Source organism: Phascolarctos cinereus, unplaced genomic scaffold (genome assembly GCF_003287225.1).
Source record: "Phascolarctos cinereus isolate Bilbo 61053 unplaced genomic scaffold, phaCin_HiC Scaffold_4;HRSCAF=312, whole genome shotgun sequence".
In the NCBI taxonomy this organism is placed as follows: domain Eukaryota; kingdom Metazoa; phylum Chordata; class Mammalia; order Diprotodontia; family Phascolarctidae; genus Phascolarctos; species Phascolarctos cinereus.
In genome coordinates, this window is record NW_027555847.1 from 58,838,412 (window position 1) to 58,966,323 (window position 127,912).

General features: G+C 43.3%; 2 protein-coding genes across 2 annotated transcripts; one reads left to right on the forward strand and one right to left on the reverse strand.

The window, feature by feature from the left end:
- Nucleotides 1-9,567: 9,567 nt before the first annotated feature.
- ZXDC (ZXD family zinc finger C) lies at nucleotides 9,568-36,350 on the forward strand. Its single transcript, XM_020981342.2, is given in 11 exon segments — nucleotides 9,568-10,408; nucleotides 10,411-10,938; nucleotides 14,048-14,200; nucleotides 14,312-14,390; nucleotides 14,907-15,037; nucleotides 16,479-16,649; nucleotides 20,697-21,388; nucleotides 23,918-24,002; nucleotides 29,059-29,228; nucleotides 33,301-33,402; nucleotides 34,145-36,350. Coding segments are annotated over 11 exon segments (3,024 nt in total). The 5' UTR covers nucleotides 9,568-9,582; the 3' UTR covers nucleotides 34,232-36,350.
- A 268-nt stretch (nucleotides 36,351-36,618) lies between these two features.
- CFAP100 (cilia and flagella associated protein 100) lies at nucleotides 36,619-81,074 on the reverse strand. Its single transcript, XM_020981148.2, has 16 exons — nucleotides 80,479-81,074; nucleotides 78,036-78,190; nucleotides 77,334-77,417; nucleotides 77,148-77,230; nucleotides 75,456-75,648; nucleotides 66,157-66,224; nucleotides 61,658-61,821; nucleotides 58,485-58,565; nucleotides 55,413-55,591; nucleotides 53,020-53,185; nucleotides 49,356-49,410; nucleotides 47,953-48,101; nucleotides 44,209-44,344; nucleotides 40,443-40,645; nucleotides 38,065-38,158; nucleotides 36,619-36,927 (listed from the first exon to the last, which is right to left on the reverse strand). The coding sequence occupies exons 2-16, from the start codon at nucleotides 78,079-78,081 to the stop codon at nucleotides 36,814-36,816; spliced, it is 1,815 nt and encodes a 604-aa protein (XP_020836807.1). The 5' UTR covers nucleotides 78,082-78,190; nucleotides 80,479-81,074; the 3' UTR covers nucleotides 36,619-36,813.
- Between the last annotated feature and the right edge of the window lie 46,838 nt (nucleotides 81,075-127,912).

Sequence of the window (127,912 nt, forward strand, 5' to 3'; positions counted from 1 at the left end):
CTCTCTATTACAGGGGTTGTTATTAACCTTTTGTGTGTGTGTTGTGAACCCCTTTGGCAATTAGATGAAGTCTATGGAATCCTTCTCCAAATGATGTTTTTTAAATGCATAAAATGAAATACATAGGATCACCAAGGAAATTAATTATATTGAAATAAAATTATCAAAATATTAAAAATAAAAACTGAAAAACCAAATTTATGGACCTCTTGAAATCTGTCCACAGACCCCAGGTTCAGAATTCCTAGGTTATTGACAGCTATAAAATGGGGACAATAATAAGCTCTTACTTTACAGGTGTTTGTGAGAGAAGCATCTTCTAAAATATAAAGCACAATACAAATACGAGTTGTATATTTATGAAACAGCACAGGAAGACCCCTGTTTGGTAAACTTTATTAGTGTATTTATTATATGATGGTAAAAATATTCTTCAGTATCATGACCATTTTTACTAATGTTCACCTACTTTGGACTAACACTTTTTTTTTGTTTTGTTTCATTTTTATTTTTTGCTGAGGTGATTGGAGTTAAGTGACTTGCCCAGGTTCACACTGCTAGTAAGTGTCTGAGGCTGGATTTGAACGCCGGTCCTCCTGACTCCAAGGCCAGAGCTCTAGTCACTGTGCCACCTAGCTGCCCCATGGACTAACCCTTTAAATTCAGTATTAGGTGCAATAGAATGATTAGCAAATGTTTGATCCTTGTTTGTCAGGGTTGGCTGAACATCAGGATGGCAACTAAAGCATCAACCTGGTTTTTGTATTGAAGCAAATGCTATTTTAGTCTTTTTTTTTCTCTTTTTTTTCCTTCAGATGAAATCATAAAGAGGAAGGGATGATGAAATGCTGAATTATGTGATTAGGCCCATCTATTTATATATTAGTCTTGAGTCAGTCAGTAAGCACATAACTATATGCTATATTGTGCTAAGTGCTGGGAATACAAAGAAAGGCAAAAAACAGCCTGTCCTCAAGGTGCTTACATTTGAATGGAGTAAGAAGGCATGTATATCCACTGTTTTTACCGTGTCATCTGAGCAAATACCTTTGGTAAAAAGTAATTAAGGTTACTGTATGAGTATCAATGGAGACTTGCATTTGGCACTGAGGATCAACAGGTAGGAGAAACACAGTGTCTGAGAGTTATCTCTAGAACCCTGAGAGTAGCAGTAGCTGCCCTCTGGGGATCCAACCTACCAGAACTTGGGAAATGCTGCTATTTATCATCATCAGCATCATCATTATTTCTTCGCCTTTTCCTTTCATTTTCTTCATATCCTTTGAATGGTGCTCCTTTACGGCACCTTGAATGGTACCATGATCATCTTCACTTATCCAAATACTACCCATCTTTCAAAGTCTTCCTCAAATGCCATCTCTACCATGAAAAGTTTTGTCACTTTTATTTTGGCTGGAAGAGATCCCTCCCTTGTCAGGACTCCCATTCTCTGATAGTTTAATGATACAGTATCTCATCACTCTAAGTATTCCTACCACCTATGAAGACTAGATTTCAACCCAACTTTGCCTTAATGGATGGTCTTTGTCAGTTCTGGCTGAAAAAGATGTTTGGTGGGCTAATTAGGCAATGAGGTAGCACAGTGGATAGAGGAATGAGCCTAAATCGGGAAGACTAATGTTGAAATCCAGCCTCAGACACTCACTAGCTGTATAACCCTAGGCAAGTTACTTAGCCTCTGTCTGCCTCAGTTTTCTCGACTGTAAAATGGGGATAATACTAGCACCTACCTCCCAGGGCTGTTGTGAACATCAATTAGCACAGTGCCTGTCAGAAAGTAGGTACTTAACAAATACTTGTTCCCTACCCCCCCCATAAGACAAAATACATACTCCATCACTGGGCCCATACTCAAAGTCTTGTTCAGTTTAGCAGGACTTAGTAAGAATATTAAATATTCTCATTGTTCCAGTATCGTCAGCCTTCAAGAACCCAGGTCTCCTCCGTGTTAGGATGAAGAATCAGAGGAAGAGTTGGTGGAAGAAGATGTCATAGAACCTTGTTTATATTACTCTCATTACACTGATCACATTCTACATGGATCTAATTCCCCTACTAGATTATAAACTGCTTAAGGATCGTGCCTGTGTCTTATTCATCTCTGCATTTCTTTGCACAAAGCCTTGCAAATAGCAATTTCTCTGTGTATGATCCATTGATAAATTAATATTACCTTGAGTGATGATGGAAACTCTGGTGTGGGTTAATCACTTTAGCTGTCACCTTGAAAAGCACAGAGAGCCTAACCCTGGCACTCACACTATACTGTATAAGAACAATCATTAATGGTTTTTCACTCTGGAGATCTCTGGGCACAAGACATTGATTGCATGCTGGACTTGTGATGTTGGCCAGGTCTGACGTAGGCTGCTCGTGTGGTTCAGGTTTGGGACTGGAATGAAATGAGACCCTCCCAAATTATCTAACATCCTGTGACAACTGTTTACTAAATATGAGGTGGGTACTCAGCCAGGATACAGCACTGATTCAGGTTCCCTGCTTCTTCTTTTCCCATGATGGGGTATCAGCCAGCATAGCATGTGAAACCCAAGGAGAAAGCTGACTCCTCCTGAGCAGTACTTCTGTACCTGGTGACCAGGAAGCCATGTCAAAGCATGGAGCTTTAGTCTCCTAGACCAAATAAGTCTCAAGGAAGCTTTTATGACCTTTTAAAAATTGAGTTTTTTATTGATAGCTTTGGTTATTAACAACACCTAGATTTCTCCCATACAACTCCTCCTTCCCCCTTCCAGAGAGCCATTCCTTATAGCAAACTTTTTAAAGAACAAAAAAATTCAACAAAATTGATCAATATACCAAAACCTTCTGATAGTACACATGCAGTCTTCACACTAAGGTCCTTCCCCTTCCCTAACTTCTGCATAGGACTGGAGGGAGGTGTCTTCTCATATGTCTTTTTTTTTTAATTTAATTTTATTTTTCTTCAGTGAGGCAATTGGGGTTAAGTGACTTGCCCAGAGTCACACAGCTAGGAAGTATTATGTGTCTGAGGCCGATAAACTCAGGTCCTTGTGACTCCAGGGCCAGTGCTCTATCCACCGCACCACCCAGCTGCCCCTCACATGTCTTCACTTGATGCTGCTTCACCTTCATGATTTTGTTATATTCATTTTTTGTTTTATTCATTCTTGTGTCATTCTTTCTCCTTACACTATTTTAGTTATTGTTTTCTTGGCTCTGTTTTCTTCACTCTGCACTCAGCAGTATCTTTTACATAACTATTTCTGTGCTTCTCTGTATTTGCCATATTCATTGCTTCTTAAGGTACAGTGATATTCTATTACATTCACAGAATGGAATTTCATTCACTCCCCAATCGACAAGTGTCTACTTTATTTTCAGTTCTTTGCTACTACAAAAAAAAATATTGTCATAAATGTTTTGGGGCATATGGAGTCTTTCTGTCAGCAACCTCTGTGGGGCACATGTTGGAAAATCTGGGTCAAAGAGTATGGACATCTTAGTAAAATTATTTGCATCATTCTAAACCGTTTTCCAGAATGGGTTCCATCATTCTCTAACAACAATACATTAGTGTGCTTTCCCTTCCTGCCCCCCCTCCCCCCAAGCTACTCAGGGTAAGGATTGAAGCTGCTGAAAAGTAAATTTCCAATGTGGAAGACAGCTTTGAGATTCAGTCCTGTGGGTAAACCCAACATCAAAGCAGGACAAAAAAGAAAATTAGCAACTAGGGAATATAAGGGGGTAGGGCGAGAGGGGAAGAGGCTAAAACTACCAAATATCTCAAGAAAAAGAAAATTCAGTTAAAAACCCAGATGTAAGCAGCTACATCAACCGAGAACATACTAAAATTGGAAGGGAAGATGATTATTAAAACAGTCAAGAGATTACAAATCTCTCTAAATATTGCAAGACAAAAGAAACTGAACGAACATCTGATAAAAGTCAAAACTCTGTGGACTACCAATACAGCATGGAATCATAGCAGGATGTTCCAGAATAATTCAAGAGAGAAATCAGAATCTTGAGAGAAGTCAGGTGGGGAAAAAACTGCAGAATTTATGGCCAGCACAGCAGAAATAATTAGCAGGGCAGGAAAACATGAATCTAGAGTGAACAGCTGATTGGGAAAACAAATATATTGAGGTAAGGAGTAGCAAAAAGTAACAGCATTGAAGTAACACTGTACAAAACAAAACATATTGATCTCTAAGACAAGAGGCTTAGAGTCAACTTAAGAATCCTAAGGGCTTCCAGAATAACACAAGAGAGGACTGCTGCCTTCCTATTTTTCGACATACAAGTTTAGTAGGACTGTGGTGAAAATCCACTTCCCAAAAGCAAGCATGTGTACAGCTCAGTGTGGCCTACCACACTGCCCCTGCAAGCAGAAGGCTCTTAATAAACATTAACATTTTTATTCTGTGCAAGGGCACTGTACTAGTCTGGGGAAACTAGGGCAAGAGAAAGATAGTCCCTGCCCTCAAGAAGCATTCATGCTACATTTACAGATAAACTAAAACTAGGTAATTTGAAAAGAGAGAGCTCCCTAACAAGGGAGGAGATCTGGTAGTACCAGAGCTGAACTTTAAGGCAAGATAAAGAGGCAAAGAAAAGAAGGCAGAATATTCCTGGCATGTGGCCCCCAGTGATGGGAGCTCAAATGCTGACTTCCAGTTCGGCTGGAATGTGGATCATGTAAAGGGGGCTGATATGAAATAAGATTTTAAAAGCAAGTTGGAACCAAATTATGGAGAGCTTTAAAGGCCAAGCTGAATAGCTTGTATTTTATCCCAGAGGTAACAAAGGATAAACCTTGTTTTGTCTTCCTGTTTCTCCTAAGATTCTTTCTCCTTAAGACATCAACATAATCAAAAAACTCATTTACATTATGACTGTCCCTGCTTTCAAGGCAGCCACACAGAGACACACACAGACTTTGGGGACGTGGGCTTTCTCCTCGACACTCCACCAAAAGATGTCACAAGGCAGTAGTATAACAGGGTTACCTTCCCAAATTCCATTGATTGTCATCCCTCCTCTACCTTCAATCTTTTTTCAAGTAGAAAAACCTACAATCAGAATGCTTGGGGAATAAGAGTAATTTAATTTTCTTAATTTTGTGGTTACCTTAGGGTTAACTATAAACACCTAATTTGCCTCATCTTAACTTAAATGCCTAAGTCCATTTTTATGCCTTAGTAGCATTTAGTAAACTAAGTAAACACTTAGTAACAACTTATTAAAACAAAGTAACTAGTTACTGTTAACACTTTGCCTTAGTAACACTAAGCAGAGTCTAGTGACTATTACTCTCTACTAATAAGGAACTGTATGGCCTCAGGATATTCACTCCGAACATTCAATGCAGCTGTACAAGAGAGAGAAGAGTTTGTTTTCTTCCTTCCTTCTTTCTTTTTTAATCAAATTAACCAAAGGTTTATCTATTATATTTTTTTCTTCATAAAACCAGCTCTTAGTTTTACTTATTAGTTCAACGGTTTTCTTAATTTCAATTTTATTAATCTCTCCTTTGGTTTTCAGAATTTCTAATTTGGTATTTGAATGGGGATTTTTAATTTGTTCTTTTTCTAGCTTTTTTAGTTGCCTGCCCAATTCATTGAGCTCTTCTTTTTCTATTTTATTCGTATAAGCATTTAGAGATATAAAACTTCCCCTAAGGACCGCTTTCGCTGCAAACCATAAGTTTTGGTATGTTGTCTCATTATTTGTCATCCTCTTGGATGAAGTTATTGTTTCTATGACTTGTTTGACCCACTCATTCTTCAGGATTAGATTATTTAGTTTCCAATTGATTTTTAGTCTATCTTTCCAAGGCCCTTTATTACATGTCATTTTTATTGCATCATGGCCTGAGAAGGATGCATTTAATATTTCCACCTTTCTGCACTGGATTGTGAGGTTTTTATGCCCTAGTACGTGGTCAGTTTTTGTGTAGGTGCCCTGTACCTCCAAGAAAAAGGTATATTTTTTTTCTATCCCCATTCGATTTTCTCTAGAGGACAACCATATCTAACTTTTCTAAAATTCCATATATCTCCTTAACTTTTTCTTGTTTACTTTGTGGCTGGATTTCTCTAGTAAAGAAGGGTTTGGGATCATCTAGTCCAACCCTCTGGCTTCACAGAGGGGGATACCGAGGTCCAAGAAGAACTTGCTTATGGTTTTAGAAGGCAGATCAGTAGCAAGGCATTAAACAGATTTAGAGCTGTAAGCAACTTTAAAGGACATGTCTCACAAGACTTTCATTTCACAGACAAGGAAACTGAGGCAAACGTTAACAAAGCCCCTAAGTCCACATGCATTTACGATGCCCCTGCTATGTGTCAGGCTGTGCGTCGGGTTCTGGGGATACACTACCTGGCATTCACTTCTCAATCCTGACTCTCCTCCTCCCCTTGCTTTCCCCATTGGCTTCCCGGTGTGTCTCACCTGGGAGTCATCTGTGACTCATCCTTGGATCCACCCCCCTTCTGGCTACTCCCTAAGTTCTGAGCCTCACCTCTTGCTTAACCTATAGTGATAATCTAACTCGTCTTCCTGGCGTCAGCCTCTTCTCTGTCTCATCTACTCTCTACCGGCTGCCTGAACAGTCTTGCTAAGGTACATGTCCCAAGTTCCCAGTGGCCCCCTACTGCCTCTTGGGAATAGACACACTATTCAGCCCTGCCTTTAAGAAAGGCCTTTTACAATCTATCTGGCTTTTAGCTTTCTAGTCTATTTGCGTATTACTCCCCTTGAGGAACTTTTAAGTTTTAGCCAAAGCTGTTTCCAGAACTTGACACTCCATCTCCCATCTCTGAGCATTTACATAGGCAGGTCCCCAGGCCAGGGATGCACAGCCTCTGTTTCTACCTGTCCCAGTCCATCTTTCTTCAAGGTTCAAAAGGGGGCACTACCTCCTCATTGAAGCCCTTCCTGATCCCTCTACTAGTTGGTGCTTTCTTCTCCATGTATACAAATGTTATCTACTCTTCAGTGACGCTCCCTGGCCATAGCCCTCACCTTCCTTCCAACTGAACCCGAGACTCCAGCCATCCAGTTCCCATCCCCAGCCCTCCCCACACCTCCAGCTCTCACAGCTGACCCTCTGGCCTTATCTTGTGGGGCCTGGGCTTCCTCACCACTTCTAGGACATAATGTCCCTTTTACTTTCCAGCTTCATTTTGTGTATTGTCTTCCTCCATTAGAAGAGCAGCTCCCCAGGGCAGACTCTCGTTTGTTTGTATTTGTAGCCTTGAAGCTTAGCACTTAGTACCAAGTAAGTAAGCCCTTAATTGATGCTCTATGCAGCTATTTGTAAATGTTGCTTGGTTTTAGTCTCAACAGTGAGCACAACACATAGAAGTACTGCTGTAATACAGTAGGCACTTAATAAATGCTTGTTAATAACAATGATGATAGTTAATAATTTATCTAGCACTTACTGTGTGCCACATACTATGCTAAGAAATTTATAATTATCTCACTTGATCCTCACAACAACGGGGGGGGGGGGTAGGTGCTATTATCCCCATTTTACAGATGAATAAACTGAGGCAAACAAAGGTTAAGTGACTTGCCCAATTTATCTGTGCCTGACCTACTGCTCTGCACAAAGCAGGTACCAAATATCTGTCAAGTGGAACTTAACTGGCTGTGACTCTATCATGTTACCTCACCTTGTCAGGCCTCAGTTTCCTCACTTGTAAAATGGCAATAATATAAGTTTATTACTCTTTTTTTTTGGCCTGTGTAGAGGGAGAGCTTGATGTTAAAGCTAAAGCTGCTGTGAATATTTCTGTACCTGCTGAAGTGAAGAAATAGATGATTTCAAAAAGATATGGAATGACTTCTGTGAACTGACAGAATGAAATTAGAAACAAAACAATTTATACTATAACACTGATATTACAAATATGAATTATTTCAAGGACTTTTATGAACCAAAGAAAGAAATAAGCAGAACTAATTTATACAACACTATATTTAAAAAAGCAAAACCAAACCACCCAACTTTGAGACCTGTAAGCTATGATCAATGTAATAACCACGTATGTTTCTATAAGACAGAGGGTGCTCGAACCTGCTATCCATTACCAAGATGATAGGTTTATGTTGCAAGAGACATTTTTTTGGTACCATCAATGGAGGATTTGTTTTGCATAACTATGCATATCTGTTGTAAGATTTTTTTCCTCCCTCAATGGAGAGGATGGGAGAGAGAAAAAACAGAATTCTATCTATTTTTAAAAATAGAGAAGCATGTGTGGGGTTACTATAGATGTGAAATGCTGCATGAACTTTCTGTAAATTTCACTCTATTATTAATTTTACTTAACTGTTTTTATTACAAGAGACTTCTTACAAAATGGGAATAATCTGTAAATATTTGTAATGTGAAAAACCAAAACACAAAAATAAAACTGGGGGAAAATGAGTACAGTTGTAAATATTTCTGTAAATAATTGTGTTTGTGTGTTAAAATGAATAATCTCTCCTTTTGCCTAGTTTATCTTTGTTGATACACAAGTTTGAAGAGCAGAGTGATAATATCGTGGATTAATCACGGGAGACCCCATGAAGAACCTGGGCTCTACCATTAACTAGGTGCAGGACCTCAGTTCAATGCTGGAAATCTTAATTTCCTTATCTCTTAAATGATAAAATGCTTGCATTATCGAGGTAGGAGCCCATTCGTTGTAAAAAGTGCTTGGTAGACATGAAAGTTTCATGGGAGTTATTACTATAATTTTTATATACTGTTTTCACCAATGTAAAATGAAGACGTTGGACTAGATTAAATCCACGGTCCCTTCCGGTTTTAAATTCTTCCTGGTATGTAAAATGGGGATAAAAATTGGTGCAGTGTATTGTCCTGGGAGCTAGTCGTCGGCACGAGGAAACCTGGATTCAAACACTAGTTCTAACACTTAACTGGCTAAGTGACCTCACCTTCTGAGCCTCAGTTTCCTCAGCTGTAAAATTGGGGCAGTATGGTCTACCCTTGAGAGTCTGTAGAAGTGGGTTGTCAGGTTTCTGACTCCTCCCTTTATCATCCCTGTCACCACGGACAAGTGACTTTACCCTCTCCTCTGTGCCTCAGTTCCCTCATCCGTAAATGGATGCAATAATGATTTTACTGTAGGAGCACTAATATTGCTGCCTAGACACTGAGCGTCAAACTTCAACTCGAGTCATTCCCACTGAACCCCGGGACTCAGTTTGCCGCTCTGCGAAACGGCGACTCTCCTGCTTGCACGGCCCCGGCGGGGACTCTGGCAGCGCGCCGTAAGCAGACTCGGAGTCTCTACACCAAGGTGAGCCATGCTTGGGCGCGCCGGCCCCCCCTGGCCGAGGAGCCCCGCTCCGCAAGGTGAGCCATGCTTGGGCGCGCTGGACCCCCTGGCCAAGGAGCCCCGCTACGCATTACTTACTCCGCTCCGGGTTTTGCCGCTCGCCGGCCCAGCAGCCCGTCGGGGGCGCGCTCGGTGCTGGGGCCGCGGCGGCGGCGCGCAGGGCGGGGTCGCGCCTCCTCCCGCGTCTCCTGTTTCAGCCGCTGCTACAGGGGCACCCAAGATGGAAATCCAGGGGCTGCTCGCGGCCCAGACCCCGCGCGGGAACCAACATGGCGGCGGCGGCCGCGGCGGCGCCGCTTGTCCCCGGCTGCCGCCGCCGCCCGCGGCCTCCCGAGCCTGCGGAGGGCCCGGCCCGCCGGCTTCCTCGGCTCCCGCGCGGCGCCGCCTGCTCCTCCGGGGCCCCGAAGATGGCGGGCCGCTCCTGCGGCGACAGAAGCCGCCGCTGCCGGGGGAGGCCGAGGCCACCTCCGCCGCAGCTGACCTGAGCCTCCCGCTGCTGCTGCTGGATGAAAAGCCGCCGCCGCCGCTGCCCGGCCCGGCGGGCGACGCGGCCCCCTCGGCCTCCTCCCCGCAGCCACCGCTCCTGGCGCCCGAGGCCGGCGGCGGCGGCGGCAGCGACTCCTTCCTGGTGGTGTTCAACCTGGGGCGGGGAGCCGAGGCGGAGGCCGGCGCCGGGGCCGCCAAGCCCAGGCCCGGGCAGGCGGCGGCGGCCGCGCTCAAGGAAGAGGGCGGCGGCGACGAGGCCAGGGGCGGCGCGAGCCCGGCCCCCCGCGCGCCCGCCCGGCCCCGCGAGCAGCCCCCGGCCGGCCCGGCCGCCGCCTTCTCGGGCACCATCACCATCAACAACCAGAACCTCATCGTGCGCATTGAGAACGGCTTCCTGACGCTGGCGGCGCCCCTGGGCGCGGAGCCCGGCGTGGCCAAGAGTGGCCCGCAGCCCCTAGGCCCGCCGCCCGAGGAGCCGCCGCCGCCTCCGCAGCCCCCGGGCGCCGCCGGCCCCGCGCTCTGCCCGGCCGACCTAGGCCTGGCCGACCCCGTGGCCAGCTTCTGCTGGCCGAGCCTGCGGCCAAGGGCCCCGCGCAGCAGCCGCTGCCTCCACCGCCGCCTCCGCCTCCGCCTCCACCGCCACTGCTGCCCCTGGGAGCCGAGAGCGGCGGCGTGGGCGGCGGCGGCCCGGGCGTCGTGCTGGTCTACCACTGCCCCGAGCCCGACTGCCCGCAGACCTTCCCCAAGAAGCACCAGCTGAAGCTGCACCTGCTGTCTCACAGCAGCACGCAGGGCCAGCGGCCCTTCAAGTGCCCGCTGGATGGCTGCGGCTGGTCCTTCACCACGTCCTACAAGCTCAAGCGGCACCTACAGTCGCACGACAAGCTGCGGCCCTTCAGCTGCCCCGCGGGCGGCTGCGGCAAGAGGTTCACCACGGTCTACAACCTCAAGGCGCACATGAAGGGCCACGAGCAGGAGAACACGTTCAAGTGCGAGGTGTGCGCCGAACGCTTCCCCACGCACGCCAAGCTCGCCGCGCACCAGCGCAGCCACTTCGAGCCCGAGAGGCCCTACAAGTGCGAGTTCCCCGGTAATGACCCCGGCCCGGCCCCGGGGAGGGTGGGGAGGGCGGTCAGCGCCGGCCCCCCGGGGAGAGGGGGAGAGGTCAGCTCCGGGCCCGGGGGGGGGGTGCGGGGTCAGCGCCGGGCCCCGGGAATCGAGGGAGAGGTCAGCGCCTCCAGCCCCCGGCTCCGTATGTTGTGTGTGTCCGGTGGCGGCTGTTTGGGGCGGTAAAGAGCCGGTGGGAAGCGCCCCCGATGTCCCTTGCGAAGGGGCAGGATTTGAAGAGTCAGTTGCAGGGAAGGTGCCAGTCCCTCAGTCCCAGTCTCTCCAGTCAAGGGTCATCTAGACCAGAGAGGGGCTGGAGGCTTCCTGAGGTCACACGTGGTGGCTGAGCTCGTTCTAGAGCCGGGCTCTTGGAGTCCACTCCAACATTTTCGATGCCCAGACACCTTGGAAGGCCTCGGCTTCTGATAGAATTTTACCTGATGTTGTTCTGGCAAACCTCGGGGCACCCTTAAATTGTGAAATGCTCCAATGAGTGCAGGACAACATCTTAGGAAAGCTTACAATGAATGAGGAAGGACATGCCTGGAGATTATTGGGATCCTTCCCATTTTTGAATAAGAGTTAGCAGTTAGACCAGAGTTGTATGGAGTATTCCCACACACTGTGTAGTGGGTTTAGAAGATCAGCTTTTCTTCAAGAAGCTGAAGGATATTTGCAGAAAAATCATAGTGTGTCTTTTTGGAAGCTGCATTGATTGCAGAAATATTAGGGGAGCTCCTGCATTAGATTTACATCAACTCTGTGAAAATGTTGGAGGCCATTAAAAATTTTTTTTCTTTCAAAACTTTTTACATGAATTTATAATTTCTCTTTCTACTCCCCCCCCATTAAATGCCTACAACAACAAAAACTGAAAAGCAAATTCTCACCATCATCTGCTATATGTGAGGCCGTTTCTAAAGTACCATGACCTCAGCTTTCCCAGTTAGGTTTGCCAATGAGTGTTGGCATCTGAGGACTTAATAGGGAGTTCCACAAACCATTTTGTATGTTGAACTTGGAGATTTGCCTTCTCGGCCCCTCACCAGCATTGGACAGGTCATTTCATGTCCCTGAGCCTCTGTTTCATCTTTAAAGAGGGACTAATACCTTCTGAGTAGTGGGGAAGGGCTTTATACGTGCTGAGGTGCAGTATCCATGTGAGCCATTAGGAGAGGCATCAGGGTGCAGGGGGTGGCTATAGTGCTTGCCGTGGAGCAGGGAAGGCCTGGCTTCTGGTCCCACCTGGCCCATATCATTTGTGTGACTCAGGGCCAAGCTGAGTGTTCTAGGCTGCCCTTCATTGGCAGACAGAATTTTTTTCCTCTAGGAGTGCCCGAAATTACAGGTACAGTTCATATCTCATATATATATATATATATATAGAGAGAGAGAGAGAGAGAGAGAGAGAGAGAGAGAGACAGACAGACAGACAGACACATGGGCAAGCCCAAGCTGTGTAGTAGAGAGAGCTTAAATTTAGAGTCAGGATCTGTATTCTAATCCTGTGTCTGCTAAATTACTTACCTTCCCTTTGCCTTTGTTCCCTCATTTGTAAAATCACTATCTGAGGTTCTTTCCTGCTCTAGTCTTTCATATGTGACAGTACTATTCATGTATTTGTTGATCCATCCATATTCTCCAGCTGAGTTTTGGGACCAGTGATTTCCAACCTAGGGGTGGAAAGGTGGGTCAGAGTTGTCCCCCAAAGCCAAATCATACTAATAACCAACCCCCACAGAGTACTCTAAGGATTGGTTCATTTGTTTGAGATGATATCCTTAGGAAGTACAGGTTCTAGTCTCATCTTACAGATGAGGAGGACACTCAACCTCTGAGGCTAAATGAGTTCTCTATGGTCACATACTTTGTGAGATTTGAACTGATTTTCTCCAGTGCTAGGCCAGCCAGTCTCTGTCCAGTGTACCAAGCTGCCTCTCATCAAAACTAACCAGGCCATACAAAGATGGAATCAAAAGCTCAAAAGTGATACTGAGCAGATTTGACAGAACCCTTAGCACCTGGATTATCTGAAATCCCCCCCCCCAGGCTATAGTACAGTGAGTGGATAACAACTACATTTTTAAGTAGAAAGAGAAATCATTTGTAATGTTAGAGAATCCAAGCCTAAGTATTTTAAAGGGTGTATAAACTTTGACTCTGGCCACTGAAAATATGTGAATTCTTCATATTAGAGAAGCATAATTTGAACATCCACATTAGTGGATCACTGAGGAGTCTCAGCCATCTCTGTAATCGTGCCTTTCTTGGTGTGGTTATTTTCAATCTATTACCTTATGGAGCAGATGGCAATATCGCCATTTATAGATGAAGAAAGTACATAGACACTTAAAGTGAACAAGGTCATTCTTTTAGTGATTTCAGGTAGCATCAGCTGAACTCAGGCATCCACATTTGTGAGGGTTACAAGTATATTATTTGTGTGCAGCTTACATTTATTAGTGTACCCTGCATTTCACAAAACCCACAACATTATTGTGGCTACTTCTAGGGTTGAAATTTTTATCCCTCACCCCTCTGCTCCATTGATTTAGGATAATGACCGATCCCTTAAGATCCCAAAAGAAAGTCTTCCCTGCCTGGGGTGGGCCAAGACAGATCGCACAGCCATAAATGGCTGCCAGTCTCCAGGGCATGGAGATGCTTTGGCACTTCCTAGGTGACCTCTGTCTCACTTAACTCCTTTGTAAAATGGACATGAAATCTGTGCTACATACCTCACAGGTTTTCTGTCACACTTTGCCTGCTTCCTGTTATCATTAGTTTGTTTAGTTCCATTTTACAGATCAGTAAGTAGAGGGATAGAAAAGAAAGTGACTTTCCCAGCATCACACGATTAACTAGTTAATGGCAGACCTTAGGCTAGAACCCAGGGCTCTGGATTGCCAGGTCAGTGTTCATACTAAAGATGGTTGCATATAAATAAGGGGTTTTTTTTTTGGGGGGGGAGGTGTTGGTTTTTTGTTTGTTTGTTTGTGAACAGGTATGAGATGTAGATTTTGACCTTTGTGTGTGGGAGGCTGAGTTGGAGGATGGTGTTATTAATCTGCTTTGCTTCTTTTTCTCTTTAGGTTGTGAGAAGACGTTTATCACAGTAAGTGCTTTATTTTCGCATAATCGAGCCCACTTCCGAGAACAAGAACTGTTTTCCTGCTCCTTTCCTGGATGCAACAAGCAGTATGATAAAGCCTGTCGCCTGAAGATCCATCTGAGGAGTCATACAGGTTTGTGTTTCAGGCGCTCCCAATGTGCCCCTCCCAGAACGTGAGAGCAGTAGCGTGTTGGTGTTTTGGAGAGGAGCTATTTGTAATTCCAGCTTGTGACTTTTCTTTCAGGTGAAAGGCCTTTCATCTGTGATTCAGATGGTTGTGGCTGGTCCTTCACCAGCATGTCTAAGCTTCTGCGGCACAAAAGGTAATTCGGATGCTTTAGAGTATGTTCAGAACTCTGAATAGGGCTGACATGTGTGATGAGCTAAGATTTGGATCTCCTGGACCTGGCCACTTGCAGAGTGGTCTCTTTGTCTAGTCTTCTTCTTTTTAAAACTGAGAAGAGTGTAGTGAACCAGTCTGGGAAGTAGCTATCCACCTACTCTTGGATTTAAGCACTACTTACTTTCCTAAAGAGACTCATTACAACACTGGCTTGATTAATTAGGCTGAATTTTCTAGTGAGAGTATAGCTGAATCTCAGGCCTACTTAGGTAAACTGATGTGGGAGTATCATTTATTTTTCCAGTTAAACAAGCATGTACTTTCTCTTCTTTCCCCTCCTTCCCTGCAATGATATTAACCACAATGTGCTGTGATTGTTTGAAGGCAAATAATTTGTTTAAAAAGAAATATGTGATTAGCAAATTGAATTAGTTAGGATAAGGTTTGGGGCTCAGTTACTAAAATCAGTCTTCTCTCCAATACCTCTTTTGGGTAGGAAACATGAAGATGACCGAAGGTTTACATGTCCAGTAGAAGGCTGTGGTAAATCATTTACAAGAGCAGAACATTTGAAAGGCCATAGTGTGACCCACTTGGGCACAAAGCCATTCGAGTGTCCAGTGGAAGGTAGAATTTACTTTTTATTTTTATCTTTTTTTCTAATCTAAGTGCTGCATGAGACTTGTATAATTAATACCTTTAGTTCTTAGACAGTCATTTGCTTTAAAAGGTCATTTTAGTTGTATGAATTTGGAAAATGTTTAATGAGTACTGTACTTTCCTTAATTGTGCCTTTCCATCAAAAAGTTATATTTGAGCTAGAATTTGTATTAAACAGTTTTTATTGGCAGTGATTAACATTTGATTCACCAAGCATTGTTGAAAGTACCTCCTCCTCCATGCAGGGCATTGCACTAGGCCCTTCAACTACAGAAACAAAAATGAAACATTTCCTGCCCTGTAGGATTGGGCATATACAAAGTAAATGCAAAGTTATTGTGGCAGGTGGGCAGTGTGAGACCCGACTACAGGTGTCACTGAAGCTGAGTTTTGGATTCCAAGGAGGATTCCAAGAAGCTGAGGGGAAGAGAGAGAGCATTGTGGCCAGTAGAATTGGCCCATGTGCACAAAAGCACCGAGATGGAATCTCCTGGAGGTCAGTTTGAAGGAATGGGGAGTAAGTCTGGAACATGAGCATAGAGCCAGATTTTGAAGGGCATTAAATGCCAAACAGGAATTTGAAATGGATGACCACTTAAGGGTCTTTAGCAGGAGAAATGATAAGCGCCTATCTCCATATTGTTTCCATGACAAATTACAAGTTCCTCAGCTCAGCATGTAAAGGCCCCCACAGTACAGTGTCGGCCTGCCTTTCAGCCCTGCCTGGCATTACTGCCTTTTACAGACTAGGGTCTAACCAGGCTGGACAAGAGCTACTCTTGGAACTTGCACAAACCATGCCTACTCTCCTTCCTTAGTTCCCCCATAAAATCCTTATCTTCCTTCAAAGCCAGCTCTTCTTTGGAGCGGCCCTCCTGCCCTCATGGAGCTTACTCTGTAATAAGAAGAGATAATACATATAAGGGAGGGGTGGACAGGGAAGGGTATTTTTGTATGTGAGGTTACAGGGTTGGTGAGTGGAACTTGAAGGGAATAGATTAACACACCTTTTCCAGCAGCATTGACAGTGTTGATTTGATTATGGATCCAGAATTGGAAAGAGTAGGAGGGCCAAGGAAGATGTCCGGATGGCTAGGGAGGAGATTGAGCATGACTGAAGCTGGCTTCCATGTAGTGGGCCATGTGAGGCAATTGGTACAGGGGATGGTCTCTGGTCTCAGTGGCAGCCATCTACTCTGTGTGTGTGTGTGTGTGTGTGTGTGTGAGAGTGTGTGAGTGATAGAGAGAGAGAGAACACACAGACATAGGTGTTCTGTCCCCTCCGTGAATGGTAAGCTTCTTGAGGGCAGAACCTGTTTAGTTTCGTCTCTGTGTCCCTGGAGTCTGATGCTCTTCATTCTCCAGCATAGCCACTTGCTAAGTGTTGGTTGACTGGCTTCCGTTCCAGGTTGCTGTGCTCGCTTCTCTGCACGAAGCAGTCTGTACATCCACTCAAAGAAGCACCTTCAGGATGTGGACGCTCTGAGAAGTCGCTGCCCGGTGTCCAGCTGCAGTAAGCTGTTCACGTCCAAGCACAGCATGAAGTCTCACATGGCCAAACAGCATCACTTTAGTTCAGGTACCGTCATTCTTTCACCTCCACCTCTGACAGGGTGGCCGTGTTCAGAAGCATGAAGACCTCCAGCCTGGAGTGGTGGGTCCTTTGGGTCAAGATCCCTGTGCAATTGAAAAGCCGTTTCAGAAATAACTAGGTTCTCCAATGAGCTATCCAGGCCAGACTAGGGCTGGGTAGAGTGGAAACAAGGTAACACAGAGAGATAGGAAGAAAGCTGGGGTGTGCTGAGTATGTTGGCTTCAACAAGTGAAAGTCCATATCTACCCGACTCCCTACTCCATCAGTCTGTCTCTAGGAATCTGGAAAGGAGGAATAGGCAGTCTCTTTGCCAGCTAGATAAAATAACTTTGTGGGCCAATTACAAATAATCAAGTGATCACTTGCACATAATTTACATTTTCTGGAGTGGAGGTGATAGAGATGGGGATGAGGATAGCTACTCTCTTTAGAATATGAAAGGTCTGGCCCTAATTTTAGGAATTGCTTGTATTAAGTATAACTGGTTAACGAAAACAATTCTTGTTTACTCTGAAATGCAAAAGCTGGTGAAAACTGAAAAAGTCTCTATCAGCAATCAGTACATACTGCTGGGAATAGATAACTGTCTAACTTAGCTATACTTTGCTCTTTTGTAAATATTGGTTATGTAAATTGGGGATTTAATTTATATACAAAAGTCATAACATAAAAGATTATTTATTACTTAAAAACCTGCTTTCCTTCCAATGATTTCATCGAGGAAGTTAGAAGAGAGGGTATCCTCCCAATGGGAAAGTGGGGAGAGGTTGTCAAGGTGAGATACTTCCCTTTTTTCAGTGTTCTTTCAATTCTTCTGATAATAACAGAAACAGATTGTTGGTTATAATATACCTTTAAAACTAATTGTCTTCCTCTCATCTGACAGCCCCTACTTGGAGGGGGGGGGGGTTGCTGCACCAGGACAGCCACAGAATGAAAAGCAGACCAAGTCCACTCCTTTTTAAGCAGTTGTTCATAGGCCTTTAAGATAGGCAGAGGAACTGCATGAAAGAGCCAGTGTGTTTTGAGGGGGATTCTTGCCAGAAGTGTTGGCTTGGGCTCTGCCAGAAATGCTTCGGTTAGTTAGAAATAAGGGTACCTTTTATGTAGTGCTTTAAGGTTTGCGAAGTGTTCAGAAACTTTTTACTATTGCCAAATTTTTCTGCCAACAGCCTCTCCCCCCCAACCCCCCAAATCAGTTATTCGATATGGGGCTGGTACCCACAGTTTAAAAAGTGCTGGTCAAGGGAACTCCTGACCGGAGGACTTTTGCCTTAGCCTGTGGCAATGAGAGGTTTAAGTGGTTTGCCCTGGGTCAAACTCTGGATTCAAAGTTGCCTCCCTTTTCTAGTGTTACCTTTGTGGATAAGCTGTGAATTGTTAATTGAGCTCAGAAATGCTTAACCAATTGGCTTGAAAGAATAATGATTTATAGGTCTGTGTCTGTTCTGATAGAAAATATATGTAGAATGCACAGGCCAGACCCCTGCTGCCTCAAAGCCATATGTGGCCCTCAGGTTCTCAAGTGCAGCCCTTGACTGAATCCAAACTTCTCAGAATAAAACACAGAATAAATGGATTTGTTCTGTGAGGTTTGGATTCAGTCAGAGGGCTGCACTTGAGGACCTAGAGGGCCACATGTGGCCTCCAGGGCTGCAGGTTCTCCACCCCTGACCCAGGGCATTCTTTTCAAAGTCCTTTATTCTCTTCCCAGATTTTTCTTTGTGACTTGGGTAAAGAATAGACAGCAGATGACATAAAGCAAGAAAGAAATTCATGATAAAGATCTTGGGCATTTAATGGACTATAAGCTGTTATAAATCAAAAAAGTTAACGTAGTCTTAATCTGCAGGAACAGAACTGTCTGAGTGTGGCACCCAAAACTGGGCCCAAACATTCAAATAAGGCCTGACCTGGGCTGAGTACTCTACTCAGACTACAGGATTTTTAAACTTAACCCATCACAGGCCAGCTGAACTCTGAACAAAGAGACAAAGAACCATGACTTAAGCAGTTACTGAACAAAATCAATTACCTGTAAATAGGTTCAGTAAGAAAATGATACACTCAATCTTAAACTTCTCGTGAGTCAGCAAAGGAAATTGAAAAGGAGCGGTAGAAGGTAAACCCAGAAGGAGTGGTGTTTTTAAAAAAAAAAACAACCCTCGAAGAGGAGAGAACATCTGAGGAGTAAAGGGTGGTCAGCATTGTCGAATGCAGTGGATGGGTTGAGGAGGATTAGGATTGATGAAAGACTTCTCAGGTTTGGCACCTTTGGAGAGAGCAGTTTCTGTTGAATAGTGAGGTCTGGAAGTCCAATTGCATAAGGTTGAGGAGTGATTAAGAGGAGAGGAATTAGACGTTGTGCCTGTAGACTTACACAGGGTTTGACTGAGAAAGGAAGGAGAGATATAAGTGATTACTTTGAGAGGATGGAAAAGTGAAAGGTTTTTTTGAAGGATAGGGTTGGCCTGGGAATGTTTCAAAGCAGTAGGGAAGCTGTAGATTGGAGAGGGGAGCTGACCATGAATGAACACTCCTGGAGAAGAGTGGGGGCTAGGATCAAATGAGCACATAGAAGGGTTGGCCTTGGGAAGAACAAGGGTTTTTTTCTCTTTTTCAGAGACTGGTGGAAAGGAGAAGAGAGTGAGAAATGATGAAGAGAAGGTGGGGAAAGGGAGCTTATAGTGAATGGTTTTCTGCTTTTTCAGTTGGAGAGAAAGAATGTGAAGGACCTGAGGGGAGTGAAGTTTTAGAATAACTTATTTGGGAAGTGGGTTGGGTACTCCATAGGGAGGAGTGAGAGGACTGCTTTGCTGAATTGAGGGCCTGGTTGAGGTTGGATAACAAGACATTGTAATGTGGCCCAGCCAGTTGTGGGGCTTCATTTAGTGACCCATGAGTAAGACCAGAGAGGTGGGGGTAGTGGGAGTAAGCAGTGAGCAGAGGCCAGAGTAGGACTGCAATAGCCAACTGTTGGGTTGAGATTGTAGAGGGCCAGAAGTGAAATCTGAGGAAATACTGAAAGGAGGACGGCATGGCGGTCTTAATGTAGGTGAAGAACAGGTGCAGAAGGGGCGAAAAACAGGAAGAGGTGAACAAGAGGAGGGCGTAGTCACATAGGGCAATGTTGGTTTCTCATTAAGCCAAGTATAGTAACAGAGGTGGGAAAGCCAGAAGTACAAGAGGCATGAAAGGAGAGTCAGTCAGCGATACAGCCAGAAATGGGGGCTGGGGCCAGCTGCGAATGGCCATAGCTAGCGTGGGATTCTCTTCAGTAGGCATGGGTTAGCCATACAAGATATTTGGCATAGATTAGACTCTGGCAGCTTCAAAGGTTTAAATAGAAAGGTGTGGGAGTGAGCCTGGAGATTGGTAGATCAATAAGGAGGCAGGTGAAAGTAGTTCAGGGAGTTGAGAGCATTACTAGACTGGTGGCAGTAGCCAGTGTAAGAACAAGCGTGGTTCAGTTTCAGGCCGGGACCACAAAGGTTGGGCCTGGTGAGGTCTCTTCTTTGAGGGTTTCAGGTAAATGTCAGAGCAGACCCAGTGCCCCATTTAGGTCTGAATTGAATCCCCATGGCGGAGCGATCATTCTGATGTTGGAATGGCACTGCTGCCAGGTTGCATCACTATTCATCTGCATATGGGCAAAATACCCCCAAAATGGGGTATTTTGAAAAGGAAAAATATATATATAATCAATGTATTTTTTTTTCCTTTTCAAAATACCCACATAGGCAGTGGGGGGTGAGTGTCACAGATCATTTAAGAACTCTTCTTGGGCATAAAATTTATGTAAAAGTATTTTCCAAACCTTGAAGCACTATATAAATGTTAGCCATTACTTCCTTACATATAGGTTACATATCAACGTATGATCACAAAAGTGTAAGCAAACTGTAAGTATGAGTTTCAGAAGGTTTCTATGGAAATAATAGCTGGAAATGAATGAAGATTATATGTTAATTTCATTAGGATAATGGAGTATCTTACTTAGAATAATCATATGGCTGTTTCATTGCTTTTTAGACCTTTTAAGCCAGCTTGAAGCTACAAGTTTTCTTACACCCAGCAGTGAACTTACCAGCCCAGCACAGAGCGATCTTAGCAACATAGACCTCGTGTCTCTCTTCTCTAACGTATCTAGTAACAATTCTGCAATTACAACAGACATGGCATTAGTAAACTCTGGAATTTTGACAATAGATGTTGCTTCTGTGAGCTCAACTCTTGGGGGGAACCTTTCTGTTAATAATAATAATAACTCCTTGGGGCAGGCTGTGGACCCATTGATATTGGTGGCCAGCAGTGACATGCCTCACAGTCTTGATAGCTCTCTGTTGCTGGGTACGACCGCCACAGTTTTACAACAAAGCACTTTAAATTTGGATGACGTCCAGACTGTAAATGCAGAAGCACTGGGGTCTCTGGCATCTCTGTCTGTGAAGAACTCCGGTCAAGATCTTCCTGCTCTGACATCTAGCAATAACTTAACAATAGAGCCAGCCACACTGACTCCGTCCAGCAGCCTCACTGGGAGCAATGTTCCTGGACTCCTCACGCCACCCAAAACTGAGCAGGACTTACTTCCTGGCTCAGATGTTGGTGGACAGCAGGAAGGAAGCAAAGTCGTGACTCAGTTTGTATTCTCCAACCCAGCAGCAAGCTACAGTGCTCAAAAAGAAATGGATCTCCACGCAGTGCCTGGGAGCTCATTTTTGGTAGGTAGTAATTGGGAATAGCTGTAGCTGTATCCAGTTTTGATGATGCTTTTTGGCTTAAGTTTGATTCTTGTTGATTTATCTAAGCACGTGATGTCCTGGAAAGAGCATAGAGCTGGGAGTCAGGAGCCCTAGGTTGTCCTAATAATGATAAATAACCAATCAGTGACTATTTATGTAGCACTTGAAGGTTTGCAGAACACTTGACTCCCGTGAGCTGTGTGACCTCAGACAAATCCCTTGAACCCAAGTTTCGGATTCTCCATCTGTCAAGTGGAGGGGCTGGACCAGGCAGCAGGCAGCCTCTTCCAAGTCCTTTCATACCTCCGACTTCTCATCCTTTTTTTCTTTCCTTACTAAAGAAACCTTCAGTTTTCAGTGATGGGAGAAGATGATTGATGGGCTTTTCTCAATTTCACCTCCACAAATACTTATTTTGTACTTGACAGCGTTCTGTCTTTCTGAAAAGCCCTTAAGGGAGGGGTCTTCACCTCATTTGTGCCAGGGACCCCTTGGGCAACAGACAGCAGGTTGGCAGAGGCCAGGGACCCCTTTCTCGCTAAAATGTATAAAAAAACCCATAACTTTATGAAAAAAATCAAATCTATTGGTTTATCTAATTATATGTTCAAGATAAAACAAGTTCCCTCACACTAGGTTAAGAGGCCCTCCCTTAAAGGGGGAAACTACCATGTGTGAATAATTTTAAAAAGCCAAATTACTAACTTAATCTTAAATTGGATATGAAGGAATATAATGAGAAAATATAAGGGAACACACAATATTGTGCGTGTGCTTTTGAGTATTCATGAAACATTTTAGAAATATTTAACCTTCTTTAAGACTTGGTTTATTCCAAACAGATTCTTGCCCCCCCCCCAAATAACCAAATATTTTTGGAGGCATTTAACATCCTAACCATCTGAATTGGGAAGAGTACACAGCTGTTGTTCACTCTGACAGCTATAGACTAAGGGTCTGATAGTCATGCTAAGTCTGCCCCCACCTTGGAAAGGGACCTATGTGCCCCAAGATCTTTGGCAGTAGCTGTGCCCAGGGAGGGAAACTGAGGCCCTGAGCAGTTCATTGTGGGTGTTTCTGAGGGGTGAGGAAGTCTTGACAGAAAGTCCTGCTGCTTCAGGTTGATTTCTCATTGTCCCCCAGAGCACTTTTCCTGCCTCTGGTGATGGCCAGGGAGTTGAGCAGAGTTGGCCTTCCACTTATTCTGCCCAGACTCACTTTGCCTCCTGGCTTCTGCTCAGGACTCGACTGGCCACAGGACCTGGGTTTGAGTGTCGTTTTTGCCACTCAGTACCTGTGGGACATGGGTCTCATTTTTTGTCCTGTCTCAAATGAAGGATTGGGCTGGGTGGTGTCTAAGATTGCTTCCTGCTTTAAACAATATTGTCTAATGAAGGGAGTGGAGAAATGGAATGAGAAATTTTCAGTTGTTTGTCTCATCATTTAATTAACACAGCATTATAATGAGGTCTTTTCCAGAGGTCTGGCAGCTTCACCTGTTGATTGGGGCTGAGAACTAGGAGATACTTTTTAAAACACCAGCAGGCAGCTTGTAACAGTAATAATAGCTGACGTTTCTGTATCTTTTACTGTGTGCTGCACAGTTATGCTCTCCTCTTTGCTGACAGCAGAGCTCTTCCCATTGCCCTCCAGTTAACTTTTATTTTAAACACATTTCTGACAAACTTTGTCATTTGGGTTTCTCAATCAGAGCAGATGAATTAGAATCAACAAAGAAGAAGAGGTAGTGGACCTTGTGTAACTTGGGAGCAGTAACAGCTGACAACAAAGGAAGAGATTGAAAAACCACAAAAAGCTATAGAACTCATAAGCCATTTTAGTTTGGGCAGACATTCCAACCTGGCTTCATGGCTCAGGGTTCTTTTTAACCTACAGCACAGTCTAGTCAGGGAGGTTCCTAGGGATGACCTGGTCACTAGGAAGACCCTAAGTGTCTGCAGTATCTTTTCTTTAAGCAGACACACAGATGTGAGCTGTGGTTTAGATTTCCATTCTGCCCACCTCAAGCCCAAGAAGGCCTAGGGACTTCGCTTGTCAGGACTCTGGACAGATCTTGGCCTCTAAAGTTACAAGGTTTGTGCTTTGGTAAGAGGGAGTTTCCCCACCTGGGAGTTCCCTTTAACATAAAATGAAAAGTCCAATCCCTGTCTCTCTCCCTGTGGTTAAATGAAATGATCATCCCATTTAAAGGGGGTAAAATCCATGTATGCATGGATCCTCTTTCCCTGACAGAGCTGGTTAATTGAGGTGTTCTGCAATCCCATTTATATGCAGATGTAGTCTGATATGAATTTGGGTTTCTTGTGTGCTAATGTGAGATTTGGGGCTTTCATTTGGAGTCTTGGCATTATTTTTGTAAAAAGATTGGGATGTTTAATTTTATTTGAGTAACAAAAAAGTTCCATAACTTATGCTTTGCTACCCTTGCTTTTTTTCATTCCTTTGTTGTTTAGATCGAGTGACTGACAAACTTTTCTTTGGTCTCAGGAAAGTGGGGGCTCAGCAAGAACTGATTATCGAGCCATTCAGCTAGTCAAGAAAAAAAAAGAGAAAGGGCCGGGAAGCAGCACAGGTGAGAAGGGCATGGCCCCCAACCGCTGGCCCCGTGAACTCCAGTGGGACTTATAGACCAAAGTCTCCTCTCAGTGGATAGTGGATCATTTTGCAGCCACCTATGTGGAGTAAAATGGCTTTTACAATAGTTAGATCTCCTTTTGAAATCTGTCCAAATCCTATATTATGGTAGAATGTCTTTTTCAAAATCGGCAAAATGTTTAACATTTCCTTCAGAATTCAGTGTAGGTTTATTTCTCTTTCCTGAAAAATTGAGGGTAAATCATGTCACCCTACAGCACTAGTGAAGCTCAGTATTCAGAGAGACTTTCCTGTGAATCCTTTGGTAGGAGGAACCATCCTCCTGAAATACAGATCAATTTCTAATGATTCTGTTCTGTGATTTTGGAATTTAAAGCAAAATGTCTTTATGATAGAGCCGTTCTTTTCCTGCATCTCCACGATATTGCATGTGGATAAAACTCTGTAAAAAGTATTTTTGTGGGGAGAGGGGGCCCCTTGGACCTGTATATATGGGGGGAGCTGGAGCAGTATCCATACTCTGTGTGCACAGGAGGTAGAGCCCTGGCCCCTGTTGATGGGATGAAGGAGAAAGATTCGGGGTGGGGAGACCAAGCAGAATTAGGATTTGGCCCGGGAATAAACAGAAAAGACACTTTTGAAGCACTTTACTATGTGTAAAACACTCTGAGGTATCAGGGGTTCAGAGAGGAAAGTGAGACCAGGCCTGCTCTCAAGTACTTATGTTTGAATGGGTGCAGTTCAGAGAATACTTTGGTGTTTAGGTTGGCTCTGGTTCAATAGTTTTAAAAAATGTTCAGGGTTAGTTTGGGTTTGAAGAAATCCCCGAGGTGTGTTTTATTTTTGTTGGGATGGGGGTGGTTTCCTGGGCTGTAGGCAGCAGCAGAGAGAACGTTTCCTCCTCTCTCCGGCCTCATAGCCTTGTTAAGGTTCGGAGTCCTTGGTGCCATGGGAGGCTCCATCAGTGCAGCTGGAGACAGGAAGCACTGTCTGTCCTGCTCTTCTTGAGCTTTCACTCTCAAAGCCCAGTGCTGGGGAGCAGGGACCCTTCCAGGCCAACAAATGGGGAAGTTCCTCCTCTAATTGAGGCAGGAGTTGTGGTTCTTGCCCCACTCATGCTGAGACACCTCTCTGAACAGGAGGAAGGTGCGCCAGCCCTGGGTGATGGGAGCCAAGCATGGGCTTTGCCCTAAGAGAGCATACCTTTATTTGGGGGGAAATGGCTGGTTGACTGTCCAGGGCCTAGATCAGTATACCTGTTTTATTGTGAAGTCTACAAAGGCCCTTCTCGTCTGTTTCAGAGTTTGGCTGAAGTGTATGTCACTTCCCTGAAAAGTTGAGGGTGAATCTCACCAGTTGTTATTCCTGTAGAGCTCAGGACATGGCAGTGAATCCTTCTGTAGTGGGAGAGCTGTCCTTCGGTGTTGTTCAGCAACTGAGTCACACCTTCTCAAGACATGACCCTTGCCACAGAACTGTGTAGACAGACAGGTAAACCAGTGACACAGCAGAGGTTGTCTTCACTGAATTTCATGGATGAAATACACATCTGGCATATAGCATATGGCTGCTAGGTTGCCATCCCATGGCTTGTTTTCATCTAATTCAGCTCACTCACCCAGGGAGGCCATGCTAGTGGCAGGCTGATGTCTCAGGGGAAGAACTCTGTTGCAGAACTGAGCACGGAGGTTCTAGTCCTTCCTATTTTAGAGGGGCCTGAGAGACCCAACTCAGCCCTCTCCCTGCTCTGGTTCTTGCTGTGTGGTCCTTTTGACAGCCCTTCCAGGGGGTGGTGCCATAATTTATGCATGGTGAGCCCTGTGACAGGGAATGCTGTTTTTTCATTTCTGTATGCACTGTGCTTTGCACACATAGGCACTTTATGTAGACATTTGTGCAAGTTAAATTCATATCAATATTTTACAGATGAGGAAACTAAGATTCAGAGAGAAGAAAAGTGCCTTGCTCTGAAGGACATCACTTTAAAAGTCAAGGGAAGGCACATGAGCTGCTTGATAGCATGTAGCTCCTTCCTCTCTGTTCTGCTGCCAAGAGCAGCGTGTACATTCCCCAATTCCTCCCACTGTCTTTCCTCCTGCTTCCACCACCACCAGTGCTCTGAGGACTCAATTACTAACTGCCTGGCCTATGGCAGACAGTCCTCACAGGTCTCCCACCTGATGATTCCCCTGGACTACACTCCAGCTACTGTTAGACTCACCTTGCTTAGGCATCATTCTGCTCTGACTCAGAAATCTGCAACGGCCTCTTCAGGCCTGGCGCCAGGGTATGCTGCTGCTGCTGCTGCTGCTGCTGCTGCTGCTGCTGCTGCTGCTACTACTACTACTGCTACTACTGCTTCCCTTATTGCTACAGCTAGTACTGCTGCTACTACTACCACCACCACCACTACCACTGTACATTCACTCTCTTTCTCTCTGTATCCTAGCCAAAGCTGGCTTGCTGCCCATCAAGACATTGTACACTGTATCCTTCAGGGAAGAGAATGCAGCAGAGTCACGTTTTACGTGAGCATTAGGTTCTAAAGTCAGTGTGGAAGGCAAAAATCACGTGTGGTCAGTTACCCTTTTAAAAATCCCTTAAATTTGATTGGCTTTGAATTGGAATTCCTTCCTATTAGAAGGCTATACATCTTCTGCAGGAGGCTCGAGCAGAACATTGAGGCGGAGGGTCTTTACTTGAAACATATTGTTGTTAATATGCACACATTTCTAGTTCTTGCCTTTCAGTCATTAGTTTAATGCTTTTTCAGTCTTCACTCGTGCGTTCACCATTTTTTATGAGTTAAAAACTCATCACTTACTTATTTGGATAGCACATAACTCTCTCCAAACCCTGTGGCCACAGTGGGAATAATGAAGAGCAAAGCAAGGGCTTTGAAGTATGGGAAAGATTTTCCAGCTCTTGGGGTTGAGCATTTCCCAGCCGGATCACAAAGGGTGTGGATGAGGCTGTGATAACAGGAGGTTGCCCCCAGTGTTATTATCCACAGGGCATACTGCTGTCTCCAGGGCCGTGACCAGGGGTCCAAGCACACCTAAACGTCAGGGCTAGGTGGGAAGTTCATGTTTCTGTGTTTGCAGATGAGTTAAAGACCAAGGGCACAGAAATCCCTAAGAACACAGAATCCCTATGACATGGCACTGGGTGCTGGACAGGGTCAGGGGGCCATTGCTCTATGTGTGTAGTTGTAATTGTCATAAGTTAAATGTACATTTGATGGGATAGTACAGTATATTGATGTGAAAGATGGTTGGGTTTGTCCCTAACCATGGAGAATAACTCAGCCCTAATGACATCCCAATGAAGGAGGCGAGATTCTGCGTTTGGCTCTTTTGGCAAATGTGATTTGTACATATTTAGTCTTTAATGCCTTGGAAAGGTTAGGATTGTTCTGATTTATCCCCAGCCATAAGGCTTAAGGAGCCTGATCTCAGGTCTGTTTTTAGCCAGTTTGTCAGTAACAAAGCTGTAGCCCATCCTGGCCACTTATCTGACTTAATCTCCTTCAGACTAGGAATAAACTAAGCCTTGTAGTAATCCTCAGGTTTGTATCCTGGCTAAATGGGAAACCAGTGTTGTCCATAGAAACATTCTAATAATGCCATCTACTGGTGGTTTTAAGAAACAACATTCACATAGCATTGTGTGCTTCATAAAAATATTTTTTTAATTAATTTTTTTTCCACTGAATCTGTTTTTTCTTTCTCTCATCCTCCCCTTCTAATTGGGGGGAAAGTAGAAAAGCAAAACCTTTGTGACAAATGTGCATAGTCAAGCAAAACAAATTCCCACAATGCTCATGTCCCCTTCTGTGCCCTGAGTCCATCACGTCTGTCGAGGGGCAGCATTGCTTAATAAAGTCTTAAAGATAGTCATGGAACTTAGAGCTGGGAAGGACCTCACAAGTCATAGCATCTGCTTGGTTCATTTTATTGGGAGGGAACCAAGGTCCCTAGAGACTGGGTGATATTCCCAAGGACACACAGAAAGTTCTGTTTTCTTACCAGCGGCATAACTGAAAAATCTAGTGCACATCATTAAGTTCAATTCTTTCTACTTTTTGTGTTGCTTAAGTGAAAGTAAATGTGAGAGGCATCATGCTATATATAGTATAGAGAACCAGCCTCAGAATCAGGAAGATGTGGGTTCCAGTCCTACCTCTGATGTGTACTAGCCAAGTGAGACCCCAGCCAAGTAATTTAACACCTCAGTGCCTCAAGCAACTCTATAAAACTGTAAGTTGCAAATAGGTTGTCAAGCTTAATTGGTGGAAGGAATTTCCATACTGGCAGTTGCCCATACAAAGTGAAATCTCAGAGACTTGACCACCTTCTCCAGAAATAAGTGTCCAAAACGTTGAGTTTTCCTGATGCAATGACTTTTTTATAAATTGGCAGTGTTGAGCTTAATAGTAAATTTGTTGTCAACAGTGTGGGTGTATGTTAATCCTTTTCTCTATTGATAAATATTTGAAACAGTGAATGAAAAAAAACAAATGCTCAGTTGCCCTAGTAACTCTACATTTAGCTTCCCCCAGTTTTATGCACATACTATAGTAGCAGAAATTCCTGCTAACCACCTGAAGGTCTGGGGGGAGGCAGGCCTTGTAGGGTCTTGAAGGCTCCAGCCCCAGGGAGGTGGGGAGATTCAGAGAACTGTCACCAGAAGCTTGGCCATCGGGAGGAAGTTTTGCCACAGAGACTCACAAACGTACTGCATCCTTTGTGGAATGAGCATCTACACTGATGAGATCACTGAATTTATCCAAGGATTAGAGATGGAAGGAAACATTCAGTTTTGCTCTGCTTAGTAAAAAATCAAGCTAAGTGTAACATCAAAGCGTTTGGAGGTTTCTTCTTAGGCACCTAGACTGACTTCTTGGGGCATTTTAAAGTCTAGGAAAAGCTATCCTACAGTGTTTTTCTTCTGAGTATACGAAGGAAGTGAACTGATTTAAGTAAAGGATACACAAGCATACTAAAGTTGTTGGTTTTTCTACTTTGTTTCAGGGTCATCAGGATCAACTCAAAGGAAATTAAAAGGTGGTAAAGTGAGTCCCACTAATTTCTCCACAAGTCCTAGCAGTCGATTATGTGGGAATATCGTAGTGCCAAATGGAGGCTTAACAGTGCGAGATCCGGCCACCGGAGCTCAGTTTGTTCAGATTCAGTTATTGCAGGTAAGAGTGCCTGATTGAGAGGAAAACGAGCCCCAGACGTTTGTTAGGGATCTGAAGTTTAGGTCAAACTTAGGTTGCATCAAGAAATAATAAATTAGCACCAGCATCAGATAAAATGCCCTGTTTTCTGCTTCTAGATATTTCTCTGTGTACCTGCTCCACCAGAGCAGAGTACAGCCCATCCATGCCTGTTCATTCTGTTCAGTGATTGCCCACGTCCTAGAAATTCTCCAAGAGACTCTGTCCAGAGAGAGGCTCCTTCCAAAGCCTCTAACATTCTGTGGATAATCACAGACATTCTGAGTACAGCACTGATCTCCTTTGTCACTACATGAGTTGTCCTCTTTCCAGGCTAACTTGCTTTTTTTCTTTTGCACCATCTCCAGAAGCATAAGTTTTTGTTAGTGACAATATGCTGCATCTTTCCATTGCCTCTTCAAAAATTTCTAATTCTCTGTTACATTTCTGAACATTTTGAGTAGAGAAATGAGATAGTATCAAATAGTCCAGAAGGACTTGAAAGCAGAGATCAAAGATACTAGTGCTGCCAGTAGTCAGTGATTATCATGTACTGTGCCAAAGACAACTCAACCGCCATTTATTGTCCCCTTGTCCTGGGCGCTAGAGGGGAGACAGCTTATGCTCTTAGAGGCTGCCATGGCTTTTCTGGCTTTGCCTCATTTCTTGCTGTATTATTTCATTTAAGTCTTCTCATACTTCTCTCAATTCTTCATAGTCCTATCTTACTACTCAGTAATAATAACAGTACTATTCATGAGCCATAAGATTTTGGTCATTCCTCAACTGATGGGCAATTACTTTGTTCCTAGTCCTTTGGTTTCAACCAAAAAAGTGTTGCTATGACTATAGCAGGTATTTGTGTGTGTGTGTGTGTGTGTGTGTGTACACTTCCTGTTTTTTACCTCTTTGGGATACATACCTCGCAATGAGATCTCTGGGTCAAAGAGTCAAATATTTTAGCCATTGATTTTAGCATAATTCCAGTTTGCTTTCCAGAATGTAAAGTTCCACCACCTTTGTAGTAATGCACTGTTACTGTTCTCTAACCCATCTGGCATTGACTTCTCATCCTTTGTCATCTTGGCCAATATGCTCACTTGGGTCTTTTTGACAGGGAGTGTTATCTAACCATAACTCCCTCTGACTGTACTTATTCAAATGATTGGAAGTATGTCTGTCCTTATGTGTTATCGTAGTATTTCAGCCAGGATTCCAGCCTGTCAGCATCTTTTTGGATCCTGACTGCTATCTAATATGTTAGCTATTCCTGACTTTATTCAAGTTGTTGATAAAAATGTTGAGGTCAAGCACATATCCCTGGGACACTGCACTAGACTTTTCTGCAAGTTGACATTGAGTTAGTAATGACTACTCCTTGGGTCTAATGGAAAGTCTGAGCATTTATAATGCTCAGAATAACTTGGTTGTTCACAATTGTTTTCCAGGCAGTATAGTTAGTTCCCCCTCATTTGATGTCTTCAGTCAAAGACTAGATGACCAATTACCAGGTACCTTGTAGAGAGAAGGTTGGAGTGGAGTGTAAGGTCCCTGATAGAATGTAAGCTCATTAAAAGTAAGGATTATTTTTTGTCTTGGAATTCACAATGCCTGGCACAGTGCTTGGCACATCGTAAGCTCTCAATAAATGGACATGGATTGATTGGCTTCTGACGTTCCTTTCACTTCAGAGATTCTATGAGTATAAAGGTTCCCTGGGCCTGATAATTTGCTCATTTAGGGCAAGTAGATGTTGAAATAAAATCTTCTTACTTATCTTCGGTTTTAACTTCTTGTTAATTAGTTTTGTTTGGTCCCTTTCAGCCCAGAGAGCATTCTTTCTGAAGGGGAAAATGGTGGCAAAATAACAGTTGAGTAGTTGAGCCTCCTTACTGTCATCTGTTATCATCCCCCCATCTCGTCTTTAAACCTGGTGCATAGTTAAACCTCTAGCATGGTTAAGGCTCCCCTTTCCCCTTTCTGTTAGCCTCAGCAGAGACAGGCGATGAGGGATCATTCTGATGTTCGTGTTCCTGTCCTTAGAAGAACCTGCTGCACTGTGGGCTTGGTCCTCAGCAGCTTCTCGTTCCTTCCATCTTTAAAATCTGACTTGATAGGTTAATTCTCTGAACAAATAAATTGATGTGTTTAGAGAACTTCCGAGGCCATAACTGGAGAGATTTATGCAAAATGCTTTGTGAAAAAGCTTAAAGTACAATACAAGTGTTAGCTGGGACTGTTATTCCACTCTGCCAGTGGAAAGGACTCTAGGCCCTGCAGTCACCTAGAGCCTTCCATTGACCTAGAGAATGATTCAGTGTGTGGAAGTAGACAAGGGTAGAGTGCAGAGAAGACCACAGTGATAGCCTGAGCAGATGTGGGAGATTGGTGAAAGGGTTTTCATTGAAGGGATGTTCTTCAAATGCTTCTCTTCACAGGTCACATTGTAGTAATTGTATTAAGTCCCTATGCTTAGTAATACAAGATTATTATGATAGTGAAAAGCCCCAAGTAGATGACAAAAGAGCATTGGTTAGACTGTCTCTATGTTATATGGCTTTGAGCCATGGAACACTGATGTCAGAAGAATTAAAATTACAGGTAACCCAAAGGATAATGGAAAGATAAGTGATGGAGTTAAGCAGCCTGAAGAACGTTATCAGTGAAGACTTGTCTGCAAGACAAAAAAAAAGTATAATGAGAATGAGACAACTTAGGGACACCTAGAATTGAGATATATTGGTGCCCCCAAGGTCCTAAAGGAAAAAGAGATTCCTTTGGTTCACTGCTTAGATTGAGGAAAATGGACAAAGTTTGCATAGAGTGCTAAGGTATGGAGAGGGTACAGTCTGCAGTGGTGGAAAGAATGCTTCCTAGATCTTCCAGAGCATCAAAATAAAGGTGTGTGCGAGCCATGATGAGGTAAATGTGGGGAGAGGGGAGGGGAGTGGGAACCACGAGCTCATTCAAAGAATTTTAAAGTAGATTAGTAGAGAGAAGTCAGGAAGAAGTTAGTATAGGAATTGGGTAAAGTTAAACTACATTTTTTCCCCCAATTATTAAACATTTGTTTTTTCTCTGTCCTTCCAACTGAAAAGATAAATAAAAACAAAACCCTTGTTACAAGTAGGTATTGTCAAGCAAAACAAATTTTGATATTGTCCACATCCAAAAATATGTGTCTGTTGCACGTTTACTTCATCATCGATCTTCTGGAATCTTGATGGATCACCGTGTTGAGCAGAGGTCTTCAATCTTTCCAAAGAGCTCATTTTTACATCATTGCTGACACAGCATAAATTGTTCCAGATTGAGAATAATGTAGAGCCGGCAGAAGGATCTCTTACCTTAAGAGATTTTTTCCTACTGGTGTGTTTCACCAGACTTTGAAGCACTCAAGATTCAGATCACTTTGCTGGGTGCCAGGGATGCAAAGTAGAGAAATAGCCACTACCTTTAAAGAGCTTACATTCTATTTAGGGAACCCAGCATAAGTCATTATGGATAACATGGGGCGGGGGGGCCACGGGGGAGAAATGTAGCAACAGCTGAGTGAGAGAAGTCAGGGAAGGCTTCCTGAAAGAAAGGAGTCCCTGAGTTGAACCTTGAAGGAAACACGTATTCTAGGAAGTAGAGATGAGGACTAAGTACATTCTAGGCTGAGATGCTGGGATGTTGGAGTTCGAGGAACAGGGAACTTTTCTCATAATAACTAGTTTGATTGAAACCTCATGCTGCCCATCCCGTTATGACTGGTGTCTGGTCCTGTCCTCTGTCCTGCTGCTACTCACAACCCAACAGTCTTCTTGGGTTGGAGAAACCAGACACATGGCAGAGCAGCTGGTTAGAGAGTGTTTGGGTCTTGTGCAGACCAGAGGCACAGTTGTGAGAATAGGGGACAAGTGGGAGTCATCTGTGAAGTGAACGGCATTTTCTGACTTACTGTTGGGTAGTGATAAACATGGACACACATGAAAAGATGGAAAAGAGATTATTAAAGTGGATGAAGTGTACGTGAAGTTTTGAAGACTTTCTTTGATTACCTCTTCCTCAGGATGATCCCCCTGGCGATGGAGACTCACCATTTCAGCTCAGCTCTCAGTCTTCCACATCACATTCTCAACTTACTGTGGATTTACCAGTACATATACTTCAGGTATGATTTTTTAGAACTTTCTTCTTATTGCCAAATTAGGTTAAAAGATAACTGATTTACTACTAGTATCCAGCATTAACTGTTAAGTAAAACTAAAGTGTCTGATAGCAAGGAGCTTTGATGATTTTTCAAAAGATAAAAGGATCTTGCCTGTTTTCATAGGTCCTTTGTGTCTTTTGGTAATCACTGGTACATTCCAGTAGAGAAAATTAAGAGTTCTGTTATAGTTATATTTATGAATGGCAGTACAGTTGCTCTTCACTGCAGTTTTCATAGTCTCACTCTAATGTAGAAAGCTAATTTGACCAGTAGTGACCATTTTTAAGAGAAAAGAAACAGAGGTTAATTTGCCCAAGTCATTGGCTGGACTAGGAACAGAAAATTCAGAATGTAAATAAATGATCAACAACTTGGATATATTACCTGAAGTATAACAACTCAGTTTCTAACAAATGCTTATTTTTCACATTTAAAAATTCCAAGTAGTCCTTTAACTCCAAAATTCTCATTTCAGTTTCTTGCTGTCTTCAGATTAGTTATCTGTTGCATTTTATCAGTAGTAAAAACAAAAGAAATGCTATGCCTAGTCAGCTCTTGGAGGCCTGAGAGTCTCTGAGAGTGGTGAGTATGATGCAGCTGCCTAGGGAGGGGTGTCCAGGCTTCACCAAGCCTTCCCATTTCATTTGAGGTGAACTCCCAGCACTTCTAATTTTGGTATTCACTCTCTGTTTTGGTTTTATAGGAGCCACACACTTCAACTGAGGATGATGCTGGTTCTGATAACTCACAGTTCACAGGAAGCACAATAAACTTACAGGACCTAGAATGAGACTATTAATATTGCTTTGGGGGTGGGGAGGGATGCAAAGAGTGCAATCATGCTATGGAAAATGGAAAAGATGTTTCCAGAGCTTAATTTAATTTAATTTTTAAAAAAAAATGTGAAAAAATATTGGAGCTAATGCAGCTTGTTTTTTGGTTCCACACAGAGAATTTCTTCAAAGGACTCTTGGATGTATCAGTAGCTGTTGTTTGCCTTCTGCCTGGACTGTTAGGAAAGGGTCCCTTGGGTTGGGTTATATGAAGCTGTCTTGCAAACTAGAAGGGCTATGATAAAGCAAGCACTTTGATCCAGTAACTTACACCACTTTGGTTTGTGAATCTGCCTTTCCATTGTTGAACTTGATCCACAAATCATTTGTTGCATTAAAAAATGACAACTTTTGAGAGGAGGCAAAGATTTAGGTCAATCAGTAAATATGAGACTATCTGTCTCTGAGCGCTTAGACTAGAAGGGAAGAAGATACGCTGATGCTGACGCTTCATCAGCAAGAGGCCTCGCCCCGCACACCTTAAGCCCATCCGTTAAGCTGTAGGGGATTGTCATATGATAGAGAGGAGACAAAACCTTACATCCTTGGATTAGTCATTGGAGAGGCATTCCATCCAGCTGTCCTTGTCACACATGTTGGTTGGCTCTTCCCATTAAGGGATGCCCTTGGGACATCCGTGTTCCAAGTACTTGAACTATGTAGGATTAAAACTGGGAGTGACCCAAGAGGCTGTCTAGGCCAACCCCTTTATTTACAGAGGAGGAAACTGAGGCTCAGAGGGTGTCATAGCAGCATTCGAACCTATGTCTTCCTGATTCCAAGTCCAGCCCCTCTGTCCACTCTGCTGCACTGCCCGTGTTCAACATGGCATCCGTTGTGCTGCAGCATGAGGCCGCCAAGACTGTCATGAGGAAGTGAAGGTGTGAGCCCCAGTGTCGTGGTGCCAAGGACCTGGGATTCTGTCTGTGGGCGCTCTCTCCACCAGCGCCCTACCTCATCTCAGAGCCATCTGCATCTCGGGGGGCCAGAGGCGAGATTCCAATGTGCGGCAGCACTGGCCGCTCCACTGCACCCCCAGCCCTAGTGTGAGAGGAGGTGTGGGCTTCCAGCTGCATGACATCCCTTCAGTACACATTGGCCTGTTTGGAACAAGAGGAAAAAGCAGGACCGTCAAGTGCACCTGGGGGTGGGCTTCTGGCCATCCTGGTTTTCATACCCCACATAAAATTGGGCATAGAGTTTACCTTTTAAAAAATTAAATTTTGCTTTTGGGCATTTACATTTGTTGGTCACCTGACGGTTTCTGAAGTGTGTCCTGAATGCCTATAAAATTATGTATAGGACTTAATAATAGTATGGCTTGTATACCTTCCTGTTGTGAGGTCTAAAAATATGCTTTGTATAATAGGTATAAATAGTATTTTTTACAAAGAAAGCCATGTCATACAAGGACATGAGTTTATAACCTTGCACATATTTATTTGTTATTTACAGTTATGGAATTCACACAGGGTGATTCAGAAATGCTTTTTTTTTTCTTGTGCCTTTGGAAGTCTATGCTTATGTAAAAATGCTGTTTTGTTTCTCAGACCTGAAAGGAATACAGATTACTCGTACTCTGCATTTCTTGAATTTTTAGACTTGTGCTCTTTGGAGCAATTCCAGCAGACCACTGCGACTCCTAATCTGCCCTGCTGTCCGTGCTCCCTGAAACCCCTTCTGAGCCAGTTCCAGCAGGGCCGTGCCCTCATGTTCACCTCCTCCTTGCGGGCACTCCTCTTCATGGAATTGCGTGTTGCCTCCCTGGCCGCCGGCTGATGCCAGTGCGGTCAGAGAACGTTCCCATCTGTTCCCTCTACCAGCCCAGTCTCCTTCCCACCCCATCAGGGACGCTCCCTCTTGGGAGGCTTGTGACTGTGGCTTACAGGGATGTGTGTGTGTGTGTGTGTGTGTGTGTGTGTGTGTGTGTGTGTGTGTGTGTGTGTGTGTGTGTGTCACTAACATGGGACACATACTGACTAGTAGTCAGATTTTTCTTGGCTTTGAGGTTCATTGCTGGCAATGGACATGACCCCCAGTGCAGATGAATTAATAAAGCTGTTTTGTTTTTTTTAATGGTCTTGCACTTGCGGTTTTACGTGACTTAGTACAAGGAACTGTGACTCCTGAGGGTTGAAAATTTATCTGCCCAGTATTGGGAATAACTTTCCCATTCACTGACTCTTCGTCTAGTGCCTTTCCTCTGAATAGTGTAGCTTGAGGCATCGTTTCTGTTCTCTCCCCACTGCTTTTACAGAACTCTTAGGAAAAGGTGGTTTATTACAGAGGAAGAAAGGACCCCCAGACTTTATAACAGAGTCTCAGCTTCTTTAAAGGGGCCTACTTGCACAACCAAAAGGAGCACGGACTTTTATTTTAGTTTCAATACAAGCACAGAAAGAACACGTGTCCAGGGACACAGGTAGAGGGGTCAGAGTGACTCTAAATCATACAAGTAAACCAGGACGCTCTGTTTGCTTCGATTGTTTACATCTCTTACAAGCGTTCAGCCAGCTCCACCGGGGCGTGGGTGTGTGGGCTAAGTAAAGAAGAAGAGGAGCTCTTCTTTCTCTCTGTCGTACTTGCTGTCTGTCTCCTTCCTCCGGGTCTTGTCGGCCACTGGCTCCGAGCGGTACATGAGCTTCCTGCCCGTCTGTAGAGAAAAAAAAATGTGCTAGGGCTTAGGTGGAGTCCCCAGCTGGTGACCCAGAGGCAGCTGCTATTTCCAGGTGCTGTTTGCCATGCTCTGCAAAGAGCCTATGTAGACATTTTAGGCACTGTTGTAGCTGGATAGAAATGAGAAGATCCCGTGACCTACTTCACTGCTCAAAATAGACCTGTAGAAAAATTCTGCTTGAAGTGCTCAAGAGTCAGGCCTAGGCACAATTAAAAGTCCAGTCTGCTTATTCATTGTGTTTAAAGGGCATTGGTCATCCTCGGCACCTCTGTTTTCAGGAAAATGGGATGTTTATGTTTGTGTGAAGTGCCTTCTGGAAAAAAAACCATTGGTGTTGGGAGCACCGGGCACCACCTTGTCGCCATTCTCCCAGGTCACTGGGTGGTTCACGCAGGGCACGTGCCTACAGAATAGGAGGGTTCGGAGATTTGTGGTGGGAGAGGGACTTTCACATTAGCTGAAAGGTGTTTGGGAGAAGTGAAACACAGATAAGGGAGAAAATAAGTGGCAGTTACCTAGGCAGGTGCCAGCTCAGTGCAAGGAGAAAGTTTAAACACTTGGAGCTGACAGTGTTAATGAGCCACCTAACCAGGAATTCCCAGTCTCTGGGTATTTTCAAACTGAGGTCTGTCAGAAATGTTGCAGAGGGCATTCCCACATTGAGACTCAGATTAAGCTAGGATGTCCTTGGGTCCCTTCAAATGATGATTTTTTTTTTCTGTGCCTGCAGGCTCCACAGAGCTTGCCTCCTGCAGGAGCCTTAATGGACTGGACAGTGTCAGGAGGCCCAGAGGCCTGAGAGAGCAGGGGATTGGAGCCTGGGGAGATATCCCATGTATCCTGATTTGGCAGTGGGCCTGGAGGACCCATTGCCCCGCAGGGTTCTGAAGTGTGATGGAACCTAAGACACTTGCATCTAGGGCATCCCAGCTAAGAAGTGGAGGAAAGATATTTATGATTTTACCTCTGAAAAGGAGCTGAAGCCTGTTCTTGGCTTCTGAATTCTGAAATGCTCTGTCTTGTCTGTCTGACTTTCCTCCCCCTCCCCTTCAAGTGTGACCCTCCATCCAAACAGCTGGACTGGCCCAGTGCTGCTCACACTCTCCACCCTACCTTTTTCTTGATACTCGCTTGGGCCCTGGCCAGGGCTCTCTGGAGCCGCTCCTCCTGCATCTCTCTGAGGAGTTTCATTTTCTCTTCCCTCAGCCTGCCCAATAAAAAGGACAATGATGAGAGGCGTGCTGGGACAGCCAGCCTGTGCCCACCAAACAAGCACTGGGCCACCTTGTGCAGCCATCTTGCTGAAGCCAGCCTTCTCGCAGAGACAGGGAGCCATGTTTTCATTTGGCCTTAGCCAAGTCATGTTTGTGCATCTTTGGCATCACCCTGAACCCCCTGTTAATCATGAGCCACTCGCTGTTCAATGCCCATCCTGTTCCCCCTATGGTAATGTCTGGCCTTATACAATAGTTTAAATTGAGACAGCATTGTAAGCATGTTGGCAATCGGTCACTTCCTGCTCATGAATCGGTCATGATCTGCACGGTATGATTGGAGGGGTCCTGGCTAGATGTCCCCACCATTTTATTGAAGTAAATGTCTCATTAGGGTACTGTTCAGGGCTGGTCTGGTATATTTGCTTTTTTTTTTCCCTCTTTTTAAAAAATTAATTTGATTTATCAACAATCGCTTCCACATGCTTTTGAGTTTAAAATTTTTCTTCCTCTTCCTCCCCACCACCCTCCCCAAGATGGCGTACAATCTGAGATAGGCTATGCATATATATTCCTATTAAAACATTTTCACATTAGTGATGTAAATAAGAATTAGAGCCAATAGGAGGAACCGCCAGAATGGTCTGGTATATTTGAAGTATGGGTCTGCCTTGGAGTCAGTCAGGTACTCCTCAAGGCATCACCACCACCAGTCCCAGTCATGCAGACACCAGTCCCTGTGGGTAGTGGGACCCTCCTCACCTGATGTTCACTATAAAACCTGGATCACAGGTCTCCCCCCCCCATGACAAATTTCTCTCCCCTCGGGATCTGGAAGTTTGCTATGCAGGTTTTGATCCATCAAAGTGATCAGAAGTTTAGAGATCCTTCTCCCCCAATGACCCAGTACAAGGGACAGCGGTGCAGGAGGGCCGAACTAGGAAAAAGGATTTAACTATCGATTGGCACCATGTTAAAGCCTCTCTCTGACCTTTGTCTAAGTTATGTACCAAGGTGCTATTGCTTTCCCCTTTGGGAGAAAGAGCAGTTATGTGATTGCCTTGTAGAAAGGCACCTGGGCATCTCAATCTGAAAGCTGTAATCTGGGTGAGGCCACTCCCTCCGCTCCCAAAGCAAGTATATGTCAAGTGTAAGACTTGAACCCAGGTCTTTTGACTCCAAGACCAGGCCTCTGCCCACTGCAGCGGGGGTTCTTGACCTTAGTTTATGTCACGGGCCCTCTCTCAGACACATAACAAAATATTTAAGATTATAGAAGAAACAGTATTGAAATACAGTTATAAAAAGATTTTAAAAAGCTAGTTCATGGACCCCAGGTTAAGAGGCTCTCCTCTACATCATAATGTTCCTTTATTACTTCCTTCCTCAAATCATTTAGTGAATCCTTATTTTAAAAATGAAGTTGGGAAACAGACTTTTGTTCCTTTCAAGACCAGGCAAGCTGAGCAAATCCTGACCAGGGCAGAGCTGGGGTCAGCTTCTCCAAGTTCTTAGGACTACGTGAGGGACATTCAAGTCACTAAATGTCCATTTAAGGTGCCTGCTGTGTGCGAGCCATTGTGTTTGGTGATGTTGGGGACACAAGCATCCTAAAAACTCATTCTCATGGAGCTTGCATGCTAATGGGAGGAAGCAACACGTACACAGATAATAGAAAGGCATTTTAAGAGGGAGAGAGATCTAGTAACCGGATCAGAAAAAGCCCTTTGTAACTGAGCTTTGAAAGAAGCAAGAGTTCTTAGGAATTAAAGGATGCCTCCAGGGAGAGTGGATCTGATGGGTGCCATCTCCTTGATGGTTCTGTTTTTTCTTCACATTTGCTGAAAGGCACTGATGTATCGGTGAACCCCAAATAAAGATCAGAACCAGCTGGGATAACCCTATATCACCTACTGTCACCTAGCAGAGAGCAGAGGCCCTGGAGCTGGGGGCCACCCCACCCCGTGAGGCACATTGCACCAAGAGGCAAGGGTAGATCATGGAAAGGGTCCAGAAATGAAGGTATTGCCTGTTGAGTGCCATAAAAAATAGTGAATGTGCTTTTGGGCTGGATTCATGGAAGCAGAGGATCCAGAATGAGGCAAATTATTTTCCCCCTGTCCTCTACCCTTGTTAGAATACATCAGGAATATTGTGTTCCATTCAGGGAGACATGCTACAAGGGGTATTGATGAAGCTTGTCCAGATGAGGGTTAATATGGTGGCCGTTTTTTTAGACTCAAGGCATGGTATTCGTGCCAACGAAGTCAGCCTCACCTTATCCTTCTCTCCTTTTCTTTGGCCTTCTCAACTTGTTCAATCTTCCATGCTGGGACCCTCTCCAGATTCTCTAGCAGTTCGTCCAGCTGGTGCTCAATAATGGTGAGCATCTGCAGAGTGCCCAGGCTGGACTCACAGTCCCCAGTGCAGTGGCGGTATACTTCTACTACCTTTTTGTTCAGGCTGTCCAACATCTTGTTCTAGAAGTGGGTGAGGAACAAGAAGACAAAAGGGAAAGTCACTAGGCTGTGTAGCTCCATAGGGTGAAAGATGAGGGAACCTAGATTCTTTATCAGATTCCTCCCTGATATCAGCTCCTGGATTGATCTTTTAGCTTCACTTCTCTGCTCCCACATGTTAATATGAGATTTAGCTTATTAGTGTAATTTGTATATTTTTCGAAATGACCTGGGCAGCTATGGAAATGTGGGTTGGAACATCTGTTTGCCTCATCACATTTCTCACGCCATTTGCCTGGTTTTCTTTGTCCTGAATCTCGTTTTCTCCTACTATAATCTACCTTGTATCAAACTTATTTCTATGCATCCTATCACACCTCTCTTCTTGAGCCTCCTTAACATTTCGTTTTTTGATGTCAATTCTCCATTTCTGTATCCCCTGGGCCTAGCCCTAGCTCAATGCTTTGCACTTAGTAGTTGCTAATAAATGTTTACTGAATTCCTTGTCATGCTCCTTTCTAGTTGCACACCGTTGGGAAAGTCACTTCTCTCTGGGACCTCATTTTCTGAATCTGTAAAATGAAAGAAGAACTAGATGATCTCAAGGCTTCCTTTTAGTTTATGTGTCTTAGTGCATCTAATTCAGGGGTTCACAGAATCATATGATTTCAAAATTGGAGAAGACCTCAGGAGCCAGCCAGATGGTCCGAACCATATCCAGAAAGGAACCCCCAGTACAACATGCCCAGCAAGGCTGGCAGCCTGTGGTACCTGCCAGTGTCATAGAACCAAGACCAACTGGTACCTCTCCTCACTGCCATGTCACCTGATCGATATCACTCTAATATTCTTCATGGCTTGGCTCAAGTCAGATCTCTTACTTTGATCTCTTGGAGCACTGATGGGCCAGGCCATTCATCTGGCCCATGCTCACAAATTATTTTTCAAAATGGCACTCAGCACAATGCCTTCCTTACACATCAGATAGTTTTTGGAGATTACCCATGCTATCCCATCTCACTTCACTTGTTCAGATTGCTCCAACCTTTCTTCCAGTCCCCTAGATTCTTCCTCTCCTTCATTCCCCCATATCCAATCAGTTTCTAAATCTTGTCTATTCTTTATCAATCAATAAACATTAAGTACCTACTATGTGCCAGGCACTGGGTATACAAGAGGCAAAAGAAGTCTGTCCTCAAAAAGCTCACAATCCAGTGGAGGAACTCAACAATCTATGTTGACGACATCTTCAAAATTACTTTTCCTAAAACATATTCCCCTGTTCAAAACTAGTCTGTTGCTTCCTGATGCTTCTAAGATAAAATGCAAACTTCTCAAACCTGACATTTGCAGTCCTCCAGATCCTAGATGCCCTCTGCCTTTCCAGTCTTATTGTATATGATTCATTCACATTTACATGCTTAATTCTATCAAATGGGCATACTAGCTGTTCCCCCAACAACATGCTATCCCCCATTCCAATGCCTTTGCAAGGCAGTCCTCCATACCTGAAATGTACTCCCTTCTCACATCCTCTTCTTAGAATGCTTAGCTCCCTTCAAAATGGAGATCTTGAGCCTCCTCCTACACCACACAGTTGTTAGTACCCTCTCCTGCTTTGTATATACACTTGTCTGTGTACCTGTTCTATTTTCCCTAGAGAAGGTTAGCTTCTTGAGTGCAGGGATTAATTGATTTCTGTCTTGAATCCCCACTGTCAAGCACAGTGCCTTACAGGGAATAGTTACTTAATACATGTTGGTTGTAATGAGCTGAATTCCAAGTCCTGCTGGACTCTCATCTTATACTCACTACTGACTCCACTGTTTCACCTAAAGCCAGACTTGCTCCTTCCTGGGACTGATTTAATCTCACACTTCCTGGCACCCGCCTGCTTCAGTTCTCCCCAATCCCCAATATTCTGAGCTGACTTCTCCAGCTATAGAGGCTTGGATCCCCCTTACTTCCCTTAGCCTATCACCACCCATCCCAGACCTCAGTCTACCTCACACCTTTATGTCATAGTCATGTGTGTACTTGTCCAATCTCTCCTACTAGATTTCAAGCTTTATGAGGCTGGGGATCATGTGTCATGTATCTGCAGTGTCACCTCAACATGAGTCAGTAGTAATTATGACGGCAGCCAAAAATAAGGTTAATTCAATCTTAACTATTAAGAGAAAGATTATGTACAGTACAAGGCGGAGGATCCCATGCTTTGGGTATGATATTGGGTGTGGGGTACCACAGTCCAGGAAGGATATTGACAAAGTGGAGATTGTCCAGAGGAGAATGGTGGACCTCAAGTTCATGTCATATCAGGACTGGAAATGTTTAGCCTAGGGGAGACTTTCATTTTTGAAAGACTGTCATGGAGAAGAGGGATTGTACTCGGTCCACTTGGCAAAACTGGGGCGAATAATTTTGTGCAATGAAATTCAACAAACATTCACAAGAAGGTAGTTCACTCTATGCTCAGCTGCTTCAGACGCAATAGGCCATGTGTTCATAATACAAAGATAGATACAGGCTTTGAAATTCTACTGACACCCTTTATCCTTCATTCACTAAGTAGTTAGTAGGGTATATAGTGGCTGCGATGAGGCAAATATTCGACATTCAAGAAACACATATTAAGTTCCTGAAGGGAATAGAAAGATAGATCGACAAAGCCTTGACTTGGAGGAACTGGAACAACTCCATGGGGTCACGTATCAGACAAATCACTGATACAAAGAAGTGTGAGACCAATTCAAAAGCCAGGTTCGAGCAAATCATGGGGAAAATTTTTTTTGAAGAAGCAGGAGGGTTAGGGAAGACAAGCCACACTCAAGGGTTTTGAATAGAGTTTTCAGCAAGATTACTGAGGTCAAATAAAAGCAAGGGAAATTTTGAAATTCGATTCTATTACTTCTGTAACTGCTTGCTACAAAAAAGGTTGTTGACAAAAATGGTTGCCCCACTAATCTGTTTGGACACTTTTCCTTGGTGAGAATAACGTGCAATACACAGGCACGAAGAGTGTAAGTGGAGTTACCAATGATAGTCACATGTCTGCTCTTTCTGCCTTGTTTCTCAATCTGGTTAAGCACCAACTTCTGTACTGGTGAATGGTGGTATTTAGTTGTGGAAAGTGTCATAGCCAATTTGACAATTTATTAGTCACAAAATAACAATAAATCTCTAGCTTTTACACTTCAAAAAAATTACTGAGGTCACCCCGGGCTTTGGTTACCTTAAAAATATAAAACTCAAACATCGAGCACTATTTTTGACAAATGTATTCATTCATATTCTCTTTTACTCCATCTCTGCAGATCTATTCTCTGTCTCTCTCTCTCTCTCCCCCCTCTCTCCCTCTTTCCCCATTTCCCTCTTCTCTTTTCTATTCCTCCATGTCCCTCACTAGTCAGTGGCTCCTCTAGGCATTTCTTTGTCCCTTCACAGGCCCTTGGAGGGTAAAGAAGTTTCAACCCCTTCCTCTAAAGCATGGGTTTTCCAATATTCAATTCTGGGCCTTTTGATCATCCCATGACTTTCCTGGAACAAACCAGAGCTCCCCGGACCATCTTGCAGCAACTTACCTGGTAATCGCTCTTAAACTCGCCAAAAGAGAAGACACGGGCTTTGAGTTGTAGGTCATCAGCAATCTCCTCTTCCTTAGCAATGGAGGTCCTCAGAGTGGTTGACAGCAGCTTCAGCTGGTTGACTTCTCGATCCCTGGGAGGGAGGGAGAGACAGAGACAGAGACAGAAACAGAGACAGATACCGAAAGAAATGGGAGCTCAGGGCCAAGCCTGCTCCTCTCTGGAAGGAGAGGCTATATATAGTGGAAAGAGTAATGGATTTGGAGTTAGAAGGTTTGAGTTCAAATATTCCCTTCTTTATACTACTTAAGTGACTTTGGGAAAGTCACTCATCTTCTCTGATGTTCTTAATCAAAACTTAACCTTAGTTTCCCCAATGTAATTCAACAACAAGGAATGTTTATTAAATGTATACTATGTGTAAAACATTGTGCTAGGTACCAAGGATTCAAACACAATAAAACATCCCTGTCTTTAATTTCCTTACATTCTTCTGGGGGTATACGGTATGTACATAGACGATTATATGCACCATCGTTTGAAGAGGAGAAAGCACTAATGACTGGGGTGGTGCTTGGGATTCTCAGAGGCAGAAGTGAGAAGGGAGTGCATCCTACTTATGGGAAACAGCCTGGGCAAAGGTACTGAGGTAGGAGGTGGTAGGTCATGTTTGGAGAAATAGCTAATAGGGCAGTTTGGCTGGAATTTAGAATGAAAAGATGGGGGGAGTAATAAGAAATAAGTCTGAAAAGTTAGTGAGGAGCTAGATTGTGGAGGGCTTTAAACGCCAGGCTGAATAGTTTATTTCTATCCTAGAACCAGTAGGAAGTCATTTTGAATGGGGGAAGGATTTTGAATGGGGGAGTGATATGGTAGGCCTGTACCTCAGGAATATGAATTTGGCAGCTGTGTGGAGGATGGGTTGGACGGGGAAACAGAGAGAACAGTCAGGAGGTGATCGCAATAGTCCAAGTGAGAGAGAATAAGGTAAAAAGTAGGATGGATGCTGTGTGAATGAAGGGAAAAGGTAAGTATATAAGAGATGTTGCAGAGATAGAATGGACAAGATTTAGAGTTGACTGACCATGAGAGGTGGGGAGAGGGAAGAGTTTGGTTTGGCACCAGGTTTGTAAGCCTGGGTAACTAGAAGGATGATAGTACCACCAAACATAAACAAGGAAGTTTGGAGGAGGGATGCATTGGGGAGGAAATAGATTGGATTTGGTTTTGGACATGTCTCTCTGTCTCTGTCTCCCCCCCTCAAAAGATAATGATGAACAGATTATATATAATTCAATTTAAGAGTAAGGGATGGGGACACTGAAAAGTGGGAAGATTAGACTGGTGGGACTGATACCTCAAGGGAATAGGCACACTCCCTGATCAATCCAAAATCATTGCAGCTGATTAATTGTATTGTGTACATTCCAGGTTCCAGGCACTATGTGTAGTGGTGGGCTAAAAAGACAGAAATAGTTCTTGTGTAGTCCTCAAAGAATTTATACAACACACACAACACATACACATACAAAACATACAAAATACATGTGTATACAACACACACAACACATACACATACAAAACATACAAAATACATGTGAAGTCATTGGGAAGGGATGGAAATTAGGAGAAAAAATAGGATCTGTTTGAAAAGACCATCATTCATGTTGCTGAGTTTGTCCATTCTTGAAGAGGACCATTAATGACATCAGGTAGGTGATGCCATGACATGCAAGTGAATTGGATTTAAGTGAGGGAGGGCTGTGCAAAGTCACATTCACTCTCTCCTCCGGAGCCATCTGGGTCCAGTGGTAAGGTATAGATCAGGATGACAGGAGATGGCCCTGGATGCAGTGGGAGACGTGTAGGATGTGTATGGAACTCACCAGCCCTCTTCAAGTTTTAAAGAGTATGGAGTTAGTAGTAAGGACAGAGATAGATAGAGAGAGGGACAGAGAAAAAAAGAGACAGACAGACAAAGAGAGAGAGACAGAGACAGACACAGAGACAGAGACAGAGAGAGAGCGAGAGAGAACATTCCCAGCATGGGGAACAGCCAATAAAGTGTCAAGGAGTCTAGAGATGGAGGGTCATGTGGGAGGAGCACTGAGTAAGACTAGCTGGATTGTGGAATGTGTGGAGGGGAGTGAAGACAAGAATGTTACAAAGATAGGAAGGACCAGGTTGAAAAGAGCTTCACATACCAGATAATTTGATGTTTGATCCTAGGGGAAAAGAGAGCCACTGGAGTTTACTGTGTTGGGGTATAAGCATGGGAAGTGGTAACAGTTGCAGACCTGCATTTTAGGAATATCATTTTGGCATTTGAGTGGAGGACAGATTCTAGTAGGGAGGACGTTGAGACGGAGAGACCTGGAGGCTATTACATAGTGAGAAGTGAAGGGCCTGAACTAGGTTGGTGGCTGCCTGTTAATGATGAGAAGGGGATTATGGGAGAGATGCAACAGACTAGATATATGGGAGGAATGGAAGAGTTAAGGGTGACACCTAGTTTGTGAGCCTGGGTGACTGGGGCAGGGGATGGTGGTTCCCATGACAGTAATATGAAGTTGGGAAGAGAGGAGGGTCTGATGGCAAGATTATTAGTTATGTTTTGGACCTGTTGAGTTTGGGATGCTTATAAGACACCCATTTTGAGATGTCCAAAAGGCAATTGGTGATGTGAGTCTGGAGGTCAGGAGACATTAGAGCTTAGATATATGGATCTATGGCAACTGATATCACCAAGCAAGATAGTATAGTGGGAAAAAAGAAAAGGGCCCAAGATAAAGGACAGTCATGGTTATCAGTCATGACCTGAAGGAAGATCTGGTCAAGGAGATTGAGAAGGAGCAATCAGGCAGGTAAGACAAGAACCAAAAAACTGGAAATCAGAGTTGAAATGGACATGGGAAGGTCTTTCAAACAGATGTCAGAGCTAGATGGGACAGAATGTCAGAGTTGGAAGGAACCTTAGAACATAGTTATCCCTTCTACATCATGGGGGTCAGGAGTACAGTGTTTCCGTGATCTGGAAAAATCCATGTAAAATTATTTTGGTCCTCCCTTGGCCCAGACCAGAGGAGAAGTCTGAATTATTATGATATTAAAAGACAAATATGTTTATATTATACAATACTATACATCTATTTTATTCATTTCTGGGTTTCTAAACTTTTTCTGTGTCACCTGCTGGCCTTCACTTGTTGTCTGCGGCTTCTGCAGAACTCCCCCCAAAATCCCCATTTAATTTCTTATGCCAACCCGCAATAGATTGAAAATGTGATGGGGAGAGTCACAATGTGAAACGGATAATTGTAAAATGTTATAGCTAGAAGAGCCCGTGGGGCTGATCTAGTAGCCGAACATCCTTCATTTTATAGAAGGAGGAAAACTGTGGCCCACAGATGGAAAGTTATAAGACCAAGAAAGTTCTTCCTTGTAGTAGAATGCCATTTGCTCCCCCTGGAACTTCCCTCTCCTTCTCTGCTCCCAAAGTGGTCCTAGTTTTGTCTCGGGGACCACATAGGACAAGTCTGTTCTCTCTCCTTCCTGATTGTCCTTAGCTGTTAAAAGATCATCTTCATGTCCTTTCCCTGATACCCCTACAAATATGGATCCCCTGTCCCATCCCCTGCTGGCTCTTAGTGTTCTCTTCTCTGGGCTAAGCATCCTCATCCTCTCTTTGGGGATGTTCCTGGGGAAAGGTGACTTGCCTTAGCTTATTACCGCTTGACCTACATTTTGTTCTGAGTGCTTTTTATGGAATCATTGATCTCTTCCAGGGTCTCCTCTGTCTCCTGGGAGTTCTGAATCAGAGACAGGTTCTGCTCCTCCAGCTGAGTGAAAATGTCCAGCAGCTGTTGAGGTTCTGTGAAGTACAGGTCCAGCTTCTCGGGGAAACAAAGTCTGTGGTTTATCTGTGCTCTGAGCCTCCTCCTGTTGCTAAGCACCCGGAGTGGAGGTTGTATTCTTTTTGTTATGGTCGGGGCAGGGGGATTTGGGCAGGCATGGAGGCAGAGGAACAGCAGAAGAAAGAAGGCATGGGGTTTCGATTCTGATTTCTAGGGGTTATGGGCATCCTCTGAATGCAGGTGCTCCTGACCTCCTATGTTTTGGGCAATTTGAGGGTTTTTACCCACTTCCCAATCAGTAGAGAGGGGTTTTGGTTCCCTTTAGGTCGTGAGCTTCCCATGTGGTAGAGGGACCAGGTTGTGGCTAGGATTTAGCATTCATTTGGTGGGTTAGCAGGGTGAGAGAGGAAGTCTGAAGCCATCAGGGGTCAATCCATTGCTAGGATTAGGGTCATTGTGTGATTAAGATTAGGGGGCAGGTTCACTCATCAGACTGGGTCTAGTGGCACGGTATGCTGGAATTGGAGTCAGGAAGACCTGAGTTCAAATGTGGCCTCAGACACTTACAAGCTGTGTGACCCATGGCAGGTCACTTAATTTCTGCCTCAGTTTCTTCATCTGTAAAATGGGGATAACAATAGCCCATCTCCCAGGGTTGTTGTGAGGATAAAATGAGTTAGTATTTCTAAAGCTCTTTATAAACCTTAAAATGCTATATAAAAGATAGCTATTATTATTAGAGTTTGGGTTTAGTCTATGGCCAGAGTAGGTGGATAGGTTGTGTGATGGGGATGAAGGAGCCCTCTGTGGCTAGAGTTAAGGGTCAGTCTTCGGTCAGAGCAAGAGATCACTGTGTGACAGGGCTTATAGGATCATAGATTTGGAGATGAAGTAGGTCCCTCATTCACAGATGAAAAAAAAAATTGAGGCCCAGAGGAGTTGTAACTTGCCCAAGGCTACATGTGTAGTAAGTGGCAGTCAGGATTTGAACACAGGCTCTCTGACTCCAAATTCAGCACTCCCCCCGTTTACTGCAATGGGGAAGAGAGAAGGGCAAGGGGGTCAGTTTTTGTCTGAGGTCGGTGTTTAGTTTAGGCTGTTTATTACAATAAAACTAAGTGTCCCACAGGAGTAGGATTCAAACCCTTGGCATGACTTTGGTTTCCTTAACCCTCTGTTGTACCCACAGAGCTAACTGGCAGTTCTGTGCCCCTCTGGGATGGTTTCAGGCCCTCTGACTCAAGGCCCTGGCTTGAGGTGAGTTATAGAATGAAGTTGTGGATCACTGACCTCATCATCACTGTCAGCTTCATCTGTTCTAGAAGAGAGCTCTGTAGGACTTGACCTGTCGAGAAATCGTGCCTATCAGTGGCTTCACAGAGGGATCGCTATGTCCCACATCTACATAGGAGTGGATGTTGCCCTCCAAGGATTTTCCCAGACTTAGTCTCTTAATCTGAGCTGGCTCCTCAGATTCATGTGTCCAACATGAAATTTGTCCTCTGCTCTCCTAAGCTGGTCCCTCCTCCCAACCCATCTAGCTTTGTTGAGGGGGAAGCCATGCTTCCCGTTCCCCAGGCTCTAAGCCTTGAAGCCGTCAGCATCCTTGACTCTTCCTGGCTCCCTCATACTTCATATTCAGATCATTCCCAGTCCCCTCATTCTACCACCCCCATATCTCTTGCATACATCTCTTTCTCTACTCCAAATGCCCCAACCTTAAGTTATCATCACCTCCAACAAAGACTACCATAAGGATTTCCTAGCTAATCAGCCTGTCTCCAGTCTCTCCCTGCCCTGCCCACATCTGCCAAATGAATCTTCCTAACTCCCAGGTACAACCCTGGCAGTTCCCTCCTCACAAATCTGGAGTAGTTTCTCTATTGCCTTTATGATAAAACCACAGATCTCTTCCCTCTGCAACCTACCTTTCTGGATTTATTTCATATTACTCTACATATTCTATATTTCAGCCAGACTATATTCCTAGCTATTATGTGAGCTTTTTATAACATTGCCAGCCCCTGTGAATTTCTCCAAACCATCCCCCATGCCTAGGATGCATTCTCTCCTCAGAATTATCTCTCAGAATCTATATCATCCCTTCATGGCTTAGCTCAGACGCCACCTTCTCTTCTGCCCTGCACTCAGCCCTTTCCTTCTAACCCTAACCAAAAATATTCTCACTTTTTTCTCAAATTATTCTAATGCACTTTGTTTAAGCCTTTATAATACCTTGTATTATCTATTTGTGCACACGTTGTACCTTTCAACTTTCAGAATGGAAGCTTTTTGAGAGCAGAGACCGTGTCTTTTTTTTTTTAACCTCTTTATCCCCAGGGCCTAGCACATAGGAATGGGGACAAGGCCTGTGATCTTAGTGGTACAGGGAACTCCCAGGTGAGCAAATGCCTTCTTAGCACTTACTAAACTGGCTCTTTGCTACCTTTGCAGCTCCACCAAGACCTCTACAATCCAGCCACCCTGACCCACTTGTGGCTCAAGCTTTTGCATCTGCTCTCCCCCACACCTGGGATGTTACCCCTCCTCACCTCCACCTTGTAGTTTCCCTGGCTTCCTCTCAACTCAAATGCCATCCTCTTCAGGAGGCCTTTCCTTAATTTCCCCTTCCTCTAATTCCTGCAACTGCAAATGCCTTCTCTTCTCGGATTGCTTTTGTCTGCTCTGTCTGAATCTAGTTATTTACATGCCGTTTCCTGTATTGGGATGGATGCTTCTGGAGGGCATTGCAAGGGAGCCTAGTAAATGCTTCATAAACACTCATCTACGGTCTGACCTTTGCTTCCATTTATACTTTTAGAGTATTACTTAGAGCTCTGAGAAGTTCTGTGACTGATTCCTCGTCACCACCAGTATGAGCAGGACCTAAGCCTTGGCCCTTGTGGCTTGCAGACCAGTTCACCATTATGCCACCATGACCCCACAGCTAGGATCTAATTACTGAAGTGGTTGACTTATTCATACTGGCACTATTTCCACTGACCTGCAACTATTTACCACATTTTACATAATTATAACTTTGAATAGTAAGATTCAAAGGCAAGCAACCACTCTAAAGGGGGATTTGTTATTCCCTCACTGCGTGTGCACACACTAGATGCTTAATTAACATTTATTGAATTGAATTGAGCTAAGTAACCTAAAATTTCATTACAAGACGCAGATTGCTGATGGAGCCTTCCTCCTCAGGTATGGACTGATGATCTTGAAAATCCCTTCTCACTTGGGACATTCTATAATTGTATCTATTCTATACATTCCACATAAGTGGAAGGCGGCTGAAAGGTATGTAAGTGTTGAGTATTTAACCTAGATGGATAACTCCTCCTCCTCCCTCCCAAACTTCAAAAATAGTTCTCCCTTGAAACATAGTCTAATTTATTTCTGCAGTCTGAAGATAACTGGGAACCTGTCAGCAAGTGGGCATAGGGGTTATCAGGTAATCTGGTGATGAGCACCCATATTATGCTGATTCAGAAATTCTCAAAAGAAAGAAATCAGCATGGGTTGGAATAGCTCAGGAAGGCCATTATATGCCTGGCTCTTCTCCCTAAATTCTTTTGGTTTATGTTTTCCATTGGTTGTTACGTCCCACGGCTTGGGTCGGTAATAGACCAGGGTTCTGTCTCTGGCAGGGCCATCGAGGAAGTTGTAGCTGCATCCACATCATTCATCTCAGGGTCTGGGATCTTCCCCAGACATTGCCAATTCTCACCTGAGAATTTTTTTTTTTAAATCCCATATGTAGCATGGAAAGAAATACCGAAGTAGGAGTCCGGAGACCTGGGTTCTAATCCCAGCTCCACCATGGGCACCCTTGGGTAGAGTCACTCATAACCTCCCATGACCTCTGTTTCCCCCATTTATAAAATGATAGGATTGGAGTGGATAGTTTCAAAGGCCACTATTAGCTCTGACATTTCACGTTTTAAAGTCCATTCCAGCTGGGATACTCCATGTTGTGCAGCTAGGTAGCATAATGGATAGAGTTCAGATCTCAGACGCTTCCTAGCTGTGTGACCCTGGGCAAATCCTGTAACCTCTGTTGGCCTCAGTTCCTCATCTGTAAATTGGGGATAATAATGGCACCTACCTGGCACGGTGGTTGTGAGGATCAAATGAGATCGTATTTACAAAGCACTCTACACACTTAAAGTACTATGTAAACGCGAGCTATTCTTCTGTTCTTCCAAGTTCCTTTCCCCTTTCTAACATTCTGGTTCTATGATCTTGCAGGTGATGGCCTTCCTGGGTCCAAGAGCTGCAAACTCTTTCTCTCTTTGAACTGTTGGCAGGCACAGCTGCCACAATCACGGGCAGAGGGAAGGTTTCTCTGGCATCAATGGACGCTGCCCTGTCCTGCTCAGGCAATCTCTGTGGGATTGTTTCCTTCCCGCTTTACAAAATGAGAGGGTAATGCAAGCATTGATCATCTCTTCCAGCTGTGACATTCTATGCTCCAAGGCCCTTCCTGGTCTGACATTCTACGCTCCAAGGCCCCTTCCTGGTCTGACATTCTATGCTCCAAGGCCCCTTCCTGGTCTGACATTCTATGCTCCAAGGCCCCTTCCTGGTCTGACATTCTATGCTCTAAGGCCCTTCCTGGTCTGATATTCTATGCTCTAAGGCCCCCTTCCAGCTCAGACATCTTTGTCCTAAGGCCCCTTCCCAGCTTTAACGTTCTATGTTCTGGGGTCCTTTTTGACCTAAATATTTTAGATCCCGTGTCTAAAGCTGATGTAAAACTTTGTGGTTTTGTGATATATTTTAAAAACCCTGACCTCCTCCAAACAGAGAAGTGCAGTTCAGTCCTCTTCTGCCTTTTGCCCTTTCCTCTGTAATCTCTTTAGAGTCAGGCAGGCCTAGCACTGCCTTCTACCTTTGTCCGCTCCCCCAGACCTGGCCCCATGCCCTCCTTCCAAGCTTGACTTACTCTTTCTTGCTGGGGCTCATGCTGAGCAGAGGCTGTAAATCCTGGGATGAAGACGATGTGCGGGAGGATTTGTCCTCCTTGCTAATCACTATCTCACTCGTGGATGACGAGGGGATGTTTGGGACAGGGGTGTTCAGGTTGGATGTCTCACTGCTCCTTTGGGGCTCTGGAGAGAATAGAAAGATCCCTTTGGAGGGTCCTGTCCCAGAACATTAGGCCTTTCCTCCAAACACCCCCCTTCTCTCTCCTTTTCAGCCAGACAGAGTCACTTCCTAGCTCTGACCTGTGGCTGCTCATGTCATATCTTGGAATGAGCTCCTCCTGTAACAGGCAGCATCTGAGAAGTTTCTGCCTGATCCAGAGCCTTCTCAATATCAGGCACTCTGGTATTTTTTTTCCATTCTAATTTTTTAAATAATTTTTATTAATTTATTTTGATTTATCAACAATCACTTCCATAAACTTTTGAGTTTTAAATTTTTCTCCCCCTCCCTCCCAAAGATGGCATGCAATCTGATATAGGCTCTACATATACATTCCTATTAAACATATTTATTATGAACCAATTTATTAAAACTAATAGGAGGAACCACAAGAAAGAGAAAACAAAACACAACAGAAGGAAAAAAAAAGCAAATAGTATGCTTTGGTCTGCATTCAGACTCCATAGTTCTTTCTTTGGATGTGGATAGCATTTTTCATCATGAGGCCTTTGGAGATGTCTTAGATCCTTGCATTGCTAAGAAGGGCTAAGTTTATTAACGTTAGTCATCAAACAAAGTGGTTGTCACGATGTTCTCCTGGTTCTGCTCACTTCACTCAGCATCAGACCATACAAGTCTGTCCAGGTTTTTCTGAAGTCAGCCTGTTCATCATTTCTTCTAGCACAATAGCATTCCATTACATTCATATACCACAACTTGTTCAGCCATTCTCCAATTGATGGGCATCCTCTCAATTTCCAATTCTTTGCCACCACAAAAAGAGCTGCTATAAATATTTTTGTACATGTGGGTCCTTTTCCCATTTGTATGATCTCTTTGGGGTATAGCCCTAGAAGTGCTATTGCTGGGTCAAAGGGTATGCACATTTTTATAGCCCTTTGGGCATAGTTCCAAATTGCTCTCCAAAATGGTTGGATCATTTCACAACTCCACCAACAATGCAATAGTGTTCCAATTTTTCCACATCTTCTCCAACATTCATCATTTTCCTGTTTTGTCATGTTGACCAACCTGATGAGTGTGATGTGGTACCTCAGAGTTGTTTTGATTTGCATTTCTCTAATCAGTAATGATTTAGAGCATTTTTTCATATGACTATAGATGGCTTTAATTTCTTCATCTGGGAACTGCCTGTTCATATCCTTTGACCATTTATCAATTAGGGAATGACTTGTATTCTTATAAATTTGACTTAGTTCTCTATATATTTTTGAAATGAGGCCCTTAGACCTCATAGAGACATTGGTTGTAAAATTTCTTTCCCAGTTTTCTACTTCCCTTCTAATCTTGGTTGCATTGGCTTTGTTTATGCAAAAACTTATCAATTTAATGTAATCAAAATGATCCATTTTGCATTTTGTAATGTTCCCTATCTTCTGTTTGGTCATGAATTCTTCTGTTCTCCATAAATCTTTTTGCTCTCCCAGTTTGCTTACAGTAGCTTTTATATCTAAATCATGAACCCATTTTGACTTTATTTTGGTATATGGTGTGAGATTTTGGTCTATGCCTAGTTTCTGCCATACTCTTTTCCAGTTTTCAGTGAAACCCCAGGCATTCTGGTATTGCAGAAAGCATTATGGGAGTCAGGAGACATGAGTTCTAGTCCCAGCTTTCTCACTAACAAACTGTGTGCCCTTAGATGAGTTACTTTCCCTCTTTGGGTCCCTGTAAAATGTAGGGATTAGACCAGACGCTCTCTTAGATTCCTTCTAGCCCAAATAGTCCACAGATCTGATTCTGAGACAGCTTATTTATGTCTGGACGGATGCTCCAATGTGTCTGTCTTGGACTACTGAGTTCTTGCCTGTCCTCTCTTGTGTTTGATTATTGAACATGATCTCCCTAAGGGCAGAGACTGTCTCACTTTAGTTGTATCCCCATCACCTGTCACAGTATCTGGCATATAACAAGAGCTTATTAATTGAAAGGTTGCTAGTTGTGGGCCTTTGGGTAATGATTCTACCTGCTTGGATTCTGACCTTCTGCCTGCCTTGGGCTCAGGTGACTTCCCATCTGTTGGGAAGGCTCTGTTTTACTGATGCCCAAAGTCTGACCAGGTATGACCCAACAGGTAGGGGCTTTGTGAATCGTAGGGATGGAGAGGCAACATTTATACAGTCCCTCTCAGACTCAACCCCTTGGTCTCCCCCTCCTTCCTCCTGTTACCTTTTTCTGTGGGCAAAAATGGAATATTTTCTTTTTGTTGGTCTAATGTCATCCTGGCAGCAGCATGGGCCAAATGCTTCCTGGCATGGGTCATCAGCCAATCCTTGGGGGACACCTTATAGAGGAAATCCTTATAGATTTTGAAAATCTGGACATTGTCTTCAAACTTGGAGATCTCGCTGGGCCGGGATTCAAAGAAGAGATATTGTAAAAGTTAAGCCAATGGTACCAGGTTCCCCAACCCATCTATTCCTCACATTCCTATTTCTAATCCTCCCAGAATATTAAAAGTGTTAACGTTCACAGAGATCACCTAGCCCAGACCCCCTTATTTGACCAAGGAATGGGGAACAGAGTCACCCAAGATCACACAGTTAGTTAGGGGCAGAGCCAGAATTTGTTGTAATGGAAAAGATGCTGAATTTGGGAATCATAGAATCTGAGTTTGAATTCCATTTCTTGCATTTTTCACTTGTGTGATCTCAGGCAAATTGCTAAACCACTCTGGGCTTCTGTCTCGTCATCTGTAAAATAATGGAGTTGGTCTAAACCAGGGGTTCCCAAACTTCTTTGGCCTACCATCCCCTTTTTAAAAAAAAAATTACCTAACAGCCCCTGGAAGTCTACTTTCTTTAGCCCTTTAATGGTTTTTTTTTTTAAATTTTTGTCATTTCAAAAAATGTAATTTAAAAAAAAGATGCATCTTAAATTTAATAATTTATTATAAATTTGTGGATTTTTTCCCCTGCATTGAAATTTTGATGATACAATATTGTACCATATAACTAACTGTATAGCATAGTATTGTAAACAAGTCATTATAAGCACATGTTCCTGCTGATGCATGCTGGACTTCTTGATAAGGTGCGACATGCTCGCCTACCAACACTTGCTTGTTAAGACCTGTCGGTGAACTTGATCACTGATTAGTTATAACTTGCATTTTGTATGTTTATTTGGAAAATAATTTAATCACTACAACTTTAAGTCTGTTATGCAACAGATGAAATGTGTACGAACGGTTTTTCAAAATTTTCTTATTTTCTCTTCTTTTCATATGCTTTTTTTCCATATGCAATTGCACCCGAGGCCACTACCAACCCCCCTGGATCATACCAGTGCCTCCCAGAAGGTGGTATCGCCCACTTTGGGAATCTATGGTCTAGACCAAAGATGGGGAACCTGAGGCCTTTTGACTGAGTCCAAGTTTTACAGAACACATTCTTTTATTAAGGGGATTTGTTCTGTGAAGTTTGGGTTCAATCAAAGGGCCACACTTGAGGACCTGGAGAACCACATAAGGCCTCAAGGCTGCAGGTTCCCCATCTCTGGTCTAGATGATCTCTAAAGTACTTTATAGCTCTTGTTCAATGAACTTGTGATCCTAAGTGAGTCTCATGAGTTCTGGACCATCTCCACTCTTCTTCCTTTTTTTTTTTTAGGCAGTTGGGGTTAAGTGACTTGCCCAGGGTCACACAACTAGAAAGTGTCAAGTGTTTGGTCTGAGACCAGATTTCAACTCAGGTCCTCCTGATTTCAGGGCCAGTGCTCTATTCACTGCGCCACCTAGCTGCCCCCATCCGCTCTTCTTCCTATGGCTAATAAAGTCTGCCCTCATCTCTTCCCATTTCTTTCATTCCATCCTTTTTTCCTACTTTTCTACCCCTTTCCTTTCTTTAAAAAAATTAGAGAGGTAGTAGATCAGTAGAAAGACTGGGTATAATAATAAATAATAATAATAATAACAATATTTACATAAGCCAGGCACCATACTAAGTGCTTCATAAATATTATCTCATTTGATCTTTGCAACAACTGTGGGAGGCAGGTGCTACTATTATTCCCATTTTACAGATGAGGAAACTGAGGCAAACAGGAGTTAAATGGCTTGACCAGGATTGAACAGCTAGTAAGTGTCTGAGACCATATTTGAACTCAGGTCTTCCTGATTCCGAGCCCAGCACTCTATCTACTATACTACCTATCCACCTAAAATGACCTTGAGAGGTCAACTGGATCATTTCCATACTTCCTACTTAGGTTGAACAGGATTCTATTTGGGAAATGCCTTCTAAAGAAGTAGGAGGCAGCTAGGTGGTGCAGTGGATAGAGCACTAGCCCTGGAGTTAGGAGGACCTGAGTTCAAATTTGGTACAAGATGGTTACTGGCTGTATGACCCTGGGCAAGTCACTCAACCCTGATTGCCTCTGGGGGCAGGAAGAAAGTAGGGAAGCTTCCCAACGTTTTTCCCCTCTATTGACTGAAGTCCTAGGATGATTAATAATAACAATAACCATATAAATATATATGATTAATAATAACATCATAATCAATTAATAATTAATAATAACATAACAACAAATAATAAATAATAACAATAGCCATATAATCATATAATTATATACGATTAATAATAACAATAACAAAAATAATAATAACAATAATAGTAGTAGCTAGCATTTATAAAGTGGTTTACCATTTGCAAAGAGCTTTTCATACATTATTTCATTTGACAGATGGTCTAGTCCTAGCTTTGCTGCTATGTTGCTGTGTAACCATGATTAAATCCCTACAGCACTCAGGCCTCAATTTTCCCATCTGTCACATGGGGATAAGTAGCTGCACCCTGGCTACCTCACTTCGTTGGGATCCCTTGGAGTCACTAGAGCAGGGGAATGGTGTTTTAGGAAAGTTGGCCTGGAGTGGGGAAAGAGTAATTTCTCTGAGCCTCAGTTTCCTCCTTTGTAAAACAAAGCACAACAGAAGCATAAATCTAGTGCTAGAAGGGATCTTAGAGGTCATCCAGTCCAACTCCCTCAAAGGAAGAAAATGAGACCCAGGGAGCTTAAATTACCTGCTCAAAGTCACACAGTAAAACAAGCAGGATTTGAACCCAGGTCCTCTGATTCTCAATCCAGGTCTTTTTCCACTGTACCCGAAGAGATGATCCCCACAATACATTTCAGCCCTCAGTCTTACAATTCTGTGCCCCTAAGATGAACAAAGAGGCTTTTCCCCTAATGCGATGCCTTTTCTGACTCTCTCTGGAAGGGAAGTGGGGAAACTGTCACCTTTTCACCATTAAGATTTGTGCTGTGATATCTCGGATTTCAATGATCTTCTCCATCTTCGCCTTGGCCTCCTTTTCAGCTCTACAACAGAAGGAAGACATGTTATAAGAGGTAGCCAGACCACCAGCTAGTCAGTCTCATCAGCAGCAGACCCAGTCTAAATTAAAGAATAAATTCCCTTGGAGAAAAAGTTCAGTCTAAAGAAAAAAGAAAGTTCCATCTAGAAAGATTAGGCAACAGTCGTCCATATTCGCTTTTTTTTTGGCCTAAGTGAAGAGAGAGGGTCAAAATTTTGGAATGCAGGAAATTGAAGGTGCCTAGAGAGGTCAGTTGGTCCATTCCCATGCCTTCTGCTTAGGGTGAAGAGGTTTCTGCTTGGGAAATGCCTTCTAAAGAGGCTTAATAATGTTTTCCCTTCTAACAACTGAAATCCTATTTATCCTTCAAGGCCCAGCTCTAGTTCTGCTTGCTTCAGAAAGTTTTCCTTGACAATCATAGCTCACAATGGCTATCCTTCCTCTGGACTCTTCTAGCACTGATTTAATCCAGTCTAGCACTAAATTATAGCCTGTCTTTAATGGATGTGTATTTTTCCTCCCTCCTACTTAACGATCTGCATCACCTTTGACAAGCCACTTCCCCTGGTGTAGGCCTCAATTTTTTCATCTCTAGAATGAAGGAATTGTTCAGAGGTGTCAGACTCGAAGCTGGGACACAAACAGCCCTGAACCAGATTAAAATGCCACTGGGAAATGTTTAACAAAACAAACAAAAATGCAGTACAACATAGATAATGTTAATTTGTGGTTTTCTAAGTCAGTAGGTGGCACCCTGGATCGGTTTCTGTTTGAGTTTGACACCACTGATTTGGAGGATTTCCAGTTCTTGGTCTTGTGAAAAACCTACTGCCTTGGAAGCTGCTGGAAGGCAGAAGTAGTTTCTAATTTCTAGAGCTCTGCATGTAGTAGGCATATGTAAATACTTGGTTAGTGGGTTGGCACAAGAATCTCTCTGTCCCATAAGGTATAAAGCTCATTACAATTAATAGCCACTCATATTTCTCTAGTGCTCAATTTACAAAACGCTTTCCTCACAACCATCCTGTGGGTAAATAGAGGCCAACACAGGTAAAAGAGACTTGCCCAAGTCCAGTGCTCTTTCCATTATACCACAATCCTTCTTCTTACCACAAGTTTGAGAGCCCAAGTCAACCAGTTACCCTGGGCAGGCCACTCATCCTCTCTGCGCATCAGTTTCCCCATCTGTAGAATGAGTGGGTTGACTAGATGACACCCAAAGTCTCTTCCATTTCTGGAATGATGAATCCCATGATTCTAAGTCACATCAATTCTCTGGGTCTCCACCAGTTTCCTTGTCCATTAGATGAAGAGGTTGGACTGTGTACCATGTAAGGTCCCTTCCAGTTCTAGCTATATGATCCCATGGTCCATGCTACTCCTTCCATGCTCCATCTGTGGACCCTGTTTGAGTATTCCTTCCATTAATTTCTCATCCATCTTCTTTCATGCTATGAACAAGATCTACCCAATGAGTCACAGGACTTCCTTTCTCTGGGTCTGTTTACATTTTGAGAGTACCCAAATGTTTTCCCAGCAATGCACATCTTAAAATGTGCAATTCTGAGGAATTAAAAGTTTTGAATAACCAACAGTCAATGGAGAAATACATGGTAGCTGCAAGGGGATGACAGCACATTTCCAATGATGACATATTTGAGGGCATCCTATGCATATGGATATCAGGGAGGAAACAAGTTTGGAAAAGGAGATGGGCTGGTCAAATGATGTGGTCGAAGAAATAATTGATGGGTAGCCTGTGTTCTCCATTGATATCTTCAAAATGTAGAAACAATGGAAATTGGCTATCACACCAAGTCTAAACTTTCTGTCCTGTTCTATTTAAGGATCCCTATGGTCTAACTTCAATTTGGACTCTTCTCAAACACGTATCTTCCACTTCAGCCACGCCTAGCTCTTCACTGTCTTTGCCTTGGCCTTGGTAATTCCTAGACCCCATAGCAGACCTGAACATGAAGCTAGGTTTGTGTTCAATATGCTGGCTAAACTTATGGTCAACCCAAGGTTGACTGATCCACCAAATACTAGAAAAAGCTACCTGCTGGCAGGAACTAATGAAGGCCCACTTGCTAGGTGGGCCATGGCGGGTCTTAAAGGGCCATAATTTGGAGAATGAAAAGAGCATGGACTTGGCCTTTGTAAAATGGTAGCCCAAGAACAGACATGTTACATTCGGGAGAGGGAATGGAGAGTTATCTTCAATTAATGTTGTATCTTCACATTTGGCTGGGCAGGAGTTGGTTTAAAAGGGCCAAGTAGTGGCTACTCTTCCTAGAACCAGCCTTCAAGCTTAGTGCTTGAGGGCTAGGGGATGGGCTAGATGACCTCTTAAGTTTCCCTTATCTTCTAGGATTATAAGGGGAAGGGGGGGGGTCTTATTGGTAAGACCTCTAACCCATGTGGTTAGGTTCCTCTAGGACAATGGCTATGAATACCCAGGATTTTTGGTGACCTTTGGCATGTGTTTGTGCATCAGTGAAGCTGAAACTAAAGTCAGGATTAAGGTTTTAGTATTAGAGATTGAGTTAGGATTTAAAGGTAGGATTAGGGTTTTTAGTAAAGGGAATAGAGGGGATTATGGCTTTAGGGTCAGTTTTTCATACAGTGCTTGCTAGTGTTTGGGTTTAGGGTTAGATAAAGGTACAGGCCCCAGTTTAAGGCTTCATTAGGTGCTTATAGAAAGATCCAAGACCTAAAAGTATGGCCCCATTTCATTGGGGCATTAAATCTGGGTTTATGGACACTGCTGTAGAGGTGCACAGTACATGGTCCTCCTTTGCCCTGTGAATGGAATACTTTTCCTGGACTGATACCATTAGGGTGTAGTGGGAGGCCAGGTTCTCCCCCTTCTCCCCTCTATGCAATGATTTATGGAGGTTTTCACTCTGTGGGTTTCTGTGGCTCAGCCTCTAGGCTACAGGATAGTTTTTGATCCTCAGTTACTGAGTATAACCATTGGATCTAGAGAGTTAAGGTTGGGGGACATCATTTTGCCCCAGTGATACTCATCAGTTGCCCCTCCACTGTCCTCATGGGCCTTGCCCCCAGGGCAGCAACTTCCCCCCCTTGGTTTACATTCTCATGGCCTGCACGGAGTTCCGATCGTTCTCCTTCAGGAACTCATCAAACAGAGTCGCGTCCTTCTCGAGGAACTTTTCTGCCTTCTCCAGCTTCATCTCTTCCTTGGTGGCCAACATTTCCAGCCTCAGGATCTCCTCTCTCTTCACCTCCAGGGCATACTAAGGGCCAACAAACCACACCTTGGGGACACAGTTCTAAGGGCTCTCCATGTCCTCCCCAGTCTTGGCCTCAGCAACATACCCAGGGTGCACCCTAGATCTTGTGGGAAAGGGAGCATGATGGAAGAGGAGGGGGGAGGGAACAAAAATAGAAAGAAAGAAGGATGGGGAGAAACTGTGAGTATAAGAAGGAAGGTTGTTGTGTTTGTCCTTCGTTCTTGAAGAGGACCGTGACATCAGGGAGGTGATGACCTGACTTGTAATTCACTTTGATTTGAGAGAGAGGGCTGTGCAAGGTCACCAGTCTCACTTTCTCCTCCAGAGCTATCTGGGACCAGTAGCCAGATATTCATCAGGACAACTGGAGATGGCCCAGGATGCAATGGGAGACCCTGATCCTTTTAAGCTAAGGTCTTTTCAGGTTCTCACTTTGAGTGAGGCAACACCCACTCAGTGAACAGGTCTCTTTAAGAGGTGAGTCAAGGGATGGCCCCTTTAATAAAAAAAAAAAAGCAAACTGGGAGGGGAAGACCCTCAGGGCTGCTGGCCAAAGGAGAAACAGCTACTATTTACATTCACTCTGGGCCAGGAGGGCCCAAAAAATAGCCATTAAGTGGTGCTTGGGCAAGGACCTATTGTTGTCCAATGTATGAGCTCCAGAGTGGGTTTAAGGTTTGGTCTTTGAGAGAGAAATCTAGCCAGTAAACCCCAAGTTGAGTAGGCAGTTTTCAGTCATCAAAATTTACCTTCCTTTGGGCAGAACACCCTCAGGTAAGGGAAGAAGAGAGGGGAAGTGAAGGAGGGGAGGGGAGGGCAGAGAAGAGGAGAGAGGAAGGAAGGAGGGAAGAAGGGAGGGAAGGAGGGGAGGAAGGGAGGGAGGAAGGAAGGAAGGAAGGGAGGGAGGAAGGAAGGAAGGAAGGAAGGAAGGAAGGAAGGAAGGAAGGAAGGAAGGAAGGAAGGAAGGAAGGAAGGAAGGAAGGAAGGAAGGACCAAGGAAGAATATGCCTTTCTTCACCCATCAGACTCCATCTACCATTTCTGTGCTGACCTGCATACCTGGAATACATTCTCTCCTAATTCTCTCTTCTCAGAATCCTCCACCTGCCTTCAGAGCTCAAGTATAGCCTCACTTTCTCCAGGAGCCCTTTCCTCATTCTTCCAGCTTCTGGGGTCTCCACCCTCCCCACATTACCCCTTATTGATTTTCTATATTCTTCTCTGGGAAAGGGCAAACAGTGCTGGATTTTTGTGTTTGTATTCTTGCTGCCTAACAGCACCTGACAAATACTTATTAATGAATTGACTAGCCCTGTAGAAGGTACCTGGAAGGTCTCTGAGGGCCCTTCCGGCTGTAATTTCTGTCACCTATGCTCAACCTCCTCTCACATTCAGGGCCTGCCTGTAGCCAGAATATAAAAGCAGGAAGAAAGAGGGATTCCCTGCTGGTGCTGGAGCCCCATTTGTAAGATGGCATCTGTGTATCATCTTGTGCTGGAGAAAGGAAGGAGAATCAGAGCTAGTAGCTGGCATTTAGCTGGCGTTTATGTATGTTACTTTATTTGAACTTCATGACAATCCTGGGAGGTAGGTGCTACTATTATCCCCATTTTACAGAAGAGGAAACTGAGGCAGAGAGAAGTTAAATGAACTTGCCTTGACATGCCTTCTGAACCCTTCCCTGTTCTCTCTGGCATGTCTGTGTCAAAGGTCACAGGACTCAGAAAGAAGTATCAGCATTAAGGAGAAAGACCACCCCTCTATTCTCACAGGTAAGATGGAGGTGATCCAATACCTGGCTTAACATTTTCAGGAGCCAAAGTGGGAATGACTCCCACCACGTGTAAGAGGGGATGGCTCAAACCCTTGAGAGCAGGGGTCTGCTAATCCCTCAGGCTGATGCAGCTTTCCCACTGCCTGACCCTATCTTTGATCCCTACTCATGTCCCATGGTAGGGAGTGGGGAGGAGAGGAGAGACATTGACCGTGAAATCTTAGGCTAAAGAGTCACAGGCTTTCAAGCCTGGAGTAGGGGGTAGGGCGGAGTCAGAAATGACTTTGGAGATAATCTACTCCAATCTCTTCATTTTGTAGATTAGAAGACTGAGACACAGAGGGGTTAAGCCCTTAAACAAGGCCACTCGGGAAAGAAGAGCTGATTTTGAATTTAGTTCCCACTGGAAAGCATCATGGTATAGGAGAAAGAACATGGGCTAGGGAGTCAGAGGTCAAGGGGTCAAGACCTGCCTCTAGAAATACTTGCATGATATTGGGTGGGTTAGTTAATCTCACGGGACCTCAGTTTCCCCAAGTGTAAAATGAGGGAGGGGGGGATGGAGTCGATGTCTTCTGAGGACCCTAGATCTATGATCTTCTCTGACCCCAAAGCTAGTAAGTAGACTTTTGTACGACCAATGATGGTACCAGTTAGAATGTGTTTTATTCTTGGCAAACTGGGGAAACAGTAGGATTGCCCTTGATTAGCCAGCTTTTGTGAGGGAGGAAGGGAACCTGCCACTGTGTGCCTACAAGTTTCTTAAAGTAGAATTCCTGGAGATTTTCAACCATTTATTGAAATGGCTCTTAGCTCAGGCTAGCCCTCAGTGAGAAGGACAGAAAGGGAAACCCTTAAATAGAAAAAAATGATAATAAAGGTGATAATAATGGCCAGAAATTATATAGCACTTTAAGGTTGCACATACACTATCTCATTTGGTCCTCACAATAACCCTATGGGATAGAAGGTATTATTACCCTCATTTTACATATGGGGAAACTGAGGCTGGGAGAGGTTAAATGACTTGCCCAGAGTCACACAACTAGTGAATGTTTGAGGCAGGATTTGAACTTAGGTCTTTTGACTCTTAAGTCCAGCACTGTCCACTGGGCTACCTAAGTTATATAGATGGGTAGGCAGCACTGGCTAAGAGACCAGCAAGTTATGTGATATAGCCCTTCAGTTGTTCAGTACTAATGATAAAAAAGAAAAAAATGAAAAGAAAGTAAATGATTGACAGTGGAGCTAGGAAGGATAGACTCTGATAGGCTTGGGTTCAAACAGCATCATCCACTGTCATATGTGTAGAAGAAGAGAGGGCAGCTACCCATGCCCTTCCAGGCATTAGCCAGTGTCTCCCAGGGGTACACACAAAGACTGGGTTACCCTCTCACCTCTTTCCCTTGGGGGAAGAAATGAAGAGAATGGTCCCTAGAAGGGGAGAATTTTGATAGCTTTGCAAAGATGTCAGGGGAGCTGAGAGATGTCAGGGAACAGAGGCCGCAGCTGTGGACAGCATCCCTGGGGAAGTGCTCAGCCTCTCTGTCATGCTGGTGTTCATAAAGGAAAGCTGGGGGTAGAATGGGGTCCCTGCTGATATTGGACACTAGCTTCATGATATGATTTGTGTTGGAGGAGGCAGAGAGGAAACATAGGACTGGGCATAGGATGATGCGGTTGTAGGGCTCAGGGGCTCCTGGATGGCTTTTCTTACATGTCTCTGAGTCTATCTCTCCGCTTCCCCTTGCCCCATTCTCTTGATGTTTCTTGGGAGAGTTCTGAGTGGCCCAAGGCCCAAGGCCCAAGAACACTAAAGGATTAAGAAGCTCTAACTCCGCCAAGGGGGTACCAGAGGTAGCTGTTTTCCTCTATGGTATATTCAGGGACCTTTTCTCTTCTCTAGAGCACAGACATTTCAGGCATCTTGGGATCTTAGCACAAGTCAGTAAGGGGACAGGGGAGAAAAGAGGGTGAAGGAGAAGGCAAGGAGGGAGGAGGCAAGGAGAGAAGAAGAGCAGAGGTTTGGGAAAACAAAACGAGAAGAGGAAAGGGCAAGTTTGCCTTTCGAATAAGGGGTGAGAACTGAAGCTGCCAGAAGACTTTGAAGAAGCCAGGCCAAGAGCACCCTTCCCATTTTCCTCATGCGTCCCCTTTCTGTGTCCCAATCTGCTTTCCACACGTCGTTTTAAGCCCTGTCACCACTGAAGAAACCACCAAGCTCCAGAAACAAACTCATTCTACTCAAGGGGACTGGCAAAGGCGATTCCTTGGGAATCTCCCCTCCCTTCCAGCCTGCCCCCTTCACCAATACCAGATGTCTCCCTGCTCAGACTCCAGTACACGGGGGCATTCACGTCTCAATATCTGGGAGGGTGAAGAGGCAAGTGAGGCCTATCCCTCCATAACATCCCCTGGGCCCCAGCCCCTTGATCCATCCTACTGGTCTCTTTGAGAACATTAGGGACACTTTTGTGGTGGGGTATTTAGGAGAGCCATATTGGAAATTGGTGTTAAGGGAGTTGGACTGTCCATTCTGGGGACTCTGTCCACAGGGAAGGTACCTGGATCAGAAACATTTGTCTCTTCTTTTCGATGTAGCTAGCCAAGTTCTCTCTCTCAATTTTCTTATCTGCAATGACAGAAAGATCTTAAGACTTAGAGACAGAAGGGACTTTAGAAGTCATTTGGCCCAACATCCTTTACATTCAGAGGCCCTCCCAAGACTGTCCCCAAAGCCCCACTATACCACACCACTGTCCCTACTCTCTCCACCCCCTTGGTCCATCCTTCACACCCCAGCAAGACAAGCCTTTCTCATAAATACATTTGGCCCTGATGCTTTACTCAGAAGATCTTCAGTATATTCCTAGTGCTGGTGGATTAAAATTCAAACTCAGCCTTAAACTTCAAAGCCACCCCCATTCTGGTGCTGCCCTCCCTACCTTTCAAGGCAGTAGAGTTCAGTGAAAAAAAAAAAAGAGGGGATCAGGGCTAAACTTGAAGTCAAGCAATCTGGGTTTGACTTCCACTTCTGACCGTAGCAGTCATTTTGATCTTTCTGAGCTTCAGTTTCCCCATCTGGAAAAGGGGGGGCAATAATCTTTACAATATCTACCTCCCAGGGTTACTGTGAAGAAAACACTTTATAAACTAGAGGCAGCTAGGTGGCGCCATAGTGCACAGAGTGCTGGGCCTAGAGTCAGGAAGACAAGTTCAAATGTAGCTGCGACACTACCCGATTGTGTGACCCTGGGCAAGTCACTAAGTTTCAGTTTCCTCAAACTGTAAAATGAGGATAATAATAGCACCTATCTACTTGCCCTTTTATAAAGATATCTTCTACCTGTCCTCACTGTTGTGAGGATAAAATGAGTTAATATTCATGAAGTGCTTTGCACAGTGCTGGGAACATAGTAGGTGCTGTATAAACGCTAGCTCTTTCATATTATTAAGCTGCAAAAGTGTAGTAAAATGTGAGTTTTACTTTTACTTCTACCGTCCGGGGGGCGGGGGGGGGGGTGTTATGTGATCGCTCATCCTGAGGGTGTTCTGATAATGTTTCATTCTGTGTAACCATTACCATCTTCCAAAGTGCTGGAGGCCATCCTCTGGGTATTTTAAAAAATGCTTTCTTGATAATAGTAGAGGTTAAATATAATTATTAACTTATATTTCTTCCTTCTGTGTACTTTAATCTCTATCCGGTCAGCTCTGAAAATCCCTTGCTGTCTTCCATATTTCTTCTCATATTGTTCCTTTTGTCTGGGGTGCTTTTTCTCTCTAATTATTTCTCTCTCTTATTCCTACCAGTCCTTTAGAGTCTCCCAAAGTCAGTCCATGTAAGTTCCCTGTCAGTGATTTCATATAAGTCAAGTCAACAAGCATTTATTAAGCACCTATTGTATGCCAGGTACCTCTCCTGAGTCCTAATTGGCAAATTTGGCCTTGGGGCAAGCAGTATGAAATGCATCCTCAAATCAACCTTTTAAGACAAATTAATTTGAGTAGGAAGGTGGATGAGAGACCCCAAAAGGCTGCTGTGAGAATGAGCTGAAGAGGGCAGGGCTGGGCCAGGGAAGATGTCAGCTGGAATGTGGCTGTGGTGGGCATGGGTAGAAGGTGGAGGATTGTTTTTCTTTACATTTTTTTTTCTCTTGGTATCTTTGACTTTTACATAACCTGCCTTTTCCGATATATTCCTTCCTCCTCCCTCCCCAGAGAGTCACCCCTTATAAAAAAGAATTTAGAAAAGAGAAATGAAAAACAGCTTAGCCACACCAGCCAACACATTTACCAAGTTCAATGTTATAGGTAATGTTCCACACTGGTAGCTCCCTATCTCTGAAAGAAGAGAGAGATGCATTCTTTTTTTTTTTTTTGCATTTTGGTGAGGCATTCGGGGTTAAGTGACTTGCCCAGGGTCACACAGCTACTAAGTGTCAAGTGGAGAGATGCATTCTTCTGCCTCTTCTTTGGGACCAAGCTTGGTCATTGCAATTTCACAGCTTGTGGTTATGTTCTGTGGTTCTTTCTCTTTGCAACACTATGGCGATTATGTAGATTATATCTTGGATCTCAGTCCATGTAAATCTTCTCATGCTTCTCTGTTGTCTTTATAGTCATCATTGGTTACAGCGTAGCAATATTCTGTTACATTCATCTACCACTGCTCTAGTCTTTCCCCAGTCAATGGGCATCTGTGTTTTCTTTCCAGTTCTTTGCTGCTTCTAGGAACATTTTAGTGTTTATAGGATATTGTGGATGCCTCTGAATTGGATTGTTCTTGCTAAGTAGATGCCAAATTCAGTTGTTTCTTAGCTGCTAGTGGTATACAAGTATTCTGGCCCTGGATTCTGAGGTCCAGGCTTCCAGGAACCAGAGTCAGTCTTAGGACTTCTCACATACATCATTCCTTGGCTTGTGCCCCAACTTAGGGTGTCCCAAGAAAATGTTAACAGTATCCCTCTTCCCATAGACCCTAAGAAGAGATATAAGATGACAATTCCCCTCAGAAGTGGGAGCTCTACGGATGTGGATCATTGCATATATTTTTAGATTTTTTTGATGTATTGATTGGTTTTTCTGATTTTTTTCTCTTTTTCTTTGAAGAATATTTGTTATATGGGATGGCTGATGGGGGATAAGGGAGGAATTGGGGAAAATTTAAACAATGTAAAGAAACCAGAGATTTTAATAAATTTTTTTTTAAAAAGGATATAGATTGCATCTAAGTCACTATAGCTATAGGTTAAAAGATCCCTCTCAACTTGTGTACAAGCACTCAAGTTAACTACATATATAAGATACAGAAGAGCCTTTATTTCAAACATAGAAATAATGGGAAAAAACCCCAAGGCTTCACAAGTATCCATGAAGAGTCGAGACCATTCTTCTACCATCTCTGGTCCATCTCACTTTGCTCTTGTGGCTACAAATATAGTTCTCCAGACTCATAATACTATTCTGTGGTTGAGATTTCCCCAGAAGGGAATCACATTTCATGCCAATAGAGAGATGGCTCACTTTTCTCTGTTGAGCCCCACCATCCCCTAGGGACCTATGTGATTTTCTAGACTTATAGTACTACCATAGGGTTTGGGGGCTCCCTGAAAAAGAATTTTGTACTTGGTACTGAAAGTGAGCCACCATCCCTCTTCCCATCATCCCTGCACAGTCCACTTAACTCACAACAATACTCACACGTGAGCAAAGTCCTGGCTGGTTATTTTACACCATGACTCAGTCCATTGCTGATCATCCAGTTCTGAGGCCTCTTGCTTGTTCCTCTCCTCTCCAGAAAAGGAATTTGGTATTATCCAGGATAGGTCCCTCTTCCTCTTCCAGAAGGTTGAGACAAGTACTTTGACATTGACCAGGAACTTGGTATTAGCCGAGAAATTTCCCCTTCTTTCTTCCAACAAGATATTTCACATTATCTTCTATTTTTCAGTCTTTTGACTTTGTTTTATTGTTTCCTGTTGTCTCATGAAGTCATTAACTTCCATTTAACCGATACAAGTTTTTAAGGAGTTATATCTAGTTTTTTTGTGTGTCTCTTTTACCAAGCTGTTAATTCTCTTCTCAAAATTTTCTTGCACTACTCATCTCTTTTCCCAATTTTTCCTCTATCTTATTTGATTTTCAAAATCCTTTTCAAAAAGCTCTTCTAGGAATTCTTGCTGGGCTTGTGTCCAATCTGCCTTTTGTTTTAAGGTTTTATTTATAGGTGTTTTCAAGTCATTGTCTTCTTCTGAGTTTGTGTGTTGAGCTTTCCTGTCACCATAATAGCTTTTTATGGTCAGGCTCTTTGTTGTTGTTTGCTTATTTTTCCAGCCTATTTCTTGACTTTGGACTTTATGTTAGAGTTGGGCTCTGCTCACCTCTGGGGATGGGGTAGGGGAATGTCTAACCCGAACTTCTGTCTTTTATGTGCTTCTGCTGCTGTTATAGCTCAGTGGTTACCTAATTTTTGGTGCTTCCAAAGTAGTGTAAACTGGGGAGAGGTTGGAGAGACTCTTCTGGTCTGTGCTGTGGTCCTTACATAAGTACGGTCCATGCTCCCTTGTGATTGTGACTACTCTTCTCCACCCTGGAACTGTGACCTAGCAATGGGTAATGGACAACAGAACTGCCCAATATCACCTGATCCTGCATCTGCTCCTGGTACAAGGGTTATCTGGGATCTCTTTCTGATGAGGTGTTCAGTCTCCTTAATGTTTCTGGCTCCTAGCTGCTCTGCCTGCTGCCAACCTACTACCCGTAGCTGGTGTCATTTCCACCACTACCACCACGCCATGCTCATGGCCAGCCCCAACCCCAGTGACTGAGGCTTCTCCTTCTGGCTTCCTAACCTTCCCTGTGCTAGAAAAATTACTGTGATTTTTTTTGTTGGCTTTCTCAGTTCGAAATTTGGTTTGACACACTTTTTCAAGTTGTTATAGAGGGAGATGTTGGGAGAGCTGAGCCAAAATGCTCACTTCACTCTGCCATCTTGGCTCTACCTCTCTCACTTCTGTCTTAGGGAGAAAGGGTCAAGGAACACTTGTCACTCCACCAGTGCTCTGGGTAGCTTCTATCCCTCCTGATATATGGTGCCAACTTGAGGAATTCCATTGATTCTCTGTCACTGCCTCTTAAAAGCTGCTCTCCTTAGATCTTGCCATGTGGGGAGGGTTGCCCCCTAAGCAGCCTTTTCCTTCCCCAAAGATTCAAGTTTGGTTTCTGGTATCCAAACAGTGGACTTGCTGTATCCTGTACAACTCCAGCACTCTCCAGGAATATGAGTCTGGAGGACCAAAGAGTGGGGACTCATTAAAGGCATGGGTTATCTGACTCTGTAGAAACTCTAGTGCAGTACCCTAGATATTGTAAGGTCTTTACATGTTGAAAAGAATAATTTGCTTTACTGAGAGTTCCTGTGACCTCCATTCCTGAATCATTTTTTTTAAAAAAAGGACAAGCATTTATTAAGCATGTATATATTAAGCATGTATATTTATTAAGCATGCATATATATATATATATGGTCAAGGCTAGGGGTTAAAGAGACTTTACATTTTACTCGTGTATTTTATTTAGAAAGTAGCTTCTATAGATCTTTTTATCTTAACATTGGATTTGTGATGTCTGCTTTGCTAGAGTCATAAGGTAAGCTAAACACCCAATTCAACACAGAAATGGAACTCAGTAATGGCAAAGCAAACAAATCGAAACATTGGGATTGTGCCTGGAATTCCAATCTATTAAAACATATTAGTTATATCAAGTCATTACTTAGAACACTGTTGACTGTCATGGAGCCCTCTTAATATCCAAGAATCCCAATTTATCTGGAAGGAGTTTGTTTATAACCTTACCAAGGGAACTTCTGGCAGATTTTAATCAATGACCTCAGATGACCTCAGCCTTGAATTCAGGTTACATATGAAGAACAGTGTGTTTAGGTAATGAAAGGTAGCTTGGCCTATTGGATAGAGTGTCAGACTCAGAGCCAGGGAGACCCACACTTGAAGCCTGCCTCAGATACTTACTTTCTGTGTGGTCTTGGGCAAGTCATTTACCAACTTCACCATCTTTTTTCACAGGATTGGCGTAAATGTCAAATGAGATTCTTTATTTCCATCCCCTTTTCTCTCTCTTTTTATATCTATATCTACTCCTATATCTTATCCATGTCTGTTCTTGTTGAGTTGTTTCAGTCATTGACTGAAACAACCCCATTTGGGGTTTTCTTGGCAGAGATACTGGAGTGGTTTGCCATTTTCCTTCTCCGGCTCATTTTAAAGATGAGGAAACTGAGGCAAACAGTGTTAAGTGACTTGCCCAGGATAACACAGCTAGGACATGTCTGAGACTGGATTTGAACTCACAAAGATGAGTCTTCCTGACTTCAGGCCCAGTGCTGTATCCATTGTACCACCTCACTGCCCATCTATATCTGTACTCATATCTATATCTACATCTGTATCTATATCTATCAAGCACTTTGCAAGCCATAAACATACTCCTTGAAGCTGAAGACCTCAGCTATGGACTAAGGATTCGCATTGCTACAATCTGGCAGAGTTTATAGGTTTAGGCTAACATCTCATCCCACATAGCACTGATTCACAATGAGGCATACACTCTTGGGCATGGCCAATATGGAGATTCGTTTTGCTCAGCTATAAGGGAGGCTTCTATTGTGAGGGTGGGGCACAATCGTTGGAAAGTAGTAGTGATACAAAAAAACCCCATAAAAGTGTGTTTAAAAATTAAATGTTAACATTTCAAAGCATAGAAAAAGTCAGAAATATTTGATATATTACTTTTCTTTTTAAATTTAATTTTATTAATTTCTTTTGCAATTAGCAAGCATTTATTTTCTTTCCATCCCACTATTTCCATTCCCTCCATTTGAACAACAAAAAAAAAAAAGAAAGAAAGAAGAAGAAAACCCTCATAATAAATATGCACAGTCAAGAGAAGAAAATCTCTCCTTGACTGCATCCAAAAATGCATGTTTCTTTCTTCATCCTTCATCAATCACTCTTCTATCAGGAGTGGGTAATATCCTTCACCTTCAGGCCACTTGAATCTTCATTTATAATTGTGCTGATCAAAGTTCTTTAGTCTTTCCAAGTTGTTTTTCTTTATAATGTTGTTGTAATTGTACAAATTGTTTTTCTGGTTCTCACTTCACTTTTTAAAAAATATAGATCTTCCTAGTTTCTTCTGAAACTGTTCGTTTTGTCATTTCTTATGGCTGAATAATATTGCATTACATTAATATACCATAATCCCTAGTCAATCCCCAATTGACTGGGACCTCCTTACTTACCTCCACAAAAAGAGCTGTTAAAATGTTTTTTATCATATGTGTCTTTTTTACTTTTTCTTTTATCTCTGGATTATAGACCTAATAGTTGCATTATTGTGTCAAAGTGAATGAACAGTTTATTGACTTTTGGGGCGCACTCCAGATTTCTTTGCAGAATGACTTAAATTAATTCATAGTTTCCCCAATAATGCACTCTTGACTATGCATATTTATTATGAGGGTTTTCTATCCCTCTCTCCTCCCTGAGATGGAAAGCAATCCAATACAGGTTATACTTGCATCTTTTTGAGCGTCTCATTAGTACAGTATTAAAGCTACAAATTAACTTTGGTAACATTGCTGTTTTTTGTTATTTTGGCACAGCCTAATAACAAGCACTGAATATACTTCCAGCTATTTATTCTGGCTGTTTTTTTCTGTAAGGAGCTCTTTTGTGTGTTTTTGCAGATTCAGCCTCAAGCATTTTATGCATTTTATAGTTATTTTGAATGGAATTTCCCTTTTTTATTATTCTCCTTTATTATTAATTTTTTTTGTGAGGCAGTGGGATTTAAATGACTTGCCCAAGGTCATACAGCTAATGAGTGTTATGTGTCTGAGGCCAGATTTGAACTCAAGTCGTCCTTACTCCATGACCGGTGTTCTATCCACTGCCCCATCTAGATGCACCTTTTTTATTATTCTCTCTTAAATTTGTTATTGGGGAAATAACTACTGCCTCCAAGCACTGTTCTGAAAATCAAATGAGAAAGTATTTGTAAGTCATTTTGCACAGTGCCTGGCCGGTAGTTGGTACTTAATCAATGTTTATGCCCTTCCCCTTGTTATTATATAGATATGCTGTTGAGTTATTTTGTAGCCTACAAATTTCCTAAAGGTATTAATTGTCTTGATTGGTATGTTTACTGATTCCCTAGAATTTTCTTTTTTCTTTTTCTTTTTGTTTTTTGGTGAGGCAGTCAGGGTCAAGTAACTTGCCCAGGGTCCCACAGCTAGTAAGTGTCAAGTGTCTGAGGTTAGATTTGAACTCAGGTCCTCCTGACTCCAGGGCTGGTGCTTTATCCACTGCCCCACCTAGCTGCCCTAGCCATCAGCAAATAGGGATGGTTTTATCTCCTCTTTACCTATCTTTAAGCTTTTAATTTCTTTCTCTTGTTTTATTTCTGCTTCCTAACCTTTCTAGAACTGTAGAAAATAAACGATGTTACTTTTCAATCAGTAATGGTCACTGATATGTATATAGACATCAGGCTGATATGTATATAGACTGAATCATCAGGAGTATAACAAAATGAACACATACTAAAGTTTTCATATGAATAGAATAGACCTTTTCCTTGATGATTCAGAAGACACTTTTGGATTTTACAAGGACTCAAGGCCATGACTATTAAATTTAATTAAATAAATCATAAATTTTAGAGTTAGAAGAGACCAAAATTTTAACTGGTATTAATGAATTCCTTAACAATAATAATGACCCATATTTCTATAAAGCTGTAAGGTTTATAAAACTCATCCCTTATCACTTCTGGGGCTTATGAGTTCAACAGACAGTCTGTCTCTACTCTGGACATGCCTCCTTCACGAACCCAAGGTCCTTTCATTTTGCTTTTTCCACAATTTTCTATACCACATGATTGCTTTCTTATTTGATTCAACTAGGTCTCTTCTAGCCAAAACCAAGGTCTCCCTGCCTATGACATCCGAAATGGGAAACCAGTCAAATGTGCCTGCATGAGAACATGCTCTTCTCTCTTTCAAATCTGCAACCACCCTCCCATTGACTAGAAGGGTTGATGTTCCGATTCCAAGGGCACAACTCTCTATGAGACCATCATTGACCTCTCCTTTTTTTCCCTACTATGTCCCAAAGATCACAGCACCTGGAAGTATGCTGGAGCCAGCCTGAACTGACTCATAGCTGATGGTTAAATTTTAATGTTTTTATACCTTGGAAATGGGCAAATGCCATAAAGCAGGGCTTCGTGTATTGTTTTTTGATTGTCTAGACTTAAGCAAGTATTGATGATGCAGATTAACTTAAAAGTATGTCCTGCCTACAGATTTGTTTTTTGTTTTTCTGAGAGCTGATTGTTAAACACTAACCAGCACACCCCTGACTATACTGGAGGTTCCTGCCACCTCCTTGGCTGTGTAGCCTTCTTCATTTTATCCATCCCTGGGCATTTCATTTTGGGCTTTCAGGCTTCCATATGTGGTCTAAATTGTGCCTTAATAAAGGCTTGTTGCTTTACATATCGCTGGCCTTCCTGATTTTTTTGTGAACCTAAGTCTCATAGATTGACTGACATGGCTACATCAGGGCACATGTTGTTGTCCCACTTTATAGATGAGGAAACTGAGGCTCAGAGAAATGATATAGCAGACTCAGATTTTCCAGTTTTCAATTGCATACTTTTTGCAGAACACACTAACTAGGCTGCCTCCGTTTTGAAGACTAAGTCTTAGAGAAATGAGGTGATTTACAGAACCCCACTCTGCCCAGCCCTGGAAGGCTGGATTTGGTGGTGAACGTACCTTTGGTGACTGTGATTTTCCAGGCGGCGCTGTCTTGAAGGTGTCGGAGACGCCGGGCCTCAGCCTGCAGAGCCTGGTCCTCCTCGTAGTCTTCCATCTGGAGCTGCCTGCGGATGTTAGTACACTTGGCAGCTATTTTTGAGGAATTCGTCATCTTCTCATAGACTCTCATGGTTTTCTTTGCCTCCCTTTCCTGGAGGGAACAGGTTGGTTAGAGTAGATGCCCCATCTGCCCTTCTCCGCTCTCCGCCCTCACCTCCAATCATCCAAAGACGAGCTCAACATGGATGAGGCAGGGCTGCAGGCTACAGGGTGCCAGCCCTCAGCCTTGGACCATGGGGTCACGAGTATTCCCTTCTGAATTGTTGGCTACTTTGTGACTACTAGGTATTGGATGGAGCATGTGGTGGTGGAACTGGGTGTGTGTGTGTGTGTGTGTGTGTGTGTGTGTGTGTGTGTGTGTGTGTGTGTAAGTGTGAACATGACAGGCAGAAACACAAAAACACATACATTGAGGCATAGAGGAAAGACCTATGAAGAGAAACAGGGACAGAGACAAAACAAAATTAAATATGGAGACAGAGGGAAGAGAGCAACTATGGGTTATGGATCATATTTAATGACTGGCTAATGTCTGCTATTACCTAAAGGGCTTAAATGTTAACCAAAGAACCCAAAAATGTGCACTTGGGAAGGAAATGTAGGTGTTTTCCTTGACTATACCTCACTAGTGTGATCTGATAAACCAATCCAAAAAAATTTCTGTCTTTACTGAACCATCCTGGGGTGAGCAGCCCTGTGCTCAGGTTTTCCGTCACACAGGAGGAGGAGTAGCCACAGTCTCTGCCCTTGGGGAGCTTAGTTTATCTGGGGGCTCACTTACATGAAAAAACAGCAAATCCCACATTTAATGTTGAAAGCCACACTAAGACTTTGGAGACATATATTTATAGAGAAATGCAGGTTGGCTGGAACTAACTCCAGTATCTGCAGCTAGCCTAGACTTTCTCCCTTCTGACTTTTAGCACGATGGTGAAATGATATCCATGAATTCAGACTGGAAGAGTTGGCTACAGGTTGGGGTAATGTGGATAGGCTTCATGGAAGAAGTAGCCCTGGAGTTGGGCCTGGAAGGATGGGTTGGGATTTGCCAAAAGACAGGGGAGGGCATCCTATAGGTGGAACATAGCATATGCAAATGTAGTTAGACAGGAATGAGTATGGTATATTTGTGAGATGGAGAGTAAACCTTAAGGGTGATACTTCATGAAGGGGAACCAGAGGAGATAAAATTGAATAGGATGGGTAGAGGCAGGTTCTGGAGGGCCCAAAATAGGAATTTGGATTTGATATCATAGGCATTGAGGAACCATCAAAAGTTCTTGAGAAGGGGAATGACATGATAAAAGCTATGCCTTGGTAAGATTACTATGGTAGCATGTGAAAGATGGACCAGTGTTAGCTGGAGGCAGGGAATTAAGCTAATCAATCATACAGGTCTTCAGCAATACATGTCCACGATTATTCAAGCTATCCATGGGAACCATTATCACACTATGGAGAAACAGAGAAAGACAGGCTTGATCCATACATTCTAGTGGGTTGTGGAAAACAGGAATAATCACAAGGTGTTTTTGTTTGTTTGTTTTGTGGTCAGATAGAGAATCTCCCCAGCCCAGGCCCATCACTTACCAATCGATGCTTTTCTTTCTGTCTGTCTCGAAGCAAGAAGAAGTCTGTGTCTGGGGACATGTGGAAAGGATTCTCCCCCTCATCTGTGTTAAAAAATAAAAGTAGGGGGGAAAAACCCCAATCCCTTGCTGCCTACAAATATTAAAGCTCTTACCTCAAAGACCAGCATTAAACAAGTATTATTACCTGAGGCATCCTCTTTGTCTGTGGACTGAGCTGGACATTTGATGGCCGTAGGTAAATGACTGCTGTAGACAGACTCATGTGGTTCTTTCACAGAGACAAAGATGGAACATTATGACATATCTAGCATCACTAGTTTTTTTTTAATATATGACATTGTATTTTTCCCCAATTCCATATTAAAACCATTTACTAACATTTTAAAAAGTTTTGAGTTCCAAATTCTATCCCTTCCCCTCCCCTTCCTGGCCCTTCCCTCTCTCTGAGATGGTAAGCAATCCGATCTAGTTGATACATAGCATCGCTATATGTGAAGTGTTGTCCCTTATTTGAATCCATTCTTTTCCTCAATCTTTAGCAACTGGTCTGTGAGGTAGGCTGGTCAAAAGCCATTCTCCCTTTCTGCAGTGCAATCCCATGGGCTCAATAGGATGAGAATTGTTAAACTCACTCTACAGATGGGAGAATTGAAGCTCAGAGACCGATTTCTGGGGTCCTTGAAAACCCTCTTCTTATCTAGTTGACTTTTTGGCCATGGTCTAGAGCTCCTTGTTTCTAGCCTCCAGGACAATTTCTTTGTGAACCCTCTGGGCCCAGCTGTGAAGTTCAGCACTAGAATGACTGACCACTAGTTGCTACTATAAATTCTAAGTTAAAAATATTATTGGAGGAATTGAATGCTTAAATAACTGCTTGAAGTCCTACCGTCATTGCTCAGCGTCTTCTGGGTTGTAGATGGCAACCTGGACATTTTGAAGTAATGAGATTGCTAACAACTCTTCCCCCAAGAGATCATCTAATGATGTTATCAGTCCTTCTATGGATTGGATTCCAGTATGAAATTCCAGCTGCTGAAGACCCTGGAGAAAGAAAAGACACTCCAGGGATCAGGGGGTATTGGCAGAGACGAGGGTACTCCTTACCTCCACTCAGTATGGTGAAATGGAAAAGACATTTGACTGGAACTCCAAGGCTCTGGGCTCACTTCCCAGATGAGCCATTTATTATTATTTTTTTGTGACCTCAAGAAAGTCACTTCCTCTCTCGAGGACTCTATTTTGTCCTCTATAAAATCACAGAGTTGGACCAAATGGTGTCTAAGGTAGCTTCCAGTTCTGAATCCCCACTTGAATCCAAGTTTGGCCAAAACATGAAGAGAATGCTTAGAAGTCTAGCCACGTTAAATGGTGTGATGATTAGAAGGGAAGAATGCTATTGGTATTAGTATTAGTCCATCAACAAAATTTATTAAATACCTATTGATATTAAATAATTGTATTTATTTACAATTTAATTATTAATTTCATTAAATTATGCTCATTATTAAATTATAATTTATTAAAAGGATTGATATTGAATGACTATAATTTATTCATTATATTACTAAATTATTGTAATTATTATATATATAACCATTATTTATGAAATATCTATTAATTAAACATGTCAGGCACTATGTACCTACCTCATAGGGTTATTGTGAGGATTGAATGAGAATCTATGTCAAGGGCTTTGAGAATTTTAAAATGCTACATAAATGCCAGGAATTATTACAGTTCATAGCAGTTAGATGTAGAAAGGATTCCTTAGAAGTTATCTACTCCAGGGGACAGGTAGGTGGCACAATGGATAGAGCACTGGCCCTGGAGTCAGGAGGACCTGAGTTCAAATGTGGTCTCAGACCAGACACTTGATACTTACTAGCTGTGTGATCCTGGGCAAGTCACTTAACCCTAAATGCCTCAACAACAACAAAAAAAAGTGCCATACTTCAACCATCATTCTGACCCACCAAAAAAACAAAAAAAAGTTATCTACCCCATCCCCTCTTCATTTTACAAATGAGGAAACAGAGGCCCATAGAACTTAAGAGATTTGGTCAAGGCCTCTTGAACAGCAGAATTGGAGTAATTATAACAAATCACATTTCTATTATCACTTTTAGATTTACAAAATCTTCACTATATAACTCTGTAAGTTAGGAAGCATAAGTATTATTATCTGACCTCTCCCCTGTTTTACAGATGAAAAAATTGATCCTTAGTGACTTGCCCAAGGCTCACACAGCTTCTGGTACTTACTCAGCTGGATGACCCTGATCAAGTCACTTAAATCTCTCTCATCCTATTTCCTTTGTCAAATGTAGGGGCTGGACGTTTAGGCTTCTTCAGCCCTAAATCTATGAGCCTTTGGAAGAGACCGTCCTTGGACTTAGCCGTAGAAGGAAGAAACGGAATACTTCAAAGGTAAGGGTTATGGAGCTGGAGACAAAGGGTAGAGAGGTTCCAATCTCTGCCACGGTTGTTCTACCTCTGGTCACTTACTGAACTTCACCTGGCCTCAGTTCCTCATCTGTAAAATGAAAGGCTTGGACTAGATGTCATCATCTAATTAAGAGGTCATTATATTCCAACTTGAGCATCAAGTCAAAATAAGTCAAGACGGGTTGAATTGAATTGAATAAGCATCTGGCTGGAGATACTTGGAAATGGCGGTGATCATGCGGGGCAGTCTCTGCTATGCGCTAAAAGACAGCGGAGCACAGTATGCCATGGAGGGCGGAGGAGGGCTGCTGCCCAGCAAAGGAAACGGTGAGGCTCCAAGTGCTGCCTGATGGAATCCTTGCCTTCTCAAAATCCGAGATAGGCCTGCGGTTGGGAAACCTGCAGTTTAACTGGACAGTCTTCCTCCCCTCTTCTGCCCTCTCCCGCCAAATCCAAACAAAGACCCCACTCCCAAAGGACCTGCATTACATCTAAGCCCACCCCAGCTTTTGACTACTTTGTGCAATCACTGCTGTGTTCTCCTCCCAGGAGTTTCTATAGAGAATATATATCGCCAGAAACGAAAAGGACCTTTAGTTGTCTTTTCAACAGAAATCCACGGTGGTTTGGGAAGGGTGGTAGTGGTGGTGGTGGAGGGTGGGACAGAGTAGGAAGCTAGAGTTCAAGAAAGGCGCCGATTTGTCAAAAGTCACACAGCCCTGGACTGAGACAAAGACAATATGGAACTCAGGTCCACTTTTTCTTGGATTCCCAGCCCAGCGCTCTCTCCAAATAGACCGCTGCTTCTCTCTTCCCTGCCTTTGGAATTTTTTTTTCCTGAAAGAAATAGAGGATGTCTGGCCGCTTCCCACGCCCGGACTCACCCACCAGCTCCGGGGTACAGTGACTCCCCTTGCACAGCGTCAACTATTTGGGATTTGCAGAAGCAGCTGCTGCAAGAAAGGCAAAGAGAGCGCTCACTCGGCACTCTTTAAAACAAAGTGAACTTGGAGGAGGCCGTATTCTTTGACTTTGTTTACGTTGCCAGGGCAACCATTCTCCCGTCTCTCCTCGGAGACGGGTGGTCACAAAGCCCTCGGAACCGCAAGTGGTGATGAAAGCCTGTGCCGAGGGAAGGGTCGATTTTACTTGTCCTGTTGTAGGCGGGGTCTGGGCTGAACCTGGGGAGAAGGAAGCCGAGAGGGAAGTGGATTAAAATTAAGTTTCCTTTTCCGAATGGAAGAGACTTCGTGACTCCTCTAAACAAACCCGCCTCCTTTTACAAAAGAGGAAACTGAGGCTCAGAAAGAGGAAAGGATTTGACCAAAGGATGCTGGGAATCGTAAAAAGTGCTTTGGACCTTGAGTCAGAGGACTCACATTGGAATTCTGCTTCGGCGGCTTGGTGGGAGGTTGTACGACAGCGAGGGTTGGTATCCTTTTTGAGTGTCGTAGACCCCTTTGGCAATCTGGTGAAGCCTCCAGGCCCCCTTCTCAGAAAGTTGTTTTTGAACGAATAAAACATCGTTGAAAGACTCTGCTATCCCAGAGATTGTCTTTTGCTCTGAGTACAGCTCCTGGCACATAGTGTAGGGGCTTTAGGAAACCAAAGGTTAGTGAGAATCAAAATGAGGAAACTGAGGCCAGGTGAGGTTAGGTAAGGGTGATTTTTCCCCCATTCCCCACAGAGGTCTCCAGGTGAAGAAGCCCTGGAGCAGATGATGTGCAGGGTCCCTTCCCAGCTTAAGATCCACTGATAAATTTCACAAAGCAGCATGCAGCACAATAACCCATAGACTAGTCATTAAAAAGGTGTCATTAACACCTTTTTACTTATGGGGAAACTGAGGCCAAAAGCAGTTCAGTGACTTGCCCAAGGTGGTTAAGTGGCAGAACCAGTTTTAGAATCCAGGCCGTTTGAGTCCCAATGGAATTACAGCAATACTGGGGGTCCCTGATGTCACTTGTTTGGGTACCTCCTCTAACTATACAGATCACAACTTCCTCACACTGGGTCTGGAGTCAGGAAGACCTGATATCAAATTTAGCTTCATCCTTAACCTCTGTCTGCCTCAGTTTGCTGGGCTGTAAAGCGGGGATAATAATGGCACCTACCCCCTAGCATTGTGAGAATCTAGTGAGATGATAATTGTAAAGTGCTTAGCATAGTGCCTGGCACATATTACATTCTATATAAATCTTATTTCTCCTCTTCCTCCTCCTACTCCTCCTTCTTGTCTCAGTCAAATCCAGCCTCATACACTAGCTGTGTGACCCTGGAAAGGTCACTTAACTGCTGCCTGCCTCAGTTTCTTCAACTGTAAAATAGGGATAATAACAGCACCTACCTCCCAAGGTTGTTGTGAGGATCAAAGGAGATGTTTGTAAGTGCTCTTAGCACAGTACCTGGCATATAGTAAGTGCTTAATAAATGCTTATTCTCTTCCCTTTCCCAAGGTCTCATTCCTTGTCACATCTTGAAAACTTCTTTACCTCATGGCCAGCCTTCTGGGGAGGAGAACTCTAACAATGTTTTCCACAGCTATGATGCTTTGCTTCATATCTGTCATACCAACCACTTTGTTTGATCTTCACAATAGATAGCAATGTGAGGTACACAGGGGTTGGAAAACATATGATTTAATTGGACAGTCTTCCTCTCGTCTTCTGCTGTCCCCTGCCAAGTCCAAACAAAGAACCAAATCCCAGGGATTGTAATTGTCATTTTACAATGAGCAAATTGAATCCCAGAAAGATGGTGCAAGGAATTGGACTGGGAGACCTAGCCCCAGGTCTGCTGCTAATTTGCCGTGGAATCTTGAACAAGTCATTTTTTGGACCTCAGTTTCCTCATCTGTCAAATGAAGGGTTGGAGGAAATTACCTCCAATGTCTTTTCCAGTTTTATGTTTCTATTTAAGTGCCTGATACATGTGGGCTAGCCTTACAGGTAGACAATCGGGAACCGCTTGTATGCTGTGATGTGTGTGGCATTTAGAAGGTCCTCTTCCTGACCTCAAATATCTCTCCCACTGCCTGTTGTTATGCTCAGAATCCCCCCCGCCCAAGTTTCATTCCCTGTATAGAATGTCCCAAAACTCTTATTGCGATTTCAAACTTTAATAACATGCTACAAGCCTACAAAAAGCATCATTTGAAAGTTTCACTATTTAAATTTCTTTTACATTTACTTAATTCTGTCCATTTTGAATAACCAATTTTTAATTTTGACAAGGCAGAACATTGTCATTATGCATTGTATGTGAGACAGTTTCTGCATGACACTTTCTTAGATTGGTGGATTAGAAGAAAAGTCCTCTAAGATTGTCCATCAAGGTCACCTGATTACCTCCATTAGACTTTTTCCTGTGGGATCACATCAAAACTGTCATGTATGCATCACTCTTTGGATATACAAATATAATTGAGTCACTGAGCAGCAGCTGACGAAAGTTTTTACTAAGTTCAGAAATCAACTAGTGCTGTGTCCAGCACAAGGCGGTGGTGGTGATGCATTTTAAGAAGAAATCTAGGGCAGCGAGGTGGCACAGTAGATAGAACTCTGGCCTTGGAGTCAGGAGGACTTGGGTTCAAATCTGGTCTCAGACACTTGACACTTACAAGTCACTTAACCCTGATTGCCTCACCCTCCCCAAAATATATATATTATAAAGAAATCTATGGATACTTAAAGTTTCAGATAATCTTTCAACTGTTGTTTTTTGTAGGTTTGTAGCATTTATACTTCTGAGGTTATTAAAGTTTAAAATCTCACTAAAAGACAGTTGGTTTACATGTGTAATTAAGCCTTTTCTTCTACATGAAAATACCCTTGTGAAAATACCCCTGGAACCAGGGAACATACTGGCATCAGCTTAGATAGAAGTGGCTCTATCTATAGGAGAAGCTGGATGAAAGGAAAGTGGGTTCCAGGCCTGAAGTGGGAGAGGACATAGGGAACCAGCCAGTATGGACACTCAGGAGGACACTTTGGAAGACCACCTAAAGGCAGCCATTTTTACCTCTGTGTGAAGTAGAAAACTACGAGAAGTGGTGAAGAGGGAAATAAGTTTGCAGAAAGCTTGGCATGATACTTAAGCCAGACCATTTAAAGGCGAAACTAGAAGGAAGACAACAGATGGAAAATAGAAGAAATCTGTCGGTATTTCTAGAATAAACTACGTTCCTCATGGATGCCAGAGAATCCACCTGATCTGGACTCCAACACTCCGGTATTTGCTTCTGGCTTGTTAATCCTTGACCTCCTGCAAGGAGAAGGAGAGCAGGAACTAAGGAGATGTAACATTTCCTGGGTAGTGTCCTGAGATGCTGCATTCTGTGCTATATGTGCAGGAGATGTGGCTTCTGACTGTCTGAGAGTCTTCCGCGGCCCATGATGTTGACAGTGACCTGGGACAGAGGAGGTGGCACTTACTTCAGAGAAAGAGTTAAAAGAGATAAGTCAGAGAGATGAGGTGTGAACTTTTGAATGGCCACATGTATGGGAAGTTGTCCCCATCCCCACTTCCATCCCCCTCCCCCACCATATCACATCTCTTGACTTCCAGTGCATAGAACCCTACCAGCTATTAAGACCAGACTCCTCTTGGTGAGATCATTCCCTCTTCTCTTGGTTGGACTGAAGTCTTCGTCTAGCTCTCAGGACCTCTTTTACTCTTGTGTGTCTTTGGTCTATTCTAATCTGCATGACTTCTCTTATAACTATTTATTTTGATAAAGAGATGTACTAGCTATTCATAATGATTTTTTGTGCCTTTGGTGGAAGCTCATGATAGAAAGACACCACCCTCCCCTTAAGAGTGATCAGGGAAATGGTGTTGATCCTGTCCCCTCTCCCCCAAGTTTGTATTATAAGACTACAAATATTTTAGATGAAATGTATAGGTAGAATTCTATTCCACTGCCCTTTTTTGGAATTGGGCAAGGGAAGAGGCCTTGACCCCTCAGCCATGGGCTTCCTCTTGCTCCCCACAAAGGGTAGAGGTCCATCTCTCTTGGAGATGAGTGGGCCAGATCCAAGATCAGATATCCATTTATTCCACACACAAGACAAGTTATTATTATATTGACACAGCCCACCCACTCACATAGCTTACAGAAACATGTAAAGGATCTTGGTGTAATGGAAGGAGCATTGGATTTGATGTCAAAAGATTTGGGTTCAAATCCCAGCTCTGATACTTACTGATGGGCAAATCACCTCACTTCTCTTTGCTTCAGCGTCCTCAATTATAAAACAAGGATTTTTGGCCCAATGATCCCTAAGGTTCCCTTGAACCCCAATACTCCTTTAAAATTAAAAAAAAGTTATTTTAAACTTTTTTTTCTTTTTAAATTTTGAGTTCAGATTCTCTTTCTCTTCAACCCTCCCCCACCTACAGAGAAGGCAAAAAATATGTCAATTATGCACGTAAAATCATGCAAAACACATGCTTCCATATTAGTCATACCGCAAAATGAAGAAAAAAAGAAAGAAAGCAGGAAAATTATACTTCAGTTTGTATTCAGTGTTCCTCAGTTTTCTGTCTAAAGGTGGATGTCATTTTTCGTCATAAGTCCTTTGCAATTGTCTTAGGTCATTGTATTGATCAGAGTAATCAAGTCTTTCACAATTGATCATCATTACAACATTGCTGTACCTGGGCACAATGATCTCCTGGTGCTTCTCACTTCCCCTTGTATCAGTTCATATAGGTCTTGTCATGTTTTTCTGAAATCATCTCCCCCTGTCATTTCTCACAGTACAATAGTATTCCATCACAATCATATACCACAACTTGTTCAGCCATTCCCCTATTGATAGGCATCGTTTCAATTTCTAATTCTTAGCCACTACAAAAATAGCTGCTATAAAATTTTTATACATAGAGGACCTTTTCCTTTTTCTTTGCTCTCTTTGGTTCCAGATTGTTCTCCAGAATGGTTGGATCAGTTCACCACTTTATCAATAGTTTATTAATGCACCTATTTTCCCTCATCCCCTTTAGCATTTTCATTTCTGATAGGTGCGAGGTGGCACCTAAGAATTGTTTTCATTTGCCTTTCTCTAATCAGTAATGATTTATGGCATCTTTTTCATATGACTATAGATGGCTTTGATTTCTTCTTTTGAAAATTGCCTGTTCATATCCTTTAACCATTTATCAATTGGAGAAAGGTTCTTATTTTTACAAATCTGACTCAGTTCCCAAAAAATTTAAGAAATGAGGCCTTTATCAGAGAAAACTTGTTGTAAAATTTTTGATATCACTTCATTCATGGTACCTTTTAGCAAAATGTAATTTCCCTGATTATCTCTTTTAATTGGATGGATTTTTGTTTTTGTTTTGCCTGAAATCATGATTGCTGCCTCTGCTTTTTAATTCAGCAAAGCATTATAGATTCTGCTCCAGCTGCTTATTTTAAGTCTTCATGTGCATCTTTCTCCTTCAAATGTGTCTTTTGTACACAACATAATATGATGGATCAGAATCACAACCCTGGCACGGTGATCCAAAACTGCTTATGGTCAATAAAATTACCAATCAGGACTAGCTGCACCCAGTGCCAGCAAAGGGTTCCCTGTGATCCTTTCCGTCCAGTTTTCCATCCCCTTACAGCCTTTGGGCTGAGTTCCTGAAGCTGCTGCTGCTGCTGTCATGGCGACCTCCAAGGCTCACTGCTGGTACTCTTGCTCTGCTCCAGGCCTGTGCCCACCGTGGATCTCCTAAGTGGTTTCAGGCTATCCCAAAGTCTCTTTTTGACCTTTTGTTGGCTTGGCTTTGCTGCTCCAAATTTTGATTTGAGGTATTATTTTAAAGTTGTTTGGAGGGGAATGTAGGGAGGGTTCAGCTGAGTCCTGCCATCTTGGCTCCCAAACCCCAATGATCTTTTGAAGACAAGGATGGAAAGAGCAACTGGCCTAGACCAAGTATTTGCAAAAGGAAGCCATGCTGGAAGACACTCAGTTTTAAGGCTATTGAAGAATTGATCCCTAAAATATTTGAATGATTGGGGGGAAAATTGCAGATACTATTAGTATCACTATTTCTTAAAAAGGTGATTGAAAGGACATCAATAGCTACCTACCTATGTCTACTTTCTCACCTTTCCAAAATCTTTAGGAGAATGTCTGGTAGATTGCATGGTACTTTCGCTCAGGTCCTTATCCCTTCTCATCTGAACTATTTCAATAACCTCCTAATTCCTCCCCTTTTTGCCAATCTCTTCCCCTCTCTAATTTATCCTCCACACGAAGCATGGGTAGGACCAGGTCACTCCCTTGTTCAGGAAGCTCCAGTGGCCCTTTCCTGTCTCTAGGATAAAATAAAAACTGTTGCTTGACTCCTAAAGTCCTTCAAAATTTATCTCAAAACTACCTTTGCAGGCTTACTGCACGTCAATCTCCTTCTGCTCTAGGATCCAGCCAAACTGTCCTCCTCCCAGGTCCTCCTATACAACATCCCAGCTTTTCTTTCGGTGCCTTTTCTCAGGCTGTGTCCTCATTTAGAATGTGTTCCCTCTCACCTCTGCCCACAGAACCTAGAGCTTCCTTCACAACTCAGCACAAATGCCATCTCCTACAGGAAGCCTATCTTGATTTCCTCACTTTCTGGTACTCTCTTCCCACTCCCAATTACTCTGCATGCCTTCTGCATATGTTTTATACTTACTTATATGAACATGTTATTTTCCCAAACAGAAAATTAACTCCTTGTGGGCATGGACCGTTTAATTTTTGTCTCCTCCCTGCCTGATAGATGCATAGTAGGCACTTAATAAATGCTTGTTGGCTGGGCATGGTGGTACATGCATTAGCAGCTCAGGTGTTTTTTTTTTTTTAGGCAATTGGGGTTAAGTGACTTGCCTAAGAGTCACACAGTAAGTGTCAAGTGTTTGATATGAGGCCAGATTTGAACTCAGGTCCTCCTGACTTCAGGGCCAGTGCTCTATCCACTGTACCACCTAGGTGCCCTGAACTCAGGTGTTCTTAACCTGGGGTCCATGAACTTTTTTTTTTTGTTAACAATGGTATTTCATGCTCTAAAGCACTGTTGATTAGAGAAACGCAAATCAAAACAACTCTGAGGTACCACATCACAGCTATTAGATTGGCCAACATGACAAAACAAGTAAATGATAAATGTTGGAGAAGATGTGGAAAAATGCATTGTTGGTGGAGTTGTGAAATGATCCAACTATTTTGGAGAGCAATTTGGAACTATGCCCAAAGGGCTATAAAAATGTGCATACCCTTTGACCCAGCAATAGCACTTTTAGGCCTGTATTCCAAAGAGATCATACAAATGGGAAAAGGATCTACATGTACAAAAATATTTGTAGCAGCTCTCTCTGTGGTGGCAAAGAATTGAAAATTGAGGAGATGCCCATCAATTGGGGAATGGCTGAACAAGTTGTGGTATATAAATGTAATGGAATACTATTGTGCTGTAAGAAATGATGAGCAGGCAGACTTCAGAAAAACCTGGAAAGACTTGTATGGATTGATGCTGAGTGAAGCGAGCAGAACCAGGAGAACATTGTACACAATAACAGCCATGTTGTGCGATGACGAATGTTGATAGACTTAACCCTTTTCAGCAATGCAGGGATCTAAGACATCTCCAAAGGTCTCATGATGGAAAATGCTATCCACATCCAAAGAAAAAAGTATGGAGTTTGAATGCAGACCAAGGCACACTATTTGCTATTTTTTCTTCTGTTTCATTTCCTCTTTCTGGTGGTTCCTCCTATTGTTCTAATTCTTCCTCACAACATCACTAATGTGAATATATGTTTAATAGGAATGTATGTGTGTAGCCCATATCAGATTGTGTGCCATCTTGAGGAGGGTGGTGGGGAGAAAGGGGGGAGAAAAATTTAAAACTTAAAAGGTTGTGGAAGTGATTGTCGATAAATCAAAATAAATTAATAAAAAATGGTATTTCAATTTAATTGGTGTCCTTTGTAATCCTTTGTAAAGTTTTATTTGATGCACTTAGAGACTTTATTTGGAGAAGAGGTCCATAGGTTTCACCAGACTACCAGTGGGGTCTCTGTCACAGCAAAGGCTAACCTTTGACCTGGATGATCTCTAAGGCCTCTTCCTCTTCTGTGAGTTTACAGTAATAAATATCTGTCCCATCAACTTTGGGCATTGAGGTGGGGGTGGGGGAGATGATAGCTATGAGGATAGAATGTTTGCTTTGGGGGCAGGAAGGCTCAATGCACCCTTGTCTATTAAGTTCGCTAAAGGAAGGGGTAGGATTTCAAAATCCAACTGCAGCACCTTGGATAAAACATTTGGAAACCTTCTCTTGGACACTCACTTTAAAGCACTATGGTTTCCCTGGAGAAGCAGAGACAGCTTTCACATTGGACAGCCCCAGGACAGAGGAGTCTGACATGGAGAACCCTCCTTCACCAGTGGGATTGCTGCTGGATTTGGGCCCAGATCCCCCTTGCACTCTGCCTCCCCAGGCCTGTGCTTCTGTGAAAAGTCCCTGAGCACAACACAATGTTCTAGGAAAAGGGTCAGAAACAGATTCTCTGATTGGTCTCCTACCTGTTGCAAAGGGCAGCCTGAGTCCCACGCCAGACAGCAGGGGAGGAGATGTTTGCTGTTGCACTGAGTCCCCCTCTTTCCGAGGAGAGAGAGAAAAGAGCTGGTCTCAGGATCTCACACATATGTTTTTCCAGCCAGCCCTTCTCTGACTCATCCTCTCTTGTCCTACGGTCCCCTCTCCCTCTTTCCCATTAATCCTATCTGCTCCCAAGGATGACTTGCCCTTGTCAGAAACCAACAGAATTAATTGACCGATGGTTGTGATTGCCTGGCCAGGCTGTTGAGTCACACATTTGGTTACATGTTCTTAGAATTCTGTTGACTCTGCCGTCAGGGAAAGCGTTTTGCTTCCTAATCTCATTTGTTGTCCCCATCACTGACTCTTTCATCCTGCTATTCTTGGACCTCACCCCCCATCCCCCCCCCCACCCCCACCCCGAACAGGAGGAGGGCCAGAGCTGAGAAAAGGGCATGTGTTATTAACCTATTCATGGGGACCCGGCCAGGCCCTACTAGGCCTAGATAATAGTACAATTAGAGCTAATTGATTGAACAATCTTGATGATTTGATGTCCTGTCCAACAGAGGGGTCCAGGGATCTGTGCTTGAGCATAGGTGGAATACTCATCAAAACTGCAGTTAACACAGATCTGTGAGGGGCAGCCATAACACTATGGTATAGAGGCATCCGGAGATCTGAGTTCAAATCCTGCCTCAGATATCTTGTTCATGATGTGACCCTGTGCAAGTCACTTAACCACTCCCAGTCTGAGTTTCTTCTACTGTAAAGTAAGAATAATAATAGCATCTACTTCCCAAAGCAGCTGTGAGGACTAAGAGATAATATAGGTAAAAAACTTTGCAAACTTTTAAAGCACTCTATGTAAATGTCATCCATAATTAAAACAGTTATAGAGTCAAGATTCAAAAGATCTTGACAGGCTAGAACATTGGGCCTGACTGATTAAGATGAAATCTAAATTTAATAAATGTGACGTCTTTCACTTGGGTTCAAAGAACCAGCTTCACATGTGCATAATGGGGAAGGCATGATTAGAGGGCATTTTGAGAGGAAAAACTCAACGTGGGGTTTTATTGGTTTGCAAGCTCAATATGAGTTAATAGTGTGCTATAGAGACACAAAATGCTAGCGTCTCTTAGAGTGCATTAAGAAGGGGCTGGTGTCCAATATTGTGAGGGCCGTCTGTGCTCTGCCTCAGTCAGGATGCATCTGGAGTACTGTGTCCAATTCTGGGCACCGTGTTTTAGGAAAGATTCATGAACTGGAAAGGATAGCAGCTGAGGTAGGGAGGAGGGCTGGGGAAAAGTTGGGAACAAGCAGAACTCCAACCCACTTTATTCTGAATTAAGTGCCCTTTTCACTCTATGGAATTCTAAGGATGGATTGAAAGATTTGTGAAAGGAATGTGATTCATCACTGAGTGGGTGGGTGAGGAATTTGAGGAGGGACTTTCTTCTGGAATCACAGCATGTGAGCAACTGCCTACTATACCTGGAAGTCGGTGGTGTTTGAAGCCCACCCTTTATCTGTGGGTCTTCGAGGTGCTCAGTCCTTCCTGAAACTTTCCCTTTGAATAATCAGAGGCAGAATCTTTGGAGTGGAAGGAGAAAAGGGACACCTCTATGACAACAGCACTTCCTTGAGGACAAGGTTAGGATTTTAAGTCGAAGGTTCTCAGACTCTTTGGCCACTCAGTAGGGACTGCTGATCACCTATTCCCTACTACGAGAGGTGTAGCGACAGTGGGGTTATTAGGACTGTAGGGAGCCAAAAAATATAGAGGGCATTGAAAGTATTGGAAGTCCTTCACCGAGTTTAGCGCCCAGTTAGCAAGACCAGTGAGATGGCTTCTCGAGAGAGTCCCTCTCTGGCCTTCTAGCAGCTCTTAAATATGTTTTCTGCTATTAGCTCCAGGTGTATAAAATACTAATTACAGCCCTAATAATTTCACCTTCAAACTTTCCCCAGAGAAAAAAGACACACAGTTGCCTTTGAGGAGATACTAGTAAGTTATTGGATAGTTATTTTTAAAAAATTTTTTAAAATTTTAAATAATTTTTTTAAAAATCCACTAATAATCATCATGAGAAATGGCCCAAGTGTCAGGAGATCTGGGTTCAAGTTCTCCCTTTGACATTTACTGGCCGGTATGATGACCTCAGGTAAGTCACTTGGTCTCTAGGTGCTCCAGGCAAATCTCCCAAATTATATGTTTTAGAGCAGTAGCTAACCCACATAAGTAGAGAGAATTTCCTCCCCAAGACTTACATCAGTGAAATCACATTCCATGTCAACAAAATGAAACATCCATCCTTGGAACAATCAACATACTCCTGGACAAAGTCCGAGGGGGATGGGCAGGTGGGGAGCAATGGGGGCAGAGGGAAGCATGCAATATCCAAGCCTCAGCTCATGTACATCCCCCTCCCGTCCCTATGCTAGTCCCTCCTTCCCTCAATTCCCTGTAGCTACTTTTTACGGAGGGTGTTTGGAGCTTCACGATGGCTTACAACTGCACCAAGACTTTTGGGACACCATCTATATTTTCCATCAACTCACAAATGAATATGTTGTTTCCCTCAATGGAATGGAAGCCTCTTGAAGGCAGGAACTGTTTTTCTTTGTATCCCCAGTGCCTAGAATAGTCCACAGCACACGATGTGTGGTTAATAATTGCTTGTAGATTGCAAGATCAGTAGGGATCGAGAGTGTGATATGAACCCCCCTTGCCCCCTCCCTCTCAAGGGGAAGAAAAAAAAAACTTGACAGGTAGATGGAACAGTGGATAGAGGGCTGGACCTAGAGTCAGGAAGACCTGAGTTCAAATCCATCCTCAGACATTTCCTAGCTGTGTGACCCTGGGCAAGTCAATTAACTGCTGCCTGCCTCAGTTTCCTCATCTGTAAAATGGGAATAATAATAGCATCTACCTCCCCAGGATTGTCGTGAGGCCCAAATGAGATAATATTTGTAAAGCACTTTGCAAGCCTTGAAGCTCTATCTAAATGATGGCAATTATTATTAGCTATTGGTGGAAGGGAATGAGCTTTTATACAGTGCTTCTATGTACACTGTGCAAAATGCTTTATTTAAAAAGGCAGTGTGGCTCTAGGCCATGTATTCAGAAGCACAGAGTCCAGGATATCCGAGCTGACAGTTCTGTTATATCCTGCTCTGATCAAAGCACATCTGTAATGCTGGGTTTGAATCTGGGCACCACATTTTAGGAAGGACCTCAGATAAGATGGAGGCATTGAGAACATGGTAAGGGGCCCTGAGAACAGGCTATATGAGGGGAGAAGGGAGTGGGAATGTTAATCCTGGAGAAGGGAAGACTCAGGACATGAGAGCTGTCTTCAAGTATCCAAAGGCTTTGCCATGTGGAAGAGGGATTAGGTTTGTTTTCATTAAACTCAAAAACAAAACCAGGAGCCATGGGTAGAAGTTGCTAAGGGAAATTGAGGCACGATGTAAGGAAGAATTTCTAGAATTTCGAGATGTTCAGAAATGGAATAGTTAGCCTTGGGAAGGAATGGGTTCCCCCTCCCTGGAGGTCTTCTCTGCAATCATAGGCTTAGAGACCTGATAGGCAAAGTGAGTGCAACACGCCAGACTGAAATCAGGGCTTCAAATGGAGCTTTAGAATGGAAGCCTCTTGAAGGCAGCCATTATCTCAGTTTTATCTTTGTATTTCCTGCACCTGGTACACAGTATGTGCTTAATGATGCTTATAATAAAATAATAAATAATAAAAACAGTTATCAAAATAGATATATTTTTAAAAACCAAGTTCACAGACTCCAGTTTAAGAACACCTAATCTAGTCCTATCCCCTTTCCTCTCATTTGACAGATGAAGAAACTGAGGCTGAGAAAGGGAAGGAAGTGTTCAAAGCTATGAAGTACTCTAGGTCTCTTGACCTTGTGCTTTCCCAGTAAGGACAACAACAACAGCTAACAGCTATATAGTGCTTACTATGTTCTGGGCACTTTGCTGGAACACCTTACAATTATGATGTCTTTTGAACCTTACAACAACCCTAGGTGGTGGGTTCTATTATTATTCCCATGAAACAGATGAAGAAACTGAGGCAAACAGGTTAAATGACTAGCCCAGGGCCACCCAGCTAGTAAGTATTTGAGGCCAGATACGAACTCAGGTCTTCTGACTCCAGGCCTAACACTCTATACTTTCTGTGACCCATGGGACCCACTATGACATGATACTTCTTATTCCAATGTCTCTTATCTTGACTTTGACCACTGAAATCCACTTACCCCTCCAGCCCTTCCTACAAGCTCCCCTGTAAGCCTGGATTGCCCTGCAGAGGCCTAAAGTTTTCCCCCCATTTATGTCTCTGGATGGCCTTTCCCTAAGACAGAAATTGTGATTTGACCTGGGCTGGCCTGGGATAAAGTTTCCATTTGTATCTCCATACGATGAGGAAACAGCAGACTGAACAAATTAGGCATGTTTGGCCTACAAGCCCAGCACATTTGTTATCATATAAATGAATGTTAAACACAAACAGGAGCTAGGGATTCATTAAAGCAGGACCTTTAGCAGTTCTACCCCAGCTACCTTATCAGCCATTAGTTCAAGTAACTATACCTTTTTGAAAACAATCAATTTGCATTTTTTTCCAAAATGTCTACCAATTCAAATTTGTCACTAAGCTCAGAGGGCATGGTAAGGTCTGACTGAAAAATGTTATTTTTACACAATTTAAAATATGAATTTCAAGTGATCAATTCAAATGAAGATGTGAATGAGCCACATTTTTTGGTCAAATTTTGTATAATATTCTCTCACTCACTACTTATATGCCATATGTTACACATTATGATAATCGAGGAACTTATCTGTTTCATAGCAACTATGGCCAAAGAATTCATCAACTAGTGTTCAAATTATTGGTGATGGCTATTCTCAGCTTGGCTGGCCAAGGGATAGCAGTTTGTCGCTGAAACCAAACCCAGAGATTTTCCTGAACTTATACCTCGTAAGCATGAGCTTTTGGAATCTCAGTTTACCTCCATTCCCCCATTCCTCAGCATGAGTCAGAGTAGAACTTTTGTGGAAAATTATGGTTCTGTCACTAAGCCAGAGTTTTACTGCCACCTTGCCATTAACTTGCTGGGTGACTGTGGACCAAAGGCTAAACCTTTCTGGGCCGTTTCCTGAGCTGAAAAATAGGGAGGCAGTTTGTTGGAGCTGGATTTGGGGGGCAGGAAGAGCTCCATTCAAGGTGTACATATTATCTGTGGGACCTTATAGGATCATTGACTTAAAGCTGGAAAAGACCTTAAAGGCCATCCAGCTCCCTCATTTTATAAATAAGGAAACTGAGGCACAAGAGGGTTAGACACAGGGTCAGACAGCTACCAATTAGGTGTCTGAGGTGCCATTGGAATCCTGGTCTTTCTGACTCCTAATTACACCATACCGCCTCTTGCACAGCTCAACTAAAGATGTACATCTGACTTTGACAGAAGTTTCTCATCGGAGCTCCCTATACCACATAGGTACATGGTAACGTTTTTTTTTGTTTGTTGTGTGTTAGAAAACACGATCAGGAAAGGTTCCCTCTACAAGGTAGTCCTTGAGTAGAGATTTGGAGGAAGCTAGGAATTCTGAAGCAGGGTTGAGGTGGGAGGGCACTTCCAAGAATCTGCGACCTGGTGATGGGAGATAAGAGTGTCCTGTGTGAGGAACAGTTGGAAGAGCAGTTTGACTGGACCTTAGAGGAATGAGTGGGATCCCAGTTTCCAGAAGGCTGAATCAGCAAAGCCCAAGCTCTTGCCTGTCTTGGTTCACTAGCCTAGCTTAGATGGGAGAAGCTCATTATGCCAGAGGGTGATCAATTCTTTTTCCGACCCAATAACTATGGGATAGGGATGCGATTTTATATTCTTAGCTAGGGAGCAAAATTACCTAGTTACATTGCCGGGGGGAATTTAATGTAGGAATTAGTAACACGGATTTAGAGCCTGAAAGGGAATTTAGAGGTCATCTCGTCCAGCACGTTTCATCTCAAGCTAAGCGACTTGTCCAAGGTCACCTAGAAGGTGCAGGAGGCAGCTGAACTTGGAAGACAAAAAGTCATTCAAAAGAGTGCTTGAGGTCTGTGTGTATGCAGAAGGGCTACTCAGACCGATGAAATGAGGAATACAGGAAGAACTACAGTGGTGAAGACTATTCTTGGCTTTGCTCTGGACAGCTGTGACGGATTGTTGTTTCTTAGTAGCAGAGGGAGAAAGGCTGGACCACATGCCGTCCCCATCTCTCCTCGTGCACGGAATAGAACATTTTGTGCAGCCGGACCTGGGCACACAGACGCACAGGCACCGCCACGTAGCGCCGAGAGGTGGTCAAGCACTTCGGGGCTGCGCTACCGAGACGCACCACCAGGTGTCGCCCCGCATCAAAAGGCTGGTTCGGGGCTGGACAGGCCCACAGACCCGGGGCGCTCTCTCGTTCGCTGCGTTTGCGCTGCCGGGCGCGCTCCTGGAAAGCCTCCTCTGGTTCCTACACTGGGCGCAGCGTCTCGGAAACCTTCTGTCCCTTGGCCTGGAGGTGGGGGAGACACACACACAGAAAGAGAGAGAGTGGGGAGGGGAAAGCTGCCCGTGACGCAGGCGCGCAAACATGTGGAAAGGATGCTGCAGAGGGGACGCGCGTCAAGGTCAAGGTCGGGAGGCGCAAACACGCCGCTAATCTCGCCGACCTTGGCCCTGGCCGCGCTGCCGGCGGCGTCAAGGTGGTTAGTGGTTGTTTTTCAGCGCACCGGCTCAGACCCGACGAATCACCAACAGAGCCCACCTCCAAAGCGGGCAGGGGTCAGACAAGCAGACATCGGGGTTGACCGGACGGGGAGAGGAGGCCCCCGGGGAAGGAAGCCGAGTACAGAGGCACTGGGTCCAAGCCTCGAGAGAGGGGTTCGAAGCTTCCTCGTCCACCTCTGTGACCTTGAGCACAGTCACTTCTTTCTTACTCCCCGGAGTAAACTAAGTGTGAGGGAATGGGGGTGGTGGATTTGAAGTTAGAAGACCAGGATTTGAAACCCATCTCTGATACCTCGACCTACAGCAGAGAAGGACTTCAGAGACTCGTTGGGCAACTGAGGCCCGGAGAGGTTAGGGTGTTTGCGCAAGGTCACGCCCATCAGAGAGTCCGAGTTTGAAACCAAGTCCTATGCCTACCAAGGTCAGCTCCCTCCTGCACCTCCTGGATGACCTGAGCTTGAAATGAAGGGTGCTAGACAAGATGCCCTCTAAATTCCCCTTCGGCTCTAAATTCGTGTTACTAATTCCTACGCTAAATTCCCACCAGCAATGCAAGTAGCTTATTTTGCTCCCCAGCTAAGAATATAAAACCAGCATCCCTACCCTGCCCCTTCTTTGCGGTCTCCTTGGGATAGCGACATCTCTTTTATACATCTTTCTTTGACTTAGCCAGAAATGTGCTGCTAAGTATTTAATAACTGGTTCTCCTAAAATCATGACATACTTTAAAATTCAAACAACATTATTAACACTTTCTCCATCACTTTCTTAAATCTGGAAATCAACAAAAAGAAAATAAGCCCTGATTTGTAGTACTCAGAGGTATATGTTTGCACTGAAGTAACAATCACCCCTGGGAGCTGGTCTTTCCACTGGGGCCAGTGTCTGCACGATGCTCCAACTGCCACCCTATGGTCATTTGGACTCGGGGTTGGTGGGCTAGGAACTCATGGGACCTTGTTCTGGGCCCTCCCACTTGCTTCTCCCTCCAGCCCCAACTCTTCCACCCCCTCTCTCCCCCATCCCTATGAGAGATGGTCCAAGAGAGAGTTATCAGCAAGGCCCAGGATAATTTTATGTATAATATGTTTTATATATAACATGTAATTATATGTTATAATCATTTCCTACAAGATGCCTCCCTAATGGGTTAATGAGGGGAGTTAGCTGGGTTCAGAACCCACTCCTTACCCTGGCCACCCCCAGAGTCCTGTGGGCCTACCTGAGGCCACGGGATCCTAAGCTGGAATTATCGTAGTCATTACCCTGAATGCTGTTGCTAGGGCAACCTGGTCCAGCCTGATTCTCCAGACCTATTCAGCATGTCTGTCTCCTCCCCACTCCAGCTCTACAAACAACCTAGGACCTTGATAGGAAAAAAATGCAGTGATTTCTCAATTTTTCTGACATAAGAGCAGCAGCAGCTCCTGGCCAGAACATGCTGGATGGAAAGCGGGTCTTTGCCTTGGGGTACCTGGAAGTTAAATGACTTATCCAGGGTCATACAGTCTCCATGAAGATAGTGACTTTTTTCTCTTGGGGAACTAGGTGATACAGTGGCTAGAGCACTGGGCCTGGAGTCAGGAAAACCTGAGTTCAAATCTACCCTCAGACACACTAGCTTTATGACCTTGTGCAAGTCACTTAACCTCCATTTTAAACTCAGTTTTCTCACCTGTTAAGTGGGGATAATAATATAGTATCTAACTTTCAAGGTTGTTGTGAGGATCAAATGAGATAATCTTTGTAAAGTGCTTAGCACAGTGCCTGGCAAATTATAGGTGCTGTATAAATGTTAGCTATGAATCCACCTCCAGAGAGTGGTGATGAACTCTTAAGTGCAGATTAAAGCATATTTTTCCATTCTATCTTTCCTGCCTTTTTTGTGATATGGCTAATATGGAAATATGTTTTGCATGACTTCACATGTATAATGGGTATAGCATTGCTTGCCTTCTCAGTGGGCAGGGGAGTGGCTGGAGGGAGGGAAAGAATTTAGAACTGAAAATAAAAATTAAAAAATAAATATTAGCTATCACCATTATTATTATTTTGGACCCCAAGGTTGGATGTGGACACTTCACTATCTTACTGGAAAGCCCTTGAGGGTGAGGACCACTGCCTCAGATTGCTCTATATTTCCCTAGGATCCTAGTCTAGGGCTTAGCTTAGCCCATACTTCTGAACTATTGATCACAAGACAGACCCACTTGCCTAAATGGCAGACCATCTGATTAACCAATTTGCTGACTGGCAGACCCCCTGATTGACACCATTCACTAACAGATCACCTGGATTCATGGCCTGCCTGCCTGACCAAAAGCTAACCTGCATGGCCAGTCAATGAAAATCTGCTTGACCAATGGCTCTTTGGGTCAACAAATTCCCTGACAGCACTGCCTCCTACTGACCAATTACCTGATTGACAGACCTGGCCACCCCCTTTACTATCTGATTAATACAGCTGTCAGAGAGGCAGCAGGCCATCGTGAAGAGAAATTTAGCCTCTGAGCCAGGAAGACCTGAATTCAAATCCCACTTATTTCACCTCTGGCACATGCTGGCTGTGTGACCCTAGAGAAGCTGGTTAAACTCTTAATGACTCTAGACTGAAACTCCAGGACTCAGGTTCTAAGACTCTGAGTCACAGAGCAGGTGCAGAGTTGCAATGCTAGAAGCAGTTTCCTTCCAAGTCCCATCTAAAAAGAAATCTCCTTTCTCGGAGGAGGAGGATGGAGGTTCAGAGCTGGTCCTTATTCTCACTTCACACTTGCTCCATCTTAGCTTAGTGAATGGCCTGGCACATAGTAGGTGCTTAATAAATGTTGATTGATCGATTAGCTTTCCATTGGACTGGCCTAAACTTGGCCCAGACTGTGGCTAAAGAGTTAAGTACTCGATGGTGAAAACTCTGAAGTGAAAACCACCCTTATCTCAGGAGGAAGTGAGAGTCACTGAACTGAGAGGTCATGCACCTGACCCTTAGACCCCTCCAGGTATTTGCAACACCAGCTTCTCCTAGGCAGTGGTTTTTACACAACTCTTCCTGCAGAGCCCACGGTCTTGTCCTGTACACTTTTCAAGCTTCCAGAGGCCTGGCCTATCTCATTCTGCTTTCCTCTGCCACCAAGGCCACAGGTCTCAGCCTGGCACTCTGTAATGGGACCCCTCCTTCAGTGAAGAGGTTGGGCTAGGCTTTTTCTGGCTTTGTTATTAGGACCTACTATAGTTGAATTCCTCAGACTTCTATTCTGACCAAGACACAAGTGAATGAGATTATGGCGTCTGTGTGTGTGTGTGTATGTGTGTGCATGTGTGTGTGTATGTGTGTCTGTGTATGTGTGTGTGTGTGTGTGTGTGTGTGTAATATTCCTGTTCAAGTTCAGTTGGACTAGATGGCCTTTGAGGTCTCCCTAGCTCTGAGATTCTAAGATTTCTTCTACTCTTTCTTTTTCTCTTTCTAATCAGGGTTAAGTGACTTGCCCAGGGTCACACAGCTAGTAAGTGTCTGAGGCCAGATTTGAACTCAGGTCTTCCTGACTATAGGCCTAGTGCTCTATCCACTGTGCCACCTAGCTGCTAACAGCCCCCTTCTACTTTTTCTTACTTTTCCCCCCTTTTATTTGTTTGTTTGTCTTTGGAGGCAGTCAGGGTTAAGTGACTTGCCCAGTGTCTCCGAGCTAGTAAGTGTCTCAGGCTGGATTTGAATTCAGGTCTTCCTGACTCCAGGGCCAGTGCTTTTTCCACTGTGCCACCTAGCTGTGTCCCCCCTACTTTTTTCTCCCAATTATTTATTCAGTAAGCATTTACTAAGTGGCTGCTAAGGGGCAGGCACTCTGCTTGCTCCTCATTGTGGATGCAAAAACAAAAGACATCCCCCAAATCAAACAAACAATCCCTGCCATCAAGGAGCTTCCGTTCACCATGATACACTCTGTCCTCCAGCTGGGTGTTTTCTTACTTCCTCCCTTTTCCCCTACCTTCCAGCATGTGTGCGTGCCTGCACTAATTTCTTCCCCTGAACTTTTGCCTGTGATTTTTTTCTCCCTTCCACGGAGATGTCCCAGGTATCCAAGTCCAACCCAGGCTTCAAAGCCCAGCTCAGCATCGCTGGTCCTCCTTGATATTCTTCCTTATCTCAGATGAAATCTCCTACCTTAATAATTCAACTCCTATTCATTCTCATTCGAGTCTCCAGAGCTACATAGAATAAGCTGAGTCCCATTCTCAGGTGGCAACCATTTAGATATTAATGGATGGCTCTCCTGGGTCCCATAAACCTTTTATTTTTCCAGCTAAAACTCCCTCAGTCTCTTGACCGCTGGGTAAGTGGCAGTTTCACATGCCCTCATTAACATGGTCCTTATGTGGAGTGCTTTGGTGTGTTAGGGTCCCTCTTAAAATGAAGGGCCTCTAACCCAAGACACTGCTCCGGGTGTGGTCTGATCAGAGCAAAAGAACAGTGTAAGTCCAATCTCCCTTGTTTGGAATATTTAGCTTTGGCTTAAATGAGCCAGATGCATCAGCTTTTTTTTTTGGCTGCCTCTCACATTTATACCAAGACTGCAGCCACTAAAGCCCTCCCAGGTCTTTCTCACCTAAGCTGCTATCCAGCTGCTCCCGTGCCCCCCCCCCCCCCCCCGCCCCTAACACTTGGGCAATAGATTTTTTTTTGAAGATGTAATTGTAGACCTTTCATTTGCACCTATGGAATATCATTTTGTTTCAGGTCCACAAGTCAGTCTGTTGGGGTCCTATTGCATGTGAATTGTGTTACCAATCAATAAATATTTATTAAACACCTACTACTGCGCCAGGCATTATGCTAAGTGCTGGGGATACAAAAAGAAGCAAAAGACAGTTTTTGCCCTCAAGGAGCTTACCACGTAACAGAGGAGACAACAGGTAAACAGATAAATACAAAGCAAGCTATATACAGGATGAATAGGAAGTAATTAACAGATGGAAGTCACTAGAATTAACTGGAATTAGGGAAGCCTTCCTATAGGAGCTGGGATTTTAGTTAGGACTTGAAGGAAGCCAGGGAGGCCTGAATTTGGAGTGGAGGAAGGAGAATGTTCCTTCTGGCATGGGAACAGCCAGAGAGAATGCCCTGAGCTGAGAGATGGAGGGTCTGGGATCACGTCAGTTACCTCTTCTGGGTTTGTGCTCCTGGTGAGTTTGGTAAACCTGACATCTGTGCATTTATGGATGTTCATGAAAGCCTTGCTCTGATGCCTCAGATTGGCATGGAGTCGGCTCTGAGTTTTCAAAGGCTAAGTCAGCAGAATGTGAACTCTGCCAGCTCCTACCAAGATTGAATGGTCTTGAGGATCAATTATAAGAGAGGCTTTTTAAGGCTGGATCAGATGGAAGCAGTGGTGCAGTGGATAGAGCCCAGGACTTGGAGTTGGGAAGACCTGAGTTCAACTTTGACCTTGGACACTTACTAGCTCCAGGCGGATCATTGTCTGCCACTTTCCTCAATTGTAGAAGGAGGATAGTAACAGGATTTACTGTGAGGACCAAATGAGATTCTGTTTACAAAGTGATTAGCACTTTGGATGGCTAGGTAGTGCCATAGTGTGCAGAGCTCAGGGTTTGGAGTCCGGAAGACTCATCTTCCTGAGTTCAAATCTTGCCTCAGACAGTTACTAGCTATGTGACTCTGAGCAAATCACTTAATCCTGCTTGACTCAGTTTCCTCATCTGTAAAACGAACTGGAGAAGGAAAGGCAAGCTACTCCAGTATCTTTGCCAAGAAAACCCTAAATGCAGTCACAAAGAGTCAGACATGAATGATCAATAACAATAGCACAGTGCCTGGCACATCATAGTGGCAATATATATGCTTATTCTCTTTCTTTCCAGCAAAATATAAAAAATGCTGCAAACCTGAAAGTTCCGTATAAATGTGAGTTATTATTATTATTGACTGGAAATTCCAAGAAAACCTCAAATGGGGTCATGACAAGTCAGACATGACTGAAAAATAACTAAACAACTGGGAAATTATTGATGGGATTGGTGATTTCATTGGTGTAGGGAAAGCTCTATCTACCAGTATATATCCTCTACAATCTATAGTAGAGAGTTGACACCTGGTATTCAGAAGTTAAGGGACTTGCCCAGAATCACACAGCCCAATATGTGTCAGGAACAGACTTGAACTTAGGTCTTCCTGATTCTGACGACAGTTATCTGCTGTGTAAGAAGACCTTTTTGTTATTATTACTACTACTACTATTATTTTTATCATCATTATTATTTCTGTTAGTCTCTTGTTGGAGGACTAGCCTAATTAAATCTCAGAGAGACTCAATCCCAGTGTGGCTGCATGGCAGATGAAGTTTTTGTCCAAGGTACCTCTTAAAGACCTAAGTTCTAGAACTTGAGATTGGGATGTATGTCAGTGGAGGGAGTAAAGATGCTAACTGGAGAGAACTAAGAGGAGTCAGAGGGTCTGAGTTCAAATCCCTTCTCTGACCCTACCTCTAGGACCACTAGTCAGTCACTTAACTTTCCTGGGCCTCACTTTCCTCACCTGTAAAATAAGGAACTGAGACCCAGTGAACTTTTTGATTTCTTCCAACTCTCTATCTATGATCCCTATAACTCATTCTAAAAAAGTATTGAAGAAGGAAGCTTTCACCAAGTCACTAATTAAAGAAAACAAACAGCTGAGCAGGCCAGGGCCAAGGACAGATCCCTAATGTCTTCCACTAGAGAGACCAACCCTATGGGCTGCTGTTCACAGATGCATCTGGATCTTATCTCTCTAACTGGGCTCTGATCCCCCAAAGGGGAGGGATCATGCCTTCTCTTCTTCTGTCCTACCTGCACATAGCACTGTGCTTGGGTAGAGGAGACCTTCAGGAAAAGACTTAGTCTTATTGAATTGCCATAATCCTGATGACAAGTAACAAGGGCTGGTGTGGGCTGGTGGCCCTGGGAAATGGAGAGGAATGAAATGGGAATGGGGAGCACCAATTTAAAAAAAACAAAACATCAGTGAAAGGGTTTTCAAAATCACAGAATTTCACAGTTGAAAGGAACCTCACAGACCACCTAGCCTGACCCAACAAGAATGCCCAGTAAGTGATAGTCTGATTAAAGATCCCCAGCAAAGGGTCTTGGAGTCGGAAGACTAGGTCTTGAATCCTAACTCTAATACTTACTAGCCTAGTAACCCTGAACAAGGCACTGAATCCTCTCTGAGCCTCAGTTTCCTCCCCTGTAAAATGGGGGTGGCAGTACTCATATTGTCTACTTCAGAGAGCTGTCAAAGCAAAAAGCAATACCGATGTTTTAGCAAGTCAGACTTTGCAATAAACGTGAATTCTTTGTCTCTCAGTTTATTCAACTCCAAATTCGGCTCGTTCCCAAACAAAACTGGTCACTCGCAGATAATCTGTGCAAAGGAACTTAATTAAGTACTTGAGATAGTCAAGTAGTATAGTGGAAAGAGAACTAAACTGGGAGTCAGGAAGAGCTGAATTCAAATCCTTCCTCAGATACTTACTGGCTGTGTGACCTTAGGCAAATCACTTAATCTTGTTTGCCTCTGTCTCCTCATCTGTAAATGTGCTACAGAAGAAAATGGCAAACTATCCAGTATCTTTGCCAAGAAAACCTCAAACGGGATCACAAAGAGTCAGACGTGGCTGAAAAATGACTGAACGAATATGACAGAAACGATGCTAAGTGCTAAGGATAGAAAGAAAGGCAAAAAACAGTCCTTGCCTTCAAAGAGCTCACAGTCTAGCCGGGGAAACAATAAGTAAATAACTAGATACCTTCAAGAGATACACAGGGTAAAGGGAAGGTCATCTCGCAGAAGAAGGTTCTAGAAGCTGGAGGAGGGGGCAGAGGGCACTGGGAAGGTCATTTCACAGAAGAAGGCTCCAGAAGCTGGGGGAGGGGTCAGAGGGCACCAGGAAAGACCTCCTACAAAAGGTAGGATTTGAGCTGAGTCTTGAAAGGAGCCAGAGAAATTGAGGGGTGGAAGTGAAGAGGCGGAGCATTACAGGCATGGGGAACAGCCAGTATAAAAGCATGAAGGTGGGAAATGGGGTATCCAATGTGAGGAACACTGGGAGACTCCTAATCCTCATCCAACCTCTTCCACCTTCTGTTTTAGTCACCTATAGAATAATGAGAATGAGCCCTGCCTAGTCTAGGTTACAGAGCTATTGTGATGTGTTAGTACAGCAAGGAAGGCAGGGAACCCTGTGTGGGGTTGGGGAAACGGAACAGGAGGAAGCAGACATTACTGTCACGGCTCTAAGAAAGATACTCTTTGGTTGCCATTAGACAACGCAATAAAGCAACGGGGAGTGACAGACATCTCTAGTGCTTCTAATATTAAATGGCCCCCATAATTCTATTGTTAGAGTGAGGATGGGGTCTGTAGTGAGAAAGGCTGGTCACAGTGGACTGGATTTGTGAGTCTTTATGTGCTTTCCTGGTATGTCAAACAAGAGAAAGAGAGTGGTAACTGGACACTCCCGCTGTCATGGGCATTCAGGACATAGGACCCAATCCAGGTAAAGTCAAATCATATAAGTTTCACCTGGAAGGGCTAGACCTTAGATGTCAACTTGTCCAACCTTCTCCTTTCACAGATGAGAAAACTAAGGGCCAGAGAGTGAAGTGACTTACCCAAGGTCCCACAGTTTCCTGGTGGTGGAGAAACTCCATAGAAAGACTTTTGCCCAAGGAAAATCACTTAACCTCTTAGCCTCAGTTTCCACATCAGTAAAATGGGGATAAAAATTGCATCAACTTTCCATGGTAGTTATGAAGGTTAAAGGAGATCACCTCCGTAAAGTGCTTTGTAAACCTTAAAGCACTTTATAAATGCTAATTGTTGTTGCTATCACTGGGAGAGACACAACACGTGTGTAGACAGGTAAGTCTGTACATGATTATCGGAGAAGAACATACTGTTAATACAGGAAAGAAGAAAAGGCTCCCCCCCAGGAGGTGGGAACGTGAGGCAGAAGCCCGATACTGCACTGAAAGAGCTCAAAGTGAATGACTCCTCATCCATTCAGTGGCCACTGAGAATATGCTCAACCTGGATATTTTTCAACATCCTAAATGTAACCAGATGGAAATTTCTTCTGAAGTGTCATCCTCCTGGATGGTCTGACATGAAGAATGTGCCTTTGAACAGGAAAGCTGCATTTCATTAGGGTGAGAGAACTGTCGTCTGTGGCCTTGCTCCTCTCCCACAAACAGACCCTAGCAGAAAGAGTGCTGGGCCTGGAAGTGAGGAAGATTTGGATTCAGATCTGTCTTCTGACACATACTCGTGTGATCATGGGACAGTCAGCTAACCGCTGCTGCAAGCCTTAGGTTCAAGGATGTGCTGGAGCCAACTTGAACCTTGGGAGAATCTGAGCATTTACAATTTAAAAATAAGCAAAGACTGTAAGTCAAGGCTTGATTTAGTGTTTTGTTATTGTCTAGATTGAAATCGATGGAGAAAATGTCGATAACTCAGATGGAACTTAAGTATGTCATGTATACATTTTTTAAAAATTGTTAAACATTTGCCAGCATACTTGCTCAGTTTCCTCATCTGCAAAATGGGGGTGATAATAATCCCTGCATTAATTATCTCACTGAGTGGTGGCACAGGCAGCAATGGATAGAAGAGCCTTTGAATGGAGATTTGAGTACCCCAGAGCTTCTTTCATCCCCCATCTTTGGATTTAACAATGATACTCTTCTCTATGCTCCAACCATACGGGCCAGGGAGGGACTCTGCATCCACTTGACCTATGGGCCCTTGACCCAGGGTCATGAACCGGGGGTCATGGTTGCAGTGATTATGTTCTGCTGGGGGGGTATATAGGGTGAGGCAAGAGTTACATTATAGGGTTGAAGGACCATCCAGCCATGTGTTCAGACTGTTCCATGGTGGATGGGGCCAGAGGACTCTCCTGACACTCTTGTGTGAACTGGCCAAGTCCTCCAACTTCTCTGGATCCCAATTTCCTCATTTGTAAGGAGAGGTGGATGGGCTGCATGACTTCTGGCTTTCCTTTGGGCTTTAGATCGATGGTGAGTCTCAGCTGAGGTACTCCAGGCACTTGGCAAACCTCAGAGCTCCATATAAATGTCAATGATGTTATTATTATTATTATTTTTGCGCAGATACAGACTGGAGTTCATTTATTCATAGTGCACCGGGGAGAATGCTAGGCTGGGAATTAGGAGATGTCTGTGACCAGGAACAAACTCTTTCTCTTTTGTAGTCCTCAGTGCCCTCACCTGTAAAATGAGGAGGTTAGATGAGATGATGTCTGCAATCCCTTCCTGACTCTGACATTCTTTGATACTATTCTTTTTTTTTAAGGCAGTTGGGGTTAAGTGACTTGCCCAAGGTCACACAGCTAGTAAGTGTCAAGTGTTTGGTATGAAGTCGCATTTGAGCTCAGGTCCTCCTGATTTCAGGGCCGGTGCTCTATTCACTGTGCCATCTAGCTGCCCCATTTGATACTATTCTTGACCTGAGAGATTAGAGGTATTCGTATGTAAGGGTCTCAGGAAGAGGCGAGAGCTCTTTTTGTTCTCTTGGGATGCTACCATTTATGGAAAGGCAGCATGAGATGTGGGAAAGAACCTTAAATTTCAAGTCAGATGACCAGAGGGAGAGGTTTACATCCCAGCTGGGCCACTAAACTGCCTGTGTAACCTCAGGAAAGGCAGTTTAACCTTTCTGGGCCTCAGTTTCCTCATCTGTAAAATGGGGGTGGGTGGGCTAGCTGACTTAAGGTCCCTGCTAGCTCTAAGTCTGTGATCCTTTATAGAGTGTATCAATACAGATAGTATAAAGATCATCCTGAAAATGCAAAATCTCCAGTCTTGTACCTGATGGGCAGAGGTGGACTAAATCCCAGTCCCTCCCCATTAGCCAACAGCAAAACGGAACCTCAGAGAGTTGAAGAGACTTGCCCCAAGGTCACATAGCAAGTGAGTGGTGGCCAAGCTCTCCTACACCCTGCCTTGTAGGGTCTTTCTGTTACAGCAACCAGAAGGGAGAGGAATGAGGATCACTGTCTAGCTCAGATGCTTCCTCCTGGCATGGAGGTCACCAGGCATAGTGCCTGCCACACAGTAGGCAGTTAGTAATTGGTGACCGCTGCCAGTAGAACCTAAGATCTGAGTTCCAGCTATATGTCTACCATTAGAGGAGCAGCCTAGGTGAGTTTGGAAGGGCTCATCTCATCAGGTCTGGAAAAGACCTTGGAGACCATCTAGTCCATTTTACAGATGGGGATAAGAGGATAAGTGACATGCCCAGGGTCACGTAGCTTGCAAGTAACTGAGACAGGATTTGAACTTAAGTTGTCCTGACTCCAAGTCCAGTGACTTATGAACTGTCATCTCTCAAAGGTTAGTTAGCACAGAAAGGGCTATATGATCTGCTCTGGTGGAAGGAGTGTCATTACGGATGAAACTACAGATCTTTGTACACATGGGAGCACTGCACAGAGCTGTCACACAGTAGGCTCTCCATCCTTCCAGACAAACGGACCTGCCCGTTATGATCTCTATCTTGTACGGGATGGAAGAGAGCCAGGGAGTTTCCCCAAGCCCCAGAGCTGGCTTGCCTGTGGACTCCGTAACTAAGGAGAGAGCTCAGGGGTCTCACTGGCTTGGTGAAATTGGATCCTTCCCACTTAGAAAGCAACCTGCCACTCCCAGAGGCACTTGTACCGTAGGTCTGTCCAGGCAGTGTTCCCTTCGTTTTGGGAAGGGGACTATGTCGTGCAGCTTTGTTTATAGCAACTGCAGAGGGACAGCCTGCCAGCTGCCCATCTGACTCTGCTCACTGGGGTCCATGGCCCTCCCTGCCTCGAGCAGGCAGAATCTGATCTCTCTCCTCGCTTACTGAAAGAACTCTGCCGAGGACAGCAAAATCTGGTGGAATCTGAAACTTTTTGGGGTTTCTTCTTCCTTTCTCCCTCGCTTCCTTCTTTCCTGTGATTTTTTTCTTTCCCTTTTCCCCCCATTTATTTTACTCCTTCTCTTTCCTTTTCTTCCTATTCATTTTACCCCTTCCTTTTTTCTCCTTCCCTCTCTCTTTCTCTTCCCCGTTCCTTTCCCCTTCCCTTTAGTCTCTTTTCCCTTTCTCTTCTCCCCTTCCCTCTTACTTTTTTCCACTCCCTCTCCCCCCCTTTCTCCTCCTCAAAATACCCTGTCCCTCAATTCCATGCAAAAGTGAATGACATCCCTTATTTCCATAGTGTCTTAAGATTTACAAAGTGTTTTCCTCATTACAACCCTGAGATAGGTAGTGCCATTATCATTTGTCCCATTTTACAGATCAACAAACTAAGGCTCAGAGATGTGAATGCTTATCTCATGGCCACAGATCTGGGAAGTGTCAAAGCTGGAATTCAAACCTAGGTTTTCTGGGTCTAAATCAAGTCCTCTTTCTTCTATACCTTGGAATTTCTCATCACCCCAGTGCTTCTCGTTCCAGAACGTAGTTCTCACTCTCAGGTCTGAGTTCTTAACAGTAGGTAATAATGATACCCCCAAAAGATAACGCAATTTTAGCCCCATTTATAGAGGTTCTGTGTCTGGAACAAAAGAAAGCATCATCTCATGGTACTCCTCAATGAGAAGGCTAGATCTAAGGTATCACAGCCAGTCTTGAGTACTCTGTTTTAAGAGGGACATTGACAAAAATGGGGACCCATCTGGAGGAGGATAGCCAGGAAGGTGAGTGCACTGGGAAGCCTGTCAGAGGGTAGAAGGAACTTGGCATGATCACCCTGGGAAGAGGGAGGCTCTCCTGTTCCAAAGAGAAGGACTGAATCCCTGGGATAAGGTTGTGGAGAGCCACATTTTGATTCAATACCAGGATGGATTTTCTAATAACGAAGCAGGCTGCAACTTAAGCTAGTCAGCCCCCTCGCACTGGGAGTGTGCAAGCATGATAGCTAACATAGCTAACATTTATATAACATTTACTATGTGCTGAGGCACTATGTTAAGTGCTTTACAGTCATTCTCTCACTTGGTTCTCACAACAACCCTGAGAAGTAGGTGCTATTATTATCCCCGATAAGGAAACTGAGGCAAACAGAGGTTAAGTGACTTGCTCAGGGTCACACAGTTAATAAGTATCTGACGCTGGATTTGAACTCAGTTCTTCCTAATTCTAGGCCCTATTCACTGTACCACCTAGCTGCCCTGAACAGAGACCAGATGAGGATCTTTCAAGGGTACTGAGAGGTACATGAAGTAGGAGGTTGAATAAAATGACTTCTCAAATTGCTTCCAGTTCTGAAATTCAATGATTCTGTCATATACATATACACACATATACATGTATATGTGTGTATATGTATGCATGTATATGTATATGTGTGTATGCAAATAGATAGGTACTATCTCTCTTTATGCATATCTCCAAATTCCCTGACTAGAGTATAAGCTCCTTGTAGAAAGGGATTGCATCTCATTTATCTTTGAGACAGATACAAGAGTGCCTCTGACAGCACCATGACTGGTCAGAGAGAGAGAACAGAACTGACAGGGCACGGGAAGCAGACAGACGGCCTTGCAGTGGGGCAGACAATCGGGGGAACGTCCCAGCAGCAGGTGATGGGGGGAGGGGTGAAGCAGGCAGCTGTCACTACCTAGGTTTTGGAGTGAGCACCAAGGTCCCAACTATAGGTACCACAGATAAGAGGCAGGACAGTATTACCTGGCAGGCTGAGAGGAGCAGGGCAAGAGCCCTGCTCTGGAAGAATGATTACATGGATCAAGAATCAGGGATGGGGAAGTCCACTTGGCTGCACAGGCATTGTAAATGAGGAACATGATGGGGGAGTGGTCCCTGGGGTACATGGCTGAAACCAAATGCTACATTGCCCAGGACCACTAGTATGTGGCTATGGTTAGTAGATCAGCCTGTGTCCAGGATTAGGGCTCAACTGATAATTTGCTCTGAGCCTATAACCTTCCCACTAAGGCCTCTTTTAAATTAGAGAAGCATTATGATGTGTAACAAGGAGCACCTGGATTCAATTACCAGCTCTGAAGTTTACCATCAGTGTGGCCTTGGTGAGGTCTTACCTACTACACCCCTAAAATGGTGATAATAGCGCATGCTTTCATTACTTCATAGGATTGTTGGGAGGGAAATGTTTTGTAGACCTCAAAACACTGTAGAAATATTGACTATTACAATTATAACCTCCTGCCCAACAGGCCTGATCCCCAAGTCTGGAGTGAAGGGTGAAGCTATAGGTGGGAATTTATGATCCCAGTTGTAGAGATGAGAAACTGCAGGCATGGGAAGCCAGACAAATAGCAGCTGAATCAACGTTTTTTGATGGCAAGACCCTGCATCCCTGTGGCCACTTTCCTACTCTGACCTGTCCACACATTTCCCTCTTCCCCTAAACTCTCAGGGAGAGATGAGGAATCACATTCTTCCAATTGGAAAGTAGAGAAAATGTTTCCATACCTAGAAGTCAGCATCCCTTAGTGACATCTCAATCCTCTGCTTAAATCCCCAGTAATGAGGAGCCTCACTACTAAGAGCTGACCAGCTCTTGTTAAGAAGCTCTCCCTCAAGGGCAGCTAGGTGGCACAGTGGATAGAGCACCGACCTTGGATTCGGGAGGACCTGAGTTCAAATTCAGCCTCAGACACATAACACTTATTAGCTGTGTGACCCTGGGCAAGTCACTTAGCTCCATTGCCTAGCCAAAACAAAGATGTCCTCCCTCGTGATGAGCAGTCAATCCATCAATAAGCATTTACTAAAATATCTACTGTCTTCCAGTCATTGTGCTAAGCAGTAGAGATGCAAAGACAAAAATGGCATCATGCTGATCCTCTATCAATTTGTATTCTATTACAGGAGTCAGCACACATAGAAGCATTACAAGGTGTCCCAAAAGTTGTTAAGCTTTAGCTAAAATAATGATTTCTGTTTTGAATACGCTAAGTTTGAGCTGACCACAGTTTGAAATGTTCAATAGATAGTTAGGGATGCAGACATGGCAATCAAGAAAGATACTAGAAACAGATTTGGAAATCACCTGTGTGGGGGTGATAATTAAATCCATGGGAGCAGGCTGATGAGCTCATCTAGAGAGACGGAGAGCAGAGAGAAAGGAGAGAAGAGGGCCCAGCAGAGCCTCGGGGGTGGGATGTGAATGTTGGTCCAGCAAAGCAGAAACTGACCTCTCTGTAAGTTTCACTCTTTGGTCCAAGTTCAACCCTCCAGAGCAATTTCCTCTTCTGTTTCATGGGAAGACTGGGTGAGTTGATCTCTAAGGTTTCTTCTTGTTCAAAGGTCCAATGACTTTAGAATTCTATGAACTTGATCAGATAAGCCCTTCCTCACAAAGATATGGTGCATTTCATGTCCTCTCCTTTCCAAGTGGATTGACATTTTTTTTAAAGGACACATATGGAGAGAGCAAGACTCAACTGAAAACAACTTATGCATCAATAGAGGACCCATTTTAGTGTGTGTGTGTGTGTGTGTGTGTGTGTGTGTGTGTGCTTATGTGCTTTCTAGCAGTGTTTACTACAAGCACATCAAACCACACAAACATATACTCCATTGATGAATAGAAATGGGTATCCAGCAGGCACCAAAGTCAGAACCAGATGAAAATATAGTGGGGAAATGTTTAACAAGATAAATAAGAATAAAACACAATATAGATCATGTTAATTTATGGTTTTCTATGTCAATACTTGCCCCTCCCTCCTCCTTCCCTCTTGTTTCTATTTGAGCTTGACACCATTAGTCTGGGCCTGGTACATGGAATAGAGAGAGAAACCTCCTTAGGGTCAGCTTACCATGCAAGGGAAAGGAACTTTTATGGATCACAGAGTATTAGAATTAGAATAGAGCTTAAAGTCATCTGATCAAATCCTTTCTTTTTGCAAATGATATAAATAAGGCCCAGAGAAATCAGGGGATTTACCCAAGGTCATACCACTCTTATATGGCAGCACTTGACTTTGAACCCAGATCCTTCTGACTCTAGGTCCAGTCTTCTTTCTGTTATATTACATTCTAGCAGAACACTGTCCTAGGAACTAGGAGAAGGGAGTGGTAATGATAGAGAAACAAAAAAATAGAGATGGTTATGGAGCTTCTGGCCTGACAAGGCTTTGACACATATAGAGAAAACTGGACTATAAAAGAATCGTGATAACTACATCTCAGAAGTACAAGAGCAGAGCTGTGTGAGGTCCTAGCAGGGGAAGATTGTTACCAACCAGGGGTTCATAATGATCACTAATAATAATAATAATAATAATAATAATAATAATAGCATTTATATAAATTAAGATTTGCAAAGCACTTTCCAAATATCTCATTTTATCCTCAAAGCAACCAGGGGCTGTGAATATTATTATTATGCTCATTTTATAGATGGGGAGACTGAGGCAGACATAAATTGAGTGACTTGCTCAAAGTCACACAGACAGTGTCTGAGGCTGGATTTGAATTCAGATCTTCCTAATACCAGGTGCAGCATTCTCTCTACTGCATCACCTAAGTAATACAAATACAAAGTTGATACATAGTAGACCATGGAAGACCTAGACCACAGATTTGGAGTTAGAAAGGATCTCATAGGCCATCTAATTCAATCCCCTCATTTTATAAATCAATTAATTAATCAACAGGTATTTATTAAGCATCCGCTATGTGCTAAGCACTTGAGTATACAAGTACAAAGAATGAAATGTTCTTTCCTCACTATGAAGTTACATCCTAAAGGGGCAGATGGATGAAGAACCCAGAAATAGTAAGCCACTTCTCCAAAGCCATACAGCTAGTATATAACAGATGCATGATTCAAACCCAGGTCCTTTGACCCCCAATCCATCACTCTCTCCCATGTACCCTGCTGCCCTCCCCTTTCAGAAGCTTGGTGTCTCTTGTGTGCTATCCTCTCCTTCCTACCCAAACCTGTTCTCAAGAAAGATCTTCTCTCCCTAAATTGTCAGTGACTGAGAAAAAAGCAGCTGCTTCCAGGCTGATTATGTATTTTCAATGAGGGGCTAGACAGAGCAGGGAGGAATTGAAGTCCTTGTAGGCCCAAGGCACTCCTGTTTCCTAGGCCCTTGGGTGGGTGAATTTTTCTAAGTGTATCTGATTTCTCGAAGAAAAAAATCTCAGAAAGTTCATCTTTGTTAGTTTATTTTATTTTTACTTTATGGGAAAAAAAGTCGACGCTGATTGATCCTACCTCTCTGTGCACACATAGAGTGCCTGGCCTTTCTATGAAGATGTTCAAGAAGAGAATTTTGTTGTAGTTTTTGCCTCCCAAATTTTTAAGAGGCCAATTTTCTTTTCATGTGGCCTTTTGACGTCCTGGGCCCTGGGTGCAGTGCCTGCTGGGCTTACTGGATAATTCAACAACCAATCTCAAACAAAAACACCAGGAAGTAAGTCTCATATCCATGTGTATTTGGAGTGAGCTGGACAGATTCCAGAGATTTTTTTTTAAAATCCCAACAGTCAATAGATTTACCAAGCAGATCCTCATTTGGTCTCAAAAGAAGGGAACAAGCTATAATGGTAACATTTGGATGACCCCAGAAGTCACCTGAGCCCCGTGAAATGGAAAGAACGCTTGAGCTAATAAGACTCATGAGTCCTGAATGCTGGTCCTGGCAAGGCCACTGACTGTAGGCAAACTATTTCCCCTTGCTGGATCTCAGTTTCTCTGTCTTTAAAATGAAAGGAGTGCTTTACAAATATCATTTCACTGATCCTCACAACAACCCTAGGAGGGAGGGGCTGCTATTATTCCTGTTTTACAGAAGAGGAAACTGAGGCAGACAACAGTTAAATGACTTACTTAAAGTCTCCTATCTAGCAAATATCTGAGATGGGATTTGAACTCAGGTCTTCCTGACTCCGGGTCCAGCACTTTATTTCATTAGCTTTTTTTGTGCTGATATATCACATTATTGATCCATTGAACTTTAATTCTACAGAAACACCAAGTTTTCGTTTTTGTTTTTGTTTGGTTTTTGCTTCTTCAGATGAGGTGTTTTTTCCTCCTATCTCATACTTGTGAAATTGATTTTTTTGAATCCTGGTGTGAGCACTGACATTGATTCCTAGTAAATTTCAACAGACTTTCAATTAACAGGATTCTGTGGCAATGCATTTCAAAGCTGGATGTATCTGATTTCCAGTGATCCATTCTTCATATTTCCTTAGGTGTTGTGGATAATTGAGAAGTGATGGAATTGTGATAGGATTCAGTCAAGGCCTCAACAGGGCTTTACAAATAGCCAATGGAAAAACCTCATTAATCTCATGTAACTGTTGATGAACAGCACATCAATGAAAGAATTGTAGAAGAAGTGTCCTCTCCCCTCAGTTTCTTTGTCTGTAAAAAATGAGGGGGTTAGATTAGATGACCTAAGACATCTTTTCTAGTTCAATCTCTCTGATTCTATGAACCTACATACTTCCGGGAGAGAAGTTCCTTATTTCTCTGAACCTGTCCTCTAGAAAAGCTGGGCTGGATCAGGTTTTCTCTTAGGTTCAGAGGAAATGACATCTCTTCGATTAATCAAGCAAGATTCAAGATGAAACCTAGTTATTTACTGAGACCTACCATCTTATTTGGCCTGGCCACTAATCTTTAGAAGCTCCATGAGCACTAGGGAGCTAGTCATATTTGTCATTCTTTGATTCTGTGTGTGTGTGGGGGGGCAGTTGGGGTTAAGTGACTTGCCTAAGGTCATACAAGTAGTGTCATGTGTCTGAGGCAAGATTTGAACTCAGGTTGTCCTGATTCCAGGGCCAGTGCTCTATCCACTGTGCCACCTAGCTTTCCCACATTCTTTGATTCTTAAAGAAACATTTTCAAGGAATCAGAGGTGGCCAACTATGAGATGGGCTGCCTCCTGATGGGTGCTTTCACACTGTGTTTAAGATGAGAATGGAGTGCTGCATTGCCAAGGATGCTTTAGTGGGGATGTCTGTACAGCACGGGCACATGGGTTAGAGGATCACTTAAGGTCCTGTCGACCTGTTAACATTCTGTGTTGTAGCATTCTTTGTTCTAAGGTTCCTTCTAGCTCTGACATTCAATCTTCCAAGGTACCTTTCAGCTTTGATAGTCTTTTTAAAGACTTCTTTAAGTTTTGACATACTAATATTTTAATTTTTATTTAATATAATTTAATTTAATAAAAATATAATTTGATTTAATATTTTAGTCCATCTTTTAAATTTCAAGGTACAGCTCTTACATTTCATATTCGTAGCTCTCTTCCAGTTCTAACATTTTATGTTCTGAGGTTCCTTTTACAACTAATTTTCCATTCTAAAGTCCTTTCCAGATCTAATATTCTGTGTTCTAAGATACTTGACATTCCATGTTCTAATCTCCCTTCCAGCTCTAATATTTTATGTGCTGTAGCCCCATTTATTTCAAACATTCTATATTCTAAGCTTCCTTCAAACACTGGCATTTTATAAGATCCTATGCCTGGAATGTTCTCTCTCTCTCTCTCTCTCTCTCTCTCTCTCTCTCTCTCTCTCTCTCTCTCTCTGTCTCTCTCTCTCTCTCTGTGTCTCTCTCCTCTCTCTTCTCTCTCTCTCTCTTCTTCTCTCTCTCTCTCTCTCTCTCTCTCTCTCTCTCTCTCTCTCTCTCTCTCTCTCTCTCTCTCTCTCTCTCTCTCTCTCCCTTCCTCCCTCCCTTCCTCCCTCCCTTCCTCCCTCTCTCTTTCTCTCTGTCTGTCTCTGTCTCTCTCTCTCCCTATCTCTCTCTTCCTCCTTCTTTTCCTCCTCCCTTTTAGCTTCCTTGGCTTCCTTCAACACAGCTTAAATCCCACCTTCTACAAGAGGTCCTTCTCTTGCAGAGAAGGGGGGTCCCATTCCCCCTAGTGACTTTTTTCTGAGATTTCCTCCCATTTACATGGGTGAACCTAATTTTTTTTGCACATCGTCTCCTCCCTGTTTTTGCATTTCTTTGTATTCCCAGAGCTTAGCACAATGCCTGGCACATGGTAGATAATAAATACTTGTTAATGTTGAGTCTCCCCTTCTAGCCCTGTCATTCAATGCTCTAAGCTTCCTTTCAGTCCTAACATTTTCTATTCCAAGAATATACTATTCTCCTTCTCTAACAGTAATTCTATTACTCTGAAATTCCATTTAGTAGGTGAGTACTTATTCTGTGGCCTGGCTGATAAGGACTGTGTCTTTATTTTGTTGTTCAGAATGTAACTTTGGAAGACAAACTGCAGGAAACTTCCCTGGATCCAGAAGCAAGGCCTATGAGGCAAAAGGGGAAATTCAGACCTGTAGAGGGGGCAAAGATTGTTCAGGCTGACCACTGCCTTGGAGCCAAAATTGGCTTTGGAGTGGCACTTCCCCCCTCTGGGACCAACTCTTTTCGGTTGTTCCCCCACAGCTGAAATGCTGCCCGACTTCTTACCTGCTGTCAGACATAGGTCACAGATTTGTTGGGCAAAAAATGGTCCACCTTTTTGCTCAAATCCCACTTCCTCCAGAAGCCATCCTTGATAACCACAGACTGTATCTCTCTCATTCCCTTCACATTTATTACTCACAAATGTAATGAACACTTTTTATTATCTGCCGTTTGCTAAGTGTCTGTATAAGCAGTTCATTAAGTCAGTGACAGCATAGTGAAGTGAACAGATCAATGGGCTTAGAGAAAAAGGACCTGGGTTTAAATCCAGGTTTGCCTACATGTTAGTTGTATGACCTGCAAATCACCTGACTTCTCTCTAGGCTTCATTTTCCTAATCTATAAAAGGAGAGAGACAATCTAGATCAGAGATATCTAACATGAGGGCTGGCATCCTGAGTGAGGGTAACCAGATTCGGATGTAATTGGGAAATATTAAACAAAAATTTAAAAAATACAATAGAACATAGATAATGCCAATATGTAGTTTTCTCAACCAAAATGTGGGCTACAGGGATCTTTGGTTTAGTGGCCCCATTTCTATTTGAGTTTGACAACACTGCTGTACATGACCTGTATTGTCCCTTCTAACTCCGGATATCACAATACTAATATTTCATATATGGCAAACTTATCTCCCTAATAATAATGAATATTCATACAAGATGTCTCAAAAGTCTTAGTGCAGTTCAATTCCATTTCATTCTCTCTGTTATGAAAACATCATCCATATCCTCAAACTGACTGGGTGGTCTGCAGTTTATCCCTCACAATGACATCATTTCTTTTATCTCTTCTTTTTGTCTTAGATATTTTCACTGTGTTTTCACTCTTAACTTCATGGACTTCCATTCTAGTATTTATTTTTCTTGTGTTCCATGTCATAACTCCTCTCCTTTTTCTTCTTCCTTTCCATTTATATGTTTCTTTCCCCTAAGGCATTGTATACTTTAAGAAAATTGATCTATATTACCTTAATGCCCCCTAAGCCTTCTTATTACTCATGCTAAGCCTAGAATGTACTCTCTCCCTCTTTGCCATGCCATTGTTATTTGGGAAATTGTCTAGTCCCACTAGCTATAGGTTCCCTGAGCATAGAAATTGTGCTGTTTTCCCACTCTGCCCACATACCAGTGATATATCCAGGCACTGAGAGATAGAAGTCTAGAACTCAGGCTGAACATAGAGATTTCAGTCATCTGGCTTTCAAAGGAGCTAGATACTAGTATGAGCAGGGGAAACCAGGAGAAAGGGTATTGGGGAGGTAGAGGAGGTCTGATTTTACATGACCTTGAATGCCAGTCTGGAAACATAATGGGTGGAGATGCCTTCTATGGCTCTTTTCACCTCTGAGTTCACGATGTTCCTATCACTCGATTTACTTCCTAAGGAGACTTTCCCTATGCTGGTACAGTGGGAGTAAACTGCTAAGGGAAAGAGCGTAGAGAGACAAGAAAGGAAAGCTGAGGACAGATCCTAGGGAAAGCTCTACCTAGCCAGGGGTGTGCTGGAGCCAGCTCTAAACAGCTGGGGAGAGTCGATTGTTAAAATTTCAGAACATTGATACTTCAGAAATGAGCAAAGGCTATAAATCAAGACCTAGTTTAAGGTTTTGTTAATTGTTTAGACTTAAGAAAGAGATGGAGAGAATGTTAATCATGAAAATTAAACTTAAAAGTGTATCATGTACACATTTTTAGGAAAGCCAGTTGTTAAACATTTTACCAGCATGCCACTGTACCTATCTTTAAAGTCCACTCAAAGATCACTTTTCCTGAGAAACTGTCCCAGTTTCTCCATCTTTCATCAAACAACACTTCATTTTATTTCTCCAGTACACTTATCTGTTATATCAGGAGTTACAATCATCTGTGTATTTATCTTATGACATCTACCAGCTACATTGTAAGAACCAAAAGTTTGAGTATTGTTACTAATGTCAACTGAGTATCTCCCTCACCATTCCGCACAGTAATTTATACAAAGCAGGTGCTTAACACGTTTGTTGTTGTTACCTATGACACTGTGTTGGTATAGGATTGGGAGACCATAATTCTAAGACTATGAGGTAGGGTGAGAGAAAAAAAAAGAGACTGAGTTAGAGAAATGACACAGAGACAGACAGAGACATGGAGACAGAGACGGGGGGGAGACAGAGAAAGAGACAGAGGGTGGAGAGAGGGGAACAGAGAGAGAGATAGAAATAGAGGAGGGAGAGAGAGAAATAGAGGGGGTTGAGAGATAGAGATAGTGACAAAGATAGAGGAAGGAGAGGGAGGAGATGGAGAGAGAAAGACAGAGGCAAAGTGGAGATAGAGACCGAGACAGAAGAAAAAGAGAGACAGAGAGGAGAGAGGAGGGGAAAGGAGAAATACAGAGAGACAGAGTGGGGAGAGAGGAGGGGAGTGATGGGAGAAGAGACACAGAGAGAGAGACAGAGTTAGGGAGACAGAGATATTGAGGAAGACAAGAGAGGGTGACAGAGACAGAGAGGCTATGTTTTGCTGTGGCAAAACAAAATATAATGCCTCTTCTTTCATTTCAGTTCTAGTAATAAAAGCACATTGGTTCCTAATGTTGGAGTAATAGATAATGCCAAGGACTTTGGTGGTGAGAACCCTTTTTTTGAGTCTTCTGGAGCTGTAGTTTTGGGGGAGGAGGTAGGGCTTGCAGCCCCACAGAAATCACCAGGTTGCATCTCCATAAGGGTGACTCTTAGTTTTACCTGGGCTGAGGGGATCTGGCTGGATGATCTTGGAGGTTTGGATGATTTCAGGGCTGTTTGGCTTCCCTGTCTATTACTGTGGTGATGGCTACCATTTTCCATAAGGATGGCTATCCTTGATGATGGGTCCAAGAGCCAAGTGGGGAGAAGACCTAGTGGTCTAGAGGTGGGCATTGTCATTCCTGAGGCTCTTGGGCTCAGGGCACTGGACTGATTCCAGCAGAATCTGAGGGGAGGTGGTGGTTGAGATGGTTTAACATGCCTGGCACATGCTGCCTCCTGTCTCTTCCTCCAGGGGCCTGACTGCTTCATTTAAGCCAGCTTGTCTGGCTTTTCCATCCTCTTCCCCTGCCAATTACTTATGTTATGTACATTGGTACATGACCCACAGCTATTTTGGGGGCTTTGTTAGGACAACATTCCTGCATGGGCCCCTGCCTTTCAGAGGAGGCTGAAGAATGGCAGGAGCAGAGAATGAATGGAGGAGTATAGGGAGAAATGACAGTAGAGAGAGGCAGGACAACACCAGACTGTCAAAGCCCCTGAATGCCAGACTGGGCACACATTAGGTGCTCAGTAAATGTGTGCTGAGTGGGTAGAGATGACCTCAAAGATCCCTTTCACCTCTGGGTCTATGATGCTTTCATTGCTTGACTTACCCAGACAATCTTTTCATTATTTATTCATTTCATTATTCATTATCATTTATTCAATATTTATTTATTGTACACTTATTTATTTAGTTAGCTGGGTAACTTTTCAATTCATTTACTCATTTACTTACTCAACAAACATTTATTAATCTCCTATTGTATGCAGAGCATTGTTAGATTCAAAGGGAGATACAAAATTTCAATTATCTAGACTCTGCCATCATGGACTCTATAGTCTAATAGAGGAATGCCACAAACACAGATAACTATAAAAATGATAGACAATAAATTCATTAGAAAGTTGAAAAACTAAGTTCTATGTGAGGTAAAGGGGGAAGATAATTACTGAGTGGGAAGATTAGGGAAGGTTTCATGAAAAAGTTGGCATTTCAGTTGTTGCTTCATTGGACAGATGGAATTTCAACAAGTAAAGAGAAAGATGGAGGATATTACAACCATAGAGAATGTTATGAGCAGAGAGAGCCTAGGGTGTGTTCAAATGATATAGTCTAATCTGCCAGAAAATTTCATTGAAAAAGTTTCATTGAAAATTTCACTGAAAAAGAAACAGATCTGATAGGAGAAGAATTAACAGAATACAAGGTGGTATGAACCTGAGAGTGCAAACAATAGAAAATATTTAGGTTAGGGGAGATGAGGGAGGCCAGAAATGACAAGTCATTGTAGAAGTAAGCTACAGACCACACAGACAGCTGGAACTTATGAATAATGCTTTCTTAATAACTTTAACAAAATGGTCACAGAGGCAATGAAAAAATAGGGACTCCAACAAAAAAAAAGTCTCATTCTGCTAAAATCATCTGATAAATTCTTGGCTTGATTTGCAGACCATTTAATCTCTCATGAAGTAAAGGAAGCATTGAAAGGAGATGTTACTCTGGATTTAGTTTTGACTGACAAAGAAGAGTTAATGAATGAAATAGAACAAATGGGAGCCTTTTCATAAGTGATTTGTGATCCTAGAGATTATTAATAACAAGGGTTAAATAAGGACCAGATAGCAGAGATGCCATTTAAAGCCAAGTCCTCTGATTCCCAGTCCAGTATCCTTCTACAATGACTCGCTGATTCTCAAAGCTAACCTGCGGGTTTATTTTGGCTGACTGCCACAATGGCAGTGGGATTAGATTGATTCTATATGACTCCAGAGGGAGAGAACTAGGTCAACTGTGGATGGTGGAGGAGTAGGAGGAGTTATATGAATACAGATTTTGGCTCACTCCGAGGAACTTTCTAACAAGAGAGCTGCCCCAACAGTAGAACAGCCTGGTTTGTGAAATTGCAAGTTATCCAGTCACTAGAGACATTCACGCATAGAGCAGTTGATGATTTGTTGAGGAGACATCTCCAACAGGCAAGAAATTATACAAAACAACTTTGAAACTCTCGAATTTAGTGATTTTATAATAACTGAATGAATTCAGATTTTTAAAGTCACAGGTAAAAAGATTTGGAAGGTGAGATCCAACCACAGGAGACAATAAAAATGAAGCATGAATAAATGTAACATCAGCCTAAAGATTAGGAGGAGCTCAGAATGTCAAAAATACTAAAGAGGACAAAAAGGGCTTTGGTAGCTATGTGTCAATCAAGAAAAAAGAAGGGCTAGGTCTCCTGCTTGGACAGGAAATGATGGGATATTAATGGAGGGCAGAGAGAAGGCAGAACTATGTTTTTCAAGCGAGAAGCACGGTGCTTAAATTGGAAAGAGTAGGAATAACATCACCCAGAGGGAAATGCAGCCCAAGATATTTAAGGAAATAATTCAGGAGTACCCAAGGGTTTAAAATCAATTTACATCTCTGGCCCAGATAAATTCTATCCCAGAGGGCTGAAAAACTCTAATCAAGTACCCCAGGGATCTGTGCCTGGCCCTGGGCTGTTTATCATTTTTATGAATGAGTTGGATAAACGCATAGGTGTTATATGCTGATCAAATGTACTTATGTTATAAAGCTGGGAAGGATCACTAACAGAGATGACAGAATGAGGATCTAAGAGGAGCTTGACAGGCTGGCTTATTGAATAGAATCTAATAAGAGGAAATTCAATAAGGAAAAACGCAAAGTCATATCTAGGCACAAAAAAATCAACAGCCCAAGGTAGGGGCCTTGGATGGTGAGAAAACATTTTTTTAAAAAGATTTGGGGATTGTCATCCACTGTAAACTCAATATGAGTCAGCAGTATTTTGTGGCAGAAAAGTTAATACTAACTTGGGCGGCATTAAAAGGGTGGGAGGGAGATAACAATCCCTCTCTATTCTGCCCTCCTTGTCTATCCTCTGGAATACTATGTTCCATTCTAGGTATTATGGTTTAAGAAGGACATTGGGAAGCTAGAAAGTGTCCAGAGGAGAGCACCAGGGATGGGCTTGGGCTCAGATCATGAGGATTGTTTGAAGAAATGGTGCATGCTTAACCTGGAGAAAAAAAGACTTTGATGGGGTTGGGAGAACATGGTAGCTGTCTTGGAGATTAGATAGATAGATAGATATAGAGAGATTATAATAATATTTATGATATATTATAGATTATCTTATGTAGACATAATATTCTATATTATGTATAACAATAGATATATCTATATTTATGTATATATAAAGATATATGTATATATACACACACACACATATATATTATATATATATATACACACACACACACACTTTATATATATATATTATATATATACACACACATACATACATACATACACACACACATACATACAGGATAGGGCATCTGGGCCTGGAGTCAGGAAGACCTGAGTTCAAATCTAGCCTCAGATACCTACTAGCTGTGTAACCTTGGGCAAGTCACTTATCCTCTGTTTGCCTTAGTTTCCCCACCTATAAAATGGAGATAATATAGCACCTACTCTCAGGGTTGTTGTAAGAATCAAATGAGATTTAGCACAGTGCCTACCACATAGTAGGCATTGTATAAATACTAGCGATGATGATATGATTATAAATTGGAAGTAATCCACAAAGGGAAGGTACTAGAATTAAGAGGGATTGGGAAAGGTTTCCTTTAGGAAGTAGCCTTTTAGTTGAGACTTGAAAGAAGCCAGGGGAACCAGAAGGCAGAGATGAGGAGGAGGAACATCCCAGAAATGGGGGACAATCAGTGAAAATGCAGAGAGCAGAGAGACAGAGTGTGGTAAAGGAGGGAACAGAGGGAGGATGTCAAGAGAAGGAAGACAAAAATGGAGGCCACTGGAGTCACTAGATCAAAGAAGCTGTGGGGAAAGGGGTGTTAAAGATCTAAGAAGGCTGGGAAGGTGGGGGGAAGGCTAGGTCATGAAAAGCTTTGAACTCCCCAAAGAGAAGACATAATTAAGCAATTTGTCAGTGATCACAGATCCATTGGCATATTGGAGCGCTGAGCATTAATATCTGGGGCACATGGAAGAGTGAACATTCAAACCCAAGATCGTTGGATTTCAGTTCCAGCATGCTTTCTACTGAACCACATTCTGCTTGGACTTAGGGACAGAAGAAGTCCCTGGCCAAGGGACACTCAAAATCAGGGCTCACACTACACCGCCTTGGGAAATACTCAGAAGAACAGCTGCCCTTTATATAGAATAGCTCTAGGCTTACAAAATATTTTCCTCACAACAACCCTGTGAGACAGGTAATGAAAGTATAATCATCCTTATTTTACAGATGAGGCAACTGAGGTTTGAGGAGATAAAAAAGACTTTTCCACATTCATAGTTAGTATATGTTAGAGTTGGGATGGTAATTTAAGTCAACAAAGATTTTTTACATGACTATTATGTACAAGATAAGATAGCAAAAAATGAAACTGTAAGTGACTTGAAGGAGTTTCCATCCCAATCTAGGGTCCCTTCAAGGCCCTTTTCCCATATTACCACTGAGGCCTAGTCCATTCCCCTCAAACACAGACACACAATTTGGCAAGGAGGAAATCAATATGAAATGAGGCACCCAATAAGGAATCCAGGTATGATACCCCAAACACCATAGAATTGAACAAACCCAAAGGATGCCGGAACTGGAAAGGGCTTTCAAGAGGATAAAGTCCAACCTCTTAACTTTACAGAAAAGAAACTGAGGCCCAGAGAGGGGTGTCTAAGATCACCTAGTGAATTAGCGCCAGAGCCAGGACTCCTGAATGGCCAATTCAATAACATGGAGGCGAGAAACAAGGATGGGTAAAATCTCTATTAGAGCTACCATCCTTTGACTTGGCTTTGCCACTTAGAACCTATGTGACCTTTGGTAAATCATTTGATCCTTCTGGGCCTCAGTTTCCTCCAGTAAAATATAGGGATTGGAATAGAGTACTTCCTATGGTCCCTTCTAGAACCATTGGCATGTTTTCGAATTCTAACTCTCCAAGTCTGAGGTTCTGTGATTTTCTCAGTCTCCTATGCTATTGGGGCAGCTAGGTGGCTCAGTGGATAGAGTGCTGGGCCTGGAGTCATAAAGATTCATGAGTTCGAGTCTGCCCTCAGACACTTACTATTGGGAAATCCACAACCTTGGTTGCCTCGGTTTCTTCTTCTTCTTCTTCTTTTTTTTTTAGACATTTGTGGTTAAGTGACTTGCCCAGGGTCACACAGCTAGTAAGTGTCCAAGTGTTTGGTCTGAGGCCAGATTTGAACTCAAGTCCTCCTGACTTCAGGGCTAGTGCTCTATCCCCTGTGCCACCTAGCTGCCCCACAGTTTCCTCTTTTGTAAAGGAAATGGTAAACCACTCAAGTATCTTTGCCAAGAAAACCCCAAATGGGGTCATGAAGAGTCTGAAATAAGTGAACAACAACAACGCTAGGCTATTATTCTAAGTGTTACATTTTGATTGTTTCAGTCCAGGATTCCCTATGTGTTTTGGGGCAGGCACCACCCTGGCCCTCCATGGTTCTTTCAGGTAAGGCAGATGCACAGGTTGTGCTGACCCAGCTTCAGCAGGACACGGGTGAATTATAGGTCCTCAAAGCTCTGCTGAGGGCACCAATTTCCATCCCAGAGAAATGGAAAGCCTTGGCCAGCCAAGCCTTTTGAGTTCTATGCAAACGGTATGGTTATCATCTTGTTCACATCTTGTCCTTAGAGTTAAATAGAAATGGTCCCAGACAAGTGCTCTCTTGGTATCATTCTTTTATATTTCATATTCTGTGAAGCATTGTGCAGATGGCTGAAGTGACTGATTGTTTCGGTGATTGGATAAAAGTACTGGGATGTAAGCTCATCTTTTGCAGGCTCACTGAAAGCATCTTTGGGAAAATTCCAGCAATAGGCAGGATAACAGCAATTATATGCCTCATCTGGTTGCCACATCATTTTGATTTCTTCTACTAGGGGACTATATTTTGAAGTTTTTTTTTTATTTCACATAGTTTGGGCATTTTGAGGATTTAGTATGGCAATATCGATTAAAATACCTTTTCAAAATGTTTATGGATCAAAGTAATATCCAGATGATTATGGGCAGCAGTTTAGACTGCTCCCCATGTTCCAGTTCTAGTACATTATTTCTTGAATAATATTAGTTGGCATTATTTCTTGAATAATATTTTATTTTTCCTCCATTACAAGATAACTTTTGCATTTAGTTTTTTAAAAATTTTGAGTTCCGGGGCAGCCAGGTGGTGCAGTGGATAAAGCACCAGCCCTGGAGTCAGGAGGACCTGAATTCAATACATAACATTCACTAGCTGTGTGACTCTGGGCAAGTCACTGAACCCCAATTGCCCTCACCCAAAAAAAAATTGATTTCCAAATTCTTTCCATCCCTCCACTCCCTTCCTCTCTCCCTGAGACAGTAAGCAATTTGATATAGGTTATACATGTGCAATCAGGTAAAACATTTAATCTCCATTATTAACACTTTCTTAGGTCTAGAATATCAACAAAACAATAAATTAAGCCCTGACTTGGGGTGACTGCTAATTTCTTAAGTGTAAATGCTCACACTGACAATTTAACAATCAGCTCTCTGAAATTGGTTCCAGCACACGTTGGAGCCTTTTCATCTGACCTAAGCTGAGCTTCTTTTTATGTGTCATCTTCCCCAATTACAGGGTGAGCTCCCAGAGGCTTTGATTTTTTTTTTTCTATTTGTGTTCCCAGCACTTAGCATAGTACTTGGCATACAGTAAGTGATTAATAAATGGGCTTTCATTCCTTCATTCATTCAACGTTTATTAATAGTTGATTGTGTCAAAGCACTGTGCCAGGTGCAAAGGGTATAGAAATAGATCTTACAAAAGCTCTGTTCTCATGGACTGTATGGTTTAATCTAAGGGTGGAAAAGAACATTAATAAGTGTGAGAAGTGGAAGAGTGAGATAAATGCAGAGGAGAGGACCAGACAATCACCTCTTGAAAATTCACCCATGGAAGAAGGCATTCCAGTAGAGTAGAAAGAATGCTGGCTTTGGAGTCAAAAGACTGTTCAAATCCTGTCTCTTGTCACTTACGTCCTGTGTGAATTTGGACAAATAAGTCCTCTGGGCTTCAGTTTTGTTATCTGTAAAGTTATCTCTAAGCTATAAACCCGGTGATCTTATATGAACAAGTGTCTGGAACTAGGTCCCAGAAGGTATACCAAGCTATTGTTTTTTTCCAACCAGGAACCCTTCAGTGAGGTAAGAAAGGTCCTGTATTATGTACAGAGAAGTCAAAAAGATAAGGTGCTTCCTAGCTGAGATCCAGGCTGAATCTCTATGTGCCTCAAGCATCTCTAATTCTAGAACATATCTAGTTTTGCTTTGTTACTTATATGCCATTTTGTGTCACTATCTGACCTTGCATAAGTCACTTAATCTCTATGGGCCTCAGTTTCCTTATCTGTAAAATAAGGGGATAGGACCAGGTGACTTTTAATTCTACAATTATAATTTTCATTGGTGGAGAGAATTTCCACAGTGGGACTTCCTTCATGCTAAGGAAATCACAAATACTTTGTGTATTTGTGTACATGCAAAAAAAATGATTCTTGGTTCTGGGAGATGACTAAAACCTGGTGCTTTCCTAATCTCAACGAGTTTATAGTCTAGAAGGGAGAGATAAGACAGTATGCTGATAAGTACAATAAAAATGAAAGTAAGTATATACAGGAATATTAACAGCCATAAAATCAGGACAAGGGAGAGAGCTCTTCCAGTTGTGGGGAATCCCTTCCTGCTGGTACATCTCTTAACCTGCCTAGCATGGAGAGACCAGTGTGTTCTAGTGGGCATTAGGCCCAGAGGCCAGGGACCAGGGTTTTAGTTGTATGGTTTCAAATTCTTAAGTCATATTATCATCAAATCAGATATTATCATATTATTTCATAATCCCCATCTTGTAGAGGGGGAACCTGAAAATCCAAGGAAGTGTCCTGACTTGCCCAAGGATACAGAACTTGGTTCTAGTAGCAAAGTCAGACCTAGAATCTGATCTCCTGACTCCTAGACACAGCATGAGGTTTGGAAAGCTGCCTATGTGGTATGAGGCTCCTCTAATGGGTTCCTCTATTAGTCTACCACCAGAACCAAACCTTAGGCAAAATGGGGATAATAAAATCGTTTCCACTCTTCTCCTCTTTTCTCTCTTCTTCTTCTTCTTCTTCTTCTTCTTCTTCTCTTCTTCTTCTTCTTCTTTTCTTCATCTTCTTCTCCTCCTCCTCTTCTTCTTCTCCTCTTCCTCCTCCTCCTCTTCCTCCTCCTCCTCTTCCTCCTCCTCTTCTTCTTCTCCTCCTCCTCCTCCTCCTCTTTTCTCTCTTCTTCTTCTTCTTCTCTTCTTCTTCTTCTTCTTCTTCTTCTTCTTCTTCTTCTCTTCTTCTTCTTCTTCTTCTTCTTCTTCTTCTTCTTCTTTTCTCTCTCTTCCCCTCCACCTTAGAATCAGCACTTGAATCCAGGTCTTCCAAAGTAAGGTTATCCTTCTATCTATTGTGCCATGTTGCCTCTTTTGTGAGCTCATAGAACAGATAAAAGTCGAGTTCGGGGACTCCTAGGGGGAATGTTGCTTTCACTATCTCTTTCCTGAGTCCCCCGGCTAGATCTGATGCCATCCCTAACTACTTTGAACCTCATAACACTTTCTTTCCACCCCTCTTACTACACCCTC

What these genes read in the sequence shown, in the direction of transcription:
- CFAP100 (XM_020981148.2), bottom strand. Translation starts at nt 78,081, where the DNA reads ATGTCCAGGTTGCCATCTACAACCCAGAAGACGCTGAGCAATGACG. An exon ending in AAAAGCACTCAGAACAAAAT is followed by an intron (nt 44,345 to 47,952) that starts GTAGGTCAAGCG and finishes CCTCCCTCCCAG; the next exon opens with GGATCGAGAAGTCAACCAGC. An exon ending in AGTTTAAGAGCGATTACCAG is followed by an intron (nt 40,646 to 44,208) that starts GTAAGTTGCTGC and finishes ACCCACTTCTAG; the next exon opens with AACAAGATGTTGGACAGCCT.